Raw genomic sequence first — 144,179 nt, 5'->3', positions numbered from 1 at the left:
TTCTATCTGCCAGTGTTTCTCCCCTGTGGCTTCTGCCACCTTGTCAAGGCTGCTATTAGGAAAAAACAGAGTTTGGCCAGGATCCATGGCTCCTAGATATATACAAGGATGGTGCTCAAAAATCAAGGTGTTGGGCTTCCCTGGTGGTGCAGTGGTTGAGAGTCCGCCTGCCGATGCAGAGGACACGGGTTCCTGCCCCAGTCCGGGAAGATCCCCATGCCGCGGAGCAGCTGGGTCCGTGAGCCATGGCCGCTGAGCCTGCGCGTCCGGAGCCTGTGCTCTGCAACGGGAGAGGCCACAACAGTGAGAGTCCCGCATACCGAAAAAAAAAAAAAAAAAAAAAATCAAGGTGTTGAGTACTAGGGGTTGAGACTTAGGCATGGACATGAAAGGCTGAGGGAAGGAGACAGAATGTAGATCTGAAACTAAAATGAGACACACTCAGGTCTGACCTCCTGAATATACTCCCCAGTCTACCCTGTGGGGGCATTTCTGACACCCTAAGCCTGCCTTAAATATTGCTTTCAACCAGGTCTCCCTTGGTTTGGGTGGAGAGAGCACAGTATGCTTTCTCTCAAGGTCGCAGCCCTGGGGTAGCCTGAGCCCTGCACCGTCTTAACAACAGCTCCACGTGTAGACCCTTGGTGACCAGGCTCTGACCCTTCAGAATCTTAGTGGCTGTGCTCCTTTGCTAAGGCTGCTGTAACAAAAGACCTCAAACATGGAGGCTTAAACAACAGAAATGTATTTTCTTACAGTTCTAGAGGCTAGAAGTCCAAAAGCAAGGTGTCAGCAAGGACGGTTCTTTCTGAGCCCTGTCCATGCCTCTCTCCTAGCTTCTGCTGGTTGGCTGGGAATGTCTGTCATTCTTTGGCTTGTAGATACATCACCCCATCTCTGCCTTCATCTTCACCTGGTGTTCTTCTGTGGTCATGCCTCTGTGTCAAAATTTCCCTTTTAATAATGACACCAGCCATACTGGATTAGGGCTCCACCCTAATGACGTCATTAACTAATAACACCTGTAGTGACCCTGTTTCCAGATAAGGTCACATTCTGAGGTACTGGGGAGAGGGTTAGGACTTCAGCACATGAATTTGGGAGGGGACACAATTCAACCTGTAACAGTGACTTAGAGACTTCAAGTCTCCTAATTCCACAGCTCTCAGTGAAATGGGCATGAGTAATTCTACCCATGAAGTATTCACCCACCTCCCTCAGTGTGTGTCCATTAAATGCTTAATCCCTCTGCTTCCTCAGCTCGTGGCAGAATGCAGTTTCAGATGTGCATGTCTCTTCCTTATCCTCATGGTTCCTTGAGGTGGATATTATTAACCTCATTTTATAAACGAGACTAAGAGTTTGAGAAAGCTGCCAGAACCACATCACTCATGAGGGCAGAGCAGGAAGTCACACTTTGTGACCCTCACTTCCACTGGCCCTTTCAAAAGAGGGACAAGTGAGTGAGGACTAGGGCTTACCAAGTGTTATCCCCAATAGAAAACTGAGTCCCCGTAGAGAACTGAGCAGATCCTTGGGTCTGGAATCATCTGGCAAATTCCTTGAGGTTCAAAAAGTGCTACCAGCCAGGGAATAATTCACTGTTGGGTGAGCTGTGGGAAGCATGAGGGTAGGGGGAGTTCAGCTTCCAACAACAGAGGTATCTACGCCTGCGGTCTTGGGTCACACCCACATGGACACAAAGGCTTGGCATTCCCCATTCTAAGCTCCCAGAGGCCACTCCACCCTGCCCTTTGAAAAGGTAGATTCTTATAACTAGATAAACAGTTCCCCTTCCCCAGCCCAGAGCAGCATTACAGGAATCCCAAAAAGTACTTTTTTTTAATTACATAAAGTAATAAAATACTTAGGAATAAACCTACCTAAGGAGGTAAAAGACCTGTACTCAGAAAACTATAAGACACTGATGAAAGAAATTAAAGATGATATAAACAGATGGAGAGATATAGCATGTTCTTGGATTGGAAGAATCAACATTGTGAAAATGACTATACTACCCAAAGCTATCTACAGATTCAATGCAATCCCTATCAAATTACCAGTGTTATTTATTTATTTTTTTTACAGAGCTAGAACAAAAACATCTTAAAATTTGTATGGAGATAAAAAAGACCCTTAATAGCCAAAGCAGTCTTGAGGGAAAAAAATGGAGCTGGAGGAATCAGACTCCCTGACATCAGACTATACTACAAAGCTACAGTAAGACAATATGGTACTGCCACAAAAAAAGACATATAGATCAATGGAACAGGACAGAAAGCCCAGAGATAAACCCACACACCTATGGTCAACTAATCTATGACAAAGGAGGCAAGGATATACAATGGAGAAAAGACAGTCTCTTCAATAAGTGGTTCTGGGAAAACTGGACAGCTACATGTGAAAGAATGAAATTAGAACACTCCCTAACACCATACACAAAAATAAACTCAAAATGGATTCAAGACCTAAATATAAGACTGGACACTATAAAACTCTTAGAGGGAAACATAGGCAAAACACTCTATGATATAAATCACAGAAAGATCTTTTTTGATCCACCTCCTAGAGTAATGGAAATAAAAACAAGAATAAACAAATTGGACCTAATGAAACTTAAAAGCTTTTCCAAAGCAAAGGAAACTGCAAACAAGATGAAAAGACAGCCCTCAGAATGGGAGAAAATATTTGCAAACAAATCAACAGACAAAGGATTAATCTCCAAAATATATAAACAGCTCATGCAGCTCAATAATAAAAAAACGAACAACCCAATCCAAAAATGAGAAGACTTAAATAGACATTTCTCTAAAGAAGACATACAGATGGCCAAGAAGCACATGAAAATCTGCTCAACATTGCTAATTATTAGAAAAATGGAAACCAAAACTACAATGAGATATCACCTCACACCAGTTAGAATGGGCATCATCAGATAATCTACAAACAACAAATGCTGGAGAGAGAGTGGAGAAAAGGGAACCCTCTTGCACTGTTGGTGGGAATGTAAATTGATACAGCCACTATGGAGAACAGTATGGAGGTTCCTTAAAAAACTGAAAATAGAACTACCATATGACCCAACAATCCCACTACTAGACGTATACCCAGAGAAAACCATGATTCAAAATGACACATGCACCCTAATGTTCATTGCAGCACTATTTACAATAACCAGGTCATGGAAGCAACCTAAATGCCCATCGACATACGAATGGGTAAAGAAGATTTGGTACATATATACAATGGAATATTACTCAGTGATAAAAAGGAACAAAATTGGGTCATTTGTAAGGACATGGATGGATCTAGAGACTGTCATACAGAGTGAAGTTAAGTCAGAAAGAGAAAAACAAATATCGTATATTAATGCTATATGTGGAACCTAGAAAAATGGTACAGATGAATGGGTTTGCAGGGCAGAAATTGAGACACAGATGTAGAGAACAAACATATGGACACCAAGGGGGAAAGCGGGGTGGGGGGAGGGGGGGTGTGATGAATTGGGCGATTGGGATTGACATGTATACAGTGAAGTGCATAAAATGGATGACTAATAAGAACCTGCTGTATAGAAAAATAAATAAAATAAAATTCAAAAAAAAACCCCAAAAACCTCAGATCCTGGGTCGCATCCTTAGAATCTGGTGTGGGGCTCAGGAATATGCATTATTAACGAGCTCCCCAGGTGGTATTTACACAGGTGGTTCTGAGATGCATTTTCAGAATCTTTGTTCTGCAACTTTCTATTCTTTAGAAGGTTTGAGTCCCTGTTCCCCAAGACAAGGATTTATGGGGCAACAGATTTCACCACAGCCCCCCTGCCATGAGCCACTGGGGGGGGGCAACTGAGTCACAGGTTGGGACTGACCAAGAAGTCAAGTGGTCCAAGCCAGGAAGCAAGGGTGGTCTTCTTTTCCGTGATGGAATACAGAAGGATAGTGGCACTGCCAGAGAGAGTGGTGACACGGACGTGCACAATGTCACCTCGCTCTCCCAGCTCCGCTCTCCAATTCTCCCTTTCAGGCTGCACCCAGGAGGCCCCCTGCTAGACCGAAAGAACTGCAAAGTAATGGCGGGGGTGGCTGGTGCAACGCCCCACGAGCTGAGGCCCCATCCAAGCTAATGCAGAGGCATGCTGGTGGGAAGTAGGAGAAAGGGGGCGTGGTGCAGCAACCACAAGCAAGACTCCAGAGTCAGACCACCTGCGTTCATTCTGGATTCTTCCCTGTGTTAGCCGTGGATTCTTCCTAGGGCAGGTCAACAACCTCTCTGTGCCTCGGTGCTATTGTCTGTGAAATGGGGGGAAGAGCCCAGTGTCTGCCTCTAAGGAAATTACAGAGAAGGAAGGAGGTCATCCTTTTAAAAAGCACTTACCATATCAAAGGCGCTCAAAAGCGTTAGCTAAAATTATTAACCCATGAGTCTTGGTTGGAACTGTTACTTTGGCTTCTGGCAAGTCCATAAAGAGGAAAGGGGCACATACTAGATGCTCAATAAATATCAGTTACGTGTGCGTTTGTAAGCCTTGCCTGCTTGCATGCTGCTCCTGGATCCACCCCCAGATCAGAAGCACAGGGAGGGCAGCGTCCTTTGATCTTCTCCAGGATCCTCACACAGGGTTTGCCCAAGATAGGTACCAACAAACAGAAGCCCAGTTGGAGATGGATCCCATGACAGCGATATCATCTTCCCCAGTCCTTCCTCTCACACTTGAAAAACGGACTCGCCAGGGCTTCATTGCCCATGAAACTGGAAAGTCTTGTTGCTAATTGTTCATTCTGAGGCTACTTCACTATCCTGATGTCTTTACTGATGAACACCCGTGACCTCCCCCTCTTTTCTCATCCAACCCCCAAGTGGTACCAGAGTGGATCCAGACAGCGGGCTGCCATTGTATATGGGTTCATATTATAAAAATGTCAAGTACTGGAAAAAATATATTTTCAAATTAACTCAATTTAAATATGGGGTCACTTCATTTAAATATGTAACTTGAATCTTCAGTGTTTCACTGCAAGAGGAGGAGGTGGGGAGGGGAGCAAAGGGTGGGGGGAGTGAGCCCCTGGCCCCTGCTGGGCATTGGGCTGGGCAGGTTTCCGGGCCGCCCATCTCTCCCACTGGGTGTGAACTGGGTCTTGCTGATTCCCTAGGGTCTGGGACGGCAGGAGGCACACTGCTCCTGCCCGCTGTGGTCAGGAACCAGCACCTCCAGAGGAAGAAAAACTCTGCTGCTTGCCACCCTGGCTGGTCCCCTTCCTCCCCTTTACCTAAGTGGGTACCGAGCTGCCAGCTGCTATGAGATCAAAGCCAAAGGGGAGAGGCTCCGTGCATGCGCACTGCAGGGCAACCAGAAACATTGGTTTAGGTCGGCCGTTGTCAGTCTTGATCTGTCAATTTCTTACTTTTAGCACAGCACTAACAACATACACTTACTAACTATGAAAATAATGTTATAAGTGAATTTCCTGTGGGAAAGCTAATCTCTTTAAGATGAGTCTGAAACTGTAGCTCCTGGCCCCCTTACCTCTTGTTTTTACAAAAGGGGCATTTAGAGAAATTCAGGTATACTGGACAATGGCTGGTTTTTATTGGGGAGGGTGGTAGTGTTGTCCCCCGAGGATCTGAAACAAGAATAAAAAGGTCCGGAGAGAGAAATGGAATCTGATCAATTTGGGCCCAAAAAGTAGAGTCAGTGGAGCATGCGGTCCTAGAGTTTGGAGTGAGGGGTAGCAAGGGGAGGAGCGCTGAGGAGAGGGGAGTCCTTTGCAGAATAAAATTAGGGTGCATGAGAGGGTAACATGACTTAAAGACCCTGAGGCCCATTTGCAATTCACTGTCCTAATCCTGCCAGGACCCAATAAACATGAGAAGGCTTAGTGCAATGGGAGGCTCACTGTGAGGTTGGTAAAAGTGGCCTTTGATACCCAGGCCTGTGAGACACACAGCCAATATTCAGCCAATATTCTTTCTCTTGACACTGCCACCTCCTCTGCAGGAGGCATATCCCTGCCCTACGGATATTGGGATTGGCCATGTGACTTGCTTTGGCCAAAAGAATTTGCAGACAGGGTAGTGACAGTGAGCAAGTTTTGAGCCTATGACTGAAGAAGCATTGAGGGTTTCCATTTATTCCTCAGTTTGCAGCTGGTCCAAGAAGGATGAGAGACACATGGAGCAGATCTGGACTCTACCCACAGCTTGGAGCCGAGCCCAGCCTAGCACAGATCAGCTGAACCCAAGTTGACCAATGCACACTTGAGCAAGAAATAAACCCTTATTATATATCACTGAGGTTTTGGATGATTTGTTATGCAGCATTACTGTAGCAATACCTGACTGATGCATTGCCCTTTCCCTGTTTCCTACCACCTCACTCTGTGTGTCTCCTATCCTTTCTCCTAGGTCTTCTCCCAATCAGAGTATTTCTTTTTTTAAAATTTTTATTCGAGTATAGTTGATTTACAATGTTGTGTCAGTTTCAGGTGTACAGCAAAGTGAATTTGTTATATATATATATATATATATATATATATATACACATATATATATATAGAAAAATTTCAACCTAAAAGGCCTGAGGTCAACTTCTTAACACTTAAACTAAATTTTAATTACAGACTTTCCCCTCCCAAATATATATATGCTTCCCAAGTCATTGTCTCTTTGCCAAAAGAAAGGCTTTTCTATTAGGATTTCAGAAATCACCAAGCAGGTGAAAAAGGCATTTACAGACTGGGCACGCTTTTTTATGTCTCCTGATTTCACACTCCTAATAGCCAGGGTGAGGCACACCCCATCAAATAGCTGATTTTTCAAGAAGGCTCAAAATACTGAAAGAAGGGCTCAATAGAAGCCACACATCTGCTTCATTCTATCATTTGCTCACAAGAAGTGGCAACTTGGGCTGACGATTCTAGCTGCCCACCCCTCCCTTCAAGTTTGGCCAGCTCCCCAGTGCACATGGCAGCATGTGTTCAGGAAGATGACTAATGTTAGCAGAAGGCTCTGGAGACTCTCTCAGGGAACTTTAATTTATTAAATATAAAAATCCATGTTTAAATATAATGTCAAAAGTACGACACAGAGCAGCAATAGCTAAGACAGACTGCTGCCTCTAATCTTCAACGAAGAGACGTTCTTCATGTTCTGGCTTCTGGGCTTAAAACCTCTAACGATTTTCCAGGAAGCCTCAAACAACTCACCAGAGAAGTCAGTGGAGGCCAACAAAGCCCATCTATTTCTTTCCATCATCTGTTCTTAATGGCAGAGGCTACGGCTTTCATGTTGGGATATAGTACGTAGTTGAGTCTAAGTTAATTTCCGTGGAAGGCAGCTGTTCCTGATTGCTTGGGCTGGGCTAGAGAACACAGCTCTGTTTTCCATGGAGCCCAGACTTCATGTTCACTCGTCCACTCCTTTAATAAAGAGTTATAGGGCTTCCCTGGTGGCACAGTGGTTAAGAATCCACCTGCTAATGCAGGGAACACGGGTTTGAGCCCTGGTCCAGAAAGATTGCACATGCCGCGGAGCAACTAAGTCCATGCGCCACAGCTACTGTGTCTGTGCTCTAGAGCCCGCGAGCCACAACTACTGAGCCCATGTGCCACAACTCCTGAAGTCCGGGAACCTTGAGCCCGTGCTCCACGACAAGAGAAGCCACCGCAATGAGAAGCCCGCGCACCGCAACGAAGAGTAGCCCCCGCTCGCCACAACTAGAGAAAGCCTGCACGCAGCAACGAAGACCCAACACAGCCAAAAATAAATAAATAAAGTAAATAAATATATACCTTAAAAAAAAGAAAAGAGTGATGGAGAACCTGCTGGGTGCCAGGCCTGGCCCCAGGGCCTGGAGGCGCGTGGAATGTAGACAATGCCCAGGTCCCCTGTTTAGACTCTGGAGGTGGAGACACAGACCACACACGAGTAAACACAGAGTGCTTTGGTCACAAGGAGTAGGAAGAGAGAACAGGGTGATAGGATATGTGCGAATAAAAGGTAGGGTGCTCAGGGAATACCAGAAGTGGAAGTTTCCATGCTGCTTACCCTTCGACAGGCGCTATTTTAAGTTCTTTGTGTATATTAACTCATTTAATGTTCACAGCCACTGTATGCGGTAGGTACTATTCCTGCCCTTTAACAGATGAAGAAACTGATGCACAGAGAGGTGAGGTAACTCGCTCTATATCACACAGCCAATACGTGGAGGAGCTGGATGCAGGCCCAGGTGCTGTGCCGCAGTCCGCACTCTCACCTGCTATGCGACATACTGCCTCACGGAGCAGGAGACGGTGGAGCCGAAGTCTGGGTGATAGGAAGGGACCAGCCATGTCAAGATCTGGGGAAAAGTGTCCTCCTCGGGCGGGCAAGGAGACCAGCGCCGTCCTCTGGAACCAGAGTGGCAGCTCTGGACGCAGTGAAAAGCTTTGGGATCTGTTTCCACTCTGTGGTGTTATTTCTCATTCAAAAGCCACTTTTCCTGCTAAAGCTTCATGAGGCCTTGTACATCATCTGTTTTTCTAACCTTATGTCCTAATACCTCATACAGTACTTAATCCATAGATATATTTAATAATTCTTTTTTGGATCAATGAACATGTTGACTAATAAATCAATGAGCACTGGACCAATCTGACATTGGTTTGAATTCTAAATCCTTCACCTGTTAACTGTTCAACCTTGGGCAAGTTACTTAACTTCTCTGATTCTCATTTTCCTTTTCTGTACGATGAGGATAATGAGACAATCACCAGGTTGGGTACTGAGAGGGTTAAATGAAATAGCTTTTGTACGGAGTCAAGAGCAAGGTCGCCATCGGATAGGTCCTACAGGAATGCTGGTGTCCAAATTTCTTTCCCCACTACATACAAAATCAGAGTTGTTCTAGAGCCATGAACCCACTGTAGAATCTAGAGTTGAAAGGGACTCTAAGCCCTTGTTACTTGAAGTGTGGTCCAAGGACTAGCCCATCAGAATTCCATGGGAACTTGCTAGAAATAAATAAGCTCAGGCCGTACCCCAGACCTACTGAATTAGACTTTCTAGAGGAGAGAACTGCTTATCTGTGTACTTCATAAGCACCCCTCTCCATCCCAGGTGATTCCTATCATCAAAGAGGAAGTCGAGATAGATGAAGCCTGCTCAAGTCCAAGGGTCTAGATCCTTCATACTGCTCCAAACACATGGACCCCAGCCCACTACCCTGGCGCTTGCTGCCTGGGCTTCCAAACATTGCTGCTAACCCGTTTCCCGGCTGCCATGACTCAGATACCTGCCACTCCTAGCTGGGCCCCCAGTAGATTGACAGCCACCCCACTGGATGTCCACACCGGACCAATCAGTTGGGCTCGGGAGGGTCCAGTAGCATCGCGCAAAAGAAGAGCCGGAGCCTGGCTCGCTGACCAGTGTCACAGTCCCCTGTGAGAGGTGCCTTCTCTCCTTTGCAATCCTCCTGGCCCACCTGCTGTACCTTAGGAAATAGAATGGAACAGGATTCTGTGTAACTGTGGGAGGCGGCCTTGTTTGTGAATCATCAACCACGTCAACAAACCCTAAAGACAGAGGTGAAAGAGAGGACCAGTTCGTACTCGCCTGTCAAACATCCTCCAGGCCTGTCTATGCTAATTGCTCATTAATCAACTCTGATCTTAGGGTGTCACAAAAATTGGTTTCTTCATTTTTAGGATATGATCAGACCTTCCAGAAACTAAATTTTCTTCTTAGCTGCTGCAGAACTCACTTTAGGGAGGTGTGGAACCTGTTGTTCAGTCTTGGTGACTGGACTCATTTGGGGTTTTCAGGGAGTTGGAATAAGAATGCCTTCCACTCCACCTTGTAACTCCTTGTTTTGCCCCTCAGCACACTGCTTTAAACATTGTTTAGAGACCACCTCTGTTGGGATGATAACCCAAATGATGGCGCTAAAACATAACTTCAGAATGGCGGTGATGCTGTCTGCCATGACGGCTCTGCCTGGCACAAAGTGGGGTTTCGATGTATACTTCTTAATAAATGCCAAAAAGCATAGAGATGTAAATGGACTTTACAAAGTTGCTCATCAAGATGAGGGCTGGAGGGCACATTGGGCTCTCATTTTTATCCAGAGCTGTTAGCTTTTAAATCTTTACTGTGCTCAGGCTGACTTTCATATCCTGTTCCAGCGAACTAGTGAAAATCTTTCCCAAGCCAAGTTCAAACTTGCTGCCATCTACTGGCCAACACTTGACATTATATTTACCTGCGTACATTTAAATTTTAACTTGTAACTTAAAACATTTGCAGAAAGTTACGGAAACATGATCTATTATAAGGATCTGGAAGTAATATCCCATTTCAGGAGAATAAACTGTTTTGGATTACGTGTTTTAAAATCTTAGATTATAAATTAGAGCGCAATGAAATTTCCAATCAATAAATTGTTATATCCTCAAAGGATGGATATATTGTTTTTCTGGATTTTATGGCTCCTCCTTCATAGTCTGTGAGTTTGGGAAAAAGTATATTGAGTCTGAAAGTCAAAGAATGTCTCCTGAAGTTACTCAGGCCCAGAATGTACACATTCAGAAAACTTCGGCGGGTAGAGCTGCCCACTCAGTAGAAGATGCTAGGAAGTCCATCTTCCCAGCTCCTCACCAAGAAAGTGTGTGTGAAAAAAAAAAAAAAGAAAGTGTGTGTGTGTGTGCGCGCGTGTGTGTGTTTGATATACTTTTTAAATATCTGAACTGCAAGCATTGGAAAACAATAGATCTCACATTGCTCCGTGGTACATATGAAAGGTAAGTCGGGTCCATAAATAAAACTCCCCCAGAAAGAAAGCACACAGACACACACACATACACCTCTAATTTCAAAGATTCTTCTAAGACTCAATGTGGCTCAAGACTGGCCATTGAGAAGCTGATGGTTCTGGAATGGGATCCAAAGTCTGCCTGGTGATTTTCTTCTTTTTTTTTTAAAATAAATTTATTTATTTATGTCTGTGTTGGGTCTTTGTTGCTGTGCATGGGCTTTCTCTAGTTGCGCCGAGTGGGGACTACTCTTCATTGTGGTGCGCGGGCTTCTCATTGTGGTGGCTTCTCTTGTTGCAGAGCACGGGCTCTAGACTCACAGGTTTCAGTAGTTGTGGCACGCAGGTTTCAGTAGTTGTGGCTTGTGGGCTTCAGTAGTTGTGGCTCACGGGCTTCAGTAGTTGTGGCATGCGGGCTTCAGTAGTTATGGCATATGGGCTTCAGTAGTTGTGGCACACGGGCTCTAGAACGCAGGCTCAATAGTTGTGGCGCACGGGCTTAGTTGCTCTGCAGCATGTAGGATCTTCCCAGACCAGGGCTCGAACCCGTGTCCTATGCATTAGCACTGTGCCACCAGAGAAGCCCCTTGCTGGTGATTCTTTAGACTGTTCCAAGCCACCAGTGCCCCACAGGACCACAGAGAGAAGCCTCTGGCCGGGGGCAGGCAGGGAGACTACACTGTAGTCCAGGAAACATTCCCCTTCCTTGAAAACAGATTTAGCATCTCTGAGAATTGTTTGTCCTAGAGAACAGAAGAGTGGTGTGTGTGTGTGTGTGTGTGTGTGTGTGTGTGTGTGTGTGTGTGAGCTAAGACCTGCCTCTTGCACAGCTTCTCACTGGCAGGGCTCACCAACGTCTCCCTTGCCCAGTGATTTGCCAGGAAACCGCCACAGAGTGCGGTTCTATTCCAATAAATATTTATGGAGCTGAGAAGATGGACTCAAACTCATCCAATAAATATTTATGGAGCCTTTACAGACACTGTTCTAGGCTCTGGGGACACAGCATTGAACAAGGCAAACAGTGCTTCCCTTCTCTTGGCTCTTGTCTTCTAGCAGGAGAAAAAGGCAATAGACAAGTGCAGAAACTCAGGAGCAGTAAACGCTACACAGAAAATAAAACAGGGAATGAGATGAAGAGTGAATGAACTGGGGAGCTGGAGGAGAGAGACTTATTAGGATGGCCATCTTTTTCTCAAAAAGCAGACACCTGAATGAAGTGAGTGAGACAGCCATGGGGAGCTCTGGGAAGAGTGATCTAGACAGAAGGAACAGTAGGTTCAAAAGCCCAGAGGTGGGAATCTCTTGGTATGTTCAAGGAACTAAAAAAAAAAAAACCAAATGCACGTCACATACATAACTTCAAATAATCTTTCCAAAGACCCTAAGAAATAAGTGCTATTATTATCCCCATTTTACAGATGAAACTGAGGCTCAGAGAGGTTAAGTACCTTGCCCAAGGTCATCCAGCCGGCAAATGGCGGAGCTAGGCAAGGACACCAGGTATCTGGCTGTAGAACCCAAGCTCTTAAAGAATTTGAATTGATATGAGAAGAAACAAGTGCCGGGTATTACCTGGAAGAGCTGAGGGGTGTGGGTGGTGAGTAGGGGTGGAAGATAGAACCCAGGACCAAACCAGTCTTCGGGAATAAAGGGTGCTTTCCTTTCCTCCTGGGGAGACTTATAGAAGAGAATCTTTTAGAAGAGGGTGTATCAGTTGACAGGAAAGGAAAAGGAACAGGGTGTGCCTATGGGGTCCCCAGTGAAGTGTGTTTGTGTGTGTGTGTGTCTTCTCTTGTACGACTACGGGGACAGTTACACTAAGCGTGTCATTTTAAATTTCTCTCTGCTTAGACCCACACGCCCTAACGACCCGGTCCCTCTGTGAAGTCCGAGGGTTTGTGCAGCTGCACGGGACATTGTCATGGGAGAGCGGAGTACCCACACCCCTGCCTCCCCTGGGCAGGTGAGAAGGTCAAGGCTGAGGGTCCAGAGGGAGAACAGAGAGAGCCCTGTGGTCTGCAGCTAAGCTGGCTGAGGATGTAAGACAAAGGCTTTCCTTCCCAAATGCTCTGAGAGATCGTAGCCCTTAGGGGGAGGGTGGTGCCTGGGTCTTACTGTCTCATCCTAGAACCCAAGTTTCCTGAGAAGAGCAGTGTCGTCTATGTCACACACCAACCCCCAGGCCCCCAGCACCTAGCACAGGTCCTGGCAGGTAGAAGGCACTCAATAAATAGGTGTAATATGGACGTGTGATATGTCTATTGGGACCTTCTGCTGCAAGGGGCAGAAAACTTCTGGTTTCCAAAAGAAAGAAAATTTCTTAACCTGATAATGAAAAAAATGGGAACTAGATTGGGCTTTCCACCCAGTGGACACGGGGCTCCTATGGTGAACCCAGAACTCTGAGTTTGCCAGGTCTGAGCTCAGCCTTTCACCATATTTGTTTCATTCTCAGGTAAGTTGGTTGCAGCAGCTTCAGTCCCCACCCAAACTCCCAAGAGAAAGACAGGGTCCTGGGAATCACTCTGATTGGGCCAGCTTACATCATATTACCAGCCCTGAGCCAATCGTCATGGGCAGCGAAATGCAGTGTCTTGATTGGCCTCAATCTGGGTCATGTGCTTCACCCCAGATTCCTGAATGACAGCCCCACACTGACCTCAAGGATGAGCAGAGAGGGAGAGGAGGATCCCCTATGAGCCCCTTATATTGGGTGGAAATACAAATGATCTGTACCATCAGAGACAGGGAGATGGAAATAATAGCAATTATAATGACCAACATTTATAGAGGGCTAACTTCTACTGGGTTCCATTCTAAGCACTTTACAAGTGTTAATGCAATTCTGGTAACAATGGGATGGGTAGGTGGTATCAATAGTCCTTACGTCACAGAAGAAGCAGCTTAGAGAAATTAATTAACTTGCCCAAGTTCACACAGCTATAAAATGGCAGAACCAGGAATCAGACCCAGGTATCCAGCTACAATGTCCATGCACTCAACCACAGTCTATGTAAAAAACTGCTGAGAAAGCCCAGAACGGGGACAAATTAGTGGGCAGCATTTCAGCTGATACCCAGTGCCAAGCAGAGGCCTGACCCATAATAAACTCTATTTGTCAAATGAATAAATGGTGCCCTGGCCTCACCCATGTGCATTTGACATCCTCAGATGCAAGTGACTTGATTTCTGGGAAAATACTTTATACTGCTTCTATATCCTCCTAAGCTGGAGGTCCATAGTGGGTGCTAACAATTTTTATTTTTAGGAGAAAATGAAGAAGCAATCGTGATTGGAAGAAATATCCTCTCCACCCCACCTTAGGGAGGATTCCTATTCTTTCATCCACCTTACATTTTTACCCTGGGCAGCACTTCCAGAAATGACTTTTCTGGGTGGTCTTGATACCAATTCTCATCTCTGCTCTTCTGGGAAAGCTTCCTTCAGAGACCATATCTAAGCTATTTGCCAGTGGACAGGGGCTGAGGGGTTCCATGTGCTGCAGACTCGTAGATATAAGCAGGCATCTTCCCGACAGAGCCCAGGTAAAGAGCCTGGATCCTGGGGATGGTGCGGACAGAGAAAGCCCGCGGTCTGGAGCCAGCCCCTCCCCTGGCCAGGGTGTCTGTGGGGTCCAGCTTAGAATTCTCAGCTCTGCAGGTTGGTGCTTCTTCTCTGAATAGGCCCTGTGCTAGGGTCTGAAGTGGACCACCAAGGGATGGGAGTAAAACATACAGCATTCACTCACCCACTCACTCCCTTATCCATCCTTTTACCGATACTTATTTGAACACTAACCAAGTTCTAATCGCTCTTTCAGTTGCTGGGGCATTAAAAAGAGGAAGACCAAGATTCCTCCCTGATACCCTCCTCCCAAAAGACACCTGCTCATTCTCCTATGAAGCTGAGACTCTTGGGGGATCCAGCATTGACCAAATAATCACACACATCACTGAAAGGACCAGGAGCTAAGAGAGCATGTGACGAGGAAGCTGGCAGAGGTAGGGCTGGCAGTGGAGGAGGGAGTGACAGCAAACAGCTCCCAGAAGAAGTGATATTTGAGCTGAGCTCAGCCGAGCAAGGGGGAGTTCAAGGTGAAGTGGGTTGAGGCGAAAGGCAGTCAGGCAAGAAGGAAGAGTCAGGGCCGAGGTGGTGAAGAAGGACTGACAGAGGCAGTGCGGGTGTTGCAGAGATCGGGGGAGGAAGGAGAGATGCGGCCGGAGAGGGAAGAGGGGCCTGACCTTGCACGACTTTGTAGGATTTGTTGGGAATTTTGTCTTTCACTAGAGGACACTGAAAATCTAGTCCTGGGTATGGGTTTACGAGAAAGAGCTGTGATTCAGTTTCTATGTTAGGAAGTCCCACTGGCTATTGTGGGGGAAACCAGAATGGATAAGGGGAGAACCATTAAGAGGCTACTGGAGGAATCCACAGAAGAGATGGTGGAGGTTTGGACAAGACTGATGGCCGTGGAAAGAGGTAGCATGGACAGAGTCAAGAAACGTTTAGGACACAAGTCAACAAGCCAGCTCTGGGACCAAAGCGGATTCAGAAATGTGTTTCCTACTCACCCCTCCCATCCAGGACAATCGTAAGACTCCATGGGCCCTAGACACTTGTCCCTGGAGGCCAGGCCCCACATTCATATAAAATACCCACAGCCCACATCAAACATGGTTTTGTAGGGTTTTTTTAAATTGAAAATATTTTAATCATTTTGCTTTTCAGATTATCTAGCTACGTGTATAATTAATACATTGAATTTGCAAATGGTCACAGTTTCTTGGCAATCATCAGGCATACCCCAAAATCCTACCCAAGGGAGAAAATCAAAACTACAAACTGTTTCCAAACATAATCAAAATGTTTGTTACTCTGGATGATAAATTAGGTCAACACCTTCACACAGTCCACAAACTTAGAACTCTGAACGTGACCTCCGCCTAGGGCAGAGGCTGTCATTGTTTTTATTCTGGGTGTGTCAATAGTGTTGATTTATACAACATGCCATAATTTTGAGAACCCTCTTTTGGCATTTCTTCACCTGAAAAAAATTAGATTTACTGGGGTACCATTTACATCCAGTAAAATTCAGTCTTTTTATGTGCATAATTCTATGGGTTTGACGAATATCTATAGTTGTGTAACTGTGACCACAGTCAAAATAGGGAATATTTTCCTCACCCCCAACATTTCCCTGGATTCCCTTCCCCCCATTCCCTGGCAACCACTGGTGTGATGTCCGTCCCCAGGGTCTTGCCTTTTTGAGGTCTTCTGATGGAATCACAGAGCATGGAGCCTTCTATGCCTGGCTTCTTTCACTCAGCACGTGCACGTGAGATCAATCTAATTTTGCACGTATCAATGGTTTGTTGCTTTTTGCTGCTAAGTAGCAGTTCACTGTATGATGTATTACCATGAACTTGTTTATTTTTTGTAAATTTATTTACAGAAATTTATTCTCCCGCAATTCTGGAGGCCAGGCTTGCGCGCCCTCCAGAGGCTCTCTGGGAGGTTCATTTCCTTATCTTCTCCAGGTTCTGGAGGCGCCAGGGGTCCCATGGCTGGTAGCTGCATCACTGCAGTTTCTGCCTCCGTCCTCACATGGCCTTCTCCTCTTTCCCTCTTGTCCTCAGATTTGGGGCCCACTTGATAATCCAGGGTGATCTCATCTCAAGATCCTTAATTACATCTGCAAAGACCCTTTTTCAGAAAAAGGTCACCTTCACCGGTTCAAGGATCAGCACACAGATACGACCTCTGGGGGCTGTCATGCACCCTATTACGTATGGATAGATCACAGTTTGTCTCTTCTCTCGCTAGCCGATGAGCATCTGGGTTGTTTCCAGTTTGAGGACAGTATAAATACCCCTGCTCTGGACACCCGCCGGTCTTTGCACTGACCCACGCTCTCCTTTCTCCTGCGTGTGGGATGAGGGTGTCATTCCCCTACTTGGTGACACAAGAGGCACTTGAAAACAAGGCAGTGGCCTGTCCCTTTCGGTCCACATCTAAGCGGCTGTGCCCTGAGGCCTGCGTGTCCCCTGCCCCCTGGTCTCAGGCCCCTGCACTTGGAGAGTCAAGAACATTTATATAAATGGGCTCTTGGAAAGGAAGAGCTCCAGCAGGGTCAGGGACTGAATCTCATTTCCCCGGACAGCTTCCTCGAGTGCCAGGCTCCAGCTTCAGACGTGGCAGTTTCTCTTCCTGTCAGTGTCCCTGGCACGTGAGTCCAGGGCAGGCTCGGGAAGCCAGATACCGGGTGCTGCGGCTGTGAGTCCCTCTGCCACCCCACACCCCCCGGGGACCAGGGCGCACTGACCCAGACGGGCTGATGGGGCCCCCCTGGGGTGCAATTTTATCATCAACCTGTAACTGCGTTATCTTCAAAAATAAATGAACAGTCGATCTTGCTAACCCCCTCGGGCTCCCCAGCTGAGCCTGGCTTGTGTTTGGTTACACATGTCCTCCTGTGGGTTCAAAGGAGTCTTCTGTTTAACATCTACATTTGCTTTTGAACCCTTTTCATTTATTTATTTTTTCATTGTTTGTTTCTGCTTGTCCTTGCCCTGTGTGGGAACACCCGGATGCTGGGCCCTTCTATTCTAAGGCGTTCCGCCCCTGTGAGATCCTGCACACCTGTGTGACCCTCACCCACCTGCTTATCTCACGCTGACTAGGACACCTTCAAACTCCCTGAGATGAAAGCGCCAATGGAGTTGTTTAGAAAAAAGGCTTGCTGGTGACCTCACCTGCTCCCCAGGAACGTCTGCCTCCTAGCCTGCAGGGGGAGAAGGTTCTTGCTGGGGGGCTGCGAAGCCCGGATTCAGTCTCCACCTCCTGGTTGAATTCTGTGTCCTTGACCTTCGGCTGTACTGCAACACTAACTGAGCCTGTCACTGCGGCGCAGAGTATAGTTCCCCCCAGGATTCATTCCCTCCATTAAAACAAACAAAAAACACTCTTTCTAGCCTTCTATGGGTTGAAATGCCTGGGTTTTTTTTTTTTTTTGCCGGAATTCAAAATCCTAACAGAGAGTCCGCTTCTACGGCAGAGATGGAGAAATCTGCCTAATTTCCTCCCAGTTCAACTTTTCTTTTCTCTGCTACTCCGAGGGCCTCCTGAATTCTGTGCAGCCCTATTCACAGTGACAAACATGGTTCCTGGGAGGCTGAAAACAGGGAGCATTCACCCTTCTTACTAGAGAATTCAGATGACTGCTCAGACACAGGTGAAACCGCCCTCAGGTTTCCCACAGGTGAAATCTCAGTGAGGTGAAAATCCAGGTGGCTTCAAACATAAGGCAGGTCTGCCTCTTCTCTTCCAAGCCACTGGCTCCCACCTAAATGTGTAGCTTGGTTTCCACGTGACCCAAATCAAACTCAGCATTACATGAATGCCTACTTTATGCCAACCACTTTACATATTTAATTGCATTTTTATGTTTATCAACAACCTCAGGGAAGCAGATATCCTTCCTTCCCTTCATTTTACAGATGAGGAAACTGAGTTTTAGAGAAATAGAGTGAGGTGTCTAAGACCTCAAAGCTAGCTAGTAGTGAAAGAGGAAACCTGAACTTAAGCCCACGTCTCTGTGTCTCTAATGCTCATGGTCTTTCCCTGTCCATGCTGCCTTCTCCAATCTGACATAATTCACAATGTGCCTTTGAACAAGTTACTCAGCCTCTCTGAGCCTCAGTGTCCTTGTCTATGAAATGGGAATAGTAAGTCCTGCTCCCCAGTGTTCTTGAGAGCTTTAAGAACGGCATCAAGCAGGTAAACTATTTAGCATATTCCTGGCACATATATGTTCAGCAAGTAGCACCAACTTCTATTTTCTAGTAATAGCATTCAAGCTTTTGATGGTAGAGTCAGATCATGGAATCTTCCAGCTAGAAGCACCTTTAAGACCATCTTTTACAGTCCCCTCACTTTACAGATGAGGAGATAGAGGCCAGAGAGTTTACGTGAACTTCCTGTGGTCAGACAATGTGTTAGTGAAAATCTGAGGCCATGTTCATGGTCATTCAAGTACAGGTTCAAGTTCTTCAAAACTGGCTTTTGGAAGAAAGGAATGTTTGTATCTTGCCCTTTGAACTTCTTAGCTGCATTCCAGGCTATTTGGTGTGGGGATGGGGGATGGGGAGTAGTTTCTGTTTTTCTTTTGTAGCAAATCACAGTTGAGGAAAAATTGTAAAGGAAAAGCCAATATGGGTCAACACTTCTTGACCCATGTGAGATCCCTGGGTCAGCATCATCTAGAAGCTTGTTAGAAATGCAATTTCTTGGGCTCCAACCCAGATCTCTTGAGTCAGAAACTCTCTTAGGGACTTCCCTGCTGGTCCAGTGGCTAAGACTCCATGCTCCCAATGCAGGGGCCCAGGTTCGATCCCTGATCAGGGAACTAGAGCCCACATGCTGCAACAAAGAGTTTGCATGCTGCAACTAGAAAGACCCCGCGTGCCACAAAGAAGATCCCGTGTGCTGCAACTAAGACCCGGTGCAGCCAAATAAATAAATATTAAAAAAAAAAAAAAAAACCTCTCTTAAAATGGATCTTACAATAAATACTTCATTTGAAAATATTGTATCCATAAAATACACCAAGAACAGAATGTTATGAAAAAAAGAACAAGAAAGAGTTTTTGAAAACTTAAACAAAAAATGAGAGCCAAAATGAAAAAATCCAAAGAACGGCTGAAAGGAAAACTAGAGGAAATCTCTCTGAAAAAAGACAAAGAAATGGAAAACAGGATAAAGATAAGAAAATTAAAGAAGCAATCAGGGTGGCGGTTTGGGAGGGTCATCTGACTGGTAGGAATTCCAGAAAGAGAGAACAGAGATAATGGAGGAGAACAATCTTTCAAAGACATAACACAAGAAAACTCCAGCAAAGTTCATAAATATCTATTATTTATTTATTTATTTTTGTCTGGGTTGGGTCTTTGTTGCTGCACGCAGGCTTTCTCTAGTTGCGGCGAGCGGGGGCTACTCTTCCTTGCAGTGCTGGGCTTCTCATTGCGGTGGCTTCTGTTGTTGTGGATCATGGGATCTAGGCACACAGACTTCAGTAGTTGTGGCACACGGGCTCAGTAGTTGTGGCTCGCGGGCTCTAGAGCGCAGGCTCAGTTGTGGTGCATGGGCTTAGTTGCTCCGCAGCATCATAAATATCTATTTTGAAAGCACCCAGTGAATGTCTAGCATGTGTTTGAAAAAAAAAAGTGTACAGCAACATACGTATGTCAGTGTACAATTTTAGAAACCAAGGATTGACAAAAATCCTAGGGCTTCCCTGGTGCCGCAGTGGTTGAGAGTCTGCCTGCCGATGCAGGGGACACGGGTTTCGTGCCCCGGTCCAGGAAGATCCCACATGCCGCGGAGCGGCTGGGCCCGTGAGACGTGGCCGCTGAGCCTGCGCGTCCGGACCCTGTGCTCCGCAGCGGGAGAGGCCACAACAGTGAGAGGCCTGCATACAAAAAAAAAAAAAAAAAAATCCTAAAATCTTCCAGAGAGGTGGAAAACAAACAAACAAATAGAACCACACAAATCAACTGTAAGGAAAGACAGTTTAAAAAGGAAAAGGCCCATAGGACAAACAGCAGTTAGAGGTCTCTGGAAGGATGACTTTCTAAGGAAAAATAATGGTTTTAATGATTATCTGACATGTTTGTGTATTTGGAAAATAACAATGATGTTTATTTAAACAAATATAAGCTCCACGAAGGCAGGGATTTAACTAGTTTGCTCACTGCTGATCTTCAGTGCCAAGAACAGTGCCTGGCACATAGTGAAAATTTAGACTTAATGAATCTTATGGAACATTTGGAAATAAAGAGAGAGTAGGTGTATAGAAAACTGAGTAGGGGTAGTGGGGGAGAAAAATGATACTTGTATTAACTTCAGGAAAAACAAAAAGTTATACTAAAGAGGAAACATAATTATAGTATCCTATCTATATTACTGTATACTCTCAAGAGTGAATAATTAAACAACCATAGTAATGTAAGCACTGACCAATGATTTAAATAAAAACTGTATTATATTTGGAGCAAAGAAAGTAAGAGAGGAATGGGAATCAGGGTGGAGGCAAGCAAAATCCTCAGCTGCCACCGCAGGAAAGTTGACAGATAATGTTTAAATTAAGTCAAGAAACAGAGAATGACGGGGCCTTCCCTGGTGGCGCAGTGGTTGAGAGTCCGCCTGCGGATGCAGAGGACACGGGTTCGTGCCCCGGTCTGGGAAGATCCCACAGGCCGCGGAGCAGCTGGGCCCGTGAGCCATGGCCGCTGGGCCTGTGCGTCCAGAGCCTGCGCGTCTGGAGCCTGTGCTCCGCAACGGGAGAGGCAGCAACAGTGAGAGGCCCGCGTACCGCAAAAAAAAAAAAAAAAAAAAAAAAAAAAAACTCAGTTGTGAACGTTTAAGCAGGGGAAAACCACGATCACCGATTTTGTGTTGTGTTGTGAGCAAGGACAAAGAACAGCCTTGTGGGGAGAAAACTTCGTTTCACGATAAAAGAACAGCTGCCAAAAACGGCCCAAGAGGCTGCTGGGAATGACCTCGTCACACTCTTTCCTCCTTTATGTGAAGAAGATGGGGCGGGGGCGGCGTTCTGGATTGAGAGTCTGGGATTTCAGCACCAGTGGAAATGATCGACCAGGCAGAGGTGCCAGAAATGGCGGACCTGCATGTTGACTGTACTCAACGCGCAGGGTAGTAGAATACAAGGAGGTGAAAAGCAGGGACTACAATCAATCGTGCACACCTAAACCTCATACTTCCCTTTTAAAAAACTTGTCATAGGATTCCACATTTTCAAGTGCTACTTCCAAGATTGCTCTAGGTCCTGTTGGGATAAGTTCCTGGACTTGGCCCTATTCAGAATTGGCTGGGAGCGGTAGGACACGGAGATCAAGCCGTGGTGGATGGTGCCTGAAAACTTTACCTTTCCTTTAGAATTTTACATAGAAGAGGACCAGGAGGAGCCCCTCTTTGGCCACCTGGACTCGCACCTGGCCCGCGTCGAGGCGCACAACCAGACCCTCATCCAGCTGGAGACGCGCCTCACGGCCACGAGCCTGACGCACGTCCTCACGTGGGGCTGGTTGAGTTGAGGCAGTGGCTGTTCCACATGATCTGGAGCCTTGGGACTGGGACCCCCAAAGCCGGGCTGGAGGGTGCAGGATGCTGCAGCTGGTGTGGCGCCAGCCCCTGACCAGAACCACCTGGCCGAGCCCCCAACCCCATCCATCGTGCTGGACCCGCCTGGCCTGTTTTCATCCCACAGGAAGGGGAGGACCATCCCTCTTCGGCCTTCTCAGGCTTGCCTTTACCGCATGCTTGGTTCTAGATACCTTTAGATTTCACTGTGTCAGTAAAAGGATTTTGCTCTCCCCTGGGCAGTCGAGACTTGAGGGGAGTTTTGGCTCGGGCATATGGGTAAAAACACCTGAAGGGCACTGACACGAGGCTGCATTTGTAGCCCAGTCTTGTCCCTCAAAGGCCTAAGTCCCCCGGGTGTAAGAAAGTGGTCCACCAGCAAAGATCCAGTAAAACAAGTGGCACAATGTAAAAAAACAATAAGAATAAAAATTTAAAAAATAAAGTGCTACTTCCGCAAAGCAAAACATTCTATAAATTCCATTATAAAACAACCTAGCTGTGTTCATAATGAATGTTTTTTGTTATAGAGTTAAAACCTTGTTCCTTTTCTGTATTAGATAATACTTACCTGCCTTTTCTTTAAACCAAGATGAGTCATGAGTTCTTACATATGTGTGCAGGACACCTTACACTATTTATTGAACACCTGCGTGCCAGGCACACAAAAAACCTTATCCTTAACACAAAGAACTGTGGATAACTCTCCAGTCTTGCAGGTCCTATGTGAGCTGTGGCACCAGTTCTATCCCCCAGCCGTAAGCTTTAGGGTCTAACCTGTAGGTCAAGACGAAGCACCTCATTTGTACTTTACATACATCAACTTAATTTGTCGTCCTCATTGCTGTCTAGCGCTAAACCAGGGTTTTTCAGGGTTTTTTGTACTGTATCTTTCTAGATTTTTGTTTGTTTAAGGAGAGGACTTGCGTCTGTGATCCCTCACCACTAGCACCTGATGTAGCTTGCCCTCTGCATGTTTTTAACTGGCAACCATCTACGGGTTCAAGGACAAAATATATACACATATATATACTTAGAAAGTGATCATATACTATTTATAACAAGGGGTAGAAAACATATTATTCCCATCTAAATTCTAAACCAAGAAACTATTACCCAATCTATACGTAGACTGGGAGTTTGGAACCGACATGCACACACAGCTATATTTAAAATAGGTAACTAACAAAGACCTACTGTAAAATAAATAAATAAATTGTTTTTTTTTTAAAAAAGAAGCTATTACCAATCCTAGCCATTAAAGCCTCACAACTCAAATTCCAACTATATTGTTTCTAAATTATTTAACGATCACTATTTTTAGATGTATTTAGCAAAAATCCTGATAACTTTGCTTATATTTTTTTCTTTTGGGGGAGATCAGATAAATGAACTTGTTATGACTGAAAAAATACGTAACAACTTCCCCCCTTTACTTTCTGTTTCCCTATTAAACAAAGTACCCTTTCTCTCCAACGAGGAGCTCCCACCAAAAAGGAAAAAACATTCTATGTTCTTTCATACACCAAACCAAATGACCTTACACTGGAAAAGCAAGCTATGTTAAATAATGCTCTCCAATCTTGTTGAGATTAGCTCGAAAAGTTCCTGAATTGGGAGACAACCCTTGAGTGGCGAAGCCCATTTCCCCGTGAAGAAGAAAGAACCACCCCCCGCAAAAAAAAACTTTCTCTTTTTAAAGCACTGTGTAGTTTAAAACATTAAAAAAAAAAAAAAAAATCAGCACAGCCATCACTTTGATGTGATGTAGATTAGATAGCAAGGTAAGACTGTAAATGTACCAACTGTAATATGGAATTTAATTTTATCTCTATGAAGTATTCTGAAATCAAAGACGATAATACATGCATCAGGCACATCCAACAGAAGACTTTTACAATGGTTTACATTTCCTTTTTATTTATTTCTTGAAACTGCCCATATTGCAGGTTTCTCATGGATGAAATATGGAACTGAGCAGATTCTTTTTTCTACAAAATTATGGTATAAACTTGCTCAATTTTCTATCTTATTGCTAATAAACCTTACAGGTGCACAGTTTGTAAAATAAACCCCTTAAGGACTGAATGCATAGAGCATGCTGCAAGGTACAAGAAATAAGCTAAAAATGAGCATATAAACCTACATCTGGACCAACACAGTACTGAATGCTGGCAAACATTTATCACAACACATGGAAAAATTAATAAAAGGAAATACAGTTCAGTCCTGAAAGGGTTAAATAGAAACCCTAATATATTATTGTTTCTAACCATCATCCCACATTACAGTGCTTGAAAACAAAGTCGAAAGTCTGGCACAGAAAATTACACACATTTGTTCAGTACTCATCAGAAACACAGCTGCTTTTGAAATCAAAAATAAGTAACTTGGTTAATAATTGAATAACATTTTGTTTCAAAAAGGAACACCCCCCCCCCCGCACCCCCTGCATGGATTATCTGATTAAACATGACCAGTTAGTTTAGTTCTTAAAACCTGTGTTGGAAATTGAGGGCACAGATGGTACTCGTTTCATTAAAAAAAAACAAAAACAAAAAACCCCCCAAAAACAAAAAACTAACCAGTTACAACTGCAAATAAGTCTGTGCAGTATGAGTGACAAATATTTCACTAATTAATATATATATGAGGATGCCTTTAGTTGCCACAGTTTAAGAAAAGTCAGCAGCAGGGTAAATTTTATACTAGTGTTCAACTCTGAAATCATTTAAAATAAAAAGGGCATTTTATATTTAAAGCCTTTAGCTTGCCATCCCAATCTACGTGATCAAATTCAACAGAATAAAAACATATTGGATAACAGACTCAGCTTCTATGCATATTTTCAGAAACTGCATAGAATCATAAGAGCATAGCCTACACTTCTAATACAGAATTAAAAAAAAAAAAGCTTGGACGTACTATACTTTAACTGAAGTGGTTACCATTCTGAGAGTCTTTATAAGGGATAATGACCAGCATCTCTAACAATGCCACCATTGGAGGAGGGGTCGTGTTCTACCATAACCAGAGGACAAGGCTCCTGAAAATTAAACACTGAAAATAATTCACAAAAAAATTTTAATCAGCTGATAAAAGAACTACTAGTAAACAATAAGCCACAACAGACAAATCATTTCAGTCTTTAGTTTGTGGTATGTAGAATGTCATAAAATAGTGGGGGGGAGAATGCCTGTATAAGCATATTCTTGGACTTTTCAAAAATAAAGAGGAAAAGGGTTTACAGTCTAATATTTCAATTATCTTATTAAAATAAACAAAGAGCCAAAATTAGATATAGCTAAACAGTAAAAAAGCAAAAGTTAATTTTAATAAAGCCATAAACTTGAAAAAATTATTTTGAGTTGCAATGCTGGGTAGGAATAGTTTGTTCTTCAAAAGCATCTCATCTGTTATCAGTTAATTTAATATAATTTGGTAACTAAATACCAAACCTGGGAAGTGGAGGAAACTTGTGGCCCATTCAAAGTAAGGCAGCACTGAAAACATTTCGGCGCTCTGAACAAAAAGCACTGTGTAAAGACTACTTCCAGACTCAACAGAGAGAAGAATAAATACTACTCATAAACAAGCAAGTTTGCAAGAAAAAGCCAGTAAACAGTTAAAACAAAGAAAGATAAGGCCACAATGAATTCTGCCCTTGGTCACTGAAACAGATTTAAAGTGTGAGGCAGGATTAGCTTACAAGAGAAGCTAGTGACGGGAGCAGACTTAAAGAGAGAAAGGCTATATATAGTATAATGCAGCCTGTGAGTAATTAAAAAGGCTTGCAGTAAAGAGAAGACCACAATAACTTTTATTTAACCACTAACATGTTTTACAAATGACTTCCCCCTTGAAAACTGAGGAAAAAGTGATGTAAAGATGTTAGGAATTGTATTTACAATGGCAGAGTCTGAGCAGAAGAATGAGTAATGAAGATATCAAAGCTGGGGGTGGAGGGGAGTGGGGGGAAGCTACTAACAATGATGTTTTAAAAAGTCTACTGACGGAAACTTTTCAAAATAGCCCAGGACACCAGAAAGACAATTTCTGTATGGAAACTGCAGGAAGTTAGTTTTGCATTCTTAAGGTACTTGTGGCTCCTGTTTTATGGGACAGTAAAAGCTTACCACAATCTAGAGGTAGTTTTTACTCAAAGAAAGATGACTGTATTACTAGACCATGTCCTATAACATCACACACATAGTTCCTGTAGAAAACGTAGCCCAATGAGGCTGCTGCAATTTCTAAGACACCGAACATAGGCGTGCCCAAAGTGCAGGAACAAAACCAACGTGAAACCGGTGAGCCCAGCACACACAGCCAGCACACAACCCTGAATGCAGCCAAATCTTAACTGAATGGAGAAGAAATGCTTTCTGAGTAGGAGACATTTGTGAAGATGCTCAGTACTGGGGAAGAGAAAACAAAAAAAGGCAGGGAGAGAAATGGAAAGATAAAGTACATTTGCATTTTTATAATCTTACAGCTATCTGTTCCTAAAGTACTGTCTTCCAGCTATTTTAGTTGGTCATCTAGTAAAAGCATCTTGTTTCAAGGTTACAATGATATTTTGGCCTAGGCTACCCCCCACAAAAGAAAGTAAGTAAAAACATGCTTTTGCTGAGATTTTCCTCATTATACAATAAGGGCACCATCTACCAACTGGTAGCAAATACTTCTGATGATATTTTTTTGTCATATGCCAACAAGGCAGAAAAACACCCTGCTGAATGAAATCACTGGGAATATTCTAGCTTCAAAATAAAATGTTTAACTTACACATAATACAAGTTATGTACAAGATTAGGAGGAGGGAAAACCTGAACAAATCCTGGACCGCACAGATACATTTCTGCACAGGAAAAGGGAAGGGAACGCTGTAAAAACCAACATGTTCCACGCCATTAACTCATTAATGGCTAAATGGCCACATTTAATTCCAGGTAAATGTTAGAACCTCTTGGATTACAACTATAAATACATTTTTTTAAAAAAAGGAACACAGAAATAACTATCAACGGTGTCTGAGAATAGAGACTAAGTCAACGTACGTTGCATGTATTGCAGGCAAGGCAGAGGCATTTTTTTTAAAGCTTTTGCACAGACTTCAAATAATCTTAAAAGAAATATGCAGGCCTTTACAAGATTTGACTTGCTGAAATCAAAACACCTTCCACTCATGAAAAGTCATAAGACTTCAGCTTTTAAAGAAAATAATAAAATAAAAAGAACAGTTCCAGCCTTAGACCAAAAAGACCTGGAGGAGTATGGTAATTAGATTAAACAAGCATGGTCAGGCTTGGAACCTGAATGTACTTAAGAGCAAAAGCTCAAAGGGGGTGGGGAGGAGAACAACCTATTTGGTAACAAAGGTGTACTATATATACTGCGATATAAAAAAGGTATGGTGAAAATGTACCTTTTACTAAAGCTTATACAAGTTCCTTGGTCCATAAAAACTATGTTAGATTTTCGTCTTCTAGTTTGATTACCTTTTACTCCAGCCACATCTCTATTTCTTGCCCATTTAAACAAAACCAAACAAAAACCAACCAAACAAAAATAACAGCTGAAAAAAATCAATTTCCAAAAGTTTGCACATTTTGATGTTTTTTTGTTTGTTTTACTGTGGCTTCTGCACTTCAAATCAGCACTTGCAGGTAATGGGGTTTTTGAATAGTATCACCGGGTACGAAAAGTTTTCCCAAGAAACCACAAAAGATTGTTCATTTTTTTCTTTCTTTTTTTGTCAACATTTTGCCGCACTCAAGTCAGTGTAAGTCCTAGCAAAAAGACGGTAGTTAGGACACAACTGTTGCTGTAGATGACGTGACATTGGTTGAATTTGTGCTGACATTTGTGTAACTCCCCTCGCTGTTTGTGTTTGACTCATTAGGGGGCACTTGGCTAGAGTTGGCTCGAAGGATTGCTCCTGCCGCGCTGCAATGTGGCCGTGGCCCCGGTTCTGGGGTGTAGGTAAAGGTAAGGCTGGTGGAATAAATGATTCCATCATTACGGACCAAAGTTACTGGAACCTGGACTGGCTGCCGGACCCATCTCCAACCTTCTCGGAATGCAGAAATGTCTGGGACAACACAGAGCATACTCTCTCCACATCTGAGGAGGAAATAGAAATCACTTAAAAGCACAGAAAATTTTAGAACTGAAACTTAAAACAAGGTTGCTTAAATACAGGACAACCAATATCAGGAAAGAGTCTCATGTACCCACACCCCCATCCAAAACTCTAGATGATGTAAAAAATTATATTAAGTACCTGTACATAGTTTCAGCTTCTACATCCCCAAACCACACTCGTAAATTTGGAGTGAAATTCTGTCCTGTAAGTTCAAGCATTGCTACGTCCCCACCGCCATTCAACTGCAATTCACAGAAAATCAGAACAATGTTGAGAAAACTTTTCATTTTTCATTAAAGTACAGTTTCTCATTCGACTATCATGTGCAAAAAAATGGATAAATAAAATGCTTCTTTTAAATGACATGATTATAAAGACAAAGTGAACTAAAAATATCACAAGCTAATATACAAACTGATTTACATTTAAATTTTCTTGCATAAAATTATGTTCCTCTCATTTTCTTTTTTTAAAAAATCAACAAATAATGTGTAACAAAACCTCCAAAAAAAACCCTCCAAATCACAAGATTTGGAGAAAAATCAAATTTATTGTGAAATAAAATTATGCCATGTCATAGCTGAGATCAGCTGCAAAGAGCTAAAAGTCAACTTGTAAGTGGTCTCACCTGAAGACTTTCTACAACAGGCACCGGTGTGACTGGGGCAAGGACAGGGCCCATCCCCTCGTAAAATGTATACTCTGCCTTATCTGTACTAATGATTGTCCAGGAAGCGCCATCATTTATCATCTCTTTATTTGGTTCTTTTGGGCATGGAGTGGCCTTATGAAAAAATTGGTTAGAAATTGAGTTTTATATACACTGCAGTATAAGACACTTTAACAAAGTAACACTCATAGACTGGCATTAACATGAAGAGAATTTAGTACAAATTTATAAACTTCCCAAGCACGATGCTTCGCCAATCCCTAAACAAACAGAATGTTAGCATGGAAACCTCACATATGGCAGGTTTTATTTTAATACAAAATATTTCAGTGACATACTAAAAACTAATAATACCTTCAGAATACCATTTAAGTAAGAGTATACCAGTACCTGTATAATTTCTTTAATAAAAGATCAGTATCTGTGATGTAAATAGCTGTTTAAAACTCTTTAGGGATCCCTGAGAGAGAGAGAATGGGAGCCCCCTCCTGCTCAGAGAACAGCTAGAAACTTATGTACTTTCAGCTGGAAGGAACCGAGATATTGACTGACAATCCCCTACCCCTATCTCGAAACACCTAGGCCAGACCATCAGTGCTGGGTTGAGGAGACTGGCTGTGTGTGCATCTCTCTGGAAAGTCTCCAGATGTTCAGAAATGAGTTTCATGTGAAAGTATAACTATTCTATTAAGTCATCTGTTCATGTCATAAATGTCCTCATGAAAGCCTTCTGAGTAAATATAGTTAAAAATTAGCTTTTGAAATGTGTCATCATTACTATCTTAGAAGACCCCAATATAAATCTGATGAGAATTATGAACGCTCCTCCAAAATAGGCATGTATCATATACAATGTTGTCTGCACATAATTTCAGGTGATTTACTGAATACCCAACATCTAGTTTTGGATAATCTGAGGGGCTCTTTGTTCCTCAGAACTAGACGTTAACTGCTTCTCTTAGAACATTTTCATAGTTTTGAGTTCTTCCTTGATGTAAGATGACTGCTATATCCGAGGAACATGTGGGCTAAGGACCCTTGAACTTGAGATAAATATCTGAACACACAGCTTCATGTATTCGGATACAATTAACATTAAGCGAGAGTTTCATGTTTCTAAATGCTGCTAACCTAATAGTTTGCACATTTTAGATTTTACCAGTAATTTAAAAACATACCTGAAACTGAATTATTCTTTCTTGAGAAAGGCACAAGTACATTCTTTCTGTATCCTTAAGGTAAAATGCACATTTATGGAGCTGTGACACAGGATCATCTGCATCCAGTAATGCGGTCTGCTTATCAACTTTCCTAATTATCTGTATTTCAACAATTAAAAAAGAAAAGATCATCACATACGGAGTTTTCATTTCGTACACTGTCAAGAGTACACAGAAAGAATCTGCTATATAATAATACATCACAGGTATTTGTCACATACCTACATACACAAAAGAATTTACAAACAATAAAGCTAGGTATAAGAATACTTTTAGATTGCAAGCATGTTAAGAATGTAGAGATGTTACCTTTTTCCTTGAACTCCTAAAAAAACAGGGCAGACTGGCACCTGTTTTCTAGATCAGTGGTTTTCAAACTTTAATGTCCATACAAATCATCTGGGGTTCCTGTTAAACACACATCTGTTCTGATCCCACAGATCACACACGGGGCCTGATATTCTGCATTCTAGCAAACTTCCAGCTGATGTTAATCCTGACCTTTCCAATAATATACAACGACAAATATTCCAACATCAAAGGGGAAATTATCTCTAAAGGCCACTATGGGTGTGCTAGTCAGTACCTAAGTCCAGTATCATACTTATACGTTGTTTTAATTTTAACCTAAAAGAGGTTATAATTTTGCAGATTAGGAAACAGGCTCAGAGGTCAGGTTAAGTTCCTCAAAATCACTTGGTTAGTAGCTCAGGGACCAGAATATGATTCCAAGGCAGGCTGCTTGTCCAGCCTGAACTCTTTCCATTACACACCATGACCTTATAATCCAAATATTCCACAAAACACATATGGATATCTGAAAGATAATCCTATCAAACCTTAGACGTTACTTATCACATGGAAGGTAATCACTAAGTGTTTGAGGACTATGAAAATCACTCCCAACAGCATACAAACATGTTAGAACTATTTCTCATCTAAAATCAGAAGAAACCCCTTCCTTGACTACACATCCCTGTCCTTCCCTCTCACCACCCTGTTTCTCTGCTCTCCTTTACATCAAAACTCCTCTTCCTCACCACCCCAACTCCTGAAATCTCTCCAGCCTTTTGTCTCAAAATTGCTCTTGGTGAGGCCACTAAGGACTTCAAGACTGTTGAATCCCATAAGCACTTCTCTGTCCTCATCTTATTAGCTTTCTCAGAGGCATCCGACCCACACATTCTTCCTTCGGGGATACACCTGCTCTAACCGGCCTTTAGTCTCCACAGCCGAGTCCCCAAATCTCTTCTCTATCCATACTCTATACTTTCTATACTATTTAGAAGTTGGCAACTCCTAAATTTGTATTTCCGGCCATAGCCTTTCTCAGGCACTCGACGTGTATATTTAACTACCTATTCAACAGTTACACTGAAAATGTCTATTAATAGGCATCTCAATCTTAATCAAAAACAGAATTTTTTATTTCTCCCTAAATGTGATCCTCCCTCAACTCATAGCTCAATAAATGACACCACGTTCACTCAATCCTAAAACCGTGGAGTCATCCTTGACTCCTTGCTTTCTCTTATGCCCAAGCTGTCAACAAATTGTTAGGTCTACCTTCAAACAAATCGGTCACCTCTCATCACCTTTCCAGTACCATCCTAGTCTAAGGTACCATCATCAACTTCTTGCCCGAATTTTGACAAAAGCCCAACCACCTTTCTCTTTGTTTCCACAGCTATGTCCCTATGCTCTCTTATCCACAAAGCAGCCAGAATTATTCTTCCAAACATAAACCAGCCATCATTCCCTGTTTAAAACTCTCCAGTGGGGATGTCCCTGGTGGCGCAGTGGTTAAGAAGCCGCCTGCCAACGCAGAGGACACGGGTTTGATCCCTGGCCCAGGAAGATGCCACATGCCACAAGCAACTAAGCCTGTGTGCCACAACTACTGAGCCTGGGCTCTACAGCCCACAAGCCACAACTACTGAGCCCGTGCACTGCAACTACTGAAGCCCACACGCTCTAGGGCCTGTGTACCTCAACTACTGAGCCTGCGTGCCACAACTACTGAAGCCCACGCACCTAGAGCCCGTGCTCCACAACAAGAGAAGCCACCGCAACGAGAAGCCCGTGCACCACAATGAAGAGTAGCCTCCACTCGCTACAACTAGAGAAAAGCCCACGCACAGCAATGAAGACCCAATGCAGCCCCAAAAAAAAAACACACACACACACAAAACCCTCCAGTGGCCTCCTATCTTACACAGATAACAGAAAGTCCGTAGTGTAGATAGAGAGAGGGACTTGACAAGATGTTGCCCATGGCTAACCTTGCAGAATCATGTCCTGGCACTTCCCCCCCGCACCCCGACTTGGCTCTAGCTACAATGGCTTCCTTGCTAGTCCTCACACATTCCTGTCTTAAGTCCTTTTTGCCCTCATTCTGTCAGCCTGAAATGCTCCTCACCCAGTTTCTGCTTTTCCAACTTCATTCTGGTCTCTGTTCAAATAGCCCCACTTCAAAAAGACTTCTCTGACCACTCTAAGCACTCCCTTTTCCCTATCCCTTTATCCTGTTTTAATGTCTTATCACTTACATTAACCTTTTAACACATTATATGGGTATTTCTTTAGCTGGTTTTTGTTGACATCCCTTCCAAAATGTAAGCTCCGGGCTTCCCGGGTGGTGCAGTGGTTAAGAATCTGCCTGCCAATGCAGGGGACACAGGTTCAAACCCTGGTCCGGGAAGATCCCGCATGCCGCGGAGCAACTAAGCCCGTGCAACTACTGAGCCTGTGCTCTAGAGCCCACAAGCCACAACTACTGAGCCCGCATGCCACAACTACTGAAGCCCACGTGCCTCACGTGCCTAGAGCCTGTGCTCTGCCACAAGAGAAGCCACTGCAATGAGAAGCCTGCTCGCCGCAACTAGAGAAAGCCCACACGTAGCAACAAAGACCCAATGTGGCCAAACATAAATAATAAAATAAAATTAATTAATTAAAAAAAAAATGTAAGCTCCAAAAGGAAAGAAAGTCTACCTTGTTCACCAATGTATCTCCAGCATCTAGACAGTTCCTGGCCCATGGGTTCAGGGCTATTTGTAGAATGCACGTATGCATGTAGGACTGTAATACTTTGCTCCACAATGAACACCCTTAACAGTAGCTACTCACAAGATATTGTGAGGACTAAATGAATCAATATATGTAAAAGTGCTCAGAACAGTGCTATTAATATTATGCAATATTATTGGGTTTTTATTACTTGATTCACACCAGACATATTCCAAGATGATTTTTCTTTACTTAAGCCACAGCTATTAAAAATCCCAATCTTTTAAAGTCAACATTCTTCATATTTACATATTTTTAGCTCTGCAGTTTATTAGTCAGAATATTTGTCATTCTACTCACATCACCACTAATTTTTGAGTTTAAAGGGAGACACTACACTTTTAGCAATTACAGTTTCTAAGATATTCTGTGAGACTAATTAAACTCAAGCAAAATGTTTCCATTCAATGCTAGTCTTAAAGGTTTATTTAAATTTAATGATGTTTGGATTTTAGGGAAATAAGTGAATTTTGAATGATGTAAGTTTAAAGCTTACTGTAAGTCTACCACACTCAACTATGACTTCACCACGTAAGAGTCAACATTTGCCTATGACACTGTCATTTCTGTAATCCACTGTTTCTCCACTATCTAGTAATAATAAGCATATTGAGAACATGGGCCATGTTTGGTTCAATTTTATTTCCCATAATAGTTCTCTGGACATAGACACTGCTGAATGACCTAGTCTCACCAATAAAGAAACCAAATATGTCCCCTACTATTTGGTATCAAACTTGCTGTGATCATTTCTAATTATTAAGAACAGGAAAGAAATCTGAGAAACCAGATAGTATGAATGTTCTAACAAGCTATGTGTGATGAATTCTACATTCATAAAACACCAGATGTTACTCCAACCAGCTCTCTCTCTTCTACGCTGGCTTTGTAGGTTACTGGTACAGTATTTTCCATATTTCTGAGGTAAACAGGATACAGCTCTTAAGGACAGAAAACATATCTTATTCATATTCCTAGACTATACCTGGTAAATGCCCAGGCTGAATTCATGTCGCTAATTAGTTTACCTAACAGATTTTAGATGTCCCAAACCTCTGGGGCATCTGACAGCCTTGAGGAAGTGGGATAAATACTAACCAGTGTTTCTTGTTAGTTGGCTCGACCTACATAGACTATGCCTGTTTTTAAAGCATCCTAAAAACCAGGATTTCTCATTAGAACATTCATCCCATTGAAACTTGGTCTTGGAGGGAGAGTGTTTTCCAAGCAAAGATCTCCAATAAGGCTAATATTCTAGGAAGCATAGTATGCAATGTTCAGATATTAAGACAGTGTCATCCTTCTTGAAAGCACATGAAAGCCTCCTCTGAAAAACGTGCCTTTGTTGAAAACTGCACGTAAGTGGAGGTATAGGAGGGCCTGAAGTAGTGCAGACCATATAAAGCCTAGCTATGTCTCTGAGGAATCTAATTCCTCAGTCACACAACCTCTAGAAAGAGGTATTTACCGGTACATTGTTAACGATGGTACTGCAACTTTTCCTAAGGCATTCTCTGGATCAGGTTTTTTATTGCAGCATTTTTATAATCAGAGCCCCATACTTTTACATGTTGAAAATATTCAATTAAAGATGATGTTCAAGGGGCTTCCCTGGTGGCGCAGTGGTTGAGAATCCGCCTGCCAATGCAGGGGACACGGTCCAGAAAGATCCCACATGCCGCAAAGCAACTAAACCCATGCGCCACAACTACTGAGCCTGTGCTCTACAGCCCGTGAGCCACAACTACTGAGCCCGTGTGCTGCAACTACTGAAGCCCGTGTGCCTAGAGCCCATGCTCCACGACGAGAGAAGCCACTGCAATGAGAAGCCCGCTCACTGCAACAAAGAGTAGCTCCCGCTCACCACAACTAGAGAAAGCCCACGTGCAGCAGCGAAGACCCAACACAGCCAAAAATAAATAAATAAAATAAATAAATTTATTAAAAAACAACAAAAAAAAGATGACCTTCAAGCAAGGCAGACCGGTACTTTACATGAAACTAAGTGAAAACACTATTTTAAGATTTGAGTCTGTCTTCTAAGTGGCCCATATATAAGCTGTTGCTGATCAGAGGCAAAGGCCTCTGAATAGTGATTCTATAGTACAAGCATTTAATACCAAAGCAAATAAACATTATCCTTGGAATACAGTGACACATAATGAATGAAAAGAGAAGAACCTGAGTAAATGTTGATTCAGCTTGTTTTTTGGTGTGTCTTTCTTTCTAATTTATGTACCCTTCTTTCCCTACCTTTCCCCTTTTTATAATTTGCCTCAGGTTCAAGGTTTTGTAAATTTATATTACTATGTTTCACATATTTTGGCTTATGAAGTTGAAATGGGAAATAAAATCACCTTGTACAACCATGACACAGAAAAATATAAAACAATTCAATAATATGATGCATTTACTTAGATAGTTATAGATCAACCCAGCTCCTGCTGAAATAGTCCCAGAAAATATCAGCCAATGAAATACTTCATCAAAGAGATACAAAGCATATTCAGGCAAGTAATACTAAAAGTTCTTCCATTCACTTAACCCCCTCCCCCAACCTGACCTTGAATCAAACCTACTCATAAACCCCCTCCATCTTTAATATAACTAAATTGTGTTCTGCTTCAGAAAAGGAGGGGGAAGATGACAAAGGGTATATGAGGGGCTTTTGCTTCATTCTGCTAAGAAAAGCAGTTTTTTACAGTTTTAAAAAGCCCCAAACACTATGCCTCTCTACCAGAGTAAGAAACACCAATTTTATTTAATTTTTAAATCCATCTTCCTTTGGGAGAATAAAATAATAAAAATTATGCTTGTATTTTTAAAGAAATTTGAAATTCTATGCTTTTGAAAACTTGGTCCTGTGTTGGGATGAAGCAGGTACCACAAAGAATGAATAATGTATCTACATTAGTTAAGAAAATAAATCCTAATGTAACTTTATAGTGCCCTCTATTGAACATATCCAGATATACAACCAAAAAGGGAAAAGGCCACCAACATTTATTAGAAACAGTCATGAAGTCATTAAGGCCATACCAATCTTGGGAGTGCCATGCCAGTAACTGAACACACAAGTTTGACTGTTTGTCCATAATGGATGTATCCATCGCGGACTGTGAATTCTTCTCCTTCTGATTCATCGTCATCCACTGCAGTGCAATGGAAACAGATCAAATTATCATCTTTTAGAACTTATTAATCTGCTTATAAAAATGACAAAACTTAATATATCTGTATGTCTTATTAGTAAAATGAATTTAACAATTTCACACGAAAAAAATCAAATGCATATTTTTATACTCACAGAGATGAATGTAAAATGCTCCCCACTGCTGAGAACTGGCATGGAAATTACCTCCTTCTACATGCAAGTATCTGGTACTAACTGTCTGGGATCGAAGTCGATTAAACAGAGCCACCTTTGTTCCTGAGGCAATGCATACTGCAAAGAAAACACAGCTCCTATTTATGTGAGTGGGGTTTGGGGGCGGGGCAACAGTGGAGAGCAAGAAGGGACCAGTACCCGGTGAATGAGGACTATGCATTACTATCATTTAATAATTAATGGATTCTGCTAACAATTCTTTTAACCCTCTAAGAAAATACAGATGATACCCCCAAAAATCAAGGTAACTCTTTATCAATAATGTCAAGCTAAAGATATACAATATGTCCATAAAAATCTTTTTTTTTTTTTTGCGGTACTCGGGCCTCTCACTGTTGCGGCCTCTCCCGTTGCGGAGCACAGGCTCCGGATGCGCAGGCTCAGCGGCCATGGCTCACGGGCCTAGCCGCTCCGCGGCGTGTGGGATCTTCCCGGACCGGGGCACGAACCCGTGTCCCCTGCATCGGCAGGCGGACTCTCAACCACTGTGCCACCAGGGAAGCCCCATAAAAATCTTTTTTAAATGAGAGTTACACAGTATGTTTAATGCGGTGCTGTTTTTAAAAAGGAAGTTACTTTTAAAATAATAAGTGTCCAACAGTAGGAAACTGATTAAATAAATTATAATATCATTCACCTATCTGAATGATGTGTATTTAAATGCATTGGTAAGAAAATATCTCCCTGATATATCACTGAATGGAAAGCACACTCTTTATACTGTGGTTCCATTGGGTAAACATATACATTTTTATATGACAGCATGTGTCTCCATGTGCTCACATCTATTTCTATGGAATACATTCATAGAGAGGGGTGTGGAAGGATGTTTACCAAAGTTGATGGCAACTGCCTCTGGATACTGTGATTTTAGAGATTTTGCTTCCTTCTAAATACCTTACAGTATAGCATTGCATGAAATTTCTTGAAAAAGCAACCACATCTATGTAAGCAAGAAAATACTCTGAAAATGAAATATGTTCTCTGCCATCAAGTAACTTAGAGTCAATAGAAATATAAAATTAAAGAGGTAATCCTGTAATTTGAATTGGAAACAGCCTAAATACATGACATTATACCTCCTGATGCAAGAACACTACATTGCTGTGAAGTAGGCTTGCCCTCTAGTAACAAACAACAAAAAAGAACCAAAGAACAACCACCTTAAATCTGATCAAGTTTCTAAATTTACTGACAAAGACTCTCTCCTTGACCAAACTTTAGACAGGCTCCTCTGAGCCCTTTTTCCACCGGGACTCTTCCTTGGGCCCTGGCATTGGCCTGCCTAGCCCGGTTATTGCCAAGAATCCTGCTAAACCATCCTCCCATCCTTGATATCTGTTCAAGTTCCTCCCCTCCACCTTTATATCTGATCATCTAGGCCTGTCTTCATAAAAATTCTGGTAAGCTAGTTTGTCAAGAATCCCCCTTCCCTTCATGTCTCTCACCTCTTAGTAACTTTCCATCCACTGATCCCCTCAACTCTGTTCCTTGGCTATAAATCCCCACTTCTCCTTGTTGTATTTGGAGTTGAGCTCAGTTCTTTACTGAAATCTCTTTTCCCTACTGCAACGGTAGTGAATAAAATCTGTTTCTAACCATCTTTAGTGTCCAGCTCTGTTTCTCTCTGACACTACAATTTACAGAAAATACATTAAACTACACCAAGGAAATATAATTAGCAAATTCCAGTATGTGGAAATCTCTCATGGTCAACTGACTCAGTCTCTTGAATAAATAAACTACAAGAAGAGAGAGAGAAACAGAGAGATGTAGAGAAAATCCACAGATTAAAAAAAACTCAAGGACATGTCAACACAATATATAGAATAATATCTGGTGGATCTTATTTGAATTTTGATTCAACCAAAGGGCTAAAAAAAAAACCCCACATTTTAGATAATTTTAAATTTGAGCACTAGCTAGGTATTTAATGATACTAAGAAACTATTTCTTTTTATAGTTGTTTTATGTTTATTTTTATGTGATCATGGTATTGTAATTATATTAGAAAACAAGAGACCCTATCTTTCAGAGATACACAGAAATATTTACAGATGATATAGTGTCTTGGATTTGCATCAAACTAAAATGAGGGCAGAGGAAAGTGTGTGTGGGGGGTAGGGTTACAGATGAAGATAAATCAAGACTGGCTTGAAGTTAAGATCACTGCTCTAAGTTAGAGGATGAACACAAGAGGTTTCATGTCATTAATGCAACTGTCTACTTTAGTATGTTAGAAAATTTCCATAATATAAAGTAAATGATGATGATAATAATGACCAAGCAGACTAAAAACCATCCACTACATAAAATCCCATTAAGTTCATAATAAAACAAAACAAAATAAAAACAAGCAAATAAACCAAAATCCTAAAACCTCACTGGTCACCTTCAAAGAATACTATTGTTATTCTGCAAATTAGTAAATAAGAACCCATCCTGGCTTTTCTCCATAGACTATACTTAAAGCAAACAGCTAACAAATGCAAAAGTTAAGAATAAAAGAATTAGAAAAATCATCATTTTGCAGCCCTTAATGAAATACTAGATTTAAGCAGCCATCATGAAGGGCTACTGAAATCATTAGGTTAAAGGTCGCTGAGGAACTTTATAACTAGTGGATTAGACTAACAACAGCTCAAATTACTATAACCAATCTTAACATAACAAGAAGTGGGATAACCAGATATTACATGACTTCTGATCTGATAGAAATGAACATACATAGGAGCAGCTAATTCTAAAATAAAAGTTTAACCAACAGTTTGTAGAAAATATGAGAGACAGAGGAACACGTAATCAGCCAGATCCAGAATATGGAAATTCCACAGGAAAAATGACCCAGTTTCAACAAATAAATAACACAGAAGGAAAAACAGGCTGGTGGAAAGAGAAGAAACCATTACAGATTAAAATGTATGAACCTTGTTTGGATCCAAGTTTGAACAAGCCAACTGTTAAAAACAACAACACAACTGTAAAAAGATATTTCTGAGACAATGTGATAAATCTGCACACTGACTAGCCATTAGATGGCATTAACGAACTACCATCAACTGTTGTTGGGTATAATGATGTTTAAAAGAAAATGATCTGTTAGAGAGTCACTACTGCAGAAATGGTTGAAAGGATAGGATGTCTGAGATGTACATTAAAAAATTCCAGCAGTTGGAGGAGGAAGGAAGGGGTGGTGGTGATAGAGATGATAAAACAGAATTGGTAAAACCTGTTGAGGCCAGGTGGTCACCTTATACTACTTTCTCCCTTTTATGTAAGTTTGAAAGTTTTCATAATAAAAAGTTAAAATAAAGAAAACTGGGTACAGAGGTTGAAGTGTAAAATTCAAACAGCATTTATCTGCTATAGTCTAAAAATGTGCTGATGAGGCAGCAGTCTCTGCCAGTGCAACTACATCAAAATTTTTGTTCAGGTTCTCAGGACAGCCTTCCAAAGCCCATTTGATATAACAGTGTTTCTCAAAGGGGTGCTTTTGATATTCTAAGTGAATCAATTCTTTATGGAATGGGAACCTTCTTGGGCACTGCAGGACATTTAGACACCCTAATGCTAACATTACTCCCTCCAGTCACTGTGACAGCAAAAGGAAACTCCCATTTCTCCAAATGACTCTGGGTGGCAGTGATGAACCAATTCTGTTTAAAAACCACTTCCCTACCCCAGGTATTGCCCATTTTTAATTAAAGAAAAAGACAATAAAGCAGCAGTAATAACTGAATATGACTTTTTCAGATAAAGTGAAGACCACAAAAATATTTGAAAAAAAGGAACTGGCTACTGAAAAGCAATTTTTAATTTAAAAAATAGCTGAATTTGTCTTATTAGTTCATGTTGGGAGTTGAGGACAAAAAAGAAAACAAGTATACATACAGTCAGCATTTTTCAATGACTGCTTCTTTTTGGAAGGTTTGGAGATGACTTTTATCCGCTTGCTGAGGAACACACCAATGTCATCACTATTGCCATAGAACATCTTTACAGAGAGCATGAAGTGCTTTCTCTTGTCTGAATCAGATATATACAATGTTTTGGCCGTGCAATAGTTCTGTGAAAGAAAAGGCAAGTTTTAATAGCACCAAAACCCTGTCAGCTATGTACCTACAACTCAGTATGGCCACGTCTAAGTTTGATCAGACTTAAAGGCAGTAACTCCACAGAAGCGCTGATAAAACCAACTGTGAAAAGTACTGATCTCTGAAAACAAAGTACAAAGTCTTCCTTATCAAGTCTACGAAATACTAACACTGTGTTGTTTTCCCCTCTCAAAAAGGCTTTTAAAAAATAGTCTTTTCTTGTTTTATACAGCTCTACATCTATTTCACAGAATTACCAATGTTATAGCAGTAATTTTTTAAAATAAAATTTTACAGTTAAAAAATTCCATGACTGTCTTTCTGCAAATAAGATATAAAGAAGGCTATCAGAACTCAATTAAATTATGTAAAAGATTTTAGCACTGATCCTTCTCAAAATAGTGCATACAACGTTTTTTCTTATATAGCCGAACACTAGAGTAACCACCCATGAGTCTGAGGAAAACAATATTTTTTGAAATAGCTAACACTTTGCCCAATGGGATAATTCCTATTGCATCACCAAAAGAACTGAATTTAAAGGTACTAGAGAAAACAAACGCAGCAAAGTACTATGTCAGTTTATCAGAAATTAAATTCTGGTAACTGAAAGGATAGTATTAAAGAATTATAGCATTTGCAAAACAACAAAGATACTTTGAAATGCTACTATTTCAATTACATATGACAATTCTAAAATCTTTCCTATTCCCTTGATCCCTGTGAATGAGGGAAGAGGCTAAATTATTGATCTATTTTTCCAGATTGGGTAAATAATGCTCAAGTACAGCTTAAGTATTTAAAATTCTGAAATATATATATATATTTTAAAATCATTGCTCTACTTTAAAATTAGGCTAAACAAGTTTCTTGACTACCTCTGCTGTGTGTTCCTTTTAGAAAGTAGTGCAAATGCCACTCATTTAGAAAATAACTAATGGGCTCTAGGTGTTTAATCTTTAAAATATTACTCACAGCCAATTTTAGTACCAGAACAAAAATCATGCCATACTTTATTGCATTTCTCAACAGCAAAGTTATATAAGAAAATTTAGGTGCCGTCTTGAATATTTTACTCAATTAAGTTTTTATAAATTCAAAAGGGAGAGAAAAGCTTTGAGAGGCTTTGTTCTGCACAAGGCAAAGTTAAGATAAAGCTCATAATAGTAATAAGAAAAATTAAAACAACAGCCTTTGCACTCACTCAGCTCCTTTCACTCCAGGATCTCTAAGTGTTCAGGGATGCTGAACCATGGCCCTGCCGTACTTTAAAAAGCTCTGAAAGTCAAATAAAGCCTGCACTATGGAATTATTCTACAACGTAAGACAAAGTCTAGGAAGATAGGTATTGATACACTAAAGAAGAGTACTCCCATGTAACAAAAATAAAATGTGTACCTAAATGAAAGCAATTAAATTCTAATGGCAAAACTTAAAAATGATGAGATCACTTAATTTGAGTGTTAACATTAGGGGATATGATCTATATCAGAAAAGAGAAAATACTGAAATCTAGCATAAATGGTAAGGTAGACTGGCAAACAGGAAAGGAAAAAAGAGCAGAGAAAATTGGGTCATAACACAGACACTCAAAGGGCTTTATTTTGTTTGGAAAAAGCAAACATACATATATCTCCTTGGAAGTAAAGGAAATATACCCCTAATTACAAAAGTGAGTAGTTTGAATCCACAAAAAAATTCTAATAAAGCTATCTCAGATACAATTTATTATTTTTTAAAAGCTACAAAGCTACTGACCACAAACTACTCAAATTTCACAAGAAAAAAAAAAAGGACAAGTCACTGATTCAGAAAGAGTATTACAGCTTTAAGACGCTAAGTAAATAAAAACTGAAGTTACATTTGCTTCATCATACCAAAAGGCTAGATTAGCTAATAAAATTCTAAAACAGAAAATGGCATATAATAAATCTGTCTATAAACAATGAAGAGTTTAACTTAAAAAACATCTTTCTGAAGACAAGATCTTCAGGAAAGAAAAAAAATCTGCCCTGAAATAAAAAATACCAAATATAATGCTACAAAAGTTTATAGAAATATCTGAATTGTAGAATTTGAATTATATAAACAAAACAATACTAGCAACATAGGTGTAGGGGATGTAATTCTTTAAAATAAAAATACAAGTGTGCTAATTAGGGAAGTAATTCATGTTGCATAGCTTACCTAGTTCCAACTATGTAAGACAAAAACTGAGGAAATGAATAGTTAACAAATTAAAAACATCAGATCCAAAATATTACCAACATATAGTTAAATGTCATGACCATAAGGGCTGCATATACTAGAACTTTGTTGTAATGAAGATTAAAATAAGGACAAATACCCAAAAATGCAAAATAAAATCCCTCCTTTTTCAATAATGACTAATTGTACCATTCAATGAACAGGCTGTTGAAAGAAAATAACATTACCTTAAATGAATGGAGGTTAAGTGAGATAGGACCAAAGTGCCTCTTTCTGAAGCTCAGCATCTGTCCACTGCTTGGTCCATCTTTGCCTGCCTGGACCCAAACTTACCTTGTTCCTGTACCTTGATGATCCAAGCATATGATTATGCTGTTCTTTCTGCCTGGAATGACTTCTGCTGACTCTCAACCAGTCTTATTCTCTATAGACTTCTCTAATAGCATTTTTCATTATAACTAAATATTAACACATAATTTTGGCATACAGACACTGTACTACCCTGTAAGTAGGTGTTTTAAGCACTATTTAATGCTCAAGCTCTCAGGTATTCTCTTCTGCAAATTTCTAGGGCTTGGGGAAAGGATATAATGGCAGAAGTTGAAGAAAGATGTACTAAGCCATTATGCTGAGAAAAGCAAGTGGCGGTGCTGTTTGTTTGTTATTACCGCCCTTAAAATTGCTGGAAGCTGGAAGTGTTAAAGCAAGCAATGAAGTTCAATTGACACAATTATATACAATGGTAGCTAGAATCCCTGGCTTCTTACTACCTATCTGATCTAATTACCATTCACAGTTCCAAATGTCTAGATGTACAGCTTAGGGACATATCACTAAGACTTTCTATATAACAGAAAAATAGATGAGACATGACTAAGGCCTATTTGTTCAACCCACTACTTAAATATATCTTTTACCTTGGCTCAAGGGTCATAATTCAGAAATATTTTACACTGCTCTATTTTAAGATGAAACAACCTTTACTGTAGTAAGTTTTATCCCAAACCTAATTTAAAATACATAGTTGACAAGCCTTAATGATAAAAATATAAAGATACAAATGACATAAACATACTCAAATTTGAAGGAGGTTGAAGGCTCCTTATTCTCAGTGCTCATTATCTGTAAAATGACTAAAATTGAATGAGAGTACAAATCCACTAGCTCACCACCCTCAACCTTGCCCTCCAAACTCCCATTCTTAGTGTCGGCTACAATACAGCAAACACTAAGACATTCAACAAAGACTTACTGAATGAGAAAACACCTATTTATGCAGTACTTTAAAAGACATTCATGTAGTCACTGAAATCAGAAATAACCATTTTTCAAATTTTAATATCAAGAGAAAACAAAGTAATAACTAATGCTAAGTCACTGAAGAACTACTTTTGAAAACTAAAGGTACAGACTGAAATAACTGCTTTCTAAATCGATAAAATACAATTAGTAAAACTAATTGTTAAATTTTATTCCCTAGTAAAGTAATCAAAGAAAATACCTAAAAGTTTGAGTAAAGGTAATCATGGCTGTTCCTGTCTACACAGCATATTTCTGTTCTACACTGAAGCTAAGTAAAACATTTATGATGTTTATAACCCATAATACTTTGTTTCTAGTGTAAGACTAAGATTAAATGAGTAGAATAAAACATTATTGAACTATGTATTTTCATTGTTGTTTGACTATCATGCCCCTGTCAGATGGATGAGCAATTAGCCTCCTATACTGGCACCCAACAGAAATCTGATTCACAGCCTGCTAAAACTGCTAGCAAGCTGAGGAAGCTTATTGTGTGCCACCTTTAGATGTCAACAGCTCAAGCTCCATCAATCACGACTAAACCACAGCTACTTGAGAAGTTTATTTCTGGTTCTGATTTATATATTCAAAAGAGTGCTACCAATAGCCATAAAAGGAAAAAAAAAAATCACCACTACAAAAACAAGTAAGAAAATTGCATTCTGGTACCATGGTTCTCTTTACCTTTCCTTCCAAGTTCAGCTGCTGCATTTCTTGGTCACTATTTCCTATTCCAATAAATGCACACGGTTGAGACTCTTGTTCAGAACAACCATCGCGTTCCATTTGTTCTTTTTTTTTCTTCCATCCACTGCCCATAAGATATACACAAGGAGGAGGGCAAAAGAACCTGAAACAATGAGGGGGAAAAAACACAATGCAATTACATTCAAGAAAGCATTTCCTTTTCTTAAACACATGAATACAAAATCATGCTGAACTGCACAAAGTTAGCTCCTAATGAAACATTTTGGTGAAGTCTTTTGTAATGCAAATAATCATATCCACAGCACAGAAATCAAGACTTCCACTTCCATTTGTTCAGGTAAGGTTCATCTATATTGATGTTATGCATTCACTTAGCCTAGATATTTTTTAGAGCAGGGAACGTCTCTTTTCACATAGCTCAGAGTTTTGAACTACTGCAGTTCAACAAATCCAAAGTACTCTAACATATACAAAGCATGGTATACCATCACAGAATCTGCAGTTACTGATTAACATCTACTCAAAATGATGTATCATTAATTAATGACATTCTTGGTATGGATATTACTCTTAACTTCATTTGGTAATTAACCTGGAAAACAGAATTAGAGCAATGCCCAAAGTAGAAAATTTCGAAATACTAATACAACTAAGTAAAAGAATTGAAAGCAAAATGAATCATTGGATTACTATATATCTTACATCCTGAACACCTGCTGTATGTGGATGACTGAAAGAAAAATATACTGTATCCTTTCAACTCACAGACAACCAAGAGATTTGTTTCGCTAGTTGCCAAAAACCCATCCTCACAAATTCTTCCCACCTAGAATAATTTCCTTATAATCTTCTCTTAGTAATTACAAAATATCTACTTCAAATCCCAGCTCAGGCAGGCCCCACATTTTACATAGTTCAGACCATCAATCCAGTCCTTGTGTAGGGTGTAATTCCTTTGCTCAATCACACACTGACTTACACATACTTTAAAACATTTATGTCGGGACTTCCCTAGTGGCGCAGTGGTTAAGAATCCACCTGCCAATGCAGGGGACACGGGTTTGATCCCTGGTCCAGGAAGATCCCACATGCCGCGGAGCAATTAAGCCTGTGCGAAGCCCGTGCTCCACAACAAAGAGAAGCCATCTGCAATGAGAAGCCCTCGCACCGCAATGAAGAGTAGCCCCCGCTCACCGCAACTAGGGAAAGCCGCCTGTGCGCAGCAACGAAGAACCTATGCAGCTAAAAATTTAATAAATAAATAAATAAAATAAAGTTTAAAAAACATTTATGTCATGTCTCGTCAAGGGGCCTGAAAACTCAAATACCTACTCAAATAGTAGCCAAGTAAATTCAAATAGCAGCCAGGTAAGCAATATAAATGGGTGGGCCAGCTGTACAATAAATAAGTAGAAATATCCCTCAATTACCCAAAGAAGTAGGTTCCCTCCCTTCTTTCTTGAAACACACAGCCCTCATGGTAATTCCAACTTTTTGTACAGCTATAAGCATAGAAATTTCTTTCTTAATCTTTTAAGCCCACTGAAAGAAAAAAAAAAAGAGCTTAACTGCAAAGAGCATCAGCCAATGCTGTGTGGCTCTGATGACAAGGAAACAATTGGGATCAGCAAGCATGTGAGTATACACTCACCCACCCACTCACAGGGCTGAACTATGGGCGTGGAGGCCTAGTGCTGGCCACATCCTCCAACTTCCCAATAGTTGCCTGAAATCAAGTTTTACATGAAATTCCTAATTTTAAAATTTTGCAAATAATTTATGCCTTTTAACACTTTTTAGGCCAACAATGTAGAGACTTAAAAAAATAAAAAACTAAAGAACTGTACACAGGCATGTGTGTGTACATACATACACACAGATACCATCATGCTGGATTTAGCTTTCAGGCCACTCTAAAGGTAGTAAATTGGGAGGCTGGGGTCAACATATATATACTACTATGTATACTAATGAGAATCTACTGTGTAGCACAGGGAACTCTACTCAGTGACCTGTGGTTACCTAAATGGGAAGGAAATCTAAGAAAGAGTAGATATATGTATACATATAACTGATTCATTTTCCTGTACAGTAGAAACTAACAACACTGTAAAGCAACTATACTCCAATAAAAATTAATTAAAAAATAAATTAAGTAAAGGTAGTAGAGTAGTGTCTACTTGTTTGCTTCCCCCTCAGCACCTACTACAATACTGACTGAATTGAATCAAAATACATGGCACCTACTTTTTGCTCAACTCTACCAAAGACTACTTTAGAGGCAATCTACATACAATTTATAGGAAGTGAGCTGGGTTTGTTTAATTTTCATTAATTCACAAAAATTTATTACACCCCTAGTCTATACTAGATACTGGGAATACATTAGTAGTTAAAACAAACAAAAATTCTTGTCCTAATGGAACTCAGAGTCTAATAAGAAAGACAATTTTAAAAAGCTAGATGACTAAAATAACATATATACTCTGTTAGCTGATGGTAAGTACTGAGGGAAAATAATAAAGCAGGGAAGGGGTACTTAAAAATGTAGAAGACCTGGGTGGCCAGAGAAAGCCTATTTAAGAAGATGACTTTAAGTCATGACCTAAAGCCATGGGTTTCTAGGGTAAGAGCATTTCAGAAGAAGGAATAAATAGCAAGTGCAATGGCTCCAAAGTAGAAAGGACTATAATGGATGGCGGAGAAACAACAGACCAGCGTGGCTGGAACAGAGACGAGAACAACAGGAGATGAAGCCGGAGTAATGGGGAAGTAGACCTAGCAGGTCGAAGGGGTCAGGCTGAGTTAGGATGAAAATCTTCTGGGGTCTTCTCATATGTATCTAAACCAACAGAAAGGAATCAGAGCAGCCTTTGTTCCTGTATACTCTCTGTCACCATGGACATAGAGGTCACAGCCGAGGCAGTGGGCTCAGTTCCAGGTCACTCCAAGTTTGGAGGGATGCCTGGATTAGCTGGGCTAGTTCAGGAGTTGGCTCAGTTCAAGTCTGCACCACGGATCTTTCTGGCCTCTAATGCTGGGAACCACCCAATACTTACCATGGCACAGATTCAAATATCTAGCTGGCACACTATCAGGAAGTTGAGAAGGCATCAATTTTGGAAGCTTGTCTACTATTAGTATTTTATTGACAGATGTTAAGCCTCCTTAGTAAGTTGGTATATCAGCTATAAAATTCGAAAAGCTTTGTTTTACTATAGTGTACCAAATGTAGTGCTGGTTTTCTCAAGAGTACTGTGATAAAATGGCATGAAACCAACAGGGCATAAAAATCAGACAGGTTGACAAGAAATTCTTTACCACTCAAAACACTGACCTAGGTTCTATATTGAAAGTGCTTTCCAATCTTGTAATAAATGTAAGAAAAATGAAGATTCTTCAACTGCCTCTGAACTAGCCTTATTTTTATATCAACTCTACAACTATTCAAGAAAGCTGTGATGCAAGAAAATTGCAAACCCAATATAAACATTAAGATTATTTCTACCATGTGATGATGAAATCATATTTTAAACATCCCAATATTGTCACTCCCTAAAAATCAGCTAATGAATCAAATCTTCATTTCCAGAAACTTCAGTAGTAATATAATAATCAAATAGAAGATAGCATCAATACAAAAAAATTTACAGACAAATGAAAGAAAATTAAAGGGAGGAGGGTAAGGAAAAAATGCCACCTAATTAACAAAAGAAAAATTAACATACACCTTTATAAGGTGTATGTGAATCGATGATTCTTTGAATTTGGACAGCTGGTCAATATGTACCAAACATTCAGTGAAAAGTCTGACCAAGTGGCTAGCTTTTGGAGTTTAACAGCTGCTATAAAAGGACACTTTATGAAACAATGTGCCTTTATTTTCTAATCTAAGCAACTATGACAAACAATGCTTTTATTTGCCACTTGGTGGCGATATGCACACATTTATGATTTCATTCATTTCCTAGTTCAACAGCCTTTATTTTCAGAGAGTGATTCAACAAGTTTTTCCTCATATCCTGAGATGAGGTCTGGAAAATACCTTACAGATTCAAAGAAACCTTTTTATTTAGCCCAATATATAAGATTAGACAAAATCCAAACACATCATTTACATTTTTTTATTTTGGCAGAATCATTACCCTTTGATGATTATTCATACTTCCCCTAACACAAAGTTGAAGAAATGTTAATATGTCTACTGGCATTTCCATATCTTTAATAGAAATTTGCCTCTAGACAAAATAATTTTTTCTTTAAGTTTATTTTTCAATTTGAAAAGACCTTCTTCGATTAAAAAGTAAAACTAGCCACTAACATACTAAGTGGGATACCAAATATGTTATGCAAATAAATACTCATCATTAGGCACAAAAGTGAATCCTGAGAATGATTTAAGATTTTAGGATAAAACTTCCTACCCCAATATTTCTAGCATCATTCACTGGAGTTATTTTGTAAGCCAAGATGACTGTGGTCATGTCCCCAGGTTACCTCATGCCTAATGCAAGAAAGAAAGCAGATCTTCCTCTTTCCGCTGCACTCCACTAAGGAGTAAGGGAAAAGAACTCTTCCAGTAAGAAGCCCTGCCAGTTATCCAGGAGGCTGACCTGTGTTAGCAGCCCCTGACGACTAATGCCTTTTTAAAATCAGGTAATTTTAATAGGTTTTTACCTTTACTGTGAAACTAGTGTATGTCTCTTCTGGAAATTTTAATAATACAATAAACATAGAAAGTAGTTACTCTGGCTTTTTCATCTTTTTTTTTTTTTTTTTTTTTTTTCATTCTTTGGAGTCAGAAGCTTAGATTCTTTGAGCTTTCCTCTGACTGGGGTTTTAGACCCACCAGGCTATACCCCAAATAATAGAAAGAAATTGAAAATAAGGGCAACCATAATAACAGTTAACCATTAAATCACCTATTTTAACTTGATAAACCACTATAGCTTTGTATTTTTAACAGTGACTAACAAACAGGAACCTTATCTGGACTAATCTTTTGAGTAGCTCTTCCCCTTCTGTTATCTGCACTGGGCCTCAGTTATCCACCGAAGTATTTAAATGACTTAGTGACTTTTAAAATTCCCATCCAAGATGCTTTTGCACAGTACCTGGAACCTTACAGGTTGTGAGAAATAAAGAATAAATGAGTTAATAAATGAATCCAATTGTATTAAACTGAGCAACACTTTAAGATTTAAGAGGGGGGGTGGAGAGCAGACAGACCACCTGAATTTCCCGTACCAACTTCATGCAAAAAGGGGTCACTATCTCGATTTGGTTTCTTTGTCCCAAACTGCAGGTACCAACTTCTTCACATATTTAACTCTAAATCAGATGATTTAAGTTCCATTAGTAAAGTAATCAGAAATTTAGTAAACTTGAATAACTAAAAAAGAACACTTGGCAGTATGAGTCCTAAATGCTGTTTTCAGCTGTTCATCCTCTTTGAGGATAACATTATCAACTAAACAGTTTCACCTTTTTTTCAGCTCAGATTTAGAGGACTTTGAGAAAGAGACTATTTAAAATTCTTCCAGCCTGTAAATTAATATACTACCTTTCCCTTCTCTTATGCATATGCTAAGATCTCCTTTATCTCACAAATTCTAAGATTCCACTCATTCCTTTCAATCCAACACCCAAACCTGAGTTTTCATTCCTTCTCCCAATTCAGTTTTGGTGCCTTTCTAGCCAATCCAAAAAAATCTTTCATCTTCCCCCATAAGCAGCCTTTGTCTACAAAATGTTTAACACAAAAATGCTGTCTGAAAGACAAAGGCTTGAGAAACTATTAACAAGAAAATTCCAGGAACCAAGTGAAAAAACAAATAACAAAAATCCACAATTATATACCAAAAATGCTGAAATTTTAAAAATACTAAGACAAACACTAAATATTAAAATCCCTATTATAATTTAATTTTGGCTAATCTGATTTATAGGTCATTTCTGTAGTGCCACATTTATGTGGTATGAGTACCAGCTCAGCTTTGCTGGGTTTTTTAACCTGAATAGGCACAGGGTCAGGGTGGAGAGGGCTGGGAGTACTTTTCTTCACAATCACTGCATAATTCAACTCGGGGGTTTGTTTAAGCCTTTTTCTTTTTAAAATGGTACTTTTGGGGTCACATTTCTTTATAAAACTACATTTTCCACCGAAAGGAAAGCTACTTTTTGAATGAGCTAATGTATCACAGAAATACTTAGAGAACACCATGCAGCCCCAAATAAAAACTATGGATTATTTCATTTTGTGAAATCACGGATTTAACCAGAGGATCTTTACTAAATAAGCCACAATTTACTTTGTTTCTCCCTCTTCAATAGAGACAAATCCCCCATTTTTCATTTTGTACTTGCAAATTAACCCAATAGAAACCATCCTCTTACTTGTATATTAATACATCACATGCAAATTCATGATAGCCATTATTAGCCATTAATTAACTATCTACCAGAAAAACAATAATCTTACCTTTTTTCATTTCCATATGACTTCTGTGCAACTTTTGCATGAAGAATAAGTACTGTTTGATCCCCTCGCTCTTTTAAATAATTTCGCATAGCTTCCCTAAAATAAAATATAAATATCACCATTACAGGGGTAAGATTTAGTATTACTATGCTCTATAATGAGAATACTTAAGAATATGTTTCAAACAAGCAACTCCAAAAATGAAAACAATAAAGCAAAACAAACCCATGAACTAAATTTAAAGAATATTATACAATGGGGAAATATATACTGCTCATCTTCAACTCTATTCTTTGTTCTTTGAAAGAAGCTGTCCCTCGCTCTTGGAATTTATGATATAACGCAATTAAACCACAATTACAACTTAGAGAATAACCAGAATCACTATGTACACTGCTAATTAGGCTTTAAACCCTTTATAAAATTAATGCATGCAATACTTTTGTATTTAATAATCTGATTCACTACCACCACTAGCCCCTCTCCTCCAGCTATTAGAATGAGTATTTTTTTACTGAATACAAAGCCATAAGAAATCCTTAGGTCATACAAATTTATTATTACATGTTCTTAAAGTAACAACCCTACAAAAGGACTAAGAAAGGGCTACCATTTATATACAGATACACAATTACTCTCAAGGATGTTACTAAACACATAAAGTTAATAAAAGCTAATGCAAATTAGTGAAAAACAATTAAATTTTGGAAAAAATACAATGTTAATTATTTCAAGCACAAAATACTCCAACTATCTATTTACTCTGCAAGTGTATAAAAAATTCAATGTCTTAAAAATATTTATTCACCCAATTATTTTGCTAAGCAATATAATAGAGTATGAAGAACACAAGGTCTACACAGATCAAACTTTACATTTCTGAATCAGTAGAATCCCAGTTCTTGAGATGTTTAACACATTACAAAATAAAGCAAAAGTGCTTCAAAGGCAATCATCAAGAAACTTTTAATAAAGTGAATGCTATTTTTATTTATAAGTAAAAGACAAATGTATAGGGGATAGCTACAGAATAGTAGTAAGTTATTAAACGTGGGGAATTCTAGACTTCTGGCACTTTGAAACTAAGTGGTCTGGGGCAAATCTCTTAACCTCATCTAGCTTGAGTTTCTGTATCTGATAATAACAATAATGCTGACATAACATAGAGTGGTTGTGGGGATTAAATGAGATGACAGCGTTTATGTTTAGTGACTGAAAACCTTTTGGCTCAAGGCAGGAATGGTAACACTGGAATCCAACAGATTGCACATTATTCCTTACCACTGTAACAAAGCTCAAAGTCCAGTAAAGACAGCAAAAAATGTTTGGAAAACAAATTGTAATGAGATTCATGTTCCAAATAGAGGTATGACCAAAGAGCTCCAATAGGGAGTGCCTATGTAAAGGAGGGGAGGGGTGATAAAGGACCACTCCTGGGAAAATTTTCTTAGAAGAGCTAACTTCTGAAGGAAAAGGAATAGTCACAGTAAGTGGGAGGAAGAAAGAGTAAGGCATTCCAGGGCCAGGGAGAGAAGTATGGACGAGCAGGAATGACCCTGCAAATTTGGGTACAGCAAGAGATTCAGGCTGAGGAGTAAACCAGCCACAAAAAACAATACTAGCTAAGATTTCTGGAGTGTTTACTATGTGCCAGGCCCTGAATAAATGCATTATTTCACTTAATCCTCAAAATCCAAAAGGTAAGTATTGTTAATACCATGGTGAATGTCTTGCAATTAATAAATGGTAGTCAGGAAACTGAAACAAATTCTCTAAAATTCTTAAGTGAGCCATGGCAGTGAATAAAATTGAGAAGTTGGGTACAGTCAAATTGTGAAAAGCCTATCAAATCCCTTGAAAATCTGACATTTGTAAACTTAAATACTAAGTATAAAAATTTAAGCTAATTCAAATATCACCCTATGATAAGATGGTGATAAAAGTGGTAGCAGGTAATAAAAATTTTAAGACACCTAGAAAAAACTTAAAATAAAAAAATCCATCTCTTTGAGAGTTAGGAAAAGATCATCATTTAATTTTATCTCCACTCCATTACAGAAAAACACCATGCTGTGGAAAGTGGATTTTCAATCTACACAAAAGGCAATGCAAGATCTTGAGGTTTCTTTTAAACATAGTTAATTTTCCTTTATAGTTAATTCTAGTGGTGAAATAGAGAAGGGGTTTTAGAAAGCATAGAGAAAAGACAAACTTGAAAAAAGGCTGACACACCAAGAAAGAGGTAATAGAAGACAGTACAGGAGAAGACAGGTTTTAAGTCTTTTGTTTCAGGAGAAGCAAGTGTTAATAGGTTCTACTGGACAAATGTCAACTCTGAAGTGCCCCAGAACTCCAAGCTGGAAGTATTTAATAGGTTGTTGGAAACAACCATCTGTAGTTCCAGAGAGGGATCTGGGCTGGAAAAGTAGGGTTCATTGGTATACACAGTTCATAAATAAAGCCATGGTAGTCAATGAAGTCTCCCAGAAAGAAAACACAGTGATAGGAGAGTCAAGAAGAAAATGTATAAAAGGAAATGAAGAACCGGTAGGGGTAGAACTGAAACTGTCTATTAGATGCTACGGAAGGAGACAACCTCAAAAGAGGGGAACAATCAAAAGGTAAGAGGCTGGAGAGGTGAAGGTCACTTTAATTTTAGCAAGAAGTCTAACAGCCACCAGCTAAAGCCTCACAAGTTATTTGTAAAATGAGAGGCCACTGTGATGCCTAACAAGTAAGAAAAGAGCCATAGGTACTATCTGGAAATACCCTCTAGGGAATGGAGAAAGAAGCTGACTATGTACAATGATTGAAAATCGGTATTGAAGGACTGGCTAATGTTGAAATCCATAAATGATAGTGTCAAGTCCCACTAACATTCCAAGCGAATAGAGACAGCACATTCTCAAACCTGCTGGGTACTGGACAAGAGGTGCAGCGTGGAGAGGATAACGATTAATAAGGGATTTGAGGTGTTAATAAGTCACGTGACTGACCATAGCATTCAAGGTAGATAAGAAAACAAAAGCTAAGCCAGGAGAAGGTCAATATCTTGACAAAACTGGCACAGAAGCCCAGTCACTGGTATAAAAAGTGAAAAGTTGCTATATACTTGAAAAAAAAAATTGTAAGAAACCATTTTAAATATATTTCCCCACGCTGAATTCTATTTGCATTTACAGTCTCTATTTTATCATTTAGCAATTACTTGATATGTTGGTCATATTTCATGTCTTTTTTCCTTGTCTTCCCAAAGAGTATGCAAAGCCTTTAAGACACACTATTAGGTACATTTTAGAAATGGAGGAGGGGTTAAGTAACTTTCCCAAGATGATACTGAAGTCCCAGGATTCAAATTTAGGCAGTCTGGCTTTGGAGGACAAAATTAATACTATCAGATACTTTTGCACTGGTATTATGAGCACAGCTTTGGTATGAAACAAACAGGGAGAGGTCTGACTCTTGACGCCTGTCAATTACTAAGCCTGAGTTTTCTCACCTGTTTTTTTTTTTTTTTAAAAAAGACAGTAATAGCTCATATTGTGAAAAATATTTTAAATTAAGTACCCCCACAAACTGACAAATATCTAGTGTCAGTAAACTCTACCTATTATTTTCTGAGAACAATGGCAGGAGGGAGGGGAAGATGGAGGTCGGAAGACTTACACTGAAGTTTAAGGGCAAACTTGAAAATGACCTGGAGGTAAATCATCAGGTGTCTCACCTGACTTGCAAGGCACAAGTTTTTGCAAGCATAATAGGTAAGCTGCACTTTTATACATCTTCCCATTAAAGATTTATTGAGAACCTATTACATCCCAGGCACTGGTTATCGTGCTAGCTGAACTGTTCACAATAATGATTACGACAAAAGATTACAGATCTCAAGGTACTTATGATGAATGCAAGATGACAGCTCTAGTTTTCCTTGTCTTTTCCCTTCATATTTATAATACAAATTCTTGAAAAAAGCAATTAGAACCTTAAGTAACCATTAATAATAGTTGTCCTGTAGTAGTAATTTGCCAAATAGCTTCTTTCAACAAGAAAAAATTTTCCTTTGTTAACAGAATATCAAACATTAAAATTATGTTATCTGGCAGTTAAAGGTTGACAGTTTTGTTGTGCACCTTAAGGAGCCGTTAAAAAAGATATAGGCAATATACTCAAAAGAAACACAATTAGAAAGTAAAGACCATGGAATGATAGCCCATGTGCTCTTCATTTAGTCTAGGGTTTGGTTAATTGAATAGGGTTTCAATTTCAGCAGTGTTGACATCCTGGGCTAAACAATTCTTTGTCGTGAAGGAGCTGTGCTGTGCATTGGAAGGCGTTTAGCAACATCTCTAACTTCTACCCATTAGAAACCAATAGCACCTTTCCTACAGTTGTGACAACCAAAAATGTCTCCAGATATTGCCAAACGTCAGAGGGGTAAAGGGGGAGGTCACCTGGGTTGAAAACCAGTGGATTAAAGAAAACCAAAAATGTTCCAACAATAAGTTGAGAAAATCACTCAGTCTTTTTAAGAAAGAATGAGGGAAATTTTGTCATTTGAAAACATAATATAGGTGCTGTAAAAACGTTACCAGTAGAATTACTACTTTGTATTACTGAATTGTTAAAAAACAGTAACAACAAAGCTAAAACTCATAATTTGTTGTAACAGTTACTATCTAACAAGTTTTGAAGCTTATGTATTCTTTGTTATTTCATTTAATAATTCCTTATAAAATATTCATTCTGAATGAAAGCCAATTAACAATTATTTGAAGAACACCATGGAGCAACTATTTTTGAAAGAGTTTACTCACTTAAAACACATTAGCTTAAACGTTTAGAAAATCAGAAAATTTTACCAGTATTTTTACTCACATGAAAGCATGGCAAATGCCATTCTAGTTTGACATGTTTAAACTATCACCATCTTCGTCAAACTTCTGGCTCTTTTTTCCTTTATAAACGTCTTTTTTTTTTTTAATATCGCAAACAAAATTCACAAAAAAGAACATCCTTAACAGTGTTAACCCCTATTCTTCTGAAAATAGAACCCTTACTTCCTCACCACATTCATGTACGCCGCCATGATTAGGCCAAGGGGCACATAAGTGATTTAAACCAGATGTACATGTGCGTGCACACGTTGGGGGCTGGGGGGAAAGCATTTGAGCTGGGAGCTAAAGTCCCAACTACTCAAGGAATGAAGTGGCCCACAAACTTGGAAAGTCCAGACAGCCATCCTTACAGATAGGATCAGTCCCTGTATTACTCAAATTGGAATTTTGTCACTTGTAAAATCCAAATAATAAAGGTTCCAATGTGAACTGTCTTCTGGTAAAGAAACCTAGTTTTGTTGTATCAAGTGTGCCCAAAGTAATTCCATACACACACCTCTGTACCTGCAAACATTTTAGAGAGCTGCAGTGTATACTTTGAGTAGTATTCAGTATACTGAATACTACTACAGGCCACAGGTCAGCAAACCACACTAGCAGCCTGTTTTTGTACTCTCTAGGAGCTAAGAATGCCTTTTACATTTTTAAAGGGTTGTAAAAAAGAACAGAAGTCTATGCAACAGAGATAGTATGCAGACCTCAAAGCCTAAAATATGTACTACTTGGCTCTTTACAGAAAACATTTGCTGACCCCTTCATAAGCAATAAAAAATAAAATGATTTTAAAAGAAAAGTTGCAAAACTGGAATTTCCCTGGTGGTGCAGTGGTGAAGAATCCGCCTGCCAATGCATGGGACACAGGTTTGATCCCTGGTCCAGGAAGATCCCACATGCTGCAGGGCAATTAAGCCTGTGTGCCACAGCTACTGAGCCTGCGAGCCACAACTCCTGAAGCCCATGCACCTAGAGCCCATGCTCCACAACAAAGAGAAGCCACCGCAATGAGAAGCCCACGCACCGCAACAAAGAGTAACCCCCGCTCGCCGCAACTACAGAAAGCCCACACACAGCAACAAAGACCCCAAACAGCCAAACATAAATAAATTTATTTTAAAAAATTTTGTTTAACTGTGTCAGAAAAACTGTGCTTTTAGAACACTATCTAAAAGATCATCCTCTAAATAACAACACACTTTTTCACTGTTGTTTAAGTTGGAAGATGGGGGTTAGGATAGAATAGGGTAGGTTTAAGAGATTTTTTTTAAGGGAAAGAAACCCTCTCTGAATTGAAGTGTCCAACCTCCATACACCCCAACGAAAAGCGATATAAAATTCCTTATTTATTCATTCATTCATTCATTTATGGCTGTGTTGGGTCTTTGTTGCTGTGCACGGGCTTTGTCTAGTTGTGGACAGTGGGGGCCACTCTCCACTGTGGTGTGCGGGCCTCTCATCGTGGTGGCCTCTCCCGTCGCAGAGCACGGGCTCTAGGCGCCCAGGCTTCAGGAGTTGTGGCTCGCAGGCTCTGGGGCACAGGCTCAGCAGTTGTGGCGCACGGGCTTAGCTGTTTCGCAACATGTGGGATCTTCTCGGACCAGGGCTCGAACCCGTGTCCCCTGCCCTGGCAGGCGGATTCTTAACCACTGCGCCACCAGGGAAGCCCTAAATTATTTTTGATCAAATACAAGACCCTAAAATTTTCCTAAAACGGAAAACTCTTTAAAGGAGAAATGAGAAAATATGGTGAAAAAGAGCCGATGGGACCTAAACTTGCCATACTGTCAGAAGGGAAAATGTCCTGACTTTTGAAATTAAGGTTAAATTTTTATCACAGAATTGGGAATTGATTTTACATTCCAATTTTCTGTTTTATTCAAACTGTTTTACTAAATTGCTTTATACTAGCTTTGATAATAAAGAGTAAAAAATCTAAGTTTGCCCTCTTTAAGAGATTTAAACAGAAATAAAGCTTACCTAAATTCTCCCCTAGAAGACACACTAATTTCTTTTAAGGTATTTTTAAAGGGTAAAATGCTACTAACATTTTTTACAGCTTTACTGAGGTTTAATTGAAATACAGAAAAATGCATTTATTTTCAAGTGTACGATTTGCTAGGTTTTGGCATATGTATACACCATCAGCACAATCCAGAAAGACAGTCATCATTCCCAGTTTCTGTCTCTCCCCAACCCCAAGAAACCACTGATCTACTGTTATTATAGATTAGTTTGCATTTTCTACAATTTTATATAAAACTGTACTTTCTCCTGACTTCTTTAGAAAATTGGACATAATTATCCTAAGATTCCTCTATGTTGTTGCATGTATCAATAGTTCATTCCTTTTCATTGCTAAATAGAAAGCCATTGGAGAATATACCACGATTTGTTGGTCCATTCACGTGTTGGTGGGTATTTGAGTTATACCTATATGGCTATTATAACTAACACTTCCACAAACATTTGTATTCAGGTCTTTGTATTAATACGTTTCCATTCTTCGTAACTGAATATGTAAGAATGAAATGGCTAGGCCATGGTAGGGGAGTTTTAACTTCTTAAGTACCATTTTATTGCACTTCACAGATATTGTCTCTTTTTTTTTTAACAAATTGGAGGTCTGTGGCAACCCTGCATCAAGCAAGTCTTTCAGCACCATTTTCCCAACAGCATTATTTTTTAATTAAGGTAAGTACTTTTTTCCCCCAGACATAATGCTATTGCATTAGACATAATGCTATTACATTATAGCGTAAACATAACTTTTACATGCAACAGAAAACAAAAAAAATTGTGACTTATTTTCCCCCAAATCAAAAGAGCTTTTATTGCATCTTTAAAATACCACAAATGAGTCCGAAGAATCATCTGGCATCTTGCTGTTTCTGTAGCCAGACCACTCAAATATTATTCATCAGCCTGCTGAACTGTTTCTTTTTTCAGAAACATAGATACCATCCAAAAATTTTCTGATATCCTTGTTTTTAACTGTTGGGGCTTGCTGAATCAAAGCAGCTAAATTTGACACAAGTTCAATGTCGTTTCCTTCAAGAATCAACTCATCTTTCTGGACCTGATACTGAACAAGCAACGCCTGGCCTCATCCAAACCCTGAGGATGTATTTTTCACCCCCAAAATTTTGGATTTCAACAAGAGAACCATTCTCCTGAATATCAACATTGATGGGGAACTGAGCATATACAGACCTCATAACATAAGTCCAGTGTAACACCCTTGATCATGTTTTGTATACAACTACAGACAGTGCAAACAGTCGCCAGTTCCCTTCTATTTCCCCACCATTTGTGAAGCCAGAGTGTCTTCTTTTTCTTTCCAAGGAGACTGAGTTCTACATTGATGTGACTGAAGTCCCTCCACAGGGTGCCTCTAGAAAATTTGTGTGTCTTGCCTGTTTTCGTCTAAAAGCTGTATAATTTGACATTTTACATTTAGGTCTATTTTGATCTAATTTTTGTATATGGTTCCAGGTATGAATCATAGTTATTTTATGTTATGTAAGTGGTGGGTGCATATGGTTATCCAACTGTTCCAGAATCCTTTGTTAAAAACCCTTTAGCTGACTAAACTGCCTTTGTACCTTGACTGAAAAACTTATCTCAAGAACAATTTCTGGTCACTATTCTGTCGCAATGATCTACTTGCTATCTTTAAACCAATACCATCCTTGATTACTGTAGCTATCTAACAAGCTTTGAAATCAGGTAGTGTTAAGTTCTTACTGCCCTTTTTCAAGGTTGTTCTGGCTAGTCTAAGACATTTGCATTTGCATCATAAATTTCAAAATCAGCTTGTCAACTGCTATAAAAAAGCCCATTGGGATTTTGATTGGGATTATGTTGAATCCATAGATGAATTTGGGAAGAACTGACACTATTGAGTCTTCTGCTCAAAGAACATTTATTTAGGACTTTTCAGCAATGTTTTGTAGTTTTCAGTACATAGTTTTTGCACATCATGTGTCAGATATTTTCCCCTAAGAATCACATATTTTTTGATGCTACTGTTTTTTAAACTTCAATTTCCCACTGTTCATTACTAGTATAAAAAACGCAATTCATTTTTGTATGCTTTATACGTTGACTGTGTAGCCTACCACCTTGTTAAACTCACCTATTAGTTCTAATAACTTTTTTTTTTTTGGAAGATTCCATAGAGATAATACTGATGTCTACAAATAAAGTCAGTTTTACTTCTTTCCAATTTAGATGCCTTTCTTTTTCTGGCCTTACCCGTACTAATTAGAACCTCAAGTACAATGTTAAATGGAAGTGGTTAAAAGTGGACACCCCTGCATTGTTCCTGATCTTGAGGGAAAACATTCAGTCTTTCACAAGTATGGTGTTAAATGTAGTTTGTTTATAGGTAACCTTTATAATAATGAGGAAATTCCCTTCTATTCCTAGATTGATGAAAATTATGATGAAGAATGAAATGTCAAAAGCTTTTTCTAAATCCCTGAGATGACCAAATGATTTTCCTTTTTTGTTAATGTATTAAAATGACATTGATTGATTTCCATTTCTGAGATAAATCTCATTAGATCACGATGTATCATCCTTTTAATATATTGTTGGGGGACTTCCCTGGTGGTGCAGTGGTTAAGAATCCACCTGCCAATGCAGGGGACACGGGTTCAAGCCCTGGTCCAGGAAGATCCCACATGCCATGGAGCAATTAAGCCCATGCGCCACAACTACTGAACCTGTGCTCTAGAGACCGTGAGCCACAACTACTGAAGCCCACACGCCTAGAGACCCTGCTCCACAACAAGAGAAGCCACCGCAATGAGAAGTCCATGCACCACAACGAAGAGTAGCCCCCGCTCGCCGAAATTAGGGAAATCCTGTGCACAGCAATGAAGACCCAATGCAGCCAAAAATAAAAATAAAATTTAAAAAAGAAATAAACAGATCAAAAAAAAATACTGTTGGATTCATTTTGAAAAACTGTTAAAACATTTTATATCTGTGCTCATAAGGAATATAAGTCCACAATTTTATTTTATTTTAATGTCTTTGTCTGCTTTTAGTAACAGGGCATCACTGTCCTAACCGAATGAACTGGGAAATGTCCTGCTTTCCAGTTTTCTGGAAGAGTATGTATAGAACTGGCATGATGTATTTCTTAAATGTCTGGTAGAATTCAATAGCAAAATCATCTAAGCCTGGAACTTTCTATGTGGAAGGTTTAGAATTACAAGGTCAATTTCTTTAGATATAGGGTTATTCAGGTTATCTATCTGTTTCTTCCTGAGTAAGCTTTGGTAGCTTGCCTGTTTCAAGGAATTTGTGTATCTCTTCAAAAGTTGTTGAATTTATCGGCAGAAAGTTATTTCTAATATTTGCTTGTTATCCTTTAAATATCTGTAGAATCTATAGTGATATTACCTTTCTCATTCTTGATGCTAGTAATTTATACAGAAACAGATTTCTATTTGATATGATTATCCTTCTGTATGAAGGATTTCTTTAACATTTTTTGTAGCTCAGGCCTGTTTATGATTAATTCCTTTTCAGTTTCTTATGTCTAAAAATGTCTTTATTTTGCCTTTGCTAGGTATAGAATTCTAGGTTGCCATATTTTTCCCCCTTGAGTACTTTCAAGCTCTTGTTCCACTGTCTTCTCCCTAACAAGGTTTCAGATGAGAAACCTCTGTCATCCTTATCTATATCTTTTTTTCCTCTGTATATAATTTATCTTTTTTTCTCTGTTGCGTTTAACATTTTCTCTTTATCACTGACTTCAAGCAATTTGATGATGATGTGGTTTAAAAAAAATGATAGTTTTTGCACTTGGGACTCACTGAGTTTCTTGGAACTGTGGTTTTATAGTTTTCACCAAATTTAGAAAATTTTCAGCCATTATGTCTTCATATATTCTTTTAGTCATACCTTCCCCTTAAATGACTCCAATTACATGTATATTGGTGTATTTGAAAATAAACCACAGCCCATTAATGATCTTTTTTTTTCCAGATATTTTCTCTGTGTGCTTCATATTGGATAGTTTCTATTGGTATGCCTTCAAGTTTGCTAATCTCTTCTTCAACAGTGTATATCTGTGATTAATCCCACCAAGTGTATTTTTTCATTTAAATACTTTAGTTTTCATCTCTAGAATTTGCTTTTGATCTTCCCTTTTTTATCTTCCAGGTCCTCTATTTAAGTTGTTCAACCTCTCCTCTAGCTCAGGGATCTACAATTACAGCCTGCATGTCGAACACAATCCACCACCTATTTTAGAAATAAAGTTATACTCCAGTATACAGAAATGTCCATTGGTTTACACATTGTCTGAGGCTGCTTTTGTGCTACAACAGAGTTAAGTAGTTACAACAGAGGCTGTTTGGGTCACAAAAATACCTACCATTTTACCCTTTAACAAAAATTTTATACACTCCTGGTCTTAGCTTCTTTTTTTTTTAAACATCTTTATTGGAATATAATTGTTTTACAATGGTGTGTTAGATTCTGCTTTATAACAAAGTGAATCAGCTATACATATACATATATCCCCATATCCCCTCCCTCTTGCGTCTCCCTCCCACCCTCCCTACCCCACCCCTCTAGGTGGACACAAAGCACCGAGCTGATCTCCCTGTGCTATGCATCTGCTTCCCACTATTTATTTTACATTTGGTAGTGTATATATGTCAATGTCACTCTCTCACTTCGTCCCAGCTTACCCTTCCCCCTCCCCATGTCATCAAGTCCATTCTCTATGTCTGTGTCTTTATTCCTGTCCTGCCCCTAGGTTCTTCAGAACCACTTTTTTTTTTTCGATTCCATATATATGTGTTAGCATACTGTATTTGTTTTTCTCTCTCTGACTTACTTCACTCTACATGACAGTCTCTAGGTGATCTTAGCTTCTTAAACATAAAGAAGACAAATGTAATAACTGTTTTAATGTCTTTGTCTAATTTTATCATCCGTACCATTTCTGGGATGGTTTTGACTGATTTTTCTTATTATGAATTATATTTTCCCTACTTCTTTTTACAATTGGTTATTTTGATTAGATGTTAAGACACAATGAATTTCATCACCTTTTTGAGTGCTGCATATTTTTTATTCCTTTAAATATTCTTGAGCTTTGTTTTAGGACACAGTTACTTAGAAAAAGTTTTATCCTTTCAACCTTGCTTTTAAGTTTTGTTAGGTGAAACCAGAGCAGCATTTAGTCTAGGCCTAATTTTGTACCACTACTGAAACAAAACCCTTCTGAGTACTCTTGTTGATGCGCTGTGAATTATGAGATTTTTTTCCACTTTGGCTATTGGGAACAGGCACAATTCATAGTATTGAGGGAGCTCTAGGAATTCTTTCCTCTAATTGTTTAGGTTGTTTTTCCTCCCAACCTTCGGTAGTCTCCTCACACAGGTGGTAATCAATACTCAGCTTAAGACTAGAGAGGACCCTCTGTAGATCTCTGGAACTCTGCATAGCTCTTTCCTCTCCAGTTCTCTGCCCTAAGAGTTCTGGCCACCTTAGCCTCCTTATAGTCCCAGCTCTACCTCCACAACTCATGGTGCTTACTAGGCTCCACCTGGATTCCCCTTCCCTACATCATGTACTGGAAACTTTCTCCAGGCACTAAGTTGAGGCAATTGTAGGGCTCACCTCATTTGTCTCCTGTCTCTCAAGGATCACTGTCCTTTCTTGCCTGCCATTCAATATCTTGAAAACCACCGTTTCATATATTTTGTCCAGGTTTTTAGTTGTTTTAGGCCGAAGAGTAATTCTAGTCCCTGTTACTCCATCTTGGCTAGAAGCAGAAGTCCTAAAAGCTACTAAAATTTTCCAAACAGGGAAAACTGCTTAAAGGGTAAATGGAAAATCATGATAAAGTAGATGGGACCTAACTATATTATTGTTTATATTTAAGGAAAGGAAAGGAAATTTTACATATGCAGGTAACTATTCATCAAAATATATTTTATCAGGGACTTCCCTGGTGATCCAATGGTAAAGAATCCACCTTCCATAGAGTCTGTCATACAGAGTGAAGTAAGTCAGAAAGAGAAAAACAAATACCGTATGCTAACACATATATATGGAATCTAAGAAAAAAAAAAAAAACAAAGTTCATGAAGAACCTAGGGGCAAGACGGGAATAAAGACACAGACCTACTACAGAATGGACTTGAGGATATGGGGAGGGGGAAGGGTAAGCTGGGACAAAGTGAGAGAGTGGCATGGACATATATACACTACCAAACATAAAACAGATAGCTAGTGGGAAGCAGCCGCATAGCACATGGAGATCAGCATAGCACAGGGAGATCAGCTCGGTGCTTTGTGATCACCTAGAGGGGTGGGATAGGGAGGGTGGGAGGGAGGGAGACGCAAGAGGGAAGAGATATGGGAACATATGTATATGTATAACTGATTCACTCTGTTATAAAGCAGAAATTAACACACCATTGTAAAGCAAAAAAAAAAAAAAGAATCCACCTTCCAATGCAGGGGACATGGGTTCAATCCACATGCCGTGGGGCAACTAAGCCCACGTGCCACAACTACTGAGCTCACGCGCCTCAACCAGAGAGCCTGCGTGCCACAAACTACAGAGCCCACATGCTCTAGAACACGTGCACCACAACTACAGAGCCCATGCGCCCTGGAGCCTGTGTGCCACAACTAGAAAAGAGAAGACCTGCACGCCACAACTAGAGAGAAGCCCGTGTGCCACAACAAAAGATCCCGCATGCCTCAACGAAGATCCTGCGTGCCACAACTAAGACCCGACACAGGGCTTCCCTGGTGGCGCAGTGGTTGAGAGTCCGCCTTCCGATGCAGGGGACACGGGGTCGTGCCCCGGTCCAGGAAGATCCCACATGCCACGGAGCGGCTGGGTCCGTGAGCCATGGCCGCTGAGCCTGCGCGTCCGGAGTCTGTGCTCCGCAACGGGAGAGGCCACGACAGTGAGAGGCCCGCGTACCACAAAAAAAAAAAAAAAAAAAAAGACCCGACACAGCCTAAATGAATGAATGAATGAATAAATATTTTATCGTTAGGAGTCACTTGAACCTATTGCTGCTGGTAATGAAATTAAAATATTTATCTATTAAATTTTAAATTTCAAAATGCCTATATATGTGAATTAAGCAATTCCAGTTAGAATTTCAAGATATATAAAAATAATTGAAAATACATTAACATGGACCTGTGAGATAAGTTATATTTTCCCAGCCCACTTGATCTGAAATACACCTTAAATTTTTTTTTTATTTTGAATTTCAGGCATTTCGTAACAGCAAAGTTATGAAAGCACAAACAATTCCTAGTCCCCATTTCCCCCAGACTCTCGAATGTTAATATTTTACCATATTTGTATATTATGGGTTTTTGTGGGGTTTTTTTGCGGTACGAGGGCCTCTCACTGTTGTGGCCTCTCCCGTTGCAGAGCACAGGCTCCGGACGCCCAGGCTCAGCGGCCATGGCTCACGGGCCCAGCCGCTCCGCGGCATGTGGGATCTTCCCGGACCGGGGCACGAACCTGTGTCCCCTGCATCGGCAGGCGGACTCTCAACCACTGTGCCACCAGGGAAGCCCTATATATTATGTTTTTAAAACCATTTAAGAGCACATTATAGACATAAAGTCCCTTTTTCCCAAGATACTTGTGTTTATTTCCTAAAAAGACAGTCTCTTATACAATCACAATGCAATTATCACTGGTAATAGATTTTATTCAGATGTCTCCCACTGTCCCTCTAATGTCCTTTATTGGGGGTGGGAGTATGGAGCAGTATTGAGAAATAGCTGTCCTCAGGCCAAATCAGAATAGCCTTCAGTTTGTTTGTTTTTTTAATTAATTTGAGCTGGAACACAGACACACCATTCATTTACATATTGTCTACAGCTGATTTGGGGATGCAAGAACAGAGCTGAAAAGTCAAAACAAACTCAGTGTGCCCCAAAAAGCCTAACACTTTTATTATCTGGCCTATTACAGAAAACGTTTGCCAACTCCAGCTTTAGAGCACAAGAAAAATTTGTTCCTGCTCCAGGTTCAGTTGAATTTGTCATGTTTAACTTAGTTGTCATGTCTTTTTGGTCTCCTTTACTCTGGTACTGCTCAGTCTTAGTTTTTCGTGATTTTGAAAATTTTGAAGAGTAGATGCTGTTTATTTTATAGAAATGTCCTTCCATCTGTGTCTGTCTGATGCTTCCTTATGCTTAGATTTAGCTTATGCATTTTTGGCAAGAACCACTACAAAAGTGATAGTATGTCCTCAGGATGCATATGATACTTAGTTGTCCATTATTAGTGATGTTAATTTAGAACGCTTAATTAAGGTGGCATCTGCCAGGTTTCTTCACTGTCATGTTACTGCTTTTCACTTTATAATTAACCATACTTTGTGAAGATATGCTTAGACACTATAAAAACACTTTGTTTCTCATCAGACTTTAAACCAGTAGTTTAAGAATTCACTGATGATGTTGGCCTGAAACGATTATCACTGTAACGGTTGCCAAAATGTGCTTTCCTAGGTCCATGATTCCTTCTACACTTATTAGGTGGAATTCTTCTGTAAAGAAAAGCTATCTCCTCTCCCCCATTTATCGAATTATTTATTTAACTCAGTGTAGACTTCTAAACTGTCCTTCTATTTTATGGGTTTTAATCTATTACTATCATTATTTATTTTATGACCAAAGTGTCCATGATTTGGCTAAAAGAAGCCTCTTCAAACTGGCTCCCCTTGTGTGTACTTCTCGCATGCCCCTGTCATTCTTTGAGTGAAACAGCTTTTTTAATAATAGTAATAATGTGGAAATAACCCAAATGGCTATCGGTGTGAATTAAATAAGGAGCAGTGGGAAGACAAGGAAAATCTATGGATACACTAAGGAGAACAAGGTAGAAGATCTACAGTTAACAGAACAATGGTAGAGTATGATGCCAGACTTTAAAAAGAAAAAAGACAGGTATATGTTTATACACACATACGATTTTCTTGAAAGATACTAACGACACAGGGTAGCATTAACTCTAGGACTGTAACTGTGGAACTGAATGTCTTATTTTTATTTTACAATCACTGATGGTTAGAAATTTTTAAAATCATATTCAAGACTAACACTTTTAAATTTAACATGTGTAATTAAAATGCATACCGTAAAAAATTACATAATTAGAATATAATATTTATAGTCTCATTAAAAATGGATAATATCTTTGTTTTAAAATTCTCTTCTAAAAGCATTTAAGTATCTTTCAAGTTCCAGTTGTGATCAACAAATTGTGACTGGCTAATGAAGCTAGATATAGGAAACTATCTTTACACTGTAGCCCTTGTTATATTAACTATATAATACTCAATATTAATTCTTGAAAGGTTTCATTTTTCCCTTTGAACTGTATCCTCTTACCCTGTTTTTTGAAGGGAGAAAAAGGGGAGATGTGGGGAAGGGAGGGTGGAAATACGCTCATGATCTAGATACCATTATGTGAATAACTTCTTGCAAAGAACACCTAATATAGCTTCCAAAATGACAGGATCTAACACTTTTATGAAATGTTTGGGTGAAAGACTAACATAATGCTTACCTAGTAAGTCGTTTAGGTGGAGGCCGCTCACCAAATTTTCTAGAGAAAAAATAAGAAAAAAAAATTAAATAGGCTGTATGACATGCTCCACAGTAAGCTTTTTAGGCACCATGAAATCTCCTTTATGACTTATACTTCAACCCTACTAAAGTCCAGTGTAAAAAGAAATCCTCTAGTAAACACGTATACCCAGTTATAACAAAATACATTCTTTAAAACCATTCCTAAACAAAACAACAAACTCTAACTAGGCCTGACACATCCACTCTAAGCATGTACCATGCTGATTAGATGAGGATGACAGGTACCTTCCAGAGACACCTTGCTAAAAGACATCTAACCAAAGACCCCCCTGCCCCAGTCTCACATAATCTGGAGCACTCAAAAAAATCCTCACAGCCCAAGAGGTGGTGTAGAGCTCACAAGTGTTTACCATGTGCCAGGCACTATGTTATACATTTTTTCCCTTTTTAATCATTATAAAATAATTCTGGAAGATACATATTGGCCCATTTTAAAGATGTAGAAAGCAAGCTGCCCAATATCACAGAGTAAATTAAGTGACAGACAGAGTTAAGATTTAAACCTAGATGTTGACTACTTAATTAGTTTATAGCATATGGCCCTTCAAAAATAAATATGCTACATGTACTAGCATAGAAGCATTTCAGTTGTTTGGGAGAGGGCAAAGAGAAAAGCATGAGCAAGGATAAGCACAATTTAGGTTGGAATTAGAAATACATACACCATGCAGGTTAAGAGAAAGACTCAGAGTGAGATTAGCTGAATTCAAATCTATGATTTGGTATTGGGTTGGCCAAAAAGTACCTTTGTTTCTTAAGTAAAAATAAAAGACACATTTTTCATTTTCACCAAGAACTTTATTGAACATATTCACTGTTTTGTTCTACTACCTTCTGCCATTTTTCAGGCAACTTCATAATTCCATTTTCCCAAAACTTTTTATCTTTTTGAGCAAAGAACTGTTCCAGGTCCTTTTACAGTCTTCCAAGGAATTGAAATTTTTTCGGTTAAGAGAATTTTGTAAAGACCAAAATAAATGGAAAACCAAAGGTGCAATGTCTGGTGAATACTCGAATGAATCAGAACTTCCCAGCCAAGCTGTAACAGTTTTTGCCTGGTCATCAGAGAAACGTGCAGCCTTGCGTTATCCTGGTGGAAGATTATGCATTTTCTGTTGACTAATTCTGGACGCTTTTTGTTGAGTGTTGCTATCAGCTGGTCTAATTGGGAGCAGTACTTGTTGGAATTAATCGTTTGGTTTTCCGGAAGGAGCTCATAACAGAGGACTCTCTTCCAACCCCACCATTACACGACATCCCCTTCTTTGGATAAAGACTGGCCTTTGGTGTGGTTGGTGGTGGTTCATTTCGCTTGCCCCACGATCTCTTCCGTTCCACATTGTTGTACAGTATCCACTTTTCATCGCTTGTCATAATTTGTTTTAAAAGTGGAACGTTTTCATTACATTTCAGTAGAGAATCGCATGCGGAAATACAGTCAAGAAGGTTTTTATCGTGCTATGTGGAACCCAAACATGAAAGCGATTAACATAACCAAGCTGGTACAAACTATTTTCAGGGCTTGATTCAGATATATTGAGTATGTCTGCTGTCTCCCACGTGGTAGAACATTGATTGTACTCAGTTAATGTCTCGATTTGATTGCTATCAACTTCAACTGGTCTACCTAACCGTGGAGCATCGTCGAGCGAGAAATCTCCAGCACAAAACTATGGAAACCACTTTTGATGTGTTCGATCAATCACAGCACCTTCTCCATACACTGCCCAAATCTTTTTTTGCATTTCAGTTGCATTTTTGCCTTTCTTGAAATAATAAAGCATAATATGCTGAAAATGTTGTTTTTTCTTCCATCTTCAATATTAAAATGGCTAAACAAAAATTGATCAATTTTTTTTTTTTTTTTTTTTTTTTTGCGGTACGTGAGCTTCTCACTGTCGTGGCCTCTCCCGTTGCGGAGCACAGGCTCCGGACGCGCAGGCTCAGTGGCCATGGCTCACGGGCCCAGTCGCTCCGTGGCATGTGGGATCTTCCCGGATCGGGGCACGAACCCGTGTCCCCTGCATCGGCAGGCGGACTCTCAACCACTGCGCCACCAGGGAAGCCCCAAAATTCACCAATTTTGATAAGTCTTTTTTTAAATGCATGCTGATATGACAGCTGTCACATACAATCTAACAAAACTCTCTCAAATGAAGTTTTAGACAACTAAGCGCTACAAAAGCCATCTTACGGACAAAACTGAACGAACCTTTTGGCCAACCCAATATTTACTTCCTGTGCAGCCCTGAAATTATTTGACTCTCTACACCTCAGTTTCCTTCCTCATCTGTAAAAAGGACACAGCGGTTGTACTGACCTCAAGGAGTTGCTGAAGGGATTAAATGTGGTAATTAACATATAGAAGATACATAGAACAATGCCTGGAATACAGTAAATGACGAATAAATGTTACTAATTATTACTGTTTTTTAGTTATAAATGGTTATGCCAAAATAACTAAAGATATTAAGTGTGATATTAATAAAGATAAGTATAAGAGGAAGAAACAAATCTCTATGTGATGATCTCCTATTTCCTCTGAAATAAGATCTTCTGAAAAGACATGGCAGAGGCACACAGCACTTGAAGAAAAATGATCAATAGAATTTTGTTTTCTTTTTAAAGCAGGATTGCAGTTATAGTTTAAGTGACTTGTTCATAATCACAGTTATAGGTTTGTGAAACCTAATTTGACTTAAGATTTCTCTACTATATTTGTCATATTTTACATAATTATTAACTTTGATGACTGAAGTCTTAGAATCCCATGTACTTCCTTTTGTTGAGTAATTTAATGCTATATGACATTGTTTATGAACTCCATTTATAAACAATGGGCATCTGTGACTTTGAATATTTTGGTATTTTAGTTAACTCTAAAATATTGAAAAGTGACTTTAATTGAAATAGCACTAAAAATGAGCAAATAATCCAAGTTTCTGTCAGAAGAATTAATAACAAGTAATTCTCATTGATTTTATCCTATAGGATGTTCAATTTTAAATACAATGATTTAGTAGTAATATAAGCAAGGCTGCTGAAGACCGTAGTTTTAAAACACTGAACTATTGGCTAATCTATGATGTGAACTCCAATTATGAAGTTAAAGGCTCTACTCCTGAATCTTTTTCCACAGGAAAGATTTTCTTTTGAACCTTTGAGATTGACTAAATGTACCACTGCAGCATATGATTAAAATAAAACTGCCTCACTAGAATATTTTTACAAAAACCAGGAAGTTTAAGACAATCTTTAAATTACTTCTTCACATATGTATTTAAGAGCAGTTATACTTTATAGAAGAAGCAAATTGAGGTGTGGCCAGAATCTAACTAAGGGCTTAAAATGGTGACAATTTTAGAGAGAGACACAGTTAACAAATGAAATAAAACTTTTCAGTGAGAATCACGATGCCACTAACCCTTCAAACTAGCTAATAACTCCAACCATTAAGCATCCTTTGGGATCTAACACAGAATTGAACATAAGTTTATTACATGGCTAGTAAGAGATCCACTGCACTCAAAATACAAATGCAAATTGTTTCTTGGTGCTGTGAAATGCTTACAAAATTAGATTAACAACTGAATGCTGATTAAAATATGTGTCTACCTTCTTTTTTGGAGCTACCCATTAGATGAAGTCAACAATCATATAACATGCTTGTGCAATATCACTCCTGCCCCAATAAAAAACATGAGCAAGAGAACTCAGCAATTTGCCTGCTAAGCCTAAACAGCATTTCAAAATGATGCAGTGTTCTGTCTAGGTGCTATCCTAAGGCTAGAAAGCTTATAAATGTTAATAAGATTCAACTGGTTCTTCAGTATATAATAAAGCATCTCCAATTGTGTGCAGTCTCAATCCTCTCTTCAATGCATATGCCATCACATTCATATCTATCCCATTAAAAACTAATGGTTGGGGCTTCCCTGGTGGCACAGTGGTTGAGAGTCCGCCTGCCGATGAAGGGGACACGGGTTCGTGCCCCGGTCCAGGAAGATCCCACGTGCCGCGGAGTGGCTGGGCCCATGAGCCATGGCCACTGAGCCTGCGCGTCCGGAGCCTGTGCTCCGCAACGGGAGAGGCCACAACAGTGAGAGGCCCGCATACCGCAAAAAACAAACAAACAAAAAAAGCTAATGGTTACTGCAAATATCATATGATATTGCTTATATATGGAATCTAAAATAAAAGGGTACAAATGAACTTATTTACAAAACAGAAGTAGAGTCACAGATGTAGAAAACAAACTTATGGTTACCAGGGGATGGGGGGGAGGGATAAACTGGGAGATTGGGATTGACATATACACACTACTATATATATATAAAATAGATAATTAATAAGAACCTGCTGTATAGCACAAGGAACTCTACTCAATACTCTGTAATGGCCTACATGGGAAAAGAATTTTAAAAACAAAACCAAAAAAGAGCAGATATATGTATATGTATAACCGATTCACTCTGCTGTACACCTGAAACTAACACAACACTGTAAATCAACTATACGCCAATAAAAAATTAAAAAAAGAAAACCTAATGGTTACTGTATCTATTAGAATGCGAGAAGGATCAGAAAATGAGGTTTCCGAGAAAATTCATAAAAGTGTTTAGTAGGTTCACAATGCACAATTCTGAAGCTCACAATTGAACTAAATTCTAATTATTCAAAAAAATTCATAGGTCTACATATTTAAAACTGTCATTATACCAAGATACTATATGCACCCTATACTTATCAAGATCCATTTTCCTCTACTAATCTGATGTATTGATAGAATATACAAAACTTCAGGAATTATCTACTACAGAAAGAAGGCCCATCTTTAAACATGAGTGACTTAGGAAAATTCATAATGTATATTTACATTATGCAATCAAAATAACCAGTTTTCAGCAGAAATGACAAGTCAGCTAACAATTACTCAGAGACTGATTATGATTTAAAGATTAAGTTCTATCCCGCCCTTTTGCAGTAGGGAATGGTGAGACAGGCCGGTACAAATTTTTTATCTTTACTTGTAATCTATTTTTTGAAATTTTATTTATTTATTTATCTTTGGCTGCTTTGGGTCTTCGTTGCTGCGTGCGGGCTTTCTGTAGTTGCGGCGAGCAGGGGCTACCCTTCATTGTGGTGTGCAGGTCTCTCATTGCAGTGGCTTCTCTTGTTGCGGAGCTCGGGCTCTAGGTGCACGGGCTTCAGTAGTTGTGACTCGTGGGCTCTAAAGCACAGGCTCAGTAGTTGTGGTGCACCGGCTTAGTTGCTCCATGGTACATGGGATTTTCTGGGGCCAGGGCTCGAACCCGTGTGCCCTGCATTGGCAGGTGGATTCTTAACCACGGAGCCACCAGGGAAATCCCTTGTAATCTATTTTTAAAACAAGATATCTATTGACGTGTTGACAACTGAAAACCAGAAATAAATTGGATCAAACAAGTTTAGGCCACTCTTCCGTAAAACACTTTCATAATAGGTGCCCACTATATTTAACAATGCAAAAACAAAAAAATCTAAAACCTTAAGTACCCTAGGAACACCTTTGATTTTATGAAGTACTGACTTAATTCCTCATTGTAACAAAGAATCACTGTTATCCAATTTCTCTTTTTGATATTATAGGTTGTCAATATCTCATTTGCATGAGTAGGTTTCTCAAATTTTTTGCACACTATATAAAGCATAGTTTTGATTAAATGTGATCATCAACCCTGTTATATATTTAAAAGAAAAAAGTTGTAATTCTGGACTTTTTTTAAGTAACAAGCAAAGGTTAGCTTATATAAAGGTGATTACCCTTTTCTTCTATTATGTATGCTTCTCCCTCATATTGGGATTGGTGAACAAAACACAAAAACCTATGTGCTGGATTTCCCTGGTGGTGCAGTGGTTAAGAATCCGCCTGCCAACGCAGGGGACATGGGTTCCAGCCCTGGTCCGGGAAGATCCCATATGCCGCGGAGCAACTAAGCCCGTGTGCCACAACTACTGAGCCTGTGCTCTAGAGCCCGCGAGCCACAACTACTGAGCCCACGTGCCACAACTACTGAAGTCCACGTGCCTAGAGCCTGTGCTCCGCAACAAGAGAAGCCACCGCAACGAGAAGCCCACACACCACAACGAAGAGTAGTCCCCACTCACCACAACTAGAGGAAGGTCGTGCGCAGCAACAAAGACGCAATGCAGCCAAACATAAATTGGGGAAAAAAAAAAAAATCTATGTGCCATCATTAGTAATGCTCATATAATACTATGGCTCAAGAAAACTTACACTGCCCAAAGTATCTATGTTGTAAGTATAATTTTAGGCTAGCAAACTCATTTGACTTTAATTTCACTAGCTTTCCCTTTCTAAGATAACAATGATCTTTTATTCAAAATAGAAAGAGCTAGGGAGAATATTATTATAGCTAAATCTATTTTCATATACCTGGCAGTGTGAGGATTTTTTAAATTTTGCCATCAATCACTAAACATAGCACTTCCTACCTATAAATAGTATTAAGATTCCCACATATCCTCCAATCCATTTGAATTTTCAAATAAGTAAAAAACCTGCATACACTTTACACACTTCTTTCACTTCTTTTTTGCTCATGGTGGAGATGTAATATTGTTTTCCCCACAACAGATACATTTCCTTCTATATTAACCAATCTGTTAAGGAAGTATATGACTACAAATGTATTGAGGACAAACATGATAATATCAAAACTTCACCATCTTAACACCTTTTCTAGCTAACAGATGACTCACGTGAGAAAAACCAAGTCAAAAATCAAAAGGCGGGGGCTTCCCTGGTGGCGCAGTGGTTGAGAGTCCACCTGCCGATGCAGGGGACATGGGTTCGTGCCCCGGTCCGGGAAGATCCCACATGCCACGGAGCGGCTGGGCCCGTGAGCCAAGGCTACTGAGCCTGCGCGTCCGGAGCCTGTGCTCCGCAACGGGAGAGGCCACAACAGTGAGAGGCCTGCGTACCGCAAAAAAAAAAAAAAACAAAAGGCGGGTGTGGAAGGATAAGAAACAACTTTTTTGAATATAGAACAACTTAGTAATTACACTGCTAGAATACTGTCTAGTAACAATATTAGAACTTCCAAGTTTAAAAACATAGAGCTGGATGGAAAAGCAAGCTCAAGTAATGTGGGAAAAACACCTTTTCTAGCTAACAGATGCTTTACACGAGAAAAACCAAGTCAAAAAGCAAAAGGCGGGTGTGGAAGGATAAGAAAAAACCTTTTTGAATATAGAACAACTTAGTAATTACACTGCTAGACTACTGTCTAGTAACGATATTAGAACTTCCGAGTTTAAAAACATAGAGCTAGATGGAAAAGCAAGCTCAAGTAGTGTGGGAAACTATTCTGCCCTTGGGTGTAGAACTAAAAGTAATTTCCTCTATTTTTTTGTATTTCACAAATTTTTTGCTTCATGCAGAAACAATATTACAATAAATTAACTCAAGACACACTGGTGTGGTATTTGCAGGAAAAATGTAGAAAAGAAAGCATGAACAATTCAAACTCATAATTAAGCCAAACTCTGCACCAAATCTGCTGTAAACAGTATACAGTTCAAAAAAGTACTAGAATTCTTGAAACATGATTCAAGATACTGAAATTAAACAACATTTGATGGGAAAATTAGGAAACCTGATTCATATACTCAAGAATCCATACCTGATCATTCCACCAGGAGAAAGAAACAAATAGGTGATATACACTATCACTATAATCTATGCTAAAATATAATACGAAAAACAAAGCAAGTGGTACTAGGAAGCTGTTTAGTAATTTACTCACAAAAATAGAAGATGCTAGTTAGAAAGGACTACACATAACATACTGTCTTTGTCTCTAGATTCATTCATTCACCTAGTATGTACAAAATATAGGTACTTGGTATACATCAGTGAACAAAAGAAACACAAAATCCATGTCCTTATGGAACTTACATGCTACTAAGACAAATGGACAATGGCATATGTTCAAAGATATTATCTATATAGTTTATAAAACAAAAATGTAAGAAACAACTTAAATATTGTACTTATTGAATATGATTTAAAAGATTAATATTAGACTAATCTAAAAAATATATTTAAAGTAAATATGTAACTTATTTTTACTTCTAAAAGCTTATTCATTCTATACCTATGGCAGAAAACAGCCTACGTATTAAGTCACATAACTTTGAGCAAGATATGTCACCCTTTGTCGCATTTCAACTTCTAGCTTTGAAACTACTCTTACTTTAAGAACCATATTTAATGGCAATAATGCTCAAAACCTGTCAGGGTGTAACTAGTGGTCTTGGATACTGTAACAAAGACAATCAAGGCAGGAGACTGGATACTGTAACAAAGACAATCAAGGCATGATGTAGTCTCTGAAATCATCACATTTATTAAGCATGTTTCTATTAGAACAAGTATCCTATGGGGTAGACTTCAAAGACATGCCACACTTGCAGTTGACCCCATCAGGTGGAGAACATGCTCCCCTTCTTACTAGTATACTGGGTAGAGAACATTTGAAAAGCACTGCTTCCTTAATTTTTAAAGTCCCTTTATCCTACCTTTTCTTTTTCAATTAAAACCACAACAACAACAAACTTAACAGTCTGTCAGCAGTTTGTGTAAAGAATCAGGAAGAGTGGAAAGATACAAAGAATGAGTGACTGGGACCATCATTTCCAGCTATTCTCAGCATCTGGCTTTTTAGGTATCTCCAATATTATTATTACCAGGTTAGGGTAAAGATGTCTTTTCTAAAAGCCATACCTGAGGAGGGATTTCCCCCAATTAAATCTGCAACAGCCATAAGCCTCACCACCCAGTTAGCACAACTGAGTTATGAGAACACTGGCATCCATTAACATCACATATAAAGATCTTATATGAAAAGTATATGTCTTAAAACCTATGGCTCAACAAGAGGGAGCAATGAGACACTGAGCAAAGTACTCCAATTTCATGTCAAGAGACTGAATAGGACAAATTGACATCAAATGCCTCCTAACGTGATGCATAAGAGCACAATATCACTTCTGTGATATCACTGACAAAAAAAAACACAGAACTTGAATCTAAACATGAGGAAACATAATATACCTAAATTGTGGAATAGTCAACAAAGTAAGTAGACTATACTTTTCAGAGCATCAAGGTTGTGAAAAACAAGCAAAAAACTGAGAAACTGGCCCAGATTAGAAGGGACTAAAGATACATGATCACTGAATACAACAGACTATCCAGAATTTACTCTGCTATAAAAGGACATTATTTAGACAAGTAACAAAATCTGCATAAAACGGTAGATTAGAAAATAGGATATCAATTTTAATTTCTGGTTTTGACAGCTGTACAGGGGTTCAATAAGAGAATGTCCTTATTTTTTAGACACACTGTAGTGTTTAGGGAGAAAAGGGCATGATGCCTAATTACCTTCAAAGGGTTCAGGGAAAATAAGTATATATGTGCATGCGTGTGTGTGTGTGTGCGTGCATGTGTAGATACACAAAAGGATGATGCAAATGTGGTAAAATGTTAATGACTGACGTATCTGGCTGAACTTCTCTGTAATATTCTTGCAATTCTTCTGTAAACTGAAATTATATCAAAACAAAAAAGGCCACAATCAGAGAAGCACTAATCTCCTGATCAAGTTGCTGGCCTGACCCTAATTGCCACAGAACCTGGTGGTGACAAACCTATCAAAAAACATTCAATGAAGTTGACACATAAGACACTCTATGGCCAGCTTCCTGGCATAGCTCTTATGTTCTTACGACAATCATTTAAGAATTGTTAGGACTTCCCTGGTGGTGCAGTGGTTAAGAGTCCACCTGCCCATGCAGGGGATACGCGTTCAATCCCTGGTCTGGGAAGATCCCACATGCCGCGGAGCAACTAAGGCCGTGCACCACAACTACTGAGCCCACGTGCCAGCCACAACTACTGAAGCCCACGCGCCTAGAGCCTGTGCTCCGCAACAAGAGAAACCACCACAATGAGAAGCGCACTGCAAGGAAGAGTAGCCCCTGCTCGCTGTAACTAGAAAAAGCCCACGTGCAGCAACAAAGACCCAACGCAGCCAAAAATAAATAAATAAGTAAATTTATATTAAAAAAAAAGAATCGTTGCTGTAGATTTAAAGTTTGATAATACCCGTTGTTGACGTACAAGTAGAGAAACAGGAATTCTCATGCACTGATGGGAGTTTAAATTTGTAAAATCTTTTGGGAAGACATTTGGCAGTGTCTATTATAATTCAAGATGTGCGTTTCCTTGAATTCCTAGCCATTTCTATTCTGGAAATTTATTATATAGGTACACATAAACTGTGACTATGCAAAAATTTGTATACGAAGATATTCAATAAAACATCATTTGGGGCTGCCCTGGTGGCGCAGTGGTTAAGAATCCACCTGCCAATGCAGAGGACACGGGGTTCGAGCCCTGGTCTGGGAAGATCCCACATGCTGCGGAGCAAATAAGCCCATGCACCACAACTACTGAGCCTGCACTCTAGAGCCCGCAAGCCACAACTACTGAGCCCGCATGCCGCAACGACTGAAGTCCGCGTTCCTAGAGCCCGTGCTCCTCAACAAGAGAAGCCACCGCAAGGAGAAGCCCCTGTACCGCAACAAAGAGTAGCCCCGACTCACCGCAACTAGAGAAAGCCTGTGTGCAGCAATGAAGACCCAAAGCAGCCAATTTATTTTAAAAAAGCATCATTTCTATTAACAAAAAATTTTTTAAATCCATGTGTACAATTAGGAATAGACTGCTGGTTACACATAGCACCTCCCAGTCGTGCCCGCCCCCCCCCCCGCCACACACACACAAGGAGAGAAAAAAGAGAGAAAGAAAAGGGGGGGAAAGCTATCCAATTAGTAGCATTGATCTTTTTCTTCCCCCCACCCCACCCACCCCCGGCCATGCCGTGCGGCATGCGGGATCTTAGTTCCCCGACCAAGGATCGAACCTGTGCACCCTGCAGTGGAAGGAAGGAGTCCTTACCACTGGACCACCAGGGAATTCCGAGTAACATTAATTTTGAATGAGGAAATGAGATCTACATTTTCATCCCCTTTCCCCAAGTGCATATATAAAACAACACACAAATACATACACCCTGCTACGCCCAGTATTAGTGATAATGGTGGGCAGCAGCAAAAATTCCATTTTGCTCTAGAATGTGTTATACAATTTGACAGATGTTTTATTCATTACTAATTAAGTTTGGCTTAGGTAAACAGCAAAATAAAATTTCAGTATCTAGACATCAGTTAAAGCCACTCATACACCAAGTCTAGAATACAGATGGCTTAAAATAGAAACAGAGAAAAACATGTAAGTTAAAAATTTACCCCCATGGGGACATATGTATATGTATAACTGATTCACTTTGTTATAAAGCAGAAACTAACACACCATTGTAAAGCTATTATACGCCAATAAAGATGTTAAAAAAAAAATTTACCCCCAAAATGGTCTCAGTAAGCAAATTTCACTAGGGGAAACATTTTAGAAAAAAGTATTCCAGACCCAAATAAAGAACACACCTTTAGGGAAAACATACTTCCAAAAAAGGAAAACAACGCAACATAAAGAATTTTAAAGAGGCTCCAATCTTAACCGTCTGTTTAATTTTTGCTAAGAACTTCTTCAGACACCTCACTTGATCTTATGCACTGCCTTTTAAGACAAGTGTTTAAGAGGTGAGAAGCGTCATCTGATGAGAGCACACACACAGTTTCTCACCAATGCAAGTCATGGGACAGGCAGCCACATATTGCGGTAAGGGCATGGACTCAGGAGCTAGATTGCTTAAGCTCACATTCCACCTTTAAAGCAAACTAGTGGAAGTTACTTAAACTCTCTGTGTCTCATTTTTCTCAACTGAAAACACAGATGAAAGTATGTCCATGTAGGATTCTTGCAAGAATTTTAAAAGTTCGTAAGTGTACAGCACCAAAAAGAGTTCTAGGCCCTGAGTAAGCACTAGACAAAACACCACTACTGCTTCAAGAGTGGATTACTGAATATTTACCCTAAGAAACATGGTAAAACTGAAATAGGCCCTTCAAAACAAATATACATATATAAAATATACAAAATATTTTAAAATAAAATATACAAAATATACAAAAATACGTATTTATATTGCTTTAAAATATATATAATCATACATCTCACAAAGAGATTAATATCCAGAATACATAAAGAACTATAACTCAACAACATCTGATTTACAAATAGGCAAAGGACTTGAAGAGATAAGAAGATATGTATCTCCAAGAAGATATACAAATAGCCTATAAGCACGTAAAAGAAGCTCAACGTTACTAATCATTAGGGAAATGCAAATCAAAACCGTAATGATACCACTTCACACCCATCAGGATGCCTATTATCAAAAAAAACAAAAAATAACAAGTGTTGGTGAGGATGTGGGAAAATCTGAACCCCTGTATGTTGCTGGTGGAAATATAAAATGGTGCAGCCACTGTGGAAAACAGTATGGCAATATCTCCAAAATTAAATGTACAATTACTACATGATCTACCAATTCCACTTCTGGGTATATACCCAAAAGAAGTAAAAGCAGAATTTCAAATAGATACTTGTACACCAATGTTCAGAGCAGCATTATTCACAATAGGCAAAAGGTGGAAATAACCCAAATGCCCACCGATGGATGGACAGATGTGGTATACACATACAATTAAATATTATTCCACCTTAAAAAAAATTCTGACATACGCTACGTACAATATGGATGAACCTTGAATACATTGTGCTAAATAAAATAAGACACACACAAAAGGACAAATATCCTATGATTCCACTTATATGAGGGACCTAGAGTATTCAAATTCAGTAGAATGGTGGTTGCCACGGACTGATGCCAGGGGTGAGGGTAAGGGAGCATGGAGAGTTATTGTCTAATGGGTACAGTTTGGGACGATAAAAAAGTTTTGGAGCTGGATGGTGATGGTGGTTGTGCAATAATATGAACGTACTTAATGCAACTGAACTGCACACTTAAAAATGTTTAAAATGGTAAATTTTATGTTTTATATATATTCTGCCGCTCAAGTAGTACATTTAGTTTTGCTTAAACTATGGCTTAGTGAGGGATAATAGCTCAGCTTTGAGGGGTATCCTATGTTACTGCCTGGTTAGGTGGCGGCAGCTGTCCAGTAACTTAGAAAAAAACAAACAAGTGGGTGCCACAACAAACAAAAGAAAACCATGAGGAGTATATGTACATATATAAAAATGGTTTCTACTACCATCAAGGCAAAGATACAAAAGGAAAGAGAGAAATCTGTCCTAGAATCTACACCTCCCAAGGTAGCGCAGCCCAGAAAGCATGCAAACAATCCATCGAAGACTGTTTGGGGCTGAACATCTCCCATGGAAAATGCCAAGTGATCATGGAAAGCAGCTTGTACATGAGATGAAATCACATAGTTTTTGTCATTGCACCCCCCCATTACTTCTCACCCCCACCTCAAATTATAAGCAGTGAAGATCTTTTTTCTCCACAAAACTTCTGCCAAATATGTTAAGGGTGTCAGTTCTCTGAAGTCATTTGAAAATTCTTTGCAGGAAGAAAGAAATCTGATATTAATCAGAAGTTATTAATTTTCTCTCATCTTTTGAAATGCTCTTTCCAATCCTAGTGAGACTTTTAAAAAAAAAGGAAGGAAAAAAAAGCCAATAAAAGTAAATGGGGCTTTTTCCCCCCTTATGTCCTTATCTAAAATGAAATTTAGAAAGCCATAGATAATAACTATCCATAATAGGATTTCTTCACCTGTTCTCCTTGGGTCCTATTCTTGAAAAGGTATGCAACATTTAGTGTGTAGTTCATTTATCTAGGAAGGGATCCAGTTACCTATATGCTAACCACTGTTCAGGACAGGTGTTTGGCACTGAGAGATCAGATCCCCAAGAAGTGACCATCAATGGTTTCTGGTAGGGAAGCTTGACTATAGCAGAAAGGGCCAAAGAGATTTTTAGTGGGGAAGGATATAAGGAAGATGAATAAGTTACATTTCAGGAGACCTCTCAAAGTAAGTTCTTGACTCCATGGAATAAACAAACTACGGAAAAATAGGTGATTTTCAGTTAAAAAAGAAAGCTACTAAGTCAAAAGACTTTGCAATTTTAAAGCTGGGCTCTATATTGATTCCTAACACCCTAGAAATAAAAATTTCCAAGTAACTGTTGAGGAATGAAAGGATTAAACTTGGTAGAGAGAAACCAGGCATTGTACTACTTAGCTCCCATCACACGGAAAGTATGAGTAGAAAAAAATATTTCCCTGTAAAAGTTAGGTCCAGTGGACCTCTCTCTAAATTAATTGATTCAGCCTGTGGAATGGAATAGCCTCAGAAGCAACATCATGCAATGAGGTGGTACATGAAGGCCCAAGACTTTTCCTTAATGAAAGTACACCTGAGAATATAGTGATACTGATAAACCATTGACAACAGTTTAAAATACATGCTTGTTGACTTGAGATTATTACTGCACATGTTCAAAAGTAGTAAGAACGCTATACCCCCCCAAATGTGTATACATGGGTACCAAAAGACATCTACAACAATGTCCACAGCATCATCAGACATAATAACCACAATCAGAAACTCAAATGACCACTGTCAAAGGATCAAATAAATTATAGAATAATCATACAATAGAGTGCTATTCAGTAATGAAAGTGAATTATCATTACATATGCAATAATGTTGATTACTAGCAAAACAAGTCAGATTCAAAAAGGTACAAGAATTGTATGGTTCTATTTATATGAAATTCAAAACAAAAAAAGCAAAACTAATCTACTGTACTCACAAGAATACAGGTTACCTTTGAGAGGGAGGTACAGACACTAGGAGGAGCTATAAGAAGGGTCCCTGAAGAGCTAGTAATATTCTGTAACTTCATCTGTGTGATGGTCACCCATGTATATTCACTTTGTGAAAATTTACTTTATTGTACATTTATGATTTGTGTGCTTTGCTTTTCTGTAGGTATATTACTTTAATTGATAAATATATTTCTAGATATATAAATATCTAAGTTTCTTGAATGAATGGATGGTTTTGAAAAAAAGTTCTTTCCTAGACTTTATTCCTATTGTCTTCAAATTGTATTTTAACATCAAAATTTAGAAGCCAGTGATTTCTAGTCCTCGGCTATACCATTCCCGAATGTATGTATTTCATATCAAGAAAGGTTAGTATAAGGGTATAAGTCCTGACAAAATTGGTCTTCTTCTCTCCATCCAAACTGCAGATCAGAATTTACAATCTCCTCTCCTAATTAGTAGGCAAAAAATCAGGATCAACTATGGTCCTCTGTTGGGGCAAACCTATTCCAGAGTAGGCACTTAAAAAAAAAAAAAATCACTAATTATGCAGTGTCACAGAAAAAGGTTGAATGTGTACTAGGATTAGAATCTTCCTATTTGTTAATTTTTAAACTGGCTTCCTATGCCTCCCTCAACTAAAACCAAGATGAAGAAGAAGGATAGAGAGAGTGGCATAATTAATTGTTTTCCTACAGTCTCACTCCTTTGTTCTTTCATTAACATTTAACATATTAAAGTGCCTACTGTATGTCAGGCACTGTAGTAGACACTTGGAATGTACAACAGAAAATAAGAAACATGATCCCTATGCAGACAGAATACACTACAACAGCAGGATCAGGCTATGCACTGTGCATGCATATCTCACTTCACACACACACGTCAATCTTATTAAGGTAGGTGCTATTATCCGCATTACAAGATCAGCTTAGAAACCACCTTGCCCAAATTGACACAATGATAAATTTGGTTTAAAATGTAACTAGAGAGATAGCCTCATCCACCACAGAGCAGATAGCAGAAGCAAGAACTACAATCCTGCAGCCTGTGGAACAAAAACCACATTCACAGAAAGATAGACAAGATGAAAAGGCAGAGGGCTATGTACCAGATGAAGGAAGAAGATAAAACCCCAGAAAAACAACTAAATGAAGTGGAGATAGGAAACCTTCCAGAAAAAGAATTCAGAATAATGATAGTGAAGATGATCCAGGACCTCAGAAAAAGAATGGAGGCAAAGATCGAGAAGATGCAAGAAATGTTTAACAAAGGTCTAGAAGAATTAAAGAACAAACAAACAGAGATGAACAATACAATAACTGAAATGAAAAATACACTAGAAGGAATCAATAGCAGAATAACTGAGGCAGAAGAACGGATAAGTGACCTGGAAGACAGATGGTGGAATTAACTGCTGCAGAACAGAATAAAGAAAAAAGAATTAAAAGAAATAAAGACAGCCTAAGAGACCTCTGGGACATTAAACACAACAACATTCACATTATAGGGGTACAAGAAGGGAAGAGAGAGAGAAAGGACCTGAGAAAATATTTGAAGAGATTATAGTCGAAAACTTCCCTAACATGGGAAAGGAAACAGCCACCCAAGTCCAGGAAGTGCAGACTCCCATACAGGATAAACCCAAGAAGAAACATGCCGAGACACACAGTAATCAAATTGGCAAAAATTAAAGACAAAGAAAAATTATTGAAAGCAGCAAGGGAAAAACGACAAATAACATACAAGGGAACTTCCATAAGGTTAACACCTGATTTCTCAGCAGAAACTCTACAAACCAGAAGGGAGTGGCATGACATATTTAAAGTGATGAAAAGGAAGAACCTACAACCAAGATTACTCTACCCGGCAAGGATCTCATTCAGAGCCGATGGAGAAATCAAAAGCTTTACAGACAAGCAAAAGCTAAGAGAATTCAGCACCAACAAACCAGCTCTACAACAAATGCTAAAGGAACTTCTCTAAGTGGGAAACACAAGAGAAGAAAAGGACCTACAAAAACAAACCCAAAACAATTAAGAAAATGGTAATAGGAACATACATATAGATAATTACCTTAAACGTGAATGGATTAAATGCTCCAACCAAAAGACAAAGGCTTGCTGAATGGATACAAAAACAAGACCCATATATATGCTGTCTACAAGAGACCCACTTCAGACCTAGGGACACATACAGACTGAAAGTGAGGGGATGGAAAAATATATTCCATGCAAAAAGAAATCAAAAGAAAGCTGGAGTAGCAATACTCATATCAGATAAAATAGACTTTAAAATAAAGAATGTTACAAGAGACAAGGAAGGACACTACACAATGATCGAGGGATCAATCCAAGAAGAAGATATAACAATTATAAATATATATGCACCCAACATAGGAGCACCTCAACACATAAGGCAACTGCTAACAGCTCTAAAAGAGGAAATGGACAGTAACACAATAGTGGGGGACCATAACACCTCACTTATACCAATGGACAGATCATCCAAACAGAAAATTAATAAGGAAACACAAGCTTTAAATGCAACAACAGACCAGATAGATTTAATTGATATTTATAGAACATTCCATCCAAAAACCACAGATTACACTTTCTTCTCAAGTGCGCACGGAGCATTCTCCAGGATAGATCACGTCTTGGGTCACAAATCAAGCCTCAGTAAATTTAAGAAAACTGAAATCATATCAAGCGTCTTTTTTGACCACAACGCTATGAGATTAGAAATCAATTACAGGGGAAAAAACCGTAAAAAACACAAACACAAGGAGGCTAAACAATACGTTACTAAATAACTGAAGAAATCCAAGAGGAAATCAAAAAATACCTAGAGACAAATGACAATGAAAACACGACGATCCAAAACCTATGGGATGCAGCAAAAGCAGGTCTAAGAGGGAAGCTTATAGCTATACAAGCCTACCTCAAGAAACAAGAAAAATCTCAAATAAACAATATAACGTTACACTTAAAGGAACTAGAGAAAGAAGAACAATCAAAACCCAAAGTTAGCAGAAGGAAAGAAATCATAAAGATCAGAGCAGAAATAAATGAAACAGAAACAAAGAAAACAACAGCAAAGATCAATAAAACCAAAAGCTGGTTCTTTGAGAAGATAAACAAAATTGATAAACCATTAGCCAGACTCATCAAGAAAAAGAAGGAGAGGACTCAAATCAATAAAATTAGAAATGAAAGAAGAAATCACAACTGATACTGCAGAAATACAAAGAATTTTAAGAGATTACTACAAACAATTATATGCCAATAAAATGGACACCCTGGAAGAAATCAACAAATTCTTAGAAAGGTACAACATTCCAAGACTGAACGAGGAAGAAACAGAAAATATGAACAGACCAATCACAAGTAATGAAATTGAAACTGTGATTAGAAATCTTCCAACAGGGCTTCCCTGGTGGCGCAGTGGTTGAGAGTCCACCTGCCGATGCAGGGGACACGGGTTCGTGCCCCAGTCCGGAAGGATCCCACATGCCGCGGAGCGGCTGGGCCCGTGAGCCATGGCCGCTGAGCCTGCGCGTCCGGAGCCTGTGCTCCGCAACGGGAGAGGCCACAACAGTGAGAGGCCCGCATACCGGAAAAAAAAAAAAAAAAAACTTCCCAACAAACAGAAGTCCAGGACCAGATGGCTTCACAGGTGAATTCTATCAAACATTTAGAGAAGGGCTAACACCCATCCTTCTCAAACTCTTCCAAAAAACTGCAGAGGGAGGAAAACTCCCAACTCAACATAATAAAGGTCATATACGACAAATCCACAGCAAACATCATTCTCAATGGTGAAAAACTGAAAGCATTTCCTCTAAGATCAGGAACAAGACAAGGACGTCCACCCTCGCCACTATTATTCAACACAGTTTTGGAAGTCCTAGCCACGGCAATCAGAGAAGAAAAAGAAATAAAAGGAATACAAATTGGAAAAGGAGAAGTAAAACTGTCACTGATTGCAGATGACATGATACTATACAGAGAATCCTAAAGATGCTACCAGAAAACTACTAGAGCTAATCAATGAATTTGGTAAAGCTGCAGGATACAAAATTAATGCACAGAAATCTCTTGCATTCCTATACACTAATGATGAAAAATCTGAAAGAGAAATGAAGGAAACACTCCCATTTACCATTGCAACAAAAAGAATAAAATACCTAGGAATAAATCTACCTAAGGAGGCAAAAGACCTGTAGGCAGAAAACTATAAGACACTGTTGAAAGAAATTAAAGATGATACCAACAGATGGAGAAATATACCATGTTCTTGGATTGGAAGAATCAATATTGTGAAAATGACTATACTACTCAAAGCAATCTACAGATTCAATGCAATCCCTATCAAATCACCAATGGCATTTTTTACAGAACTAGAACAAAAAATTCTTAAAATTTGTATGGAGACACAAAAGACCCCAAATAGCCAAAGCAGTCTTGAGGGAAAAAAAGGGAGCTGGAGGAATCAGACTCCCTGACATCAGACTATACTACAAAGCTACTGTAATCAAGACAATATGGTACTGGCACAAAAACAAATATAGATCAATGGATCAGGATAGAAAGCCCAGAAATAAATCTATGCACCTATGGTCAACTAATCTATGACAAAGGAGGCAAGGATATATAATGGAGAAAAGACAGTCTCTTCAATAAGTGGTGCTGGGAAAACTGGACAGCTACATGTAAAAGAATGAAATTAGAACACTCCCTAACACCATACACAAAAACAAACTCAAAATGGATTAGAGACCTAAATGCAAGACCAGACACTATAAAAGTCTTAGAGAAAAACATAGGAAGAACACTCTTTGACTTAAATAACAGCAAGATCTTTTTTGATCCACCTCCTAGAGTAATGGAAATAAAAATAAACAAATGGGACCTAAGGAAACTTAAAAGCTTTTGCAAAGCAAAGGAAACTACAAACAAGACGAAAAGACAACCCTCAGAATGGGAGAAAATATTGGCAAACGAATCAACAGACAAAGGGTTAATCTCCAAAATATACGAACAGCTCATGCAGCTCAATATTAAAAAAACAAACAACCCAATCAAAAAATGGGCAGAAGACCTAAATAGACATTTCTCCAAAGAAGACATACAGATAGCCAAGAAGCACATGAAAAGCTGCTCGACATCACTAATTATTAGAGAAATGCAAATCAAAAGTACAATGAGGTATCACCTCACAACAGTTAGAATAGGCATCATCAGAAAATCTACAAACAAATGCTGGAGAGGGTGTGGAGAAAAGGGAACCCTCTTGCAGTGTTGGTGAGAATGTAAATTGATACAGCCACTATGGAGAGCAGTATGGAGGTTCCTTAAAAAACTAAAAACAGAATTACCATATCACCCACCAATCCCACTACTAGGCATATACCCAGAGAAAACCATAATTCAAAAAGACACATGCACCCCAATGTTCATTGCAGCACTATTTACAATAGCCAGGTCATGGAAGCAACATAAATGCCCATCGACAGATGAATGGATGAACAAGATGTGGTACATATATACAATAGAATATAACTCAGCCATAAAAAGGAACGAAATTGGGTCATTTGTAGAGACTGGATGCATCTAGAGACTGTCATACAGAGTGAAGTAAGTCAGGAAGAAGAAAACAAATATCATATATTAACGCATATATGTGGAACCTAGAAAAATGGTACAGATGAACCAGTTTGCAGGGCAGAAACAGAAACACAGATGTAGAGAACAAACGTATGGAAACCAAGGGGGGAAAGCAGGGGGTTGGGGGTGGTGGTGTGATGAACTGGGAGATTGGGATTGGCATGTATACACTGATGTATATAAAATGGATGACTAATAAGAACCTACTGTATAAAAAAATAAAATAATATTCAAAAAAAAATGTAACTAGAGTATAATGTCCATGATTTTCCATGTAGTCTGCAGTAAGATAGAATTTAATTACACTTCAATTCTGGATACTAACATATGCAGAGGTATGAATATAAAAATTATGAAAAGATTATTAAATGTACTAACTGACCCTAAACGTTTCTATGCTATAGTATAGACCCGTTTTGCTTCAGTGAGGGGTCAACAAAAAACCTGAAAGGAAACCTTTCATTACACTCCCAATACTTCCGCTACTGACTAAATTTTATAATTGTAAAGGATAATTTTTTCTTTGATTACTAGAAAGTGAAAAAATATTTTCTAAAGCTATAAATGCATATAATTGAGGCAGTCTAAAGACATCTGCTGTGGGAGCATACCTTAGCTATTGCATAAACAGACACACATGTTCACGCATATCTGTAGGTCAAATTTCTGATGATTACTCTTTCGTATTCCCTGCACAAAGACAATATGTTATATTGTTCATGTGCTAGTGTCTACCCTATCAATCATAATTTCACAAAGTACATTTTTTTTTCTGAGTTGAAAAGGACCAAGAATACGTAGAAAATTCAATTTTCTAAAAATTATAAAGACAGTACCAGCCCAATCTCTATCAAACCATTTTTTGGCCAATTTCTTAAATAGCCAAACCTCTAGGATACAGTTTGGTATTCTAAAATATTTGAATTCTGCAGTGCATCTGCCTTTTATTATAATTTTTTTTGCTGTACGCAGGCCTCTCACCGTTGTGGCCGCTCCCGTTGCACAGCACAGGCTCCGGACGCGCAGGCTCAGCGGCCATGGCTCACGGGCCCAGCCGCTCCGCGGCATGTGGGATCCTTCCGGACTGGGGCACGAACCCGTGTCCCCTGCATCGGCAGGCGGACTCTCAGCCACTGCGCCACCAGGGAAGCCCCTATTTCCCTTTTAAATAACACAGACCAGAACATTTATGGATGTGTAACCAAAATAAGGTCTAATTCATAAAGGAAAGACTACGATTCAGGTTTACAAGGAGTTAAACCTTTTCAAAGAAGCCTGTCCCTAAGGGAAAAAAATAAAAGATGGCAATTATCATTTTAAAACATGCAAAATAGGACAGTGAAGGGAGACTATTCAATAAACAAAAATAATAAGGTGGTCAAAATTCGTATATTCAGAATAGGGAAGAAAAGATTTCCAGAACGTTTTTTATAACACCACTGCATGAATAAGGAAATGCCTTTCTGCTTGAGTGTTTATACCCAAAACAATACATTTCTTTTGAACCGTAACTTAACTTTCTGTTATCACGTCATGTTATAACGATCAAACCTAATTTTTGTGGTAAAGCCAAAAACCACTCTGAAGAAGTGGTCTTAACCACAATTCAAAGCTTAAAGAATGGCTTTTCTGCCAAACCTTATCTGAGCCATTAACCTGTCGTGCTTTCATACACTGCTAGGACCAAAAAGGCAGGCCCAGCAGCTAGCATCTGCTCAGGCAAGCCTCACAAGGAGGGGCCATGGGGCTCTGCAAGGGGAATACACAACACGGGCACGGAGGTTGATGGTACAAAATCTGGCAGCAAACTGCTTTGCCTTGGGTGGTACAATAGGCAGCCTAATACTTCAACAACCATCTGAGGATCCTTGGCTCGGCACAGGCAAAAGAAAGATTCTGAATTGAGAATCACCATAAAGTGATTAAAAGTATAGACCATGAGTAAATTATAGTAGTAAAACACTAGAACAGGAGGCAAAAGCCTTGGGATTTGATAGCAGCAATGAGGAAAACAAGTCTATACTCTTAGCAGGTGTAGACTTAACTGTCACAGTTTGGGCCATTCATGCTATATATTTACTTGGTATTTTGCTGTGCTATGAGTTCAAATTATGTAAAGCTGTTGTGTTACAAATTTACTAGTTAACTGGCTAGTCAACTGCCCCTAACATCAGCTGTCTAACTAGAAAATATGAGGGCACAGTTTTTCTTTAAAGATGAGCTGCTCAGGCTTCCCTGGTAGCGCAGTGATTGAGAGTCCGCCTGCCGATGCAGGGGACACGGGTTCGTGCCCCGGTCCAGGAAGATCCCACATGCCGCGGAGCGGCTGGGCCCGTGAGCCATGACCACTGAGCCTGCGCGTCCGGAGCCTGTGTTCCGCAACGGGAGGGGCCACACAACAGTGAGAGGCCCGCGTACCGGGGGGAAAAAAAAAAAAAAAAAAAAGATGAGTTGCTCCATTGCAGCAGCTAATTCTTAACATTCCTTTCTAACCAACTTCTACACATGCATGTTCCCTAAAGACACTATGGTCTCTCTTCTCTACAGTACTAGTATTATTGACCTCTTCCCCTCATTCTTGCCTTCCATCACAAGCAATTCACTGACAAATGCTATCAGCTGCATTCCCAAATTATCTTCTATATCTCCACTCCCTGATTCCATAAGGTTAGATGAAGCTCTTATTACAACTTTTATATCCATAGCATCCTAAACTGGCCTCATGCAGTAAAACAGACAAGCACATAAAAACAAACAGAATATATCCACTTATATATGCTCTCATTTAACTCTCATTAACAATTCTGATAGGCATTATTTCAAACTTAGAAGGGAAAACTGAAGCTTAAAGTCACAAGGTAGGACTTTCCTCTGTTTCTGATTACACACTGACCATACTAGGATTGAAGATTACATATAAATATATAAGGAAGCCATAGCCTAGTCTTTAAACCACTTTACTTTGCCTTCGCAAAATAATTGTTTTTTCCCCAATTTTAACTTCTATTTGCTTTTATCCATTAAACAAACCACCTATCATATGAAAATTTATTTAAATGTTTCAGAAAAATCACTTCTTAACTTGTAAACTATTTCTCAGCAAACCAGAACTGCTGATTCTCAAGGATGAAACGCTGTAGTAATCCAACTAGGGAAAACGGAACGATGCCACATTTAAATAAACCAGGAAAATCTGACTGTGTTAACAGCTCTAGGAATTAGTCAAATCTAGAGCCTTTAAAGAATTATAAGTATCCCAGTAACGAAGAAAATGCCAACCTGTTTCCATAATAAACTGAAGATGCACAGGGGATTTTTTTAGGCTGTAACTTTTATGCTGGACAAATTTGTTTTAATGGCATTAGTGTACATTAGAGAAATATGCCCAACACTATAAGCATGTATTGTTCATAATTAAAATTGACTCAACTGCATAAAATATTAAGTTTTCAAATGCAATTCTGTACACAGTGTGTGCTCACTAAGCGAATGAACCATAATAATAGCAAGTCATCTTGCTAAAAGGATAACAAAACAGTCATGAAATCGTAGCTCTTAAACTATAATATTATTTAGACCAACTATTTTGAATTAACAAATGATTATGAACAAACTGATCTGAAATGTCTAAGTTATTTTCTACAGTGGAGGAAAAAATTATAAATGGTCCACCAAACGAGTTCATACTAACTTCACAAATTTTATAAGAGAAAAAGGAATTAACTATTTTACCAAGTCCAAAGAGTTAAAACAATGATTAATTTCCTCACCCTAATGAAACTGTCTACTTTTCCCATAAAGAATGCCCTGCAAAGACACCATGCTATAGGTAATTACTGTTACTCGCACTACAACAGCAATGTAGTTTAATGTGGTATGCTGACACTTCAAAAAAGTGATAATCCATGTTGTTGGCAGATTCTATTAGGAAGTGGTATCAAGATCTAAATGGGGCTACAAACAATACAGCCGAAAAGAGGTCCTTAGAAGTTTATGTTCTTTCATGTAATTTTGTTGAGTCTAAAACTAATTGCTAGGAAAACTTACATACACCAGGTGTAAGTCTTCAGCAATTTCACGCAGGCAATTTTTTTATTGTTTTTCTGTGGTACGCGGGTACGCGGGGCTCTCACTGTTGTGGCCTCTCCCGTTGCAGAGCACAGGCTCCGGACGCGCAGGCTCAGCGGCCATGGCTCACGGACCCAGCCTCTCTGCAGCATGTGGGATCTTCCTGGACCAGGGCACGAACCCGTGTCCCCTGCATCGTCAGGCGGACTCTCAACCATGCGCCACCAAGTAAGCCCGAAAACATCTTTTTAAATACTCTCAAAGAATCTAACCTTCATTCTTAGAGAGTGTTTTTGACTTGTTTTCAGTAACCAAAAGTATACTGGAGCGATATCTAACAGCTGACCCAGTAATTTATAACATGCTCTTTCTTCTAATCCTAGACCTGCGGTTGGGGTGCTGCCTCCGGTCAGTTCTCTCAGTTCTTGGCCAATTAAACTAGAAGGTAGTTTAGTTTCTTCCTAAACTACACTTCAGGGACTTCCCTGGTGGTCCAGTGGCTAAGACTCCGTGCTCCCAGTGCAGGGGGCCCAGGTTCAATCCCTGGTCAGGGAACTAGATCCCATGTGCCGCAACTAAAGATCCCGCATGCTGCAACTAACAAAAGATCCCACTTGCAACAACTAAGATCCTGCCTACCACAACTAAGACCCGGCACAGCCAAATAAATCAATAAATATTTTTTAAAATAAAAAAAAACTATGCTTTAGGAGGAAAAATCTTTGAAAGAAAAAGATGACAAGCTGCTCTTGTGCGTTATGATAACCAAAGTAAAAGGAACACAGTTGTGCACAAACAAATGCCACAAAGTGACAACATGAAACCTTGCACTCAACAGGATAAGCAGCATGAGGCAGAAAGTGATGACGCTGGAAGTAAATATGACTGAAATAATGATGAAAAGCTAAGCAATGCTACTGATAAGAGGAGAAAAGGTTGGACAGTCTGGAAGAAGACCAGGTTGGGGTGGGGGTGGGGGGACACTTGGGGAAACAGTAATAGAAAAAAGGGATTCAACTCTCCCATTCTCTGAATCCACAGGTTCTTGTTCCCTGCCCGCATCACTAGCAACAGTATGTCTTTACGCACTGACGCAAAGACAAGCCACCAACGTGAAGGCAGTTAACCCACGGGGCGGAAGGGAGGTGGGATTTCTTTACCTATCTTCTGTAATTCCAAAAGATAATTTCTAGGTTTAATACATCATACCCAATTCAGAGCAGGAACATATATGTTTTTGACTCAATTTCCAAGAACTTGCAGAGAAACATGAATTGTACTTATTATCTTTTGGCCTCTTATTTTGGCAAAGATTTTTATCCATTGTTCAACTCCCGAGTGTAGAAAACTAATGTACAAATTCCATTGTTGTGAAACAATTTACCAGAAATCTTCATTCTCGTATTGTTTTCTAGGAAGGAGGAAACTGTATTTCAAACACAATCTTAAAACATGAATATGCTGATACTGTACTACTCTGAAGCTTTACTTTTTAAAAAATATTCACCAGAAACTCTGTGATCATCTTCAATATATCTGTAAAGCAAATATCTGCTGTTATGAGGATACTGGAATAGGCAGAGGCACTAATCCAAGAAAAATAAAATTTTAAATATTATCAAAATCCTCACAAAAACAGAAGTTCTAACATTTGACTACCTTAAATATTTGTGACGTATCTAATTTAAGGTTAATTTTTTTGGCAACATTAAACTTTTATATTTACCTTCTGAAGTAAAAAAGTACCTGGTATATGAAAAAGTCCTAAGATACAAGGAATGGGAAAATGAAGTGGGTGGATTTTAGTATGTATCATCAGTTTTTTGGTACTTTTTAATTGCATGGGTCATTTTCATCAATGCAAAGAAAGTAAATTCCTTCACAACTAGGAAATATTATAAATTTCTTACCTATGAGCCTTTAAATATTTACGAGGGCAAGCAAGCAAGAAAACACACACACATACACACACCCCAAATAACACAACAAAAAACAAGGTTTCATAGCTAACTGTTTCCTACTGTCAGAGAGAAAACTACTGAGCTAACAATCCTGTTTTAGATATCTGAAGTCTTCTCTGGCTGAGGTCAGTTTGGCAATATGGATTTATAAGACTGAGTGCCATACAGTTTCCCAGATGATCATTAACAGAACTTAGGTCTGCAATACAGTACACATACATACCCTCAAAACAAGAGTTTTACAGAACTATACCATATGATCCATTCATGGCATTTCCTATCCTGTTTTTTTCTGCTTCATATAATTTGCAGGGTGGGGGGGAGTAGGGGAGGATAGCAACTTATTGAATTGACTCCAGAATGGGCTACCACTGGCAGTTTGAAAACCACTGATCTATGAGTTGATTAACACATTAACAGAATGCATGCCAAGGGGCAGTTAACTAGATTACTCTACTTGATAAAATATCCTTAGTTAATGCCACTCATCAGCTGCTGCTATTATGTTCCCCTTTTCTCCCTGTTCCTTAGATATTCTCCTGTAACGCAAAGCATGGTAGGAAGATCCTTGAAGATGATATAGAGAATATGGCATACCATTAGAAGCCACAGACTGGAACCTATCCTGGTCGCTTTTTCTCAGCAAGGAAAAACAATATAAACCTAATACCACATCTCAGGGACATCTGTGACTATGGGAGGCATACACTGAGTGGAACCAAAACGATCCAAGCAACATACACATAAATGTGCATATATCTTGTTTATTTCAGCTTTTTTAAAAAAATGAAACAAGTTTTTTTAAAAAATGCTCTTTTCTACATTCACTGCACTGATTTTATTTTCTATTACAATACATGTCTTAATGCTGATCATAACCCCCACTAAATCGAGTTCTTAACCAACTAAATCGAGTTCTTGACCCACTAGTGAATGGGCTGAAACCTGCAATTTGAAAAACACAGCTTTAAAGGACACACAAATCGACCTAGCAGGATATGAGGACCAGAGATAAATTACCAGTCTCCAGTGGCCACCTTCTTTCACTGATGAGAAAAAAGCTCAAACAATTGAAAACATTAGTCAAAGAGTGATTGTTTATTTAACTCTAGGAAGATCATAGAAGAAAGTATAAGATTCAAGAAAATAAATAATGTAATAGCATCTCACCCCGCAGAAAAGAGGTTCCTGATCTGGCATTTAATAATCATCATCAGGCTTCCCTGGTGGCGCAGTGGTTGGGAATCCACCTGCCAATGTGAGGGACATGGGTTCGAGCCCTGGTCCAGGAAGATCCCACATGCTGCGGAGCAACTAAGCCCGTGTGCCACAACTACTGAGCCTGTGCTCTAGAGCCCACAAGCCACAACTACTGAAGCCCACGCGCCTAGAGCCCGTGCTCTGCAACAAGAGAAGCCACTGCAATGAGAAGCTCGTGCACCACAACGAAGTCACTCGCCGCAACTAGAGAAAGCCCGCAGGCAGCAACAAAGACCTAACGCAGCCAAAAATAAATAAAATAAAATAAATTAAAAAATAAAAATAATCATCACTGTTAATCTAACACTGGCTTCTTGCATGCTCAATCCTACACTAAATGTGTATGGAATTTATTTATATATATGTGTGTGTATATATACATATAAACACACACATATAATGCAATATATAATTACGGTATTATATTTTTAATACACAAGTTTATTTTTTTTCCAGATCATTCTTTCAACCTGTCAAAACAAAAGAAGTAGTGCCAGATTTGAAACACAGATCAGCTGGCCGCAGAATCTAAGCTCTTAACCACCAAGCTACAAACTCTTCCAAAGAGAAAGGAGTTCCCAAATCTGGCTGTGCATCAAGAATCCTCTGTGGCATTAAAACAAAACAAACAGATGCCCAAGTACTACCCTAAAAAGAGATTTTTTTTTTTAAGTTGAAGTAGCAAATATTATGGAGAAATATATTTTGTAAACAATGTATCAAATACCGTCTCCAACCAAAGAAACCATCTTTTTGGAGAGTAGACACTGTTGTATTGGACATAAAATACCTGGTTGAACTTGGTTAACAGGCAGCTGACTTCACCTTGAAACTTGATTCACTGTCATTATAGACCAGAATTCAATATAAAGCAGTTTTGTCTTAGGTTTAATAACTAAATTCCATTAATAATTTAACTGCTGACATGTCAAGAGGATCTTAACATAAGGTAGACTGATGAAAATTACAGGCTGCACCAAAGTATTTCTATTACACTTATATATCCATGATTTAAACATCTATCTTCCCAACATGTTTTCCTTCATTACCTAAAAGATAAAGAATTTTGAACCCGATGTAACTTTATGAACTCAGCATTCTCCCTGGGCTGATTCACTTCCACTACCCCAAGAAAACATCCAGTAGCAAGCAAACAGTACAAAATTAGGTTTCCAAGGTTTCCAATAATTAAGAAATGGTTTTGACTACATCACTCAAATAAAATGTTATGAACACAAAAACTTTAAAGATTTTTGATGGTTAAGTGGGTAATATGAAGCCTAGAATTACCACTACTAGCAACCACAAGTAACAGTGGGACTACATACCACAAACACATGAAAGATTAACTGTATACATATGGTGGTGAAGAGACAACAATCACAGTATTAGTAAAGAATTACTCATTTTCCTCTCAGTAAAAATTCTTTGTAAAAGACAAAAACAAGCACAAACTATAAATGGTCCAAGTAAAAATTATTTCGTTTGGTCAAATTAATACTCCAACTGAAGAACTGTATCCAATTATTTCCTGTTCAGGCTACCATGAAATGACAGCACTACAGAGAAACTAGTCTATGATGTAAACCAGAAAGATAATTACAGACTAACATATGAATAATCACTAAACTATTTCGTGAAAGAAACTATAGCCCATTACTATTAAAATCTAGCAAAAATATCTACCCTAGTGTCTCCTATAACCATATCTCAAAGGGGGGTGGGGAATCACTCAACAAGCTTGTGATACATGGTTTTTTTACAACAAAAAATACTTTTGCCATAACTCCATAACCACATCTGCAATCTAAATATTAAAATATCTTAAAATATGCAATAATTAAATATAGAACCATGAGTGTTCACTCTACACATGACCTTGGGGCCGCTGGAAGATTTCTAAAGCATACCTTTTAATCCATGCCATGGTACTTCAAGAACATGTTAAGGTAAGCCACAGGCTGGAACACTTCGATGCACCTCAAAACACCTCAGCCAGTTTATCTGTATCATTCTCCTTTCCTTTTGAGATCATAATGGTTCCGAAGAACTATAATGCTTCCATTGGAATGACAGTTTCATAATTTCAATGACTTAAAAACAAAAACAAAAAATAAGAACTTAAGTGTTGGTATGTTAAGCCACTAGTGAGTGCACTGTGTTAATTGCTGCCACGGCTAAGAAAAACAAAGCAGCTACTGCTACTACCACGTAACATTTTTAATATGACCCTGATGTGAATGAGGAGGAGTACATGCTTAGTGGTCAGAGTGACAGCCCTTGCTTTATAGAGATCTATCCAAAGCCCACAAATCTCTTTACCCCAACTGATTCTTCAGTTTTCTTCTCAAGGAATGAAAATAACCTAAAAGACAGGTCTGAATACTTGGTAGGTGCCAGGTTCACCTCTGACCAACTATTCTGTGTTGAATGAGAGCTGGAAATCACCCACACACCTGCATAAAAGGGAACTCATTAATAGACACAACAGGGATTCCTTCAAACAATGCCCCTTCTGGTGTTAATATTACTGAATCATTTTAATTCCATGGAAGTCATTAAACTGTAAAAAGTTACAGTTTCTAAAGCTTACTTCTATGAAGAGCATGCAGATAAATGAACAGATCCATGGCTAACTATCAGGTTTTAGTGTTTCTCTGTGATTGCCTTGACAGGTTACCTGATTCCTCCTTCCTCCTCATCCCACTCCACCTTTCTTACATAAAAACATTAAAAACACTTCATTACTTAAATGATACAGTAAGAAGTCTATGTATCACATTTTAAATCTAAGAATTCATTCTACTTCTGCTTCAAGTTTGGCACTCTATAGTTACAAGAAAGAACGAATACTCAACCTACACAAAGGAAGTAAAACTGATAAATTATCAGTAATACACATACATTTATGTCATAAAGCAGTTAACATTACTTTAGGATGACTGATAGGAAACTTTTAATAAAAGCAAGCAATAAAAGGGGCTTCCAAGGAAAGAAAGTAGCTGGGAGAGGTTTGTTATACTCTGGGTTTATGGGGCAGCTCGTGCAAAGGTTAATAGACAAGGAATGGCAGACAACAAAGTTTCCCAGCTAGAGCTAAAAAGTACGTGCTAAAGACAAAGAGAAATTATTTCCTGTTTGAAAGGGTAGATTCAACTGATGAAAACATTTCAGGTCCACTGTCAGAAAAATTACATATTCCTGAGATTTAGATTTATTGCAGGTTGTAGGGAATACAGACTACAAAATGTAGGTCACTCTTCAGAAAGCTGGTAATAGTGGCATAATTGGGAAAATACTAATGAAGAACAGAAACAAGGGCCCTGGTCCAATGAAATCACTGTAGCCACAACCATCTTTAAAACTGATCATTTTACCGCTTTAGTGCAACTCCCCGACCCTTCCCCCTCCAGCTTAAAACCTTTCAAAGGCTCTATATGTGTTACAACCTCCTGGGAGGAAACACACATTGTTTCCTACACTCTGTTCCTCCATGTTTCCTACACTCTGTTCCTCCAAATAAACTCTGGACTATCAGGTTAATGTTCCTGAAGTACAGTTCCTCCCTTGCACATAAAGAATGATGTTAATCACTGGGAAACAAGGCAGGATATAAATACATTAGATAATAAAGGAAAGAATAAAAGCCTAGGTCTGTAACACTTACTCATTATCTCATTTAATTTTTCATAACGCCATTTTACAGAGGAGAAAACTGACACTCTGTGGTCAAGTGACTGACCAAAGAAAACACGCAATATGAGAAAAGAACTAGGCCTTCAATCTAGACCCTCTAGCTGGAATTTCAACACTTGTTCTATGCAACATTGTTGTAAAATATTGCTGGAGGAAGGAGGTGGTATTGGGGCTAACATTTGTTGACAATATGCCAAGAATCATGCTAGGGACTTAATGGTATTTTATTTCATCCTGATTTACCACTCATAAGACTGACTAGTTGCCTCCTTTTACAGGTGAGGAGATTCAGGCTCATAGACATTTAAGCATTAATCTGTTCAACATAATGCATCTGAGACTGAAAGAGGTTGGTCAGATATTGTCTCATATGTCCAACCCTAAAACTCACACTCAAGTTGCTTTGCCAATCTATCTCCCAGAAGCAATCAGAAGAAATCAAATCCAAACTTGTTTTATTTTTCAACCTGGCTGATCTAACAATAATCTAATTTTATAAATGCTGCTGACTCAAAATGTAGTCAGTGTATATAAACAGATTTTTTAGCTATGGTTTAACAAGAGACAATATGCACATTCACTAAAGCCACTAAGAAGGCTTAGAATCATATTTAATAACTCAAATCAGAAAGTTCATTTGATTCTTACAAATGAGATCCAGTTTTTTCATGAAGTTATGCACTTGAAGATCTTTTAAAACTGACTTGTAAATCATGGTAGTTATCAATATAAATTTTAGTTGACAAAACAAAAATAAGCATAGAAGTTATTTTCCTTAAGAGGGTGCACTACCATGTTTCCCATGGACTGCTGTTACCAGTCCTTAGCCTCATGGAAAGCAAACCATTTATTAGGTGAGGGAGGTGAGGCCATTCAGTCAGATTATCAGTAATTAAAAAAAAAAAAAGAGAGAGAGAGCAAGCAGATGGTCAGCTCTCTACAATGCTTCAAACCATGTTAAAATAAGAGTAACAAAAAGCACTGGAAAAATTCCCCAAATTAAGGACAGGAAACTCCTAAGTAACTTCAAATTTGAACAGAATCCAGCACTCACGTTGCATTCCAAAACTGCCTGCAGAAGCGATCAACAGAACTACTATACCAGTGCTTTTGGTAACAAGTTAGATGACTCAAAGAAACCATTTTTTAAATTGCTGAAACAGAATTTTGCAGAATTACCATATTTAAGGGTTCAAAACTGTTACAGGAAGAAATTAAATAGTCATTTAACGAATCTTCATCAGGGACTTCCCTGGTGGCGCAGTGGTTAAGAATCCGCCTCACAATGCAGGGGACGTGGGTTTGATCCCTGGTCTGGGAAGATCCCACATGCTGTGGAGCAACTAAACCCGTGCACCACAACTACTGAGCCTGAGCGCCAGAGCCCACAACCCACAACTACTGAAGCCCACACACTGCAACTACTGAAGCCCGCGTGCTGCAACTACTGAAGCCCCGTGCCTAGAGCCCGTGCTCCGCCACAAGAGAAGCCACCGCAATGAGAAGCCCGAGTGCCAAAACGAAGGGTAGCCCCTGTTCGCTGCAACTAGAGAAAGCCCACACGCAGCAACAAAGACCCAATGCGGCCGAAAAAAAAAACGAGAAATTCTGATGCCCAACTACATACCTTTTTTTTAATAAATATATTTATTTTTTATTTACTTATGTTTGGCTGTGTTGAGTCTTCATTGCTGTGCACAGGCTTTCTCTAGTTGCGGCGAGCAGGGGCTACTCTTCGTTGTGGTCTGCAGACTTCTCATTGAGGTGGCTTCTCTTATTGTGGAGCATGGGCTCTAGGCACGCGGGCTTCAGTAGTAGTTGTGGTGCCTGGGCTCAGTAGTTGTGGCTCGCGGACTTTAGAGCACAGGCTCATCAGTTGTGGTGCAAGGGCTTAGTTGCTCCGCAGCATGTGGGATCTCCCCGGACCAGGTCTGGAACCCGTGTCCCCTGCATTGGCAGGCGGAGTCTTAACCACCGTACCACCAGGGAAGTCCCCCAACTACATAACTTTAATTTCAAAATTAATGTGTATTAAAACTCTATGCAAAAAAAAAACTCTATGCAATTGTCTACAAAACATTTCACTTCTTTTGGAAGAGACAGAAATACATTTTCATGACAGTTGTTACGGCCTCCTTCACTATGTTGTGTCCAAATTGGGTAGCTTTTGTCTTTCATCTCTGTAAAACTATTATCTAACCACCAAAGCCTGGAACACAATTGGCACTCAGGACTTAAGCATGTGAAAATGTTATAAACCCCATTTGGGACACACAACTGACAGCTAAATACAGAACGTTCGTGATGGAGTGCTTGTCTCATGTGCTCTAAAATATGTTAGGCACACAAATATTCGAGTGATTTGAAGAAATTATTTAGAAATGGCTTATACATGCTGCAACAATATCAAGGACAACAGAGACTTTGAAAGAAGATGATTTAACATGGACACCATTTTTTGACTACTGAATTTTGTTTGTTTTGTTTCTGACTACTGAATTTATAATACACAATGATTATTAAGGTATAAGATCAGCACTGCTGCTAAAACATAAGCTTCAGGAATGTAATTAGAAACAAATGCCAGTAACTTCAAACTTCTATGCTTTTATAAACAGTCTCACATAGAAAGCTGAAATGACAATAATGAATGCATTCCAAGGCTCACTGCAATATTACCAAGCAAGGACTGGTAATTTCCAACAACACAGGAATAATTAAATCATGGCACATCCATATGATGGCAATAAGTCAGTAATGTTGACATTTATAACATGGTAATATTCTAATTATAAACATGGTTAGTTAACTATATATAGTGTTGGGACTTCCCTGGTGGTCCAGTGGTTAAGACTCCACGCTCCCAATGCAAGGGGCCCGGGTTCGACCCCCGATCAGGGAACTAGATCCTGCATGCCGCAACTAAAAGATCTCACACGTGGAAATGAAGATCCCACGTGCCGAGACTAAAACCTGGCACAGCCAGATAGATAAGATAGATAGATAGATAAATGGTGTTTTCTCACATTACATGTTGTGTGTGTGTGTATATATATATATGAAGTATAGAAAATTATAAATATATTTATAAATATAAATATGTTAAGTTCCATAAGATCAAGAACCATTTCAAATGTATCGCCAGCATTTATCACAGTGACTTCACACAGCCGGCAATAAAGCTTGGTGGTTAGAAGAATGGACTCTGAATAGGCTTGGGTTTGAATCCCAGATCCATAACTTACCAATATATAACTCTGAGCAAGTTAATTAATCACTAGGTAACTTAGTTTCTCCTTTTGAGAAATTGGGATAAAAATTTCATGTAATAGGAGACAAGGGATCTAATATATGTAAATCCCTTAGAACAGTATCTGGCACATAGTGATGACTCAATGAATGGGGGTTGGGGAGGTATGGAGGAGAAACAGTAGATTCTCAAATACCCAAGTAAATGAATAGACATTATTTTTAAAACATACACAGAAATGTTAGTAGGCATATGCAAACATTAAACAGGGTTTTTCAAACTTTGCTAACCGCAACCAAAAGTAGGTTTTAACGTAACAGCCACACACACATTCTGGTAGATAAAATCTATTCTATTTTATATCATGAATTTACTTAAAATGCTGGTTGTAACCCAATAAATGGATTTCACAATTAGTGAATCACTTTCTAAATGATGGACTCACAAATAATTTCTCCTTTATTTTTATCCTGCCACTTTAACTTTTCTTAACAAGGAGCAAGAAAAATTAACTATTACATCAAAAACCTAAGGTCAGAAAATACTCCAGGTTGGGGAAAGGTGCAGGGGAGGGATAAATTAGGAGTTCAGGATTAACATATACACACTATTATATATACAATAGATAACCAATAAAGACCTACTGTATAGCACAAGGAACTCTGTTCAATGTTATGTGGCAGCCTGGATGGGAGGGGAGTCTGGGAGGGAATGGATACATGTATATGTATGGCTGAGTCACTTTGCTGTGCACCTGAAACTATCACAACATTATTAATTGGCTATATTCCAATATAAAATAAAAAGTAAAATAAATAAATAAGTAAAAATAAAATGGGGAAAAAAAAAAAGAATCTAAGGTCAGAAAATACTCCAGACTGGGGAAAGGTGGAGGGGAGGGATAAATCAGAAGTTTGGGATTAACATATACACACTACTATGTATACAGCAGATAAACAACAAGGACCTGCTATATAGCACAGGGAACTCCACTCAATATTCTGTAATAAACTAAATGGGAAAAGAATCTGAAAAAGAATAGATACATGTATATGTATAACTGACCCACTTTGCTGTACACCTGAAACTAACACAACATTGTAAATCAACTATACTCCCGTATAAAATAAAAATTTTAAAAATAATAAAAAAAATTTTAAAAAACTCCAGAAAAGGCTTTAATCTGTTATATATTTTTAGTTTTGTTTTATAGTCTTCCAAATTTTATTATTTTTTTTTAAATTTATTTAATTTATTTATTTTTGGCTGCATTGGGTCTCTGTTGCTGCGCACGGCCTTTCTCTAGTTGTGGTGAGCGGGGGCTACTCTTCGTTGTGGTGTGCGGGCTTCTCATTGTGGTGGCTTCTCTTGTTGCCAAGCACGGGCTCTAGACACGCGGGCTCAGTAGTTGTGGCACACAGGCTTAGTTCCTCTGCGGCATGTGGGATCTTCCCGGACCAGGGCTCGAATCTGTGTCCCCTGCACTGGCAGGCGGATTCCTAACCACTGTGCCACCAGGGAAGCCCTTATTTACTCTTAAACCACCAGAAATCTCAATAGAAAACTTTAAAAGATCATCAAAAGGTGATACAAAAATTTGCCCCCTTTTAAAATATACCTAGGTAGACTTACTCGTGAAGTTTTGACAAAGGGAGAACGCAACATTAAGAGGTATGAAAGAAAAAAGGCTGCTGGGTTTGGTTTAATTGGACAACTGCTGGATCCTTCCTGATCCAGCTTCTGGTCTCCTCCTAGCCATACAAATAAAACATATGTTCTGGCCACACTGGAAATTTGTACATCTCTCAGAGGACACCATGGTGTTTCAGATCTCTGGACCTTCGCCCCACCCTCCCACATGCACAAACTGCAGGAGCAGTGGGTAAAACAGAATTTAACGTCACATGATATTGTTTAAAAGGAGAATATAAGAATAAAGGAGGGGGGCTTCCCTGGTGGCACAGTGGTTGAGAGTTCGCCTGCCGATGCAGGGGACACGGGTTCATGCCGTGGAGCGGCTGGGCCCGTGAGCCATGACCGCTAAGCCTGAGTGTCTGGAGCCTGTGCTCCGCAACGGGAGAGGCCACAACAGTGAGAGGCCCGCGTACCGCAAAAAAAAAAAAAACACCAACAACAAAAAAGAATAAAGAAGGGAAAAAATGAAATAGGTGAGACTAGGAATGAGAAACAAAATTTTTTAATGTTTTTGGTGCCTGCAATAGATGACATTCTACATGCTGAGCTAAGTTAGTGTTTTTCCATAAATTCTCACAGGCTTATTATATAAAGATATTTTTAAGAAGAAAAATACTAAATACTGAATTGATGAAGCAACGTATTTTTAATTAGATACCATAATTTAGGGAATGTGTTCTACAGACACTTTAATTTTAAATGAATTTTGTCAACGAAGTACTTGGAAACAGTCTTGTTAAATAATGACAGAAAATTAACCATTGCTATTATCTAAAGTATGAAAATCACATATTCCAGGTATTTCAATTCTAAACTTGTTTTTGCCAGTGCTAATAAAGGTTTCAAATCTGGTTTGAATAACTTGCCAAGAATCTTTCTGAGAATCATAAACTATTCTGATTCCATCGTAATAGTAAAGGTGTAACTCCTTTTCCAGCTAAACACTGGGGGCAAGGGAAAGTCAAGCACCTAAGAGGCTAACTGAAGATCAATGAGACCCACTGACTAAAAGACGCTTGACATCTAACAATTCTGGAAGATGGAATATTCAGCTAATTTTATTTCTGAGGAACTCCCAACTGGGGAAGCTCTTTTCTCAAAATGTATATCCTAAAATTTTCAGTAACAGCGTTATAAAAACTATCAAAGTGCCTGATGCTGCTGCTGCTCTTAAAGTGGCAAACATCCAGGGTGTCAATTGGCATATGCCTGAATTTTTGGCTAGAATTCTAGATGGCACAGTATGGACAGGTATAATTTGAATATAAATACACACATGCATACACACACACATATACACACACAACTATCTTTTTTCAAACAGATTAGTGTTAGCAAGTTGACCAAAGCTAGGAGGGTGGGGAACGTGGTAAGGGCGATGGAAGAACTACACTGTTCAAAAGTGCTGAGTAAAGGATGTTAAGGAAGGAAAAGTAGTAATACAGTAAATCAGCTCATAAAAACTACTATACATTTATTCAAAACAAGCAAATCAACAGAAGCTTCTTTCCTTTCTAGGATTTGAGAGGAAACTAAGGAAGAAATGCTAAAGAGTCTGAATCAAATTTACCTCTACTTTCTTTTTTATGTAAATATTTATAAAAATGGTTATGAGTGAATTCAGTTTCTCCATACCATTTTCTTTCTCCTTTGGTTTCACTGCTTAGGTCTCTTTTTGTTTAAAATAAAACGTAAATTTTGGTGGCTTGAAAAATAGTGTGGTCATGAGTATAAAGAATGTGCTGATCGAGTTCTGGGCTTGGGAGTCAGGCGTCATAGGTTAGAAACGCACTGGATATGTAACTTCTGACCAGTCACAACTTCTCTGTAGATAATAAGAGAATAATAAACTACAATATTAATGCTTAAATACTGCTTAAATGTGAAAGTACCTAGAACACTGCCCACCAGCGCAGGCATAAACATTTACTGACTCTGAAGGCACAATCTGATAATCAGTTACTGCTAATGTCACAATTCTAAAGCCAAAATAAAACATTTTCCTAAAAATTTTTTAATTTAATGTTCAATAAATACTTATGTTTAAGTTTTAAATTTTTCACACTTACGTTTATTTCAATTATGTGGATGATGATCCAATCTGTAGCTCTTAATTCATGCCTTCAAGCATTCTTTCTCTCGACAAATTCATTAGTTCAACAAATATTTGAACATCTACAATGTGTCAGCCCTTTTTTAAGTACTAAGGATACCTCACTGTACAGATAAGACCAAAACGCTTGGCAGCACAGTTTACGGTGTAACTAGAATGTCAGATAGTGGCAAATGCTACGGAGAGAAACAGAAGGAAAGGATAAGAAAGACAGGAGGTGAGGTGCAATTTTACATAAGCCCTCAGTGAGGTAATATTCGAGCAAAGATCTGAAGGAGGTGATGAAAGGAGGAAGATTTCATGCAAAGGTAACAAAAAGTAGGTCCAAGAGCCCTAAAGCAGGAGTGTTTCAGCGAGGAACAGAGACTACAGGAGAGGCGTATCAGGAGACGAGAGGTTATGTGAGTTTGTGTGAGTACGGGTGGCGGTGTGCATGTACATGTTCAAGGGACACCACAGATCACTAAGGTCTTGAGCTTTTTACTCCAAATTTTGAGTCAAGGAAGATCAAGATCTAAGCAGAGGAAGATCAGCATGAATTGGCTGCTGAGCAGGGAAAGAGAAAAGGTATAAAGGGAAAAAGCAGTAGAGACCAGTTAAGAGGCTATGGTGACTATGTAGGTTAAAGATGAAAAAGTCTCACACAGGGTGGAAGCAGTGGGAAGTGTCACAGGTGATGAAACTATGGGCATTTTTTTTTTTTTTTTTTTTTTTGGCGGTACGCGGGCCTCTCACTGTTGTGGCCTCTCCCGTTGCGGAGCACAGGCTGAGCAGGCTCAGCGGCCATGGCTCACGGGCCCAGCTACTCCGCGGCATGTGGGATCTTCCTGGACCGGGGTACGAACCCGTGTCCCCTGCATCAGCAGGCGGACTCTCAACCACTGTGCCACCAGGGAAGCCCGGGCATATTTTAAAGACAAAACTAACAACATCTGATGACACTCTGGATCGTGGAGTTGAAGAAAAAAGAGGAAGAGAGCAATGGTGACTCCAAGGTTTCTAGCCTAAGCAACCCAAAGGATAAAGTTACTTAATGAGATGGGGAAAACTTAAGGAGAAGATCTGGGGTGGGGAGGGTTCATTTTTTAATTTTGTATCTATATGAGATTGTGGTTGTTCACCAAACTTATTGTGATGTATGTAAGCTATCATTATGCTATACACCATAAACATACAATGCTGTATGTCAATTATATCTCAATAAAACTGGAAGAAAAAATACATTAGGAAAAAAAGAGGGGGTTTCAGTAGCTCAGTTTGGATATAATAAATTGGATATGCTCAGATATTCTAACAGAATTTATTACAGTTTATCAGAACTTTCTGCAAAGAGTAGGGAGGTATGACAAGTCAAGTTAGTCTATTTAGTTCTTGCTTGTAGTTGGAATTTTTAAAAAATGAGGTAAATGTATTATTTACTAAACAAGTGTTCTAATAATCTTAGCATTTTAATTATGCATCCTCTGCCATCTATATCTGTCAGTGTTAAATAAATGATAATGTGGTAAAAATATTTTTTAAAATCTCTAATTACAGAGACTAATTTACGGGAGACAGTCCATATTCAAACACTGTACAGGTAAAATAATAAAGGCAATCTCAGATAAGAACAGGAACCTATTATCTGATGCTCTCTAGTCACCAAAATGCTTCTCAGTCTCAATCCCATAGACTAGAAACAATAAATTTAACAGACAGCACATATGAAGTGCTTTCCACATGCTAAGCATCTCATTTAAATTACCAACTACCTTCTATTAGCTTACCTATTACAATGAGGCTGAAAGAAATTAATAAAGTTAAAGAACTGTCCTATAACTTTAGCCATACTAGAAAGAACTAGTTTAAAAGTCTCTAAGGACTTCTTTTGATCTGTTGCTTTAATTTTCCATCACCATGCTTCATCTAGATTTTGTGTTCTCTTCAGGCTTTTCATTTTCCAATGCCAAATGATAGGAAAGGAACATGAAGGAAAATTATGTATTAAAGAGTTCCAACACATATTCCTGAGATGGAACTGTGTTGAAATGTATTAACAGAAGTCACAATTTCAGGCTGTGGGCTTAGAATTACAACTCTGCTAAATAGAAATGAACTGTAGAGAACTTGGAAAGTGAATATGTGTTTTCTAGGGAGTAATGAATAAAAAGATAAAGGAACCTCTCTGATATACTTATTCTCACCTCACTGTTCTTATTTTAACTTCAATTAGAAAATTACTGCCACAAAGTATCAAGATTTTAGAGACACTTTCAAAATTAACAGGTAACACTTGACAATTCATCCCTATTTTAGGATAACCTTATCACAACTTTTTTCATCAGATGCAGGGGCTGTTTTATTTCACCTATCTAATAGTTGAAGGTCTTCAAGCAGTTCTTCAGTCAGACTAGAACATGTACAACACCATCTCTGTTTTGGGCACTTCAAAGTGTACATAATTTTGTACATTTTACTTAATCCTCACAATAATCCAATGATTATATTAAAAACCGCAAGTCTTCTAAGTCCGGTTAACTTTATACTATACCTCCACTGTGGTGTCTACCACTAGCAGGATAAGCATTTTAGGTCATTTTTCCAAAAGTCATAATATATTTGAGTTGTACAAAGTATTTATATGATCTTCTGTAATCATCCTTGTGGCAGTAAACACTATTTTCGAACAGTGGGTCTCTACAAGACTGTAGTGGTTTGCACAGTTTTATCAAACTCAATTTTATTATATGCAATCTTCAATAACAAAAAACCCAAGATTCCCCCCACCAAAGAAACAAAAACACAAAAACAAACAAACAAAAAACTCAAACAAATGCAACCCAAATGTCCACCAGGAGATGGACAGATTTTTTAAATGTGGTACGTGCATACAATGGAATACTATTCTACCTTAAAAAGGTAGGAATTCTGACATGCTACAACATGGATGAACCTTGAAGACATTATGCTAAGTGAAATAAGCCAGTCACAAAAGGACAATGCTGTATGACTAGGTAACTAGAACAGTCAAATTCATAGAGATAGAAAGGAGAATGGTGGTTACCAAGGGCTCAGGGTAAGGGGGAACAGAGTTATTGCTTAATGAGTTCAGAGTTTCAGGTTAGGAAGATGGAAAAAGTTCTGGAGATGGATGGTGGTGATAGTTGTACAACAACATGAATGCACCTAATACCACTGAACAGTACAGTTAAAAATGGTTAAAATAATAAATCTTACATTACATATATTTTGCTACAATAAAATAACTGAACACACATCATGGAAATACATCAACAGCAGATAGTGAATTATCTTCTTCCTTATATTTTAATAAAGTTTCCCTTATTTTACCCCAAACCTATTTCTCATTCTAGTTTTGTTTTTGTAAATGGTGCCGCCTACCCACTCAGATAGCCACAACATTCAGTTTCTCTGTTGTCATCCTAAGCTTACAAACTGGTTTTAACTCTGTACCACTGCTTGAATCTGATTCTTTAATTTCTAATGTCACGGTCTTCATTACAGCATTTGATTACTATAACAGTCTCATAGCCAATTTCCCATCTCAAAAACCTAGCCTTCACAGTTACTGCTTTTGAAATAAAGCTCATGTGTTAAAACCTTTCCAAAGGCTCCCATTGTCCATTCAAGTTTAAAGTTCTGAGCTACACAGTAAAAATACTTTGCTACTTGATCCAACCTACCTTTCTAGACTTGTCCACAAGCCCCTCTTGCTTCCTATACTCTACACATCAGATTCTTTACTCCCTTTTGTCTCACCGTATTTACTAGGCTGTCCTGCCTCCATGCTTTTTCTCACACTTCTCCATCTGTACAGAAGTCCCTTCTTCTCAATTCCTATTGAAATCCAGTCATCAACTCACACACTGCTATACATATGGGTGTGAGTTAATATAAGGTTCTGGAGCTGGCAGTATCTATCAAAACTACAAATGTACATATCCCTGCCACCAGCAATTCCACTTCTAAGTGTATGTCTTACAAAAATACTCACAGATATGTGACTACGACACAGCGTTGTTCCTAAAAGAGAAACACAGGTAGTTGTATGCCAAATGCAAACTGGCTAATAAATTCTGTTACATCTATATTATGGATATGGAATACTACACAGTTTTTTTTGTTTTTTGCGGTACGCAGGCCTCTCACTGCTGTGGCCTCTCCCGTCGCGGAGCACAGGCTCCGGACGCGCAGGCTCAGCGGCCATGGCTAATGGGTCCAGTTGCTCAGCGGCATGTGGGATCCTCCTGGACCGGGCACGAACCCGCGTCCCCTGCATCGGCAGGTGGACTCTTAACCACTGCACCACCAGGGAAGCCCTACACAGATTTTTTTAAAGAAAATTTGGGGGGGGGGGGCGGGGTGGGGGGGTACCGCGCCACGCAACTTGCAGCATCTTAGTTCCCCGACCAGGGATGGAACCCAGGCCCATGGCAGGGAAAGCACCAAGTTCTAACCACTGGATCACCGGGGAATTCCCAAGAAAAATAATTCTAAATGCATGCTAAGAACTCAAGAATGATTAACTTTTTAAAGTAAACATAATATATAACATACAAATACAATAATATGAGCCCATTTGCCCTCTAAAAAGCCCAAAGTATATGGAAAATTGTCTGGAAGAATGTATCTCAAAATTTTAAAACTGGTTACCTCTGGGGAAAGAAGTAGAACTGGAGGCTTCTAAACTATCATAATAATGATACAAGAATATATTCCTGTATTAATTGTATAACATTTCAAGGAAGAAATGTTTTTTATATATATATATATATATATATATACACGTATATATATGTGTGTATATATAATACATATGTGTATATATATATATGTGTATATATATATATATACACACACATATATATATACACATATACATATATATAAAAGGAAGAGCTTATACAGACAATCTCTCTCACTCCTGATCTATTTGGCCTGATCTGGCTCCTACTCCATTTATCCAATGATACAGAACTTAACTGAATGGCACTGGCTACACAGAACAGAAGCACAAGCAGCCTATCTTGGCACAGATTTATCTTGGCTCAGGCTCCCTAATGACATTCACAGCTGCCAGTGACACACGCCTCAGGTCCAGGGAGAAAACAGCCACATTCTCACTCCGCCACTACTCAGGCTTACTCTTCGACTGACTTTGTTTTCATCCATTTGAAGGAATGTTTACAAACTGAGCACTCATGGTTTTTTAATTAATCCATCTGTCTCCTATGAGAACCACACCCTGACTGGGAGGGACAGAGGACAGAGAGTACCCAGGTATTCTTTTTTTTTTTTTTTAACATATTTATTGGAGTATAATTGCTTTACAATGGCGTGTTAGTTTCTGCTGTATAACAAAGTAAATCAGCTACACATATACATATATCCCCATATCTCCTCACTCTTGAGTCTCTCTCCCACTGTCCCTATCCCACCCCTCTAGGTGGTCACAAAGCACCAAGCTGATCTCCCTGTGCTATGCGGCTGCTTCCCACTAGCTATCGATTTTACATTTGGTAGTATATATGTCCATGCCACTCTCTCACTTTGTTCCAGCTTACCCTTCCCCCTCCCTGTGTCCTCAAGTCCATTCTCTATATCTGCGTCTTTATTCCTGTCCTGCCCCTAGGTTCTTCAGAACCACTTTTTTTTTTTTAAGATTCCATATACCCAGGTATTCCTGAACAAAATCTCGTCTCCCGATTTCCAGAACTCACCTTCCTCTAGCATAATTTAAAAGTTTAAGGGGAATTCCCTGGTGGTCCAGTGGTTAGGACTCGGTGCTTTCACTGCTGAGGGCCCGGGTTCAATCCCTGGTCAGGGAACTAAGATCCCACAAGCCACACAGCGCAGTCAAAAAAAAATTTTTTTTAAGTTTAAAAATAAGAAGAGGAATAAGAAATCCTTCATGAAGGCTTTGCTAAAATCCCCAGTCCAAATTAATCACTCCTTCTTCTTCTGTATTTGTGAAATGTCTCTATTACAGGAGTCATTATGTTCATCTTTATATTACAGTAAAAGTTCTGAGCATAGCTGGATTCTGCACTAAGGTACAAACAGCCAAAGACCAAACTGTCTTAACTCATCTTTTATAAAACTTAAGGTGTTCAAAGATCTTGCCTGTAACAGGTTTTCAAGAAATGACTCCTCAATAGAATTTGTTGAAAATAGTTCAGTGCATAGTACTAAGAATAAAAATGTCAATAGGAAATATCAAATCAAATAAGAAGGATCAATGAGAAGTTTTAAATGGAGTTCCTGTTCAACTTATTTGGTTAAATGAAAGCTTTGAGTTGGAAGAGAGAATATAAACCTTAAAAACCACTACATGTCATAGGCAAAAGCAGTATAGAACTTTTAACAGCGTTCAAACAGAAAAAAGTTCATCTCCTTTGAAACCTAAAGGAAAAAACCTGTTTGTATCCCCTTACATCACACGAGCCTAAATAACAATTACAGCCTCTTCACTTTCTGATTATTTTACCAGTTTCCTATATAAAATTTTGCCAAAAAATGAAAATACAAATCTCATTTACCACATTTTGTGTCTGTTTTCCTTGTGACCTACATTTGACAGTAAAAACAAAATCCTGCCTTCTCATATTTTACATTAAATAAAATTGATAAGCATCTAAAAATTATTTGAAAAATGTTAAACTTGCTGAAAATATTTCTTGACAGTGGTATATGTTATGCTATGCTCTGAAGAGTACTATGAATTATAAATGACAACTGCAAATTAAGAGCTAACACTTACTATTAGTAAATTCAGTGTGTAAAAAAAATTGTCAGGAATTATCTCCTTTATTTACTACCAAACTCTGTGGACAGGTATAATTAATTCCATTTTACAGATACACAAATTGAGGCTTAAAGAAGTCAAGTAACTTGCAGAAAGTGACATTTAAGTGATAGAGCCAGAATTCAAAGCCTGGTCTTCCCAATTCCAAAATTAATACAGTTGATCCTTGAACAACGTGGATTTGAACTAGGCAGGTCCACTTACACACGATGAATTTAAACTATGCAGGTCCACTTACACACGGATTTTTTTTTTCTCCAATAAATACACACTATAATACCATGCAATCCATGGTTGGGTGAATCCAAGGAAGCGGAACTGTGGGTACAGAGGGCCGACTGTAAAGCTACATGAGGATTTTCCACTGCACAGGGGTCTGATGTCCCTAACTGCCAAGTTGTTCAAGCGTCAGCTGAACTCACCTGCCACTCACCCTATGCATTTAACAAATCAAATCAAAACAAGTGTAAAGTCTGTTCTGCTATAATGTATGTTCTTTGCTGTGAATTACTTCTTAGGCAACTAGAAATAGGTGAATGATGCTAGTGTAAAAGGAAGTTATGTTGCTTCATACACTATTTTTCCTAGTATGTTAATGTTTTGAGGCAAAGGGGAAAGCTTTTCCACAAATAAAGATGAAAGCTTAGTAACAGATGAATATTTTAAGGAAAAAGCCCTGAAAATCTACAAAAGTACTTTTCTTTCTTACGAGTAGTAGCTGGTTTAGCGGCTTCAGGAATTGCTACTCTTTCAGCTAACTGGGTTAAGCTATTTGACAAAGCTGCCTGTGCAGATGAAGAAGCTGCAAAAAATTCACCCTGTATTAACACAATGGATTGAGACTTCCCTGGTGGTGCAGTGGTTAAGACTCCATGAGCCCAATGCAGGGGACCTGGATTCGATCCCTGGTCAGAGAACTAGATCCAAGATGCAGGCCGCAACTAAGAATTCGCATGCCACAACTAAGGAGCCCGCATACCGCAACTAAGAAGCCGGCAAGCCGCAACTAAGACCCAGAACAACCAAATAAACAAATATTTTTTTAAAAAATGGATTAATGAAGAAAGCTACACATAGGATTAGATTTTTAATTTTAATGAAAATAGTCTCTTAGAAGCAATGTCCTTCCAGGACCTACAACTAGAAGAGGCTGAATCCAAGGTTCAAGATTCCAAAGATTGATGGTAACACAAGGTACAAATGCTAGTCCTTTGTTTTTTTAGGATTGCTATTGTTTTTAGTTAGTATCCAAGATCAGTTTCATGGAATTTCAATAGTCTGTCCCAAACCTTTTTTTCCCCACGAGTCTTATTACTTTCACTGCACAATTTTGCAAATCTCAAGTTTTGTCAAGCTACATATTCACCCCTCAGTATTTGCAGGTGATTAGTTCCAGGACCCCCCTGGATACCAAAATCTGCAGATGCCCAAGTCCCTTATATAAAATCACATAGTATTTGCATATAACCTATGCACATCCTCCCATATATATAGTTTTATTATTGTTATTCTTTTTTTTTTCTTTTTCGGCTGCGTTGGGTCTTAGTTGTGGCATCTGGGATCTTTCATTGCAGTGCACAGGCTTCTCTCTAGTTGTGGCGTGCAGGTTTTCTCTCTTTAGTTGTGGCGCGCGTGAGCTCTGTAGTTCGTGGCATGCAGGCTCTCTAGTTGAGGCACATGGGCTCAGTAGTTGTGGCATGTGGGTTTAGTTGACCCGCGGCATGTGGGATCTTAGTTCCCTGACCAGGGATCGAACCCGCATCCCCTGCATTGGAAGGCAGATCCTTTACCACTGGACCACCAGGGAAGTCCCCCCCCATATACTTTAATTCATCTCTAGATTACTTATAATACTTAATACAATGTAAATGTTCCATAAATGCTATGTAAATAGTTGCCAGCAAGTTGCAAATTCAAATTTTGCTTTTTGGAACTTTCTGGATTTTTTTTCTCCCCAAATATTTTCAAACCACAGTTGGTTGACTTCTCAGATGCAGAATCTACAGATACAAAGGACCAACTGTATATGGCATTATGGCAGAAACCCCTGTGTGCATTAGACAAAACAATCCCTATGAATCTTTAGTACATGGATTTATCAAAATGCCACGGTTAGCTTTTTGTTTGGCTTTGGTTCTGGCTTTTAAAAGTGTGACGTGGCTTCCCTGGTGGCGCAATGGTTGAGAGTCCGCCTGCTGATGCAGGGGACACGGGTTCATGCCCCGGTCCAGGAAGATCCCACATGCCATGGAGCGGCTAGGGCCGTGAGCCATGGCCGCTGAGCCTGCGCATCCAGAGCCTGTGCTCCACAATGGGAGAGGCCACAGCAGTGAGAGGCCCGCGTACCGCAAAAAAAAAAAAGTAAAAGTGTGACGTAAATGTCAATGCTACAGAGAAAATAATAAAAGTGTGTTAAAACTGCTACCATTAGGACAAAAATGCAGTAGTAGTGATTAATGATATTTTGATGATTTGCTGTTGATCTTTTTTTTAATATTTATTTACTTATTTATTTGGTTGTGCTGGGTCTTAGTTGCAGCAGGTGGGCTCCTTAGTTGCAGCTCGAGGGCTCCTTAGTTGTGGCATTCAAACTCTTAGTTGCAGCACTCAAACTCTGAGTTGCGGCATGCAGGTGGGATCTAGTTCCCTGAACAGGGATCGAACCCGGGCCCCCTACATTGGGAGCACAGAGTCTTAACCACTGCACCACCAGGGAAGTCCCTGTTGTTGATCTTTAAACAAAGATCAACGTCAACCAATTGTAATCCTAAAGTAGACATGAAGCGCGCGCGCGCGCGCACACACACACACACCCCAAAGCAGCCCTTAATGTACTTCATTTCTTAACATATCAACTAGAGAAGATGATCCTATGGGGAGTGATTCTACTGAATAATCTATTATATAAACTAAGGCAATGGAGCCTACCCAGCATGCATGTATTTCCAAATGTATAAATACAGCATCAAAACAGAAAGCTCATATAGAAAGATAAACATAGTTTGTATAGAAAACAGGCCATATAATGCAGATATTTTGATACACAGTTGCCCAGAATTAATTGTTTATAACATAAAGCATTCTCAGAAAAAAAAATCATTCAAGTGATGCCTTGAGACTGAAGTATGTGGTTAAATGTAGGTTCAGGTTCTGGTACTAATTCCAACATGGAAAGGGGACTTCTCATACCAACAAGCAGTTCCCTGGACAGCAGAAAGGTGTCCTACAATTCAACTCAATTCTGACACTATCTACCGGGAGAGAGATCTCCGAGGTTCCAATGACCTCCAACTCGGGTTTCAGAAGCCAGTCTCAAGCCCAACTTATTACGTGTGTTTCTGACCAGCCAGCTATATAGATCAGAGGTTCCCATGACCCCCTCCTTGGGTTCGATTAATTTGCTAGAGTGGCTCACACTTACTACATTACCGGTTTCTTATAAAAGGATATAACTCAGGAATAGCCAACTGGAAGAGATGCAAAGGGCTCGGTATGGGGAAAGGGCCACATGTTACCACATTAACATAACAAAAGACACCTTTATCACTCAGGAAATTCCATGGGTTTTAGGAGCTGTGAGCCAGGAACCGTGGACAACACCAAATACGTATGAGAAATATATTCTGGTCATCTGATGACCAGATTTATAAATCACAACATCACAGTGGTAAAAAATTTGTTTCTTCTTCCCATTAGTCTTAATATTATACCTCCCTATTTCCCTGTTTCTATCTAAACAGTCTCAGAATTATGATCCTCATATGTCAGAGATTACATACCAATCTATACAATATTACCACATGTATTGTTTAAATCAACAGGGTTGGGGGCTTCCCTAGTGGCGCAGTGGTTAAGAACCTGCCTGCCAATGCAGGAGACAGGGGTTCGAGCCCTGGTCTGGGAAGATCCCACATGCCACAGAGAAACTAAGCCCATGCGCCACAACTACTGAGCCTGCACTCTACAGCCCGTGAGCCACAACTACTGAGCCCACGTGCCACAACTACTGAAGCCCATGCGCCTGGAGCCCATGCTCCACAACAAGAGAAAGAAGCCACAGCAATAAGCCCATACACCATAATGAAGAGTAGCCCCTGCTCGCCGCAACTAGAGAAAAGCCCACATGCAGCAACGAAGACCCAATGCAGCCAAAAATAAATTAAATCAATTAATTTTAAAAAGACAGGGTTGGGAGAGACGTTTTGCATTTTAATAGAATAAAGCAAGAAAATTTCAAGTAATCATTTAAGAATTCCAAAATTAGTGTGTAAACACTCATTTACTCCAGGAAAGTTCCCTTCCTTTATTAATTACCTTTGGCTTGAGCAAATAAATTAGTTTATCTTCCCTAAGTGTCATCAATTTAGAGTGAAAGTTATTCAAAATCACATTTCTTGCCTGAGGGACAGTTTTTGATCCATCACCATGCAAAATCCAGAAGCCATGCCAGCAAATTATTCCAGTACATACATCCTCATCTCCCAATCTCACACCCAAAACCTGTTTCCCATATCAAATGATAGCAACCCTGTAATTACCATTGCTCAAACCAGAACATGAGGTTAGCTTTGATTCTTGTCTTTACTTCACATACCATATCTAATCTAGGCACGCTTTGCCTCAGGGTCTTTACATTTGCTGTTCCTGCTTGCTGGAATGTTCTGTCCCCACATAAAACATGCCTCACATTCTCAACTTATCCTTAAGGTCCTTTGCTCAAGTGTCACCACCTCAGAGACCCACTTTATCTTGTTGCAACCTCTTTCTGATACTCCCTATCCTATTTCCAACACTCTTTCTCTTCTGAAGCCCTAATCTCAATAAATATTTAACTTATTCGGTTTTTGTCTCTCTCACTAAAATGCAACCTCTATACACTGGCAGATTATACATATTTTTATATATATATTTTGGTCTGTTTTGTCCACTGGTATATCCTAGTGCCTGGGACATAGTTGGCACTCAAAATCCTTTGAATACATCACTAGGGCTCAGTCTATGTCAGATGATCCCAACCTGAGGGAATAAAAGGTGTTCCACAATGTGAAAGGTTGATAATGGTGTCCTCACTGACTGATCTGTTTCAGCACATCACAAATTTCCTAGTTTAATGACCTGAGCCCTCAAAAAAACAGGTGAAGGACTTAAGATAATTTCTGCAACAAAAGAGGTATTGGAGATAGTACTAATAATTTAAGCACACTAAATAAATAAATGGCAGAAGGGTACCTCTTCCTCCTAGTATTCCCTCTTTACCAAGTAAAAATAATGATTAATCAGATATAACAAGACAGTCAAAAAGAAGATAATAATAACCAAGATAACTTTTTAAAATATAGATTTACATCTATTATCAACAGTAACTTCACGGTATATATAAATTTTGCCCCAAAATATTAGCAAATGACAGTGCAAAGCAATCACAATTAGTAAAATACTTAAAATTTTAAGTACTTAAAACATAACAGGTCTCTATAGGTTGTGAGTTTTTTCTCTCTGGCAAGGTTTAAAGTCATGATTTTCAATTCAGTACTTTGGAAAATGTCATTGAGTTTACATGCTTCTTTTGTGACTTCTTATAAAACAGTGTAAGATAAAAAGCCACAGGGACTTCCCTGGCAGTCCAGTGATTAAGACTTCACACTTCCACTTCAGAGGGCACAGGTTCGATCCCTGGTTGGGGAACTAAAATCCCGCGTGCCGCGGTCAAAAAAAAAAAGGAAGCCACATATCATGGGAAAGACTTATTCTTCCTGTCATGGTAGAAAAGGCTGAAGTATGACTTGGGGAACAACATGAACATAAACCAAAATGTATTTTTCTGTCAGTAAATTACTATATAAATATGCACAGAAAACACTGTTGAAGATTATGGGGGGGGGGGGGATTGGTATTAGAAAAACTACATAGTGCGGGAAATTCGTCATACAGTAGGTAGTTATGTTTTTTCTGATATGCCTCAGTTTATTTAGTCTTTGCTGGCTTCTTAATGAAATGCAAAGTTTTCTAAGAAAATATCTATAGGAAAACATATTCTCAACTGCAAATTCATTCTACAGTTAAATATTTACTGAGTGCCTTTTACATGACAGAAACTCTTATAGGTACAAGGGATAGAAAACTGAACAAAAAGACACAATGTCTTCAGGAGGGAGCTTCTTTGACCTATTATAATTAAAGCTTTTTATGGAAAATCAGTAAGAGTATTATCTGCTATGAGAGTGGCTGCTTTAAGCAAAATAAAACAAGATTTCTATAAAAAGCTTACTGAGATCTCATCACACAAGAAACTCATTCATTTAATCTTTCAATTAGGAAGCAAAGAAAATGACAACAGAATGACACAAAGTACTACCAGATGTCATGGATATGGTTAGTTACACTATATCTTCATGAAACAGGGAGTAACCTTGAAAACCTTTTGTACCACATAGAGGTTTGCTCTTCATCTTGTGGCAAAGCACTTAAAAGGTTTTGAAACTTGACGAGTTACTCATTTTTCTTACACAAAAAGGTCCCCAAATTGATTACTTTTCCTGTGAAGACATGCAGCTTCCTGTAGTATGTGATCTAGCAGTTACTTCTGTAAAATTAAAAACACTTAAGGTAAGCATGGCATTTTAAACAATGGCTTTTCAACTATGAAAATCACCTGATTTGTATAGAACTAACTTAAAACTAGCCCTTTGAATGACTCTCAAAGTATTAACCAAGATTTTTAAAAAATGATGCATATTATATATACCACAATTAGAAAATAACAAAGTAAACTTAAATACACTACTCTCAAAAAATACTTGTGAAGATAAAAAGGGGTTCTACCATTCTATTAAAAGTATCTTCAAAATTTTGTTTACCTCATTTTTATCACAAAATTTTTTAACATTTGAAATTTCTATAGATACTTCAATGTGTATATTAGTAAAGTACAACACTTCATTATAATTTTTTAATACACAATCACATATACTGGGGTACACGTTAACTTTCTACTGATATAGGTAAACAACCAAAAGTCTAGAGACTATAGTACAGTACAAAGCAAAACAAAGTGCTGCACAGGCCACATAGCTCTTGTAGTATATGAATCAAGACCCCAAAGACAGGCAATCTTCTTTGGCTTCATATGAATTAATTAAATCCACCACCTCAGTCACTAGGGACACCAAGCAAAAATATATGAAAGAATCAACGAATAAACATCAACCCTCGAGGAGAAAAATACAGAATATTTTCCCTCATTAAAATGAGATAGTCAGGACTTCCCTGGTGGTCCAGTGGTTAAGACTCCACGCTTCCACTGCAGGGGGTACGGGTTCAATTCCTGGTCAGGGAAGTTCTACATGCCACATAGTGTGACCAAAAAAAAAAATTTTTTTTTAAATGAGATAGTCAATGTGGAAAGACTCTGAAAAGTTAAGAGAATCAAGTTCATGAATGTCTTCATTGTCACATTACTGAATGTGTGCCCCTCTCCCCAACAAAACCCCCTTTAATGTTGACTTTCCATTAATACATGAGAAGCTGCACAATGTTACAGAAAAGGCACCAACAGGAGTTCCCATTTAAATTTCATCCCCTTCCCTCTCTGTGTTCCTTCCAATAAGCATCTAAACATGTCAAGCCTATTCCTCCATCACAACACCTAGGTTCCATTCCCACCAAGTTCTGAACCACTGCTCTTGAAAGACCTGTCTCCACTTCCTCAACCTGTGTCAAACCACATTTTAGCTCCCACCAGTTCTTACCAATTTGAAGTCCTAAAGTCTTACCAACTTGAAGTCCTAAAGTGCTAAACTAGTGAGCATTTGTGTTTATCCCATTTGCCCTCTTTGTAGCATGTGACACAACTGACAAGTTTCCCTCCTCCTAGAAGGACTCTCTTCATTTTTGTGATACTACACTGTCTAGGTTTTTGTCCCACCTCTTCTATTACTAGTTTTCCTTTACTAGTTTTTACACCTCTACCCACTCCTGAAGTACTGATGCTCACCAGTGGTTTGTCTCTGCTTAACTCCACCTCTCCCTGAGATTTTGCCCACTCCCAAGGTTTTAATTAACATCTAACAGTCTTCAAGTATGTGTGTATAACCTTGACCTCTCTCTCCTGAGCTCCAGGAACCACACACAATTTATATATGTAACTGGCCACTGGATATCTTCATCTAACTTTCTCACAATGGCCTCAAACAAAACATGTTCAAAACCAAGAACTCCCCACCAACACTAACTCTACTCTTCTACTATGCCATTTGTCACAGTGCCATCTAATTTTAACAAATGGCACCACCATCCCCCACCCCAACAAAATGTGTAAAGCACCAGAGGTTTTTTTTCCTTCTTTACAATTTTTTTAAATATTTATTTATTTAGTGTTTATTTATTTTGGCTGTGCCAGGTCTTAGTGGCAGCATGCAGACTTCTTAGCTGTGGCATTCATGCGGGATCTAGTTCTCCGACCAGGGATCGAACCCGGGCACCCTTCACTGGGAACTCAGAGTCTTACCCACTGGACCACCAGGTAAGTCCCTTGACAAATTTTTAATAGCTCCAAAATCGAGATATATATGCCAAGACTCTATTCACTCTTACAACTTACCCCAACCAGTTATACTAAAGAAATAAAGCACTACCCTGTCTTTTCAAAAGGCAACCTGTCTTCACAAATTTTGTCACTAGATTCCTTTCATATATTTAAAAATGACCTCAAAAATACAGATAATTCTTGCTACAGAGTAAATATAGCTTACAAATGCAAAGTTTTTAGAATCCTAATAGTTGACTCGTGTTTTTGAAATTTTAGGAGCATAAGTATACATGTGAATCCCCAATATGTGTTTGTTTTAAAATGTCCAACAGGGGAATTCCCTGGTGGTCCAGTGGTTAGGACCCTGCACTTTCACTGCACAGGTTCAATCCCTGGTCAGGGAACTAAGATCCCGCAAGCCACGCAGCGTGGCAGAGCCAAAAACAAAACAAAACAAAACAAAATGTCCAACAGGAAAAGGAAAACAGACACATTAAAAGGGAGAAGATAATCCTATTAATAGCAAATAAAAGCTCACATTAGAGCAGGAAAAATACGTGATTTTGTCATTTTAAGTAATTGTATCACTGTATTCTCTGAAAATCTTCCTTGTACACAACAGAAACCTATCCTTAATCCTAACAAAAACCTACCAATGCCTCAAACCACTGGATGGGCTAGTAATCTGATCAAGCAGAAATGAAAAAAGCACTGATGTCAGAGCTAATGAAAGTCAAAAAGTGGAAGAGGTAGCTAAGGAATCCCTGAGAGGATAGCTGAGGCATCAGTATCCATTACTAGGTGATTCCTCTCACAGGAACAGACTATCTTCCCCCAGGAACGTGGGAATTATATATACTCTCAACTTTTGTAAATTCTCAAGTTCACTAAGTTATTTTAATAACTACATCATATTCTATTGTCAGGTGTCATCTTTCAAAAGTATACCAAGTTGGTGTGATTAGGAAATCATCCAACATAAACAGGAACCTCAGTAGCACTGTTAGGGACCAGTGCTGGAAAAGCCATCTGTTTATGGAAATACTACTTCCATTTCCCTAGTGATTATAGCTACCAGTGACAACTGTAAGATCCCAAGAGAAGAAAAGAAAATTTAACTGCCTCGAAACTTTAATTATTCATATAAACTAGCCAAGAAACTAAAGTTAAATGTTACACAAAGTGCTCTCTAACCCCCTAATATTTTTGGCTAATTATTCCTTTGGTAGCCCACATCTGCTCTGCTAAAATCTGATTATGAATCAGAAGTAACTCACTGGGAATGCTTTTTTTTTTTTAAACTTAAAGGAATAAAACACTTTATTTTAAAAATTCGAATACGCTTCAAATGAAAGCTGCCCCTTTATTAAACACCCACAAGTTTCAAGCTTTGTACAGAATATTAGAATACTTGTTCATACTCTTTTGGAGCAAAATTGCCTGTTCTGCCTCACTTGTTTTTTGTTGACATTGACGTTTTAGCTCCACTGTCATAAAATGACCAGTTCTTTAAGATTTGATCAAGAAACAAGTTTCTGATCCACAGAAGTAGATCATGAGGTTAATGCAGAAGTCAACTGGCGAAGTTTCTGTCAACTGTTACACTTCATGTCCTCTTCCTCCTCCGACCTCCCCGGCCACCGCCTCCTGGAGATCCCTTCTCACCTGAGGCTGAGGTAGAAACCTCTGCAACGGCAGCGGCTTACATGGATCTATATAAAACTTCTGTAGTTTTTTAAAGGAAGATGCCTTCATGTTCTCTGACAATTTAACTGAAAAACAAAATCTCTAAGCTGTCCAAATATTTCATCCACTTTTCCAATTTGTTCTTTGTTTTCTAAATAAACTCGAGCACTGAAATAAGGCACCTTATTCTCATCTATGGAACATTTACAAACTATGTCATCTTCACAGAGATGCATGAACTCTCCTAATAAAACTACTTGCTCTGGAGGTCCTTGGTCCTGGCCTTTGTTAAAACCTCCGCGGCCGCCCCTCGTCCAAATCCTCCTCTGCAGCCGCAACCTCTGCCTCGAAAAGACATGCTCTGCTCTCACCGGAGCCACGTGCACCTCAGGCGCTGGGAATGCTTTTATATCTAAAAGTAATTGTGGATAATAACTACAATTCACAAAAACTGTTATTTTTAATGTGCATAAAATCCTGTCCCACACAATAAAAGAAGTTACTGTCAAGGTTTAAACTCTCCTAACTACGAGGAAAAATGAGGCAATTTAACAACAAAAAAGTTCATTTTAACAGCATATTCAACCTGTACTTTTTGAATATCTTCAATACTAAGCAATTTGGGCTTCCATGGTGGCACAGTGGTTAAGAACCCGCCTGCCAATGCAGAGGACATGGGTTCGAACCCTGGTCCAGAAGGATCCCACATGCCACGAAGCAACTAAGCCCGTATGCCACAACTACTGAGCCTGCGCGCTAGAGCCCACGTGCTACAATTACTGAGCCCGCGTGCCACAACTACTGAGCCCGCATGCCTAGAGCCGGCGTCCCTGCTCTGCAACAAGAGAAGCCACTGCAATGAGAAGCCCGTGCACCATAATGAAGAGGAGCCCCTGCTCGCTGCAACTAGAGAAAGCCTGCAAGCAGCAAGAAAGACCCAATGCATCCAAAAATAAACAAATTTATAAAAATAAATAAATACATAAATAGTTTATAGGTTTGCAAATATATACTCTAATAACTTCCTAAATACTCACTATAATCTCACATATACAGTTATGGGTTTTTTTGGTTTTTGTTTTCTTTGGTCAGGGAGCCTCATTTGTTTCAACTATCGCTCTACCACTCTTCCCCTTTTTTTTTCTTTTTTTGAAATAAATATTTCCTAGAATTCTTTTCATTGGAGAAATTTATCTTCTAGATATTTTGATAGAAAATACCAAGGCTCACCTTATTTCTTGTAACTCAGCTCCAGGTGTGAGCTTTAGTATCTCAGAGTAAAACTACTTTTAATAATTTATAGTTAACTATTTGGATCTGCTCAACAACGTACTAAAACCATATACTTTTGAAATGAAAACAGGTATACGCACTGTGCCTAAAACTATATGTATGAGCTAATCATACCAAATGGAAAATATTTAGTTCCAAACAATCCAACATTTAAACAGCAGACACAGGTAAAGCATCATCCATAAGTGCTATTACACACAGTAATTGCTGAGGGCAAAAATATTTGATGACAGAAACCATGTCCATAAAACAACTAAAATGACAATTTACCTTTACACATATCCAAGTAATACACTTAAAGATCATCAAAAAGTCAAGCAAAACATTCCAAATTCCTTCAAAGTCATAAGAAATAAAGAGCAGTAGCAGAAATGACTGCTCCAAAGATTCCCAGAATAGAAACACTCTCTCAATTTGTACTATCCTAACTCACTCCCCTCAAAACACATTCACCCTTAGGGAACAAACACAGAATTCATTGCAACTGTGGCTACAATTTGTAAGCAGCCTTTCATTGCTCCATAAAGGCTCATCATTGTAGAAGTTCATCAGTTTTTAAGCCACATCCACAGCCGCTGTCTTAGTTAGAAAAACAACAAAATTTGACAGCAGAAACCTTAAAATAAAAGATTTACATAAAACAAAATTAAAAGTACTTCAGTATAATAAAAAGAATGAATGTATCTAGAGTACCAAAAACATGAGACTTGAGTCATTTTTAATAGTGATACCTTTCATTTACATGGTGTGAGAATTACTCTCTAAGCTCTCTGGCACATATAGTATCATTTCTAACTTAAAGCCTAGATCAAAGATATCATTTACACAGAAAATAAGCAAAGCAGGGATATTACCAAATTAGTTAGCGGTGAAGAGAATCTATTTCATGACCACCAGCCTGTGTTCTTTCCACAACCTTCCTTCCAAAATCATATTCTAAAATTCAGAGGCAAAAATCCCACATAAAACTGTTCTAAAAAAATATCTATTAAAAAAAGTCTATTAAAAACAAAAATCCTGCATAAACCAATTCCCTATTCAACTTTACCCTCCTGCCTCAGATCTATTCTCTGCCTGGACTGAGGGAAGGGGCTCCTCTGGTTAGTGGGCACAGCCAATCATGTGTTGATGGATGACTAAGCAGTAACTACATGTGGGGAAGCATTATCACATATTAGACTGCACAATCACTAGAAGACGTTCATGGCAATGGAACTGGAATCCAGAGACATGAGTTTGAATTTCAACTCTCGCACCAACCAAGGTAAGCTTGCTTAAGTTTCTGTAAAACAGAGGAACACTATCTTCCTCACTAGAGGATGGCAAGGGCTAAATGCAACAACAGACCTCAAGACTACTGAACACCATATTCAGGTATTGAACACATTAGATGAATCAGTATTTATACCAGGGGGCTTATACAATTTTATAAGTATAACACATAGTAGTAAAAGTAGGACTAAAAGTAGGACTAAAAGTCCTAAAAGTAGGACTTCAAATCAAGGAGAAAACAACAGACCATTCAAAAAGTGATGCTGTTAGAACACTCCGTTCATTCATTCAACAAATACATACTGAGTAGCCACTACATGCCAAGCACTATATTCTAGCAGGGAAGAGAAATAAATAAAAGGCAAATAACATATATTGTTAGAAGCTGACACATGCCAGTGAGAAAAATAAAACAGGGAAGGAGCACATAATGTGGGATAAAAAGTAGGATAAATGTAGTAAAATCAGAAAGCACTAGAAAGGAGACCAAGAAAAAGGTGCCAGTGAGGTGGGAAACTAGAAGTGTGGTATTCTAGAAGGCAAAAAAATGTTTGAACAAGACATCAAATGCCACTGATCAAGTCAAGTCAAATAACATTTGAAAAAAAAAAAACTACTACATTCAACTGTGTGAAGGGAACTGGTAACCATGAGAAAAGCAGTTTTGCTGAAGTGGTCCAGACAAAAAGCCTGGTTGGAAAAGGTTTAGGGGAAATGGAGTAAGAGTAACTGGAGATAGAAAGAACTCTTCATACGAAGTTTGTTGCAAAGAGGAATAGAGAAATAGGAACTAGAGGCAAGGGCTGAATCCAGAGAAGAAATAACAGCATGTTTGTATTGTCAAGAATGTTTCACTAGGGCTTCCCTGGTGGCAGCAGTGGTTAAGAATCCGCCTGCCAATGCAGGGGACACGGGTTCGAGCGCTGGTCCAGGAAGATCCCACATGCCTCCGAGCAACTAAGCCCGTGCGCCACAACTACTGAGCCTGCGCTCTAGAGCCCGCGAGCCACAACTACTGAAGCCCGTGCACCTAGAGCCCATGCTCTGCAACAAGAGAAGCCACCGCAATGAGAAGCCCGCGCACCACAACGAAGAGTAGCCCCCGCTCGCCGCAACTGGAGAAAGTCTGTGCACAGCAGTGAAGACCCAACGCAGCTAAAAATAAAAAATCAAAAAATTTATTTAAAAAAAGAAAAGAATGCTTCACTAGAAAGGTAAAAATTGAGACCAGAGGAAGGCTAGAGGGCTAACCAATGTCCTAGAGTAGCTGAGAAGGGAAGGGATCTAGGGCACAAGTAGAGAGTTTGCCCTAAAGTTTGGAAGTATACTCACCCCACTGTAAGCAGTGCATTATCTCTGGGGGTTGGGATTTAAGTGTGAAGAGGAACTGTCTTATTCACTCTATACTAATTTCAGTTTACAAGTAACATGTATTTGTCTAAATTACTTTTAAAAAACTCAAGACAGGATTTTAGGATGGTGGTGGCAGCGGCAGGTTTTCAATCTCTCCACATAAAAGAGCACCTAGACAACAAAATCAAAATCTATGGACACCATTTACAACAAAATTAGGTTGCCAAGTAACCCCAAACCTCTAAATACTAACAACTGTACACTAGCAAACCACCAACTGCCATAGACTGAAGAAGGAACTGACAAGGCTATGACAGTGGTCCAACCAGGAGATGAAGCTGACCTGGAGAATAAAGCAATGGCAGTGAACAAGGAGAGGAGAGCCCAGAATATGAGACAAGTAATCTGGAAGCAGAAAGGGAATGATTTGGTCATCAACAAAATAAGAAAATACAAGAGCAGGAGGAAATGAGGAAAATACGGAAGTTCATTTTTACCTGCTGGATAAACAATGGCATTAATAACAGATATCAAGCCTATTTTATAAGATGGTATAACAGGTCTATTCGGTGAAAAAAACATGTTGCTTTGGATAAAACAAGTTTGGTGGGCCTACAAAACAACCAGTAGTAGTTTTAGAAATATGTATCTAAACATCTGAGGTGATGATACACATATCAAGTCAAAGAATAGATAAGACAAAAAGAGAAAGACAAAGATTGCAGACCACAATATTTAAGACTAGAGGAGGAATAGGTAGAAAAGATGGAATGTCCAAGAGATAAAGATAGTGTCTTATTAGTCATGAATAAAGACACCATGGTCAATAAAAACAAAGGAGGCAGAAAAATTAAACAAGGTTTTGGGATCCAGTTGAAGGGTTATTTATTGATGGCCTGGGATGAAAAACCAGATTTTAACATTTAACAAAAAGGATAAGTGGTAAAGAAAAGATCTGGCCCTGGCTTGAATGAGAAATAAGAAAGGAAATCAACAGTAAGCAATTGTTACAGAACAGCCTAGTCTGGCAGCCCCTTGCATACATACATTTGATCCTCACAAGAATTCTGACATATGCTCCCCACTTTACAAATGGAGAAACTTAAGTTACAACACAATTAGGCAACTTGTCCAAAGCCAAACAATGTGTATACAAAATAATTAAATGACCTGAAAATTGGTCTTTAGGAAGAAAAGGAATAAGACATAAATAAAAACTAAAAACACAAATAGGAGAAAGAGGATTAACTGATTTAACATCAACCCAGGAGTACCTGACAAGATTATTTTTTAAATGATACAAAATTTTACTTAAAGATAAACGATGCTACTTCAGAGAACCTTCTGAGTTCAAACACTAGTCAAGAATATATATTTATTTTTTAAGTAATGTAATAGAGAAGAATATAATAATCTCCTTTTCCTTAAAGCCTTGTGTTAGGCTTACCTATGTCTGGGACTGTCTTGCCCCCTAGTAGAGAGCTTGGAAGCTTTCAAATGATTAACATTTAGGTGGAGAGATAAACATAAGCTCTCTGAGTACATGGTAGTGCAATGACAAAGGCAGAAGGGAAGCTGTGTGAACTTGGGTTAAATCACTAAATCCCTGACCCTCGGACATCTATAAAATGGAGATACTATCTCCCTTCACAATGTAGTTGAGGACTCAGTAGATATTCAACAAAATGTCAGTTCCCTAATCCCCTTAAATATTCTGTTTGCTAAACTACTGACATCTTTTAATATATCAATAAAATAGAGTGTTAGCATTTCCATTTAAAACAAAAAAAGTTGAAGAATATGCTCCCAAATTGATAACAGTAGTTAATTTCCTGGTGGAAGACTACAGTGGCTCACTTTACATGACATATTTAAATAACTTTTGAGTTTCTTATAACAAACATTTTTCCAACAAGAAAAATAATCAAGGTGAGTGTTTACAGATGACACTAACTAGCCCTTAAGGAAAACTTCCACTGGATAGTCACTTCCCTGAAATAATTTTAGAAACAAGGTAAAATACAATGAAAAAATAAATCAACTGCACACCTAAGCTACCACGTGAACTTAAATTGTAATGTAATTTAAACGATATTTAATGTACCAACTGACAACTTCCAGGACTTACAGCTAAGAAACTAGGATTAAATGAATAACATGCCACTAAATTCTGTATTAAAATGTACCTATGACACGATAGCATAGGGGAAGGCCAGAATGAAAAATACTTGTTACCAAAAATTATGAAATCATCTTTGAAAGCTATGGCTCTCCAGGTTTGTTTTTTTAACATTACAACAGTGAAGCAACAACCCCCACTAATTCAGTACAATCCATTTAATCAAATAATGACACTCATTACTGTAAGCTGTAAGTAGAGTACCAAACCAAAACTACCACTACTATCTTTGGAATGCTGAAATGGATTCAATTCACTTCCTTGACATTTGGATAAGCACAGATGACAGACACAACAGATTTAATGAATTCCATAGTCAAGAGTATCATATTGTTTTGACATAAATACACTAAAAAATCACTCTATGAAAATCATAAGGTTCATAAACAAGCCCATCTTTCAGTATATGATTTCAAGTTGTGGCCTCCTTCCCTATATAAGTCTTCTTTTTTCTCAATCTCCCCTCCTGTCCATTTTCTTGGAAATAGCCAGCTGCAATTTAGTGCAGGTGGCAAAACTAAGAAGCTAAGGAGGCAAGAAGCAGAGACTGGAGTGAACCAGGGGTAAGTGAACCCAGGCAGTTCTTGCACAGGGGCAACAAAAGCAGACTGGGTGAGGAAGTGTGCAGTGAGAACAAGTGTGTGGCCACCCTGGTCAGTCACAAGTACAGTACAAGATAAAGAAGGCAAGCAGCATCAAGAACAGGAAAACAGCAAAGGAAGAAAGAACAGGCAGGCTCAGAGCTGACCTCTTATTAAGCAACACTGGCAGCAGTACTCCCGGGTTTGGGGCTGAGAAATTTGTATTCTTGATCTAAGCCCACAAAAATAGGAGGAAGAAAGTATTTTAAACAACAAAGTGCATGTAACATTAAAAGGCAGCTTAGCGGTATAAATACAAAAGAGTGAAAGCCCAGCATAAATCTCTCCCCTTAAAAAACAAACCAGGGGCTTCCCTGGTGGCGCAGTGGATGAGAGTCCGCCTGCCGATGCAGGGGACACGGGTTCGTGCCCTGGTCTGGGAAGATCCCACATGAAGCGGAGCATCTGGGCCCGTGAGCCATGGCCGCTGAGCCTGCGCGTCCGGAGGCTGTGCTCCGCAACGGGAGAGGCCACAACAGTGAGAGGGCCGCGTACGGCAAAAAAAAAAAAAAAAAAAACAGAACAAGTCTCAGCTCAGGCACTGAATGTGTCTCAGCCATTAACTAACTGTAAATTGTTTACTCTGTCTCTGCCTACGTTTAAATGAGTGGTTACTTTAGAACATATGATTAACAAGGTCTTTTCCAGGTCTGAAGTTTCCTGAATCTAACGGATTTAACAACCTGCAACATTTGTCACACAGGATGTAGTTTCTTTCTATGGTATGTTTGTTACTCCACAACAGGGAGAGCACAGTACACCAGAATATAAATAAGAGAATACAGAACCGTGTCCAGTATCCCTACAGACCACACTTCATCATCATCTTTCATTAAATCCAGGAACAAACAAATTCCCAATCTTCTCCTTTAAAGCAATCCACAAAGTCTTAAGAAAAAACAAGGCCTAAAATCTAGGCACCAGGCTTCACTTTAAATACACTCAGAGATGGGTAATTTAGTCACTGTGATGTGAATTTTAACTAAGCTTCACTTCAGCTCCTTTTTACAGGACATATTCTAATGCCATTACACTTTTCTGTTTTTCAATACTCTGAGGTTTCTATTTGCTGTATGTTTCATATCCCACTTCAAAAAGTATAGTCCAGAACTGGCAGAAAGCTAAACAATAATCCAGGGGGTCAGTTTATCAGTGGGCTCTACATACAAAAGCCAATCTATGCTGAATTTCAGCTTTATCACTTAGACTAAGTGCCACCTAGTGGCAAGTATTGTATTTTATTAAATCCATTCAAGCCATGTTCATCCAGCAAGTACAAACTGGCCAATAGCAGTTGCTCCACAATCATGCAACAAAAGTAAAATATTGGCCCAGTCTTTACAAAGCTCGCTGATAGATTAGATAAATGGATATAGACAGAAGAAAAAAAAAGATAATACAAGTATATTTACACAACTGCAGAAAAACGTTAAATGTTATATCAGAAGCATGCAAAAATATTCAGTATTTATTTAAAAGAAACAAACACTGTTAGGTAGGTTCTCTTACACCTGTTCACCTCACTCAGACTTTCCCACCTGTAAATACTTCATCACCCAGGTTTCAATCGTTCAGTGTCCCCCCACCCGGTCCCACCTTCTCTTCCATGCTTCTCCCCACCCCCATCTAATATCCTTTAAATTCTATTCCAGAAAGGGGGAAGAGGAGAACCTATTTTTTGAGCACCTACTACTCCCAGAACTGAGTTAGGCATTTTATATCCTGTATCTCATTTAATCCTCATATTGATACCATGAAGTATTATTTTCTCCCACTTTTTAGACAAGGGCAAGACTTAGATTAAGTGACATGCTCACAGCCACAGATTTTATCTACTGCATCGATTCCAAAGCTCCCTATTACCACCCTGCCCCCAAAAGTGTTGCTTTGTTCCTTCCATTCCTAGGCTTTCCAAAATCAGACTTTGCTCATATATATTTCTCTTATGTTCTCCATCAACTCCAATCTATTTTACACTACAATTGACCCTCGAGCAGCACTGGTCCACTTACATGAAGATTTTTTTCAGTAATGAATACTAAGTACCACGTGACTCAGGCTCATTGAATCTGAGGATGGAGAACCGTGGGTACAGAGGAACCTCAGGTACCTGAAGGTCCTACTACAAGCTATTCGCCCCAACCCACCCCCCCCACACCTGTGTTATTCAAGTGTCAACTGTATCTACACCCAGCCTCACCTCTTCAAAACTCGGTCAGTGCCCCCCCCATGCCTGTTTGATATTCAAATCCTTGGCTTAGCACTCAAGGTCCTCTAAGAGGCCCCAACCACTTTTCTAGCTTTATTTTCTACCACTCCCTATGACCTCTCCTCTCGAATTAAAAGATAATCATTTGCACCCATGTTCCCATCAACATTATACATCTGTTAAACACATATAATCTCCCTTATTATCTGTGTACTTCCCACTAAATCATGAGCTTCACTGGACCATTTTTTAGCCATCTTTAAAAGGTTTTATACAGCGGTCTTATACCTATTAAGTGCTCAATAACTTTAATAAATACATTATTAAAACAATTATAAAGAACCACTAAAGCATGGTTATACTCTTCATTTCCCTTAACCATTCCTTCATGTCTGGGGATCTCAATATTTCTACCTCTTCCACTTGGTGTATGGATCAGGAGCTCTGTACAGAACTACATAATTTTTTCCATGAAAAAGTTCCTCATACTCAAACCGAAAGTTAAATGATTTGAAAAAGTATGCTGGAAACAATGGTGACAATAAAAAATTCAGTGGTTGCAGGATGGGATAAGGCAGGAGAGAGCAATGGACAGGCAGAGCACAGAGGATTTTCTAGGGCAATGAAGCTACTGTTTGATACTACAACGGCACATACATTTGTAGATACGTTATACATTTGTCCAAACCCACAGAATGCACACCAAGAGTGAACCCTAACGTAAACTATGGACTTGGGGAGATAATAATGTGTCAGTGTAAGTTCATCAGTTATAACAAATGTACCACTCTGTTGGGGGATGTTGGTAATACAGGAGGCTATTTGTGGGGGGGCAAGGAGTACACAGGAAATATCTGTACCGTCCCCTCAATTTTGCTGTGCAACTAAAACTGCTCTAAAAAATAAGTTCCAATTAAAAAAAAAAAAAAAAAGGAATTCCCTGGCAGTCCAGTTGCTAGGACTCGGCGCTTTCACTGCTGGGGCCCGGGTTTGATCCCTGGCCGAGGAACTAAGATCCTTGAAGCCGTGTGGCACGGCCAAAAAAAAAAGTATTCTGGATAAAAAAGCAAGATCTTAGTGGATCTGCAGTTTTCCAAAAACGGAATACCACTGTTCCAAAAGAAGTTGTTTAAAGAAAAAATATATAACACTGATTCTCTATTTTATAAGGCAACTGATACTGCAGTTATATAACACAATCTTTACAACACTAGTAAAAAATAACAGGGTTTCATAAAGTGATGAACATTTTTCCTAGTTATATAAACTGTTTATGAGAAACTATTCTTATTCATTTACAACTCTATCATCTAATTAACAAGTGCACAAAAAATGTTAGTTCTAAGGCCAAATTAAAAATATGGAATATAGATGGGACTTCCCTGGTGGTCCAGTGGATAGGATTCCACGCTCCCAATGCAGGGGGCCAGGGTTCGATCCCTGGTCAGGGAACTAGATCCCGCATGCATGCCACAAATAAGAGTCCGCACGCCGCAACTACAGATCCAGCCTGCCGCAACTAAGACCTGGCACAGCCACAATTCATTAATTAATTAAAATACTGAATATAGAAAAGAAAGCATGGGAGGGGAATTAAAAAGGGTCAACTTGATTTTCTAGCGTATTCCATCTTACATCCAATCAGCACAGCATTTTCATTGCAAGGCTTTTTCATTGCAAGGCATTTTCATTGCAAGGCAACTTAGGATACCCAAGATGCAGTGGTTTCTTTCTTTTCGTTTTTGTAAATTTAAATATTCCCAAAACTGCCATGAACTTACCAATGTGACTGAAAAGCTGTCATGCTTATCACTCTTCATTGTCTCAACACAACAAACCTACACAAATATTTATACAGATAAGTAATTACTACCAATTATACAAACCAAGCCAGAGTGCCTCCAATGCTTGTTTTTTCCCCAGTAGTAAGTTGTGTTCAGGAAATGCATTACCCTTTTCACACCATTAGGATATCATTTCACTCCCTGAAGCAGAATCAGGCCTGATGAGACATAAGTGACATCTTGATGTTGTACCAGGCCTAACGGGCATCCAGAACTATGGGCAAGGTGTCCTGAGAGATGGTAGCAGCTGGGCATTCAACATTCCTACATCATTATAGCTGTCCAAGCAGAGAAGAGAGCAGGAAGAAGCAGACCCCAAAAAGTTGGGGTCGACTCAATGACAACATGTGTGGTCAAGCAGTAATGTATCAAATATGTCTGCTCAAAATGCCAAGGCATATATTCAAAGGGCTGCAGTCCTCTGCACTAAATACACTGCTGCCTTCCTAAGACATGAGCCACAAACCACAGGTTGCAATATAAGAAAGTTCATCTTGAATCCTGCCTGTGAAAGGTTACCAAAAGAAACTGATTATTAAAATTAAAGTATTTGTATACAGTGCTTTACTATTTACAAATCACTTACACATCCATTGTTTTGACACACATTTTACCTTACTTGATAGTCACAATGTATCCAGCAGATAAACACAACAAAATTATCATTACTTATTTTATAGAGGTAGAAACTGAAGCTTAAAGAAATTATCTATAAGTAATCTGTCCACAAAACCTGAGCCTTCCTGAAGATTATAAACTTATTTGGTTCAATCGTGTGGATCCCCCCAAAAAAGCAGCCTACAGTGTCTTAAGGTTTAATGCATGTCCCTATGCATCTAAGAAGTACTTAAAACACTTAAAAATAATGAAACCTTTTGAAAAACACTGAATAGTCAACCATACAAAAAAACAAAATATTTAAGCTTGTCAGTTTGTACAAATACACTACTTTCTAAAAATCCAAAGGAACTTTTGCCTAAGAATTTTACTACAATGTTGTCAGGGGCTATAAGACTGTCTTTGACTGAAAATATCAATTCCTTTGGGTACTTCAGCAATTAAATACCCTATAGAATCAATATATTCCCTGTACACATCAAATTCTGCTTACACGAACCATGTTGCATCATGGTTTCAAAGTTCTCTGAGTCCTTTGTTCAAAAAACTTTTTACTGAGTCCCCATCATGTTCTAGACACTCTTCTAAGAATATATAATTTTTTTTTAACGTTATCTGTCATCAAGTGACCAACAGCCTTTGGGTATGACAGACAATTACAATTCAGTATGACACTTCCAAGTGAATTATACCCAGTCCTTTAAGAACACACAGGAGGGATACTGAACCCAGCCTGGTGGATCAGGGTAGAATATCCTCAGACCAAAATCTTGAATAATAACCTACCTAACACCAGCACTTTTCAAGCACAGGGATACATTAAACTGTGGAGCCCATACAAGGAACTCCAAGTTCTTGAATATGGCTGGAGAACTGAATATGAAGGGAGAGAAAGGCAAAACAGTTCAGCTGGAGAAAAGGTAAATGAAATAGTTATACAGGACCCTATATGCCGTGCTAGCTAACATTTTTTGAGCACTTGCTATATGCCAGGCATCCTCAAATGCTCTCTTGCATTTAATCCTCACAGAGAACCACTGAGCTAAGAATAATTACCTTGCAACTGATGGAGGAGGCAAGGAGAGGTTAGATCGTTTGTCAATCTTATAGAGGTTTTAAGTGGCAGAGACAGAACTGGAACCCAGTTCAGATTAAATCCTAAAAGTGAGCTCATAAACTCTCCACTCCACTGCCTCTCTTAATGAAGGCTGCTAGGGGGAGCCATTGAAAGGTTTTTAAAATAAGGAGTGAAGTGATCGGATTTGCTCTTTAGAACGACTATGTGGAAGTTGGACAAAGGGGGTGAGTCTAGAAGCAGAAAGAGGAAGCTGCCAATGTCTGTAGCAATCCAGGTGAGAAACGATGAGAGCATGAATTGTGGCAGTGAGGATGAAGGAGACAGATTCAAGAGTTTTTCAGGACGGAAAATTATCAGTTCTTAGTGATTAAACATAAAGAGTTAGTGTGAGAGAGAAAACCTGGCTTGGGGAACTATTGGGACATGACATAATCTACCAGGAATAGAGAAACAACTGGTTTTGTTTTTTCAATAAATATCTACAGAGTATCTCCCAAATGCGAAACACTTTTCTAGGCCAAAGGTCAAGTCTGAAATTATGGTACTGGTTGTTAGAAAATATTGAGAGTAAATGACAAAGCATTAAAAAATATAAGGTATATTGAAAATTAATCACTACTATTAACAGACTTGGCCTAGAGTCTAGTGAAAACATTTTGTGCTACCATTTAAAACAAAAGAGTACCACATGCAGAAAACAAATCAACAGAGGAAAGGCATCCCACAATTTTAAAATGTGTTATTATATTTGAGTTTGACAGATCTTCACTCTCTTACACAACACAAACACACACACACACACACCCCCCACCCTGTAATGTGTTTTACTTATCCCTCTCCCTCTTAAAAACAGTATCAATTTTATTACCCTAACTATAATACATATTTGGAGATTTTTCATCCCACTATCACCACTGTGATTTGCCAAGAACTTAGTTCATAACCTCCTACTTGATTTCCTATAAAATATGACCTACTTCACATTGGCTTAATTCAGTAACAATTCCTAGATTTTTTAACCACACCTTTCATCCAAGGATGCTCTGTGCAAATCCTAAGGCACAGCAATCCTGTGCAGATGTGGCAAGTTACTACAATTCCCATTTTACTACATAGTTAGGAAATTGGCCCAGGGGAAGTAGAGTAACTTGGAAATAATCACAAAGCCAGATGCCAAAAATAACAACTTTTAGCCAATCCATGAGAAAATACTGCCCCTAGTTGAAATAACATGAAATTTAGTATTAGGAGGAAACAAAATGTGAATGATGTTTTAAAGCCAAGTCCTGGGTTTTTTAAATATATTTTTTTAAATGACCGAATACTAAAGATTTGTAAGAACTTTCAAACACACCATTTTTTTCCCTAATACTTTATCCATCCAGAGAGCCAAAGATTATTTAATGAATTACATCTGGCAAGAGTAGCTTCCCTCCCACCCCCAAAACGTTTTTTATCTTAGCCACTTAAGACACTGATAGAAATCTGTGGGTATAGAATAGGTAAGTTTTAAACAAACCTATTTAAGAAGCATATATTAGAACAGGAGTCAAAATACCCCAAGTAAGCCTCTTATATTTTTTCCTGAAAGTATACCCTCTGCAGATCCATCTGCAATACGCATGGACAATACATTTAAAGCTTTAATAGTCAATACTCAAAATGAAAGTTTCCCAATTACAACTAATGCTGTATGTTTCTAAATATGCTGCTATTTAATATGATTTAATAAAGGTAGTTTTATTTGGTCATGAAGTAAAGGTCTTACACCATTTATAAACAAAAAAACACAACTTGATTTTTAAAAGTTGCTTTTATGAGGTTTGTGTGATCATTCTTATCTGCACACATCAGAGCAAAATACCTTCCATTATTACAAGGTATTTGCTTACAGTCAGAAACAACATTGTGTGCTCAAGATTTCACCTTCAAAAAGAATGATTATGCCCTAGGAACGAGTAAGGAAGACAAATGATTATAGGTGGAATCCACTCATGGAACCCAGACTGCAAATTTTCACAGAAGCCTCACATATCAATCATGAAAGATGATTTTCCATTAAGTAAAATTCAAACTAATTCATACTAATTCTAATCACAGCCTTATAAAAAAATGCTTTCTTCTCCACCAACATTCCTCACATTTGTATATCCTCTACTAGTAGCACTTCATGTGGTTTACAAATGAAATGACACTCCAAGTGATTTTATGGATAACGTATCTTCTAAAAGTAGTGATCAGCTAGTTGGGGCGGGGGTGTACCTCCTGAACAGTCTACTCAGCCTAGTAATACTGGTAAATCTAATACCTCTCATTCCAGCACCAGAATATCCAGGCCATTTAAACGCACCATACCACCGTCCCCCAACTCCCACACCAAACTCGAAGCTTTTAACATTTCCATAACAATAAGCACTCTGAACAAATTAAAGCTCCTTTAACACTAGAAGTGCCTTTACCTTACTTAAAGACTATTACTTAAATGTCTTTTAATTGCATTTGATTAATGCATTCCACAAAGATTCCAGAAGCAGTAGTCATCAACCCAAACTGCACTCTTAAGTGCTTTTTCCTCGTTTCAACTTCGAAGATGGGGCAGAAGAGCTGTCATAAATCTACAGAGCAAAAGCACATAACTGTAAACTATCTAAAAATTAAGAAAAAGTAAAATATTTATATCAAATTTCCAAGCAGGATGCCCTCCCTTTTTCCTTGCAAAGCAGCAGTTACTGGTAAAATAACTGAACTCTTGAAAATGCTGAAATTCTCCACCCCAAACCAACATTCACAAGTTTTTTAACACCAAATACTCAACAGCTATGCACGTACCAAATGAATATCCAACGTAACAATTTAAACTATTCTCGCACGCCAACAGAAAAAAAACACCTTTCGTCTCTACAACACCCTCAGGTAACCCAGATGCAAAGCTACGACAGCTGCCCTTGGCCTAGGCCATCAGAAACCAAGGGGCGGGAGGGCGGGTACTGGGGTGGGGGGTGGGGGCGAATAACCAAGAGACCTTTTTCCAGGGCTACTGTTGCCAAGCAAAACAACCAGGGGCCCAAAGAGACCGCGAAGAAAACTGGAGACACTGTAATCCCGAGAGAAAGGGGTGGTGGGGAGGTGTGCACGCAATCCCGAGAGAAAAGGGTGCGGAGAGGAGGAGCGCTGAGGAGGAAACCAAGTATCCCCACGCATCTTTCAGACGCACAAAAACAACAACAAACCCTAGGGTCTGTCTGTACTTAGGAGCACCAGATGGAGTCCCCGGGGCTGGGACAGTTCAGCCGACAAACACCGTGGATAGTGGATAAACCAACCGATGATGGGAGGTGAAGGGGGTACCAAACGAATAAACCACTGAACGGGGGAGACAAAGCCTCCGGGGGTGATCAAGGGCCAAGCAGAAAGGTGAGAGGGAAACGCAAGAGAGAAATAATGGGAGAAAAATTAGAAGAAAAACAGAAATGTGGTACCTGGGCTGTGGCAGGTCACTGAGCTACCGAATAGAGAGGGGCACAACAAAGGGGCACGGGAGGAAGGACAGCTGAGGGGAGGAGATGAAGAAGGGATGCGGGGCGCGACGGGTCGGACAAAGCGCCCAAGGCGGCGAAACAAAGGGCCGGGGGTAGAGAGTCGCGGGGGGCAGCGGGGAGAGACAAAGCGCCCGGGGCCGGGGGCACCCGCCCGGCGAGAAGGCAACGACGGCCTCAAGGAACAAAGCTGCGCGGGGCCGGGAGGCAGGGCCAGCGAGCGGCAGCGCGGAAGGCGCGCTGCGGGCACGGAGCCCGCGGGCCCCGCGCTCCGGGCCGCACTCACGCCCGCACCCACCGGCCTCGCCGCCGTCGCCACCCGCCCTCACGCGCCGGAGCCCGAGCCACAGCAGCGCAGAGCGGGCAGCGCACGGCCACACGCCGCCGCCGCGCTCGGCGCACGCTACACCGCCCCCGCGGCCCCCGGACGCCAAGCGTGCCGCGGCCCTCGAACCCGCCACCAGCCGCGGGCTGCGAGACGCCCGCAACTTTCCCGGTTCCCAGCGCTCCGATTCCCCCAGACTTACCCTGTCACAACAGGCGCCATCTTCCACAAACTCTCGCCAAAACTCCAACCCTCGCGAGATTCCCCCTGACGCCTTCCCTGGTCCCTCTCCCCCGCCCCTTCCCTTTTTCCTCACTCCTCGATTCCACCCAGCCCCCGCGCTCCCTTTTCCGTCGCAGCAGCCGCGAAGAGCCAGACGCCTCGCGCCGCCAGCGGAGTAAGGGATACAGCTCACTGCCTTCCCTGGAAACCTACCCAAGAGATGGAGCATGCGCAGGCGGCTCCTCCGCGGGCGAGCCCTCCATCTGGTACATGGGGAGCGCTCCGGTTATCCGGGTTTTGGGACGCGCCCTGAGGGACGTACGTGGAGACTGAGGAAAACCGGAGGGGATTACAACGGGGACGGAGAATGGAGGGGTCAGGAGGCGGAGTCGAGGGGAAGAGCGGAGGGGTCCTGGGAAAATCTGCCGCGTTTCACAGGCCTAGATGAAACACCTCCTCAAATGGGTGTTTTCCAAGTGGCTTCCCGCTCACTCTAGTTCCCAGCCCTTTTCATTCATTCAAATGTTCATTGGACGCCTCCATTACGGTAATGTCAGCGTTAGGTGCTGGAGCTACAAAGATGCCTGGAGTTCGGACGAGTGACATACCAAGAACTTAGTTCATTCGACCCCCTTGCTAACAGAGAGACAGACAATATTACATCGTGGTCCGACCCTCCAGAACTCTGTAAATGAACAACTTTTGCAGTTGAGCTCTATTAGAGCCTTAGCTTTCTTCTCCTTGGGTGTGAAATTAGGTCAGGCCAAGGCCTCTGGCAAAGACACCCCTACTGTGTCCACTTCGCATACACACGCCAGAGCACCGCGAAGCTTTCTCCATAAGTGAAAACTGCGTTGTAATTGAAAGCCACCACTCCCCCACCCTGCACTCAAGCCAAAGGTTTTGCTTGGGCAGAGAGCTGCCTGTCGTGTAAATCTCCCTAGGACCTCATCGCAGCCCCCAGACTTGTGTGAACCCAGATGTATACGGGGACAGACTGACAAGGTCCTCCCGTGGGCCTGGCACAGTCGAGGACGCTGCTCGTTGCCCGAAGTGCATCTCAGACAATCTAAACCTGGAAGCCCCCGAGCAAACTTGGCCCGTCTGGGCACTTACTAGAAAGGTGCAGGACCCGAGCCCTACCTCTTCCTCCCTACCTGCAGCACCCCTTTCTTCCCCCCACCCTTGCCCTTTCAATTCCTAGAGATTCCCAGATCCAGCACTGCCTCCCGCAGGGAGTCCCAAAACCCGGAGAACTGGAATCCAGAGCCCGAAACCTGCTGAAGGCGCTGCAGGATTGGCGCGGCACGAGCGAGCGGCACTGCGCATGTGCCCAATGCGGGCAGCCCAGTCTCACGCTACACCTCCTTCCCACCGCCTTCCACTACTCGATTCAGACACAACACGGGCCGTGGGAAATTTCTTAAACCTCGCGAGAACCCTCCCACTGTTGCCTATGCTTTTGCTCCAAATCTCGCGGAGCCCAGGAGGGACAGGTGTTTGTCTACAGCAGCTCCCGGCGCTGTTCGTGCCGCGCGTGCCCGGGCGGCGGGCGCGGGCGGGGTGGGAAGGGAGCGGCTGTTGGAGGAGGCGCGGGGGCGGGCTGGAGGGGTGCGCGTGGCTGGGAGCGCGGGGCGGGGGGCGGAGGGCTGCTGGGAGGGGCCCGACGTCTCGCATACACACGCTGCGTGACGCTTTGTGGAAGGAAAATGGGGGTGGTGGAGAGGCAGCTTCTGAAAGAAGAAGGGGAAGCCTGGAGATTAGAAACTCCTCCTGGTGTGGATGGTAAGAGGTCAGACTCTAGGGCAGGAGGAGCCCCAGGCCGGTCCCCGGGGAGGTTTCCTGTCGCCCTCCACGCGCCTGGTACTTTCCTAAAATGTTTTTGACGCCGCGCCCCCGGCCTCCGGGAGCTGACGGCCCCCAGTGTCGGGTTTGAGTCATGCCTCTGAGTCACCCAGTCTGGCCACCACTTTACTTGCTTTAAGACAAGTTTGGATTCCCTTAGCTACTCTTTTCTAGCGAATGGTTGTTTTCTTTCTGAGGTACCCGCTGGTCTCAAGAGTTGGGTAGGGAAAAAATTGTGCTCTGTGCGCTCTTGCGTTGTAGACTTGCATAGATTCCGCCTCCCACTCGGACACATTTTTTTAATTTCTCCCCCTTAATCTCTTTTTAGCCTTTTGAAGTAATCCGTATATATCAGTTTCTGCGGGGTTTTTTTGTTTTTTTTTTCCTTTCCCCTAATTTAACTTAAAATACTGGTTTTGCTTTCCTTCACCTTTTTATGTGTTCGTTGAAATATTCATTCCAAATTTTAGGTATTGTTTCATCAGATGCTTTAGTGACAGCTGTTTTAAGTGCATTCCTTCTTGGTTTATTTATCTGTCCAGTAAATTCCGGTTTGCATTCTTCAACCAGGCACATTTCAGATTGCCTTGGTGTGGTTTCTGTAACCAGCCTAGCCTGGCATTGTCTAGGAACTGGTGTCTTGATGACATCGTAGACCCACAAATGTAGAGTTGAATTGAGTTTTTTATTTTCGGAGAACAGTGAGTCCTTTAATAAGGGTTCATGTTCTGCTAGTTATGTAGTGGACAAGAAATCAAGTTTTTTAGTTGTTTCCAAGGTTAGTTGTGTGTGTGTGCGCGTGCATTTGCATATCCCTTTGATTAAGTATTTCACAAAAAGAAGATGCAAGAACATTTAATGCAGTATCTCACTGCAAGGCTGATTTGGAATAGGCTAGCACCAGGAGGAGAATGATGCCCATGGGCACACATTCCTTTGAGCCTTCATGCCAAGAAGGCATTTCAGTCATGGCCTTGTCTAGGCCATTAATTGCATCTGGAACCATGGTCATCTGAGAGCCCCAGCCACAGAGAGCCATGGTAACCACAAGTCAAATCACAACTCACCTTCACCCTAATACCTGCTCTACCTGCATTCTTTCCCCATCCCAGTAAATAATTCCATTCTTCCACTTATTTAAGCCAAGAACCTTGGAATCATTCTCACCTCCTTTCTGTCTCACATCCAACATCCAATCCAACAAAATCTTGCTGGGTCCACCATCAAAATTGACCCACAGTCCAAACACATCCACACCTCCATGGCAACCAGCCCAGCCTAACCCATCTCATTTCTCACCTGGTTTTCAGGAAGTCTCCTAACTCATTCTGCCTTCATCCATTATTGCCTTCCCTCAGTCTGTTCTCAGTAGAGCATTCAGAGTAACCCTCTAGAACGCTCCAGTGGTTTTCCTATGAGGCCTGCCGCCCAGACCTCCTGAACTCCTTGATCTCACCTCTTCCCCTTGCTCACTGAGCCCTAAGCAGCAGCCTTCCTTGCTGTTCCTAGGACATACCAGGCACCCCCTCAACTCCTACCTTTGCTCTTTCCCCCAGATGCCTTAAAGATCCTTCCTTCACTGCTTTCAGGTCTTTGCTTAAATGTCACCTTCTCAGCAAGGCCTTCCCTGACCACCCTTCACGAAAGTAACTCCTCATACCCCCTGTTCCCTCCTTCATTTTTCCCATGGCACTTATCGTAAACTAACATACCATATATCATATCTGTGTATTGTGTTTACTCTCTGCCTCCCCCCATTATAATGCAATCTTAATGAGGGCAGGGACTTCTATTTTGTTCATTGTTCACGCCTCAGCCACCAGAACAATGCCTGGTGCAGGATATACGCTCAGTAAGTATTTGTAGAATGAATGGGATGTCTTCCACTTCTAGAACAGAGTAGAAATGATTCTGAAGACTCACTAAGCCTTCTAGGGTTCAGAACAATACCGAGGTTAGACCAGTAATGAATATCCCAATGCCAGCTTGCCTGGAGAGGAGAAATGAGCCTACAAAGCAAACACCTGTGTTGACTTTTTGCAAAAAATATTCTTACTCCTGAGTTAGACCAGTAGATGAACCTATACTTAACTTGAAGGGTTTCCTTTACTCTCCATCCTAGAACCTCAGGAAACAAAACACTATTGGCAGAATATAAAGAAACAGGTATTCTCATGTGTTGCTAATGGAGTGAAAACGTGTATAATCTTTATGAAAACCATTGTGATAAAACTTACCACTACCTGTTAATCCTACAATTCTGTTTCTAGACATCTATCCTGCAAATAAACTCATAGTGTGTGAAACAACCTGCACATATATTGTAGCATTATTGATAGTAGAG

At 39.5% G+C, this 144,179-nt stretch overlaps 1 protein-coding gene and 1 pseudogene across 5 annotated transcripts; both read right to left on the bottom strand.

The window, feature by feature from the left end:
- Nucleotides 1-23,838: 23,838 nt before the first annotated feature.
- Nucleotides 23,839-140,317, bottom strand: LOC137223615 (recombining binding protein suppressor of hairless). 5 transcript variants are annotated; one of them, XM_067735673.1, is made up of 12 exons: nucleotides 140,204-140,226; nucleotides 97,559-97,741; nucleotides 67,714-67,752; nucleotides 51,235-51,330; nucleotides 44,730-44,895; nucleotides 40,333-40,507; nucleotides 36,361-36,498; nucleotides 36,093-36,205; nucleotides 29,943-30,083; nucleotides 28,723-28,878; nucleotides 28,233-28,336; nucleotides 23,839-28,072 (listed from the first exon to the last, which is right to left on the bottom strand). In XM_067735673.1, the coding sequence occupies exons 2-12, from the start codon at nucleotides 97,573-97,575 to the stop codon at nucleotides 27,757-27,759; spliced, it is 1,461 nt and encodes a 486-aa protein (XP_067591774.1). In that variant the 5' UTR covers nucleotides 97,576-97,741; nucleotides 140,204-140,226; the 3' UTR covers nucleotides 23,839-27,756. The 5 variants fall into 5 exon arrangements, with proteins under 5 accessions (XP_067591774.1, XP_067591773.1, XP_067591771.1 ...); XM_067735672.1 differs by lacking the exon at nucleotides 140,204-140,226 and adding an exon at nucleotides 139,971-140,197; XM_067735670.1 differs by lacking the exon at nucleotides 97,559-97,741 and having other exon boundaries at nucleotides 140,204-140,317.
- Nucleotides 58,636-62,013, bottom strand: LOC137224123 (large ribosomal subunit protein uL6 pseudogene; annotated as a pseudogene).
- Nucleotides 140,318-144,179: the final 3,862 nt, after the last annotated feature.

This window comes from Pseudorca crassidens, chromosome 4, assembly GCF_039906515.1.
Source record: "Pseudorca crassidens isolate mPseCra1 chromosome 4, mPseCra1.hap1, whole genome shotgun sequence".
NCBI classification, from domain to species: Eukaryota; Metazoa; Chordata; class Mammalia; order Artiodactyla; family Delphinidae; genus Pseudorca; species Pseudorca crassidens.
This window is presented reverse-complemented; position numbering and strand designations above follow the sequence as displayed.

What these genes read in the sequence shown, in the direction of transcription:
- LOC137223615 (XM_067735670.1), bottom strand. Translation starts at nt 140,262, where the DNA reads ATGTACCAGATGGAGGGCTCGCCCGCGGAGGAGCCGCCTGCGCATGCT. An exon ending in AAAGAATAATTCAGTTTCAG is followed by an intron (nt 28,879 to 29,942) that starts GTATGTTTTTAA and finishes TTTTTTCATAAG; the next exon opens with GCCACTCCATGCCCAAAAGA. An exon ending in CTGTTGTAGAAAGTCTTCAG is followed by an intron (nt 28,337 to 28,722) that starts GTGAGACCACTT and finishes TGTGAATTGCAG; the next exon opens with TTGAATGGCGGTGGGGACGT.